At 50.3% G+C, this 111,124-nt stretch overlaps 1 protein-coding gene across 3 annotated transcripts; it reads left to right on the forward strand.

Moving 5' to 3' along the window:
- Positions 1-20,560: 20,560 nt before the first annotated feature.
- LOC149854027 (septin-4) lies at positions 20,561-101,459 on the forward strand. Of its 3 annotated transcripts, XM_090025028.1 has the most exons (12): positions 20,561-20,688; positions 40,419-40,736; positions 41,620-41,713; positions 42,891-42,977; positions 60,348-60,471; positions 62,649-62,783; positions 63,242-63,359; positions 63,862-63,963; positions 78,211-78,307; positions 79,027-79,189; positions 90,549-90,648; positions 94,424-101,459. In XM_090025028.1, the coding sequence occupies exons 1-12, from the start codon at positions 20,686-20,688 to the stop codon at positions 94,481-94,483; spliced, it is 1,401 nt and encodes a 466-aa protein (XP_089881154.1). In that variant the 5' UTR covers positions 20,561-20,685; the 3' UTR covers positions 94,484-101,459. The 3 variants fall into 3 exon arrangements, with proteins under 3 accessions (XP_089881154.1, XP_089881155.1, XP_089881156.1); XM_090025029.1 differs by lacking the exon at positions 40,419-40,736 and having other exon boundaries at positions 20,568-20,688; XM_090025030.1 differs by lacking the exons at positions 20,561-20,688; positions 40,419-40,736 and adding an exon at positions 20,793-20,953.
- Positions 101,460-111,124: the final 9,665 nt, after the last annotated feature.

The raw sequence follows: 111,124 nt of genomic DNA on the forward strand, positions 1-111,124 counted from the left end.
AGAGCTTGAGGGAACACATCCCTGGTCTAATTACCATATATTGATCAGTCAGATTTGGATTTTGTTTGGACATGTCATATTTCCAATGCTTTTCCAAGATGGCTACCTCTCATTCATTTTGGATTTTAGCATGTACAGAACAGAGTATACCATGTTTCACTGGCCATATCTACAGAAGACACCGACTGTGCAGTAGCATCACATGATATGAAGTGTGATGCAACGCTACTGTGCAGTAGTAATGAGCTACTGAGCAGCCAGCGTCACCAAGAAGCTATTTGGGGGTGCTACTGTGCAATAGCTCTGGTTACTACACAGTCATTTAGTACCTGTGTATGCAAGTACTAAATGACTGAGCAGTAACAATTGCACAGTAAGCATCTTGTGTAGACATGGTCACCAAGTCACTGACTAGTGCGGCACAGAACTGGTATATGTCCCAGACTATCTCCAATTATCACAATCAGTCCTTCTGAAACTACTGGAGTGGAGTGGAGTGTGTGGGTGTGGGTCCTTTCCTTCCAATGAAAGGATAAGAGCTCCTTCCATATGGTCACAGGCACCATATGCTCACATGGAATGAGGATTCTCCTTTAATTTAAGATACAAGCAAATATCACTGCATCACATTTTCCAGGTTTCCTTCATAATCTGTGGACTTGCACAATGGCAAGCCATGCATGGTTACCCTGTAGGCATTTTCAAGCTGTAGGAAAGCTATGACGAGCAACAGAATGGAGAAAAACAGGATTTTGTTCCTGGATTTACCTCTCCATGCCTCAGTTTCCTTTTCTCATCAATTGGTCTAAGGTGTAGATGTGTTTAAAACACTTTCCTTGTCATCGGGAAAGGAGTAAGTTATTGACCGGGCTCCTCATGGACAGCTCAGTAGTATTAATATGGATGAAAGCTGTATTTTGCAGCAGCCCACTCTGTCAGTTGGGTAAAACATGTCTAGAAAGGTAGACATTTTCTTTTACCTTTTCCATGCTTCCCTAACATGATAGGCAGGCTGCTCTCCATCCCCTGAGGCCAGGGTCTGTCTGTCTGGCAAATGGCAATACAGGATAGCTCAGGAGGCATTTTTGTGACCAGGTTAAGGCTCCCTCACAGCTTGTTGAGCATTCATGTAGGGAGAGCTGATGAGTTACTTTCTACTGAGATGGGTCTCCAAACAGAAGCTGATGTGGAATAGATATGGCAGCACTTTTCTGAGCTAGAAATAAATCACCTATAGAAGACAGTAAAATTCAGAAACAGGAAACTGAGACATTGACCTCAGTAGGAAGCCCATTCGGGCTACTCTCATTGCAATGCAGTGAATCCTCATTTGGGCTACTCTCATTGCAACGCAGGAGACTGAGAGTGAGGTGCTATTTGGAGCAGAGACAGTGTGTGTTTACATCTTGCCCAGTAATCAGCATGTTGACCATAGCAAGAGTAGGTATAGAGCTATAATTTTCTTTTAGAGTTAGCTTTTTTGTACCTCTAACAGCATGGGATTCACATCTCTCCATGTCCATTGCAGGTATTGCTGATGAGATGTACGCTGACTTCCTGTGGTGGCTGAAAGGTTTGTATTTTTTCTGTATTTGTAGGATGTCTCAGGCTTGAAAATACTTTGCTTTACTGCTATAATCTAGAGGTCTCTCCCTTCCTAGTTGTAGATTTTCTTTACTTGAAGCCTCCCTTGTATCACAATTTATCATTTAATTCACCATTACTTTATTTCTACTCCCTGAATCCCAAGGTTCTTTATTTTTGTAGGTTCCAAACACAATGGGCTAAATACTATCTCATCTTCATATATCACTATGGTACTTATGTAGCTATATAATTGCAATATTTGACACGTATGCATATCCTGGCTTCTATTTGCTCCTGTGTAGCTACACTCACTGTACACTTTCCTTCTGCAGATAGCCATTGTCCTGCCTTCTGGGTATGTAGGCTCCAGGACAGAACAGAATTGTCTAGGTATGCGCATAGTTCTGTAAGTCCTGGAACTGTGGTCACACAAAAGGCAGCAAAAAGCCTTGTCATTTCTTAGCTCCAAAGACTTGTGGTTGGCCACTTGCCTGTGAAATGGAAGGACCAGATTCTAGGCCTCTTTTACCCAAAATGGATTTGAACCCGTTTCTTCTCACCTCTTAGAAAAAAAAGTGTTCATGGCCCAGTGGTGAGAGCAGTTACTTTCAGTATCCTCTAGCTCAGTGGTCACCAACCTTTTCAAATCAGAGATCACTTTTGTAAGTTAAAAGGAACCCAAGATCTATCCCCGCACCCCCCCCCCCCAGTCCCTCACCTAGCAGGTAAACCTGTGGGGAGGAGGGCAGATTGAGGCAGAGGGCAAAAAAATTATTTGTGGGCATGCCCCCCCAGCAAGTAAATCTGTGGCGGAAGGGGAAAGGACTGTGGGGGTTGGGTAGATCAAGGCTCCAGACCTTACTGCTGGGGCCTCAATCTGCCCTCCCTTCCCAACAGTGGTGAGGGAGGGAGAGGAGTTGGAGCAGGAGCAGGCCCTGCAGCTGGAGCTGGGTGGGATGGGGGAGGTGTGTGCCCCCATAATTGCACAGGGCAGGACAGGCTGCAGCTGCCAGCTGGGGTCGGGCTGTTCCTGGTGGAGGCTAGGGCCATGCTGCTGTCAGGCTGGGTGGCAATGGCACCAGGAGAGGGTTAGGGGAGCTATAGAGAATTTTTGGGTGGCAGTAGCCCCCCGTAGCCCCGCTCCCAGCACCACCGCCTGACCCAATAACAGTGTGGCCCCAGCCAGCAGCTGCAGCCTGCCTCCGCTGGGCACAGATAGGGGGTACACACAGGGGCAGGAGCCCCCCCACCCTGGCCCTGGATGAGTCACCTGGGTTCAATCCTCCCACCACCCATTCAGCCAGGGCTCCTCTCCTCAGACTGCTCCTGCACTCTGTCCCCCACTGTGGGGGCCTCGATCTGGTCCCTGCCCCTTTCCTTCCCCCACCAGCTGACCTGCTGGGCTGGGGTGGGGGAAGGAGGGAACACATACACACACATGCATGCGCCTTCAGCTCCCTCCAGCAAGAGGCTCCGGGATCCACCAGTCGATCTCAATCCACTGGTTGGTGGCCACTGCTCTAGCTCTACTCAAGCCTGGCCAACTGGGCAGTGAGGAGGAAAAGGTATGTGAAGCCAGAAGGAAAGAAGCAAGCTAGAGGGAGGATGGTTGAATGAGGTGAGTGCCACTTCTGTCCCCCAGTGGGGGACAGGAGCAAAATACTGAATTTACTATTCATTGGATAAAATGGATAAACAGCAATGGGATAGATTCTGCCCCATCGTAGGCAGGGGCCAAGCCTAGAACCCAGGGCATCAACATGTCACTTCACCACCCTGCCTCTGGCTTCCTTATGGCCACACCCATTTTACTCTCCTGGTTGCCCAGTGGGCCACCTTCACCGTGATTGGGCTAGAGTGCTCTGGGTAAAGTTTAGCCCATGATTGGGTGATTAGATCACTTTCCTGTAAAACAGTTCCAGACTCCTTTGAATGAATAGGGTCTATGAATCTGCATATCCCACCCTTTGGGCAAGAGCCCAAATCACTAAGCTAAAAGGTGAGGGGGTTCTTTTTCCTGACCCTTTTCCAGCCAGCAGATACATGTGTTCCTGGACAAACCTACTTCCTCACAAGTGAAAACAGAATGCACACCAAATCCATATACACAAGACGTTTTACTTATTTGAGCAAGTTACTGTGCAGTAAGCCCCACCATCTACACATACAGACTCTTACTGTACAGTAATTTGCTCTAATCATCAGTAAAATTGCTACCTGTAAATACAAATAGCAAATTTACTTGGGAGTAATTACTGCACAGTGCAGCTCGTTCCCTGCCCAGCTCTGTGAGTGTGGAGCTGGGGTGGGGAACTTGTTCCCCACCCCAGCTCCCACACTTGTTCTCCACCTCCCCCAGGTCTGCAGTCATGGAGCTGAGTGGGGAACAAGCTCTCCAGCCTCCACCTGGAGTGCAGGGCGGGGGCTGGGACCTGTCCTGGTCAGGGACAGGTCTCAGCTCCATGCCCCAATTGGGCGCTCAAGGCACAGGGACTGGAAAGAACAGCAGGGATTGGGTAGATCCCAACTCCCTGCCCTGATCTGTTGGTGGGACAGCTAGCAGCAAACTAGTTGCTAGTTACCCCACCAGCACAACAGAGCAGGGGACTGAGACCTGGCCCCTCCCTTGCAGGCATGGGCAACTGGTGCCTCTTGAGTCTGGTAGGGGCACCTGCAGACACCACCGGTGGCGGAGGTTGAAGTTGACAATCTCCCACAGATACCGCAGACAGGTCCTGTCAGGGTGGGGGCATGTACCCCCACATCCCCCCCACCTACACATTGCCTATGCCTGCAGCTCTTGCCTAGTCCCCTGCCCCTGATCAGGGAGCCAGGGCCAGAAGCACCCTGTTGCTGAGGCAGGGGTACACTGTCCCTTCGCCAACAGCAGAGAGCCTCTGGGGCAAGGTGCAGGGTGCCAGCCCTAGGCCTCATATTCTCTGCCAACTCCTGGGCTAGCACCCAGGACAAGCCTGGAGCTCCCCCAGTGGTGACAGGAAGCTGGAGCACCTTGCTGCTAATGGCAGTAAATCTGTTCTGGCTTCCCTGCACATGTAGACGCTTGACTGTGACTGTTTACTTGCAAGTAGTTTACTTGCGTGTTAAACTGATCCTATATCAAATGCATGTGTAGACATGCCTTCAGATGTGTCCCTGTCCATATGTGCCACTTAAATATGTAAAGGTGATATAGAATTTAGCCCAATAGTTAGCTCAGATTGTGAGAGTGATTAATTTAGCTTCCTTGGCCACTCATAATTTTGGGATTTCTCTCTGTGATTCCTTGCCACAGCCCCAAGGCTTCTGCAGCTGTAGGATAGAAGGGATGCTCAGGTGTTTTACTCCCATGTGGGGATTCAGCTTATAAACCAGAGCCAGCATTTTAGCTTGAGGTTACACACAGTTATAAATCTGAGAGCTGAGCATTCAGACAGTGAAGAATGTCTGCCCTGTTGGGTGTGAGGCAGATGGGGGTCTTCTCTACAGCAGATTGCTTCTTTCCCATAGGTGTGCTGTGTCTTCCTGTTTGTCCCCCTAGAGCAGGAGTGAGCAAAATGTGGCCCGCATGCTGGATGTGTCCCACCAGGCCATTCTATCTGGCCTGCAGGGCCCCTAAAAAATTTAGAAAATTAATATTTATCTTCCCCTGGCTGCCTGTTATGCAACCCTTGATGGCTTGCCAAAACTCAGTAAGTGCCTTCCACCCAAAATAATTGCCCACCCCTGCCCTAGAGGCTTCAGGGTTTTGAGGGCTGTGTTTCATTAAGCACTGCCATAACCTAGGTTGTTTTCTCTCTCCACTCCCTAATCTCCATCTGCTTTCAAATTTCATCATGCCTTCCTGGCGATGGGCCTCTTCCAAACTCACTGTGTTACCAGACAAAGAGGTAAGACTTCTCTTGGACTATCACCCCTCTCCAGGAGGCAAGCTCCTGCCTAGCCTGGCTTCACTTCTACAGGCTTTGACCACACTGTGGGAGGAAAGCGGGATACTCTGGCTCCTCTGCTCTCTCAGGTCTCCTGGACAGTACTTTTCCCATTTGGGACTAGCAAACAAGGAGCACCTGTTGGCTCCACCTCCCAGCATTCCATTGGGTGACATCATCACCTCACAGCTCCTCCCCTCCTTATCACTTAGAACTGGCCCCCTTGCTCCCACCACACTGCCCACAGCTGCTCACCAACCCGGGCACCCAGGCATTGGCTCCTGGGTATTTGTATTCTTTCAAGGTGTGGTGAATTTACCTTCCAGTCAAGGCAGAAGATTCTGTTATCTGTCATTGTAAGTTATTGCCAACTCCACACTGAATATGCCCCTGCAATGTGGCAGGAGAGAAACAGCCCTGCAAGATATTCTCCATCCCCTACCTATACACTGAGGATTAGAGTGAGGCGAACCTTTTCTCTACAAGCTCAAAGATGTGCACCATGTACCTACAAGCAAGACACACTTATGAATGATGGGGAACCTGCATTCGCAGCCTGTTTCCTAACCTGGGTGATAACACCTTTTAGATCCTGTACCTACCCCTAAGTCACTTTTGAAATGGCTGGGAGTGCCTTGTAAAGGTATGATAACTCTTGGTAATCTCTGGGTCCTGCGGCATCAGTAATGCATACAGTACAACAATACATTTGCTCAGCAGATGGTGATGTTGAGTAATGGTAGCTCTGACTGTGGCTGGTACAGCTGGTAGCATAGGTGACGTGATGCCTCTGGGGAGAGAGGCTGCACAGGTGCTTGCACAGTATGTGCCTGGCAAATATGAGTGGGGTTTGCTCAAACCTGAGGCCAGGCCTGGCAGAGGGAGCAGAGATCCCCTGGCAAGGAGGTGCGGCTGCTGCATGTGTCAGAAATCAGAGTCTGAAAAGGCCTATTACCAGAAAGCTTCAGCAAAAAGTGTGCAACAGGAGGGGAATGGGAAACAAACTGATACTTCTTTCATGTGCCTGGGCAGCATGAGCAGATCCAGCACCTGAGCATCTCAGTCGGCTAGCATTGAAAAGTGGGCAGGAAAACTGAGGACCAATTCCAGTCCAGCTGGAAGAACTGGTCACATCAGCCCTGAGGTAGAGGGCTAACAGAGTCATGGCTGTGTAGTTAGTGAATCCTTTGAGAGACTATGCTAGCTTGTGGGATAGATTTGCTATTTATCAGGCTTTGCTGCATAGCTTGGATACATCATCTCCAAGCTGCAGGGAGTTTGCTCTGTGTGTTACAGGTTTGGTCATTTCTGCCACATGGTCTCATTTCTGATACGTGACTGAATTAAACGTTTAAAGGCGACAACAAATGGTGAATACAGAAGATATATATTTCACATGTAATTTTCATATATCATATGTAGAGACATCTGTGGCCATTCCCAGATTTGTGTTTTCCATAATACCTGAGGCTTTCCAAATGCTTATCGATAAATGTGTCACTTGAAAAATAGCGTGACAGATTGAGCACTATTACTTACAAAGCTGTCCAGTGGGGACAATGAAGCTTTTTCAAAGTGATCCGCTTTTGAAGTAAGTACTTATTCCAAGATCTGGGAGACAATGGCGAGAGAGATTTTTGGTATACAGTGGATTTTACAGAGAGGCAGAGAAATGGCAGTGGAAATTCATAGGATTATGGGAAAGTAGGACTGGAAGGTAGCTCATGAGGTCATCTAGGTCAGCCCCCTGCTCAAGGCAGGATTATCCCGGACTAGACAGCCAGTTGCCTGGAGTGGTTTAATCTGCTCTTAAAAATTTCCAGGGATGGAGTTTCCACAACATTTCTAGGTAGACCATTCCAGTGCTTGAGCACCCTCAGGGTCAGAAAGTTCTTCCTCAACTCTAACCTAAATTTTTTCTGCAGTATCTTGAGGCCATTGCTCTTAGTCCTACCCTCTACAGCCACAGAGTAAAGTCTTTATAATCACTTTTTAGGTATTTGAAGACTGTTATCAAATCCCCCCTTGGCTTTCTCTTCTCCAGACTAAATAACCCTGAATGCAAGTTCAGGATCAAGGTAGACTCATGGGGCAGCATGAAGAAGGCGTCATTCTCTTTCCCCCTACACCTCCCCACCAAATCCTCCTTCCACCTTTACCTTTGGCAGCCTCTCACTCTCTGGCTAACATTGTTTCTCTTGACACCCCAGCACCCCTTTAAATGCACTTAGGATGGCCCATATATTTGTGGGTTTGGGTCTGCTTCTATACCCCCTTATGTCACCCGGAGAATCAACTGGATAGGGCTTAATTAAGATCTATTTAAATTTCATTGATCCTTCTCTGAATCTTGCAAGGTGACTGTAACAGGTGGGTTTCTCAAGGCCAGTCATCACAATGGCCCACTCACCTGTCTGGGCAGTCTGCCCACCTTTGATGTAATGGATAAGTTATTTCTAGGCAAGAGGCTGCCCATTTAATATCCTGCTGCCTAGGGTTTACACATGACTCCAACCTTCCCTTTATCATGTCTGAAGCCTTGCAGGTGTTATTACCATCCATCACTTCTGAGTCACTCTATGCCCCTATATCCGCTAGGGCTGTGGTATATGGAAGGTACCTTTAAGGGGCCAGCAGTAGGATGACCCAGTCTCCCCCCGATGCCCTGTAGGTGTGGTCGGTGGTGGTGGGTAGTTGCAGTTCTCCCTGCAAGCTGCGAGTACGTGAGTTGCTGAATCCTGTTAGATAAAGCTGTTTACCACCCCCCCAGTCTCTGCTGAATGGTGACTCAGGTGTGTGCGTGTCCCAAAGGCATGGAGGTCTGAGTGAGTGCCCCATCCCTGGAACCCAATGGCATAGAGTAAACATTATAAGGGCATCTTATTCTTTGTGCACCTGTCACTAACTCAATCCAATTCCTTTTCCCAGGCACTAATGAGGCCTCCAAACCTCTCTTTATAGCTTCATCCCAGTCCTCTGGTGTAAACAAAAACACAGGCAGAAGCCCCTAGGCTATAACTTAAGCATTATCAATAACAACAGTGTGTTCCTTTAATGGAACAAACTTCTAACCTTTAGGCAGCATACCCCTAGCCCTAGGTAACTAAGAGGCTTCTAGATTCTTGCAGCACGGGTTCTCAGGCAGCTTTCACACGCAAGAGCTCCTTCTCTAGCAACTGCCAGAGACAGAGTGCCTTGTTAACTTCATCCCTGAGCTTATATATCCCCAAACCCTGCCTCCTTCCAGTCATGTGACTCCTGAAGGTGCTACCCAATTACCTCCTTATGCTGTCACTGCAGCAGCCTGCAGCTGGGGAGCTGTGCTGGCTAGGCTGCTTCAGCCTTAAAGGAGCAGGGACATCTTAGTGCCCTGCTACAGTGACCTATTTGTGCGCTAGCGGTACCAAAGCATGGCCTGCATCTGTCATTGCCTGGGTTCCACCCAGAATAAAAATCTGCCTCAGGCCTTGTTTTTCTTTGTTGAAAATCCTTCATAGCTTTGCCTGAGCCTTTCTTAAAATCTTGCCACCTCCTCCCCTTCCCACTCTTTTAGTCCCTCAAGAACTGGCCTCTTTTCTGCCTCCTTGCCTGGAGGACAGGCCTGCCACATACTGCAACCTGCTATCTCTCTTCATGACTATGTGACAATATCTCTTTTCAGAATCTATTTATGCTTTCTGGTATAAAGCATGCTTGACTTGCACAGCCTCTGGGGAACTTCTGTCCAAGGACAGTAAATAAATATCTTCATGGGAGCTGGAAGAAAAAGCTATGTACAGCTGCCCCATAACACCCAACTGGACTCAATCATAAACAAAACAAAGCTCCTTTTGAGCCAGCTCACTTCAGGCAAAGTCAGAGAGCAGTGGCTCTGGCAACCAGGAGGGCCCTAGACTGTACCCCAGACCATGCATAGCTGCCCTGGTTGTATCCAATGGTCAGAGTCCCTGCCCAGTGAGATGAGAACTCAGCTTCAGTCAGCTAGCATGGAAGGAGTCTGCAGCAGCTTTATTATCAATAGTGTCAGTCCGGGTGGCACTGACCCCCTCCAGCCATTAGTTGATCTAGAGTCTTCCCAAACCTCAAGGCTTCTTGGGCACTAAAGGCCTAAGAAGTTCAGCTCTATATGCAGCCCCCTGAAAGACACATCTCAGAAAGAGAGATGAGATTCAGGATATGTAGCCAGGCTGGAATAGGAAGATTGCCCTGTGATACATAGAGAACCAGCAGCTATCCCCAGGGGCCTCCCAGGAAACTGAGTGGAGAGAGCCACAGGGTGTGTCCATACATACACTTTAATGTGCAGTAGCCTATTTTACTGTGCATTAAAGTGTCACAGAAAAAATGTACCACAATGGGAGGTACTAAATTTAATGCACATTAGGAAAACTGCCTTAATGTATGTGTAGGGGTGTCCAAGCAGTAGCTTTCTTACTGGCTGCATGTGCTGTTCAGTTTCCTCTGGGGCTGACAGTCTCCCTCTACAGCTGGCACTCCAGCTCCCCTCTCCAGGGCCATAGTGCCACAAAGGCTATGGTAGAGCAGTCACTGGGAGTGACAGTCCTTCTGAGGCATTTTGCTGTGTCCTGGTGTGATTTGGGTATGCTGTGGTTCCCAGACTGGAATTTATACCCCAGGAAACGTTCCTGGCCCTGGTCCCATACTAATGAAGGACAGAATTTGCCAGGACCTCTTTCTAAAGGGTCATTTTTAATTTTAGAGATTTGTTGGAGAGTAGTGCATTGTTGGTATTGGTCTTGCCCAGCACAGGTAGAGAAAGGCTCATGAGTACTAGGGAAAGAAGATAAGGCAGGCTGGACTGGCATGAGAATTATGAAATTCACTCCTTCTCCATTTGTATCCCTGTGAGCTTCAGATGCTAGGAAGATCTTTGCCTAACCAGGAAGAATATGTAATATATTATTCTGAGGGTTGTGACTGTCTCTTGTGGTAGTGATATGTGCCTGGTGCTTTATACAAACAATGGTGGAACTTCTTCAGTTCAACTGGAGCACTTCAAAAGCCACCCCACCAATGATTGTGTTACCTATATGCGCAGCCACCGTACCTCCCAGTATATTGCCTGATGCCTACCCTGCCGGTGACTATTTTGCCACTGGCTTAGAGGCTGAAGCCTTTTACCATGAAATGTGCTGGGAACTTTTATTTTTAACCCTAAATCTTAAATTACAAGAAACAGCTCTGGTAACATTCCTCAGATCACTCTCAGGAATTACAGAACAGACATGCCAAAGCAGTAGCCTTTATGAACTGAAATGACTAAAAATAGTACCCCACATTGGTTTTCAGTGGGTGTGTCTACACCAGATGCTTTACTGTGCAGTAGACTAACCTACTGCACAGTAAAGTGTCACCGAGTAACCATGCTAATAAACAACTGCACAATAAATTAGTATACTGCACAGTTAGCTAGTATATCTAAATACAGGAACTAAATGAGTAGAGTTTGTGTAGACTCTGACTGGGAACAAAGTTGCTCCTGGTCAGCCACGTGAGCAGGGGCCTGGAGCTGCTCTTGGAGCTGCTCGGCTCCCAACTCCCCCCAGCAGCAGAGAGCCAATCAGCGCTGGGGCCAGGTCTCTCTCTGCCCTGCCCCTGTCCCAGCACTTTCAGGCTCCTGGCTTCCCACAGGAGTGGGGAGCTGAGCAGCACTGGGACTGAGGAGCTACTGATGGGAAGCTCAGTGGAGATTCAACACCTAACCAGGGGCTCATTGCTAGCACCCCCACCAGTAGATCAGAGCAGGGAACTGGGACCTGCTTCTCCCCCACAGCTCTTTCCCAGCCCTGTGCCCCATGGCAGTTTTAGGCTTTTAGCTTTTTTAGGCTTTTAAGCTTTTAGCCTTTTAGAAAATGGCCAGAACGACATCGAGCACCGGACGCTGACGAGATACCCTTATCCAGACTGTTTTTAGTTGATGTCTTCCGGTGTTGGTCGTCCTTCACCGCAGCAACACGCCGACTGACGATGATGACCAGCGGGACCCACCCCTTCAGGGGTGGTTTTAACATCAGTTTTCTCCCCGCACCCCATCAGGGGTGCGGGGTGCACGTTCACTGCCAGCCACCATCCACAGGCGACCCATAGAGACTGGCGGTCTACACCGCGACATTGTGAGGACATCAAATAGTCCCAGCCCTGTGCCCTTACAGGTGAATTGGGGCAGGGGGCTGGGAAGAATCCCCTCCCCTGTGCACTTTCCCAGCCCTGTGTCCAATCAGGGCATGAGGCTAAGAAAGAGCTGCAGGGGAGGGGCAGGTCCCAGTCATCCCCAGGCTGCACAGAGTAATCTCTGTGCAGCCCATAGCTGGTTGGAACCTGCCCCAGGCCTGAACAGGTCCCAGCCAACCCCGGGCTGCAAGGGGAAGCCCCAGTGGGCACAGGGCTTATTCTCATGTGCAGGGGGAGGGAAAGCTCTGCAGGAGCAGCTGTCTCCCTCTCCTGTGCACATCAGGACCCCTCCCAATACATACAGGGCTAGGAGACAGCTGTCTCTTGGCCCTGTGTGCATGAGGACTGGCCCCGTGCTTACTGCCAACCCCCAGGCTAGCACCTTGGAGATCCCCTGGGATGCTGCAGGGGAGCAGAGCAGGGTGCACATGTAGAGAGCACATGTAGATGTGCTTCCCAGTAGGCTTACTGTGCAGTATTTTTACTCCATGCTCCCCAGTATGCCTATTGTTCAGTAAGCCTGCTTCGACGTAATAGCACATGTGGATGCACCTACAAAGGATAAAATATGTGTATGTCCCAAATTTTAAGCTTGCCATTCAGATAGATAAGCTATCAAAATCCATGGCAGAGCATCTGCATTTTTTTGCATATCATACCTTCATGAATGGATCTTAATGGCTTTATCAAATCTGTTTTAAGGACCTTTGCTCTTTGTGTGAATTAAAAGAACCAATTCAAAATACTTAATTATTTATATAGCCACAACAAACTTATTTTGGGGCACAGGTCATTATCAGGATTGGAACCCTGACCCCTTAGAGCCCACACACAAGCACTGATGCAGGAATGAGTACTTTTCATTTTGTGGACCATCCACTGTATGGATTAAGCAGTAAACAGGAAATTGAGATGCATTTTACCAGTAGGTTGCTCAAAATAGTGGACTGTAAGAAATTCAGGGTCAGGTCCTGCCCTAGTCCTGGGGAAGCACTATTGTATAGTGGCTGGAGGTAGTATGCCCCAGTCACACAAACTGGTGCCAGATAAGCTAAAAGGTAGTGCACCTGAGTAGCTAAGAGTAGAGTTTACCTTATTAGAGACCTCAGTTCTCTTCCCAGCTCTGCCTGATAGGATTTGGGGCAACTTCTCTGTTCACTTATTTGTAAAAGGAACTATGACATGCCTAACATCTAAGGTTGAGACAGAAGAGATGTGGGCTATCGACCAGCAGCAATGGTGTAAAGGGCACAGAAGCATAACCAACAGTTAGTAGCGGTGAGACTGCAATTCATTCTCCCTTAGCTTTTAAGTTAGTGCCCTTTGTCCAGACCAAAATTTATCTGGGTGGGCTCTTTCTTACATTTGTAGAGAAGGCAGCCTGATTCCGTTCCAAAACAGTATGCCAGAGTCCTGTGCACCCGAGAGCTCTCAGTACAAGCCTGGGGCTTTCACATCAAGCCCCTGCTAGCAGAGCAGAAATAAGAGGTCAAAAATATTAAACCCCCTGCTGTCTCCACATGTGGAAACAGTCTCTCTGAGGAACCTGATTGCTTCCACACAAGAAGCTGCTGGGGAAGAGCCTCTTAGGGAGACCGCATGTGTATGAGGAGGAGGAAAGGGGCTGGGACCATGGCAGGGGCAACTTGGCTGTGTTAGGAGGCAGTCTAGGGAAAACACCAACCTGGGCCCCATTCCCAGTCATGCTACCCTTAGAGAACATGTTCCTGCACCTTGCAGTCTCTCCTCAGCCACACACTTGCTCCCAACATCTGAAATGCTTGTAGCCCCATAGGCACAAGTAGCTATGAATTTTGAGTGCTCCTGTTTGGGAAAGCTTGGACTAGGTTGAAATTTTTCTTTGAAATTTTTGGTTTTGGGGTATTTTCCAGGAATTAAAGAACAGGAGCTAATTTATTTTGAGTTTTCAGCACTTCTGTGGCCATACTGAAATAGTGGCACCTGATTCAAAATCCTATTGAAAGCACTGGAGGCAGCCTGCTGAGCTTAGGAGGTGCTTAGCTTCAGACTTGCTGCCTTAGAGACCAGCATAACCGTAGGAAGTTTGGTTGTAGCAGTGGCCGAGTTGTTAATGTGATCAGCTCTCTGGGAACAGGGTCACAGCAATACAAGACATGGAGGACAGAGCCCTGTATAAGACCTTGCTGGGGTCTTGCAGGCAAGGGGTTAATATTTCCTTGCTCTCCAGATACAGCAGTTTGGGATATGTTCTGTCCATCTTGTTTTGGTTTGGAGAATAAAAGCCTTGGCAGCTGCACAGCCTCTTCCCAAAATAACTCAGCCTCTAAAGATAATTATAGATCTCCAGTCTCTGTTAGATGCTGGCTGAAGCTTCTCTTCCCAGGATGCTTTATGAGAAACTTCCCTACCTTATCCTCACTGACCCCTCTACACAGGAAGTTGCTATTTGCCAATCTTGCATGCACAGAGGAGACTCGATCACTTCATAATGGGTGTGCCTACACATACAGTAATGTGCTTTTCCTAATGTGCATTAAATTGAATATGAGGTAGTAAATAAATGGGCATGAGGCTGCCCTAACGTGTACTGCCAAAAGTGCACATTTTTATGCGTGGTAGCCTATTTTACTGCACATTAGCATATAGTGCATTTTTTGCATGAGGCCTCAATGCACAGTAAAACAGGCTTCTGCACATTAAAGCGCACACGTAAACATGCCCAGTAGAAAGAAAAGAGAAGGTCTCATTATCAGCAAACCTGATGAAACATTTTCAGTCTCTACCCATCTCTTTCTGTCTCTATCCACTAGCACCATCATGTTCTTCAGGGAAGCCTGCAGAGCATACACAGTAGCTGCCCTTGGTTCAGAGCTGCCTCTGAGAAGTAGGCAATGTTTTCCAGGGACTCTGCAGAGGAAATACCAGTTGACTATAGCAGTATATGTCAAAAGGTTTAGGATTTCTCCCAGCTATTGAAGCAGTCCGCTTAGCTCCACTTCTATGTTGGGAGCTGAATGGCTCAATCAGGTCCCATCCACTAATAGAAATACATATAAGTGGGCAAAGCCACCACCCAGGAAAGTCATGCAAACATCTCTGCTCATGCTTGCTGCATGCAGAGGACAGAGATCAAAAGTGGCATTTCCCAGATTCCCAGCTTTCAGGGACTAAGAGAAGCCAAGAATCTTTAGCCTCTGGTATGTCACTGGCCAAATGGAAGCACATTGTTGCAGCCCCATCAGGAGTGAGGGGTGAAACCTTGGGCTATCTCTGTGGGGTCAGCCATCCTGGCTTCTCACAAAGCCTGAAAGCAGTTGGGAACTGATGTGTACTCTGTCTGACTTGGATGGGCTCCTTACTTTTCCTCTGGCAAACAGGCACGCAAACTGAATTCCCTGATAGCTGGGATGGCCACTGCTGAAGGAAAATGCATAACAAACTTTTTGGGCTCTGGTGGGGCAGAAAGACCTTCTCCCAGAAAGTTGGAAGAGTTGAAGGGAGCAGGAGAATAGTTGATTTGAATCTTTCTCAACCTCAGAGAAGCTGGCTGGTTTCCCTGCCTGTCTCCTTGGGGGATCTCTGAATTCCTGAATGCTGTAAAGCTGCTACAGTGTGAAATTTTCACTGTAGCAGGGGAGAGCAGTGTCCCATCAGCTTTTGCCTGATGATCATATCTGTAGTAACATCATGTCTTACCTTTCATTCTGAAGGATCTTTAGACATGTGAATGACATCACCTACTCCTGAAGTACAGCCATCTTGGGGTAAGACACAGCTACTTTTTAATGACAAGATCCAAGGCAGAATGTAATTGGAAGGACATCCAGCTCCAGGTTGGACTCTGACAGGATGCTAGAGCTAACACCTGACTTCCGTGGGTCCTTAGTAATTACAAATGGTCAGGACCTGCCATTTGTATCTCCAAGAAAAGTTGGCACATGCAAAAGTCAGGAGCCCCCAGCATCATCCTTAGGTTTCACCTGCAATGTAGTCAGAATTCTCTCTCATAAGTCACCAGCAGCATCTTGTATTCTCTAGGGTGGTCTCCTATTGAACTAAAGATGGAGCCTATCCCTGCTTAGTTTTGAAAATCACAGATTAAGGCAGGATTGTTGTGGGCACAGGCAGAAGTTACATTTTTTGCGCAATTGGCTCCATGAAAGTGCTCTACAGCTATGTCATGATGTGTACAGGGCTGCAGTGCTTTTAAAGTGGCCGATCACGAGGGATCAGATGAAGGCTCTACTTTAGAGCACCTTAAGGAACTCATATTCCCTAGGGTTAATTTGTGGTGCAATCAGGGCTGGGCTGATACAGCCCCACCCCAGGGGCTATCTGCAGGAAGGGGAGTCGGGAGTGAGCTGCTGGCTGGGGTTTGCCCATCCTGAGCTAGAGTGGGGACAGCTGGATCAGAGGCCCCTGCTTCATAACCCCATTAGCTCCCCTCCCCAGCTCCGGCTGGATAAACCCCAACAAGTAACTCTCTCCTCCTCCCCGCCCTCCTCCCTTTCTGCAGACAGCCTCGGAGCTGGTGGGGGCTGGGATGGGCCTGGGGAGAGGTTGTGGCTCCTTGGATGCAGGGAGGCTTGATCCCTGCCCCCTCCCTAACAGGTAAACATCTGTTGGGTGGGGGGCACTCTAACTGATTTAGAGCTGGGGGAGCTTGGGGGTTGCAAGTCTGTTGATGCCCTGTAGGAACATGCTCTTGATTTAAAGCTGCTCTGTCCCTTGTGTCTCCCCCTCCCAGGCTGCTCTGATCCCCTTGGGCTTTAAATGCTTTACTTGAAGGCTAGGCAGCTGCTCCTTAGCAAAGTCTCACCTCTGCGTGGATGCAAGCCATCCTGTCCAGCATCAGTCTTTTGCACATTACCAGAGCACTCATCCTGCTGTCTTCCCGGAGCTCCAGCATCTGTCTGTCTCCCACTCTGCTGGGGTTGCTAAATTCATTTCCAGCAGTGGATTTCCTTCTGCTCTTAGGTGAGTGTGAATGTTAATTCAGCACTGCAGCATGGCTGGCCCTTGAAGGACAGGGAATGATGCAAATGATCTACTGAAAGTATTTAAGAAGGTAATGCTCTGTAATGCTGAGCCTTAGAGAAAAGCACTCATGGAGGAGATTAGAGATTTAGACCTCTGTAGGCTCCTCCTTTTCTGCAGCCTTATTGTACCCCCAGTTTGTATGTGCTAGACCACCCTGGCTTCTGTCCCCCCAGCCCTTAGATGACATCCTCCCTGGCTCCCGTCCCCCTGGGTTCTGTGGTGAGATCTTTCCTGCTCCTGTTCCTTTGAGCAGAGGTGTCAGATTCATCTGGCCCTGTGAACCATATCTTTGACACCCCTGTCCTAGAGAGTGTGTGAGATCTCTTTAGTCCTCCTTTCTCTCCCTCTCCCCATTCTATGTGTGCTTCAGTAGAGGAGATTTATCTTTTTCCTCTAGTCTTGGTGGTCACTGAGGATCAGTAAGGTGGCTCCTCTGAGGCCTGTTCTACGGTGGTCTTCATTTGATAGACCTTACTGACATCTGTCTTTCTAGGCAGGTTGGGTCACTGCACTAAGAGATGGGCTGAGCAGTGACTGTCCCCTGACCTCTCTGTCTCCATTGTTGAGTTTAAACCACCTGTCCCCTTTGGGGGGATTTATACATGTGTTCTGGGAGTGAAGGGAAGGGGCTTTTTAATTAGAGTAGCTCCGAGAGCCTCCCTAAGTAAAGCACCCAGAGCATCTCATGTATCAGTGTTTCTGCACTGCAATTACAATGTGTTGAAGAGTCTTCCCTTGCTCGTGTATAGGCACCCAGAATCAGACTCATCTTGTCACACTCTGTCAGTGAGATTCTTTCTTCTTCTCCAGCAGGGGCAGAGAGACACACTAGTGTCTTTCCAAGTAAAACCCACTGAAAAATATATAGGTAGAACCATGAGCTCAAGTGTCCAAATGTCCCATTGGTAAGGGGATGGTATTCTGGAAGAAGAGAAGTCCTAGCATGAAGAGGCAGAATGGAGATAGTACCTTGACCCAGAAGGAGACCCTTTGCTCAGGCAGGAATACACAGGTCTCAAACTTGAATATTGCAGTGGTAGAACCAGCCCGTGCTATAGCCACAGTGGCTGCTGTACAAATGTAAGCGCAAACTTCGCTTCAATTAAATCTGCTTGTTTCCAGGAAGCAATGTCTGCCTTTATTGCAGTTACAGTGTCTTTATTAAATGTTTACATGTTCTGACAATGTGTGATACAAATATTTTAGAAGAAAGTATGTAAAGCCACAAATATTAATTGTGGCTTTTAAGTAGTCACAGGGACTGAGGTATATATCTGGAGGTTTGAACTCACTGGCTAGCTCTGCCACTGGCCCTGATTGTACTCTACATATAAACAGCACTTGCAGACAGTGCTAGTAAGAATGCTCGAAGAGGTTACGTGTTTTCCTCAAGGGCGCACCGTAAGCCATTGCCAGATTTAGGACCAGGGAAACCTGTGCATTAAGGTTGTTCTTCATCTACTCCTCAACCTACCTATGGCTGTGGAACCCTTAACTCATGGTTAGCTTCAGATTTCACCTCCAGTAACTGCCATTGTTCTCACGTTGTAGACAGGGAAACTGAGGGAAAGAGGGGCTATGCTGCTCGCCTGGAGTGGAGACTCCAGTGTTCTAGCGGATACATCCATGGACTTGCTCTTCTCCAGAAATAGGAGGTTTACCAGGGTGATCATTAGAGAAGTGTCTGCTCTCTGAAGGGAGCTATTAACTGTCCCTGCTCATGTGGAACCCAGAACAACTGTGCAGGACTCTCCCAGCACACCCAGATCCTCCATTTCTGAAACTGTACTGAATTAAACCACAGAGCACTCTTGCTACTTCGGTTCTGCTTCCTTGGTTAAATCAGTGGAGAACCTATTGATTGTTATAACAGTACAATAAACCTTCCTGACACCAAGAAACACTTGACTTCAAGTGCACTGAAAGGCCTTTGGCTTTCCTAAGGCTGCCTACCTCTGGGAATGGTTCCGCAGGCCAAGTCTTTGCACATGGGCTGACTGTGCCTCTACCTTTCCGTAACTGAAAAATGCCAAAGGACGCTGTGCCACAGTCAAACAGATTTTGAGCAAAAGGGCAGCCACCATCTCTACAGTCTCCTCTGTCATTTCATATTGCTTTGATGATCTGCAGGGGCAACACACAGGAAGGGACTGCCTGAGCACTACATCACCAGTGACATCCTAATGTCCAGGATTAAGTGGGCAAGGATCCTGACCTTGGAACAGATCATCTGATTAAGAGAGGCTGCAACTTTCACACCTATCACTAGCCCTGCTCCCCTGATCTAGAATGAAACAGCCTGGCAGCTGTTGTGGGTATGATGAAATCTTGCATTACCATGACAAACCTTAGATGTGTGCATATAAGCACTCTAGATGCGTTAACCTGGCACCTCCAAAGCCAAATATGACTACAGAACCAGTGTCTGGGGTTTGGAGTCAGGCAGGAGAAGGCTGGGCTACGCACTCCCACAATTCCTGAACTTTCTGTCTGAAGACTAATTAACAAGGTCAGCACCGTCAACTAAATTATCTTTTTGGGACCTGGCTGCACAGTGAATGGTTTCTTGGCTGGATGTAGTCATGTAATAGCAACTTGGTTGAATCATCCAGCCAGCTCTCCTCAGTACATGAGGCTGGGTCTCAGAGAGAACATATAAGCCTGCTACCCTAGATTTGCTAAATCAAGAACTCAAGTGAGGCCAAGAGACAGATACCTGTCCTCACCTTTTCTTCCTATGCCAGAGTGGCTGAATCTCTGAAACAGTGCTGTTGGATCCCTTTGTAACAGGCACTGCTGCTTCTAGACTACAGTGATGCCCATGGCATGAAAAGGGCACAGTAGCCAAATCCAGAATAAAAGATGCAGGGGACATATTACCTATAGCTAACAGAGGATTGGCACAGGATTGGCATTAAGGAGTTAGAGAAGTCTCGTTGCCAAGGTCTTTGAAGTAAGGGCTCTCTGCAGGAGGCACCCATTATTACAGAGGTCTCCTGCTTCTTTCCAGTGTGCGTCTGGCACCATTACCACAGTGCCTGCACATCTCTCAGTCTTTTCTGCCTGTATCTTCAGAGCAGCCCTGATGGAGGACTGAGGCAGAGAGGCCAAATGCCCTGCTTTGGGCACACAGGATGCTTGTGGCAGACTAGATCTTGAACCCAGCTCAGCTGAATGCTTCAGCCGCTTGTCCAGCTTTGAATTCAGGGGAGGTCACCTGGTTTGTTCTGCGCTACCAAGAATGACGCCACCCTCCTCCACATCTCCTGGAGGGAGGGCTCTGAATTTGGCTTCTGCCTAGGAAGGAGCTGCCAGGATTTCTCCAGGAGTTAGTTGCCCTAAGGGATCTTTGGGGAAGCCACTGTCTTCCAGCGCAGGTCAGGAGTTACAGCCAGAAGTTGCTGGGCCCTGCTGTCCCTGTTGTGGTGGAACAGGAGCACTTGGCGGACCAGCAGGTGAGAGGCTTTAGCTTCTCTCTTCCTACAAGCTCCCCCTGCCTGATGGATGCCTCGGGCGCCGCTCTCTTCTCGGCTCCCGCAGGTGGCTCTGCCGGGGGGGCTCGGCCGGAGCAATCCCGTGGTCTCCTGTTCGGCGGGGGGGAACCAGGCCTGGGCGCAGCAGCGCTGACAAAATACCCTGGGGAAAACATCCCAAACAGAAGGGACTCGGGGGCTTAGGAGCTTCTAGCAGCGGCTGCCGCAGCCGCGCTGGAAACGGCCCTCGGCCCCAGGGCCGCCGCGGCCGGCGCCGTGCCCGCTCCCGCGGGAGGAAGGGCTCTGCCGGGCCCTGGCGCTGCCCCTCGGCGCCCGCCCCACATGACGCGCCCGCCCCGCCCCGCCGGCTGCTCCCCGGCGCGGCGCTGCCCCTCGGCCGCCCCGTGCATCTGCGCCGCTGCCCGCCAGCGGCCGCCCGGCGCGGGCTCGGCAGGGAGGGAGCCCGCCCGCCCGCCGCTGCGGCAATGGTAAGGCGGCCGGGCCGGGCCGGGCCGGGCCGGGCCGGGCCGGGCCGGGGCGGGGGGGCTGGCGCTGCCCGGCCCGGGACCCCGGTGTCCGTGCACGCGCGGGCGCTCGCTGCCCGCCGCCGCCGGCTGCCTCCTGCCCCAGCAGCTGGGCCCGGCCCGGTGTTGCGGGCTTAAGGCCGAGGGACGCCGGCGCGGGGTGCCCGGGCTGCTGGCGGGGCCGGCCGCAGCGTCCAGCGACTGAGCATCGCTTTGCCCCGCCGGGAAGGTGAAACCGCGCGCCCGCGCCCCCGCCCCCGCCCCGGGCATCTCTAAGCCCGTTAGACACCGTCTCACTCGTCCTGGACCTCATCGGAGTCGGGGCAGGGCTTGCGCCCCCCGCTTATGCTCCCCTCCACCCCTTGTGATGGCACCTGGGGGGGAAATGCGCAGCGCCCCCAGCCCCTGCCCCTCGCGGGGGCCGGAGGGAGGGGAGGGGCGGGGGGAGGGAATGGTGGATGGTGCCGAGATGTGAACTGAGCTGCTTTCCACCCTGCAACCTGCCTTCAGGCCAGGGATGCAGCCCCAGCTGACACAGATTAGTGTTGTCAGTCTGACAACAAATGTCCCTTGAGGTCCAGTCCCCACCTGAGATAAACCCTGACAGGGACTGTTTCCACTTGGGCAGCACACAAATCCTTCCCCCCTAATAGGGAGCTACGGGAGGGGGCTACCCACATGTTATTCCTTTCTCATCCTTAAAGGGAACATCGTGAGAGAAACACAGGCACAGCAATTAGTGCCATCATTCACGTTGGATCCCCTGGCAGCCTAGGGATGGGAAACAAAAGCAAAAAGGCAGTGAGAGATCAGTGCCACCTTATGATCTATCTGGCTCTCGGATTGTGCCCTTTACTAGAGCATCTGATCATCTTCCACTTGCACCCAGCAAAGCTGTGGTTCATAGCCAGGTATCATACTTCTCATGCAGATCAACACCACCCACAAGTGCCCAAAAAAAGACGTGTGTGTGATTGAGGACAGTGGCAGAGCCTCCCATAACTGCCCCCCCCCTCCCATCACACCCTTTGCATTCTCATTGCACGCGGGTAAAGGGCCTGGGGCTGCTACATGGCTGCAACCAATGATCAGCTTGGAGCAGAGGGTGAAAACTTCAGTTTTGGTCATTCTGGGTCGCGTGCCCCATGTGCATTGAAGTTCTGGTTCTAATTTATCCAGACCAGGAACCTGACGCTGAAGGGTGTCTACTTCCACCAGCCATGTTTCTGAGCAGCAGCTGGCAGTGTGGGTATAAGGGTGGGTGAACGGTGCCCCAGGGTTGGTCTTCCCGCATTTTGCTGTGGAAGGACTGTTTATTCCATTTTCTTCAAGTGGAAGAGAGAGGAATGTCCATTCTGGGAGACCATAAGCTAAGTGTTTTTAGTATTCAGCACTGCTGCAGGAGAAAGAAGTAGGACCATGTGTGCTATTAGGCCAGGGGAAAAGTGCTTTGGAGTGCAGCTAGTCTTGGAAGAGTCACTGTCACAATGGCCTTATAGAACCACCCTCAGCAAACGGATGCAGCTGTAGTTTGAAATCTGGATTTCCTAAATGTCAGTATGCATCTGCAACATGAGAGCTCAGCACAAGGCTGGCTGTTTTCTGACTGTCCCTCTTGCCCATGCTGACCAGGGTGGTTCTGGCATGGAGATTTGCCTTGGTGATGAAGCAAGTGAAGTAGCAACCTCCTCATTCTAATATTATAAAAGCCTGTCTGTCCGTCTGTAACGCTTTATTCATGCTCTGACTGGCTAATGGAAACAGCCAATCAGAGCGTTCCAAGCTTGGGGGGTGCTGCTATGATTCTGAAGTGGCCCCGAAGACGGGACAGAGGGGGGAGCTGGCCTCGGCGCCCCACCCTGGTCCCGGCAAGAGGCAGAGCTGCAGCAGCATGGGTTGTTAGGTGGTGGCACTCCATCCCAGCCCCTTACCCTCCGTCAGTCTTGATGGGCACTGAGCTAGTGCTGTTATAGTTCTGAAGTAAAGGTGAACTAAACAGAGGACTCTGCCACACATGCAAATGCGTACAGGTGCAGGGGGTGGGGCGGGGGGGGCGGTGATCTGTCAGTTATGGAGAAATCCAGCTTATGTGAAGCAAGTCCATGTTTGCTTGATACATTGTAAGGTAGTGATGAAGTTTGCAATGTACATAAGGCAAAGTTATAAAGCTGTACTAAGCTCTTGATATATACTAGTACTGGGGAGACCCTCGGAGAGTTGTGCAGGTAGCTAGCCTATTAGGGGAGTTAGAGGCGGGTGCTGCAGCCAGAGGAAGTGACAGGCTATCAGCCATGGCACTTGCCACAGTTTGGAGGGCATCAGTATTACTAATCATGTATGTGGTAGCATTTTCTGTGCAGGACAGAACAAGATTAGTTTTTGCCCCAAAGATATTATTGCCCGGGGGCACTGAAGGATCTAACCACTGGACTACCTGAGCTGCCCTTAGAAATGTGAAATTTAGCATTTAATAGCTGTGCTGCTACCAGGGAGGCAGGACATTAGCTATCTTCAAAATGGCTTGAAGGTAGATTGTGGGAATTATGGACCAGCAGGCTCTGCTTTGAGTACCAGAGCAAATAGCAAAATCATTAAGGAGAGAATAAGGAAGCAACTAAAGGGGCATTTTGAAACGGGGTCCTCTGAGGCTAAAATGCATCTTTCCCCTAAGAGGTAATGGTTTAGAGAGATTTAAAATTGAACCAATGGATAACATTTACCTAGATTTGGAAACAGTTATTGCTAAAGAGCTTCACCGTGAGCTATTCAGGGCAGTTCTCTAAGTGGCTGTGTGAGAGCAATGATTTCTGAGTGGATGTATCTTTAGCCCCATATGTGCAGATTTGAGTGTCCTGGTCCATATATTAGCCCTGCCAACCAGCTGTGTGAAAGCAGAGGGAACTGGAGACTATCCTTATAAGCCCCGCAGAGCCCGTACAACTGAGGCAGGGAAACTTGCTTCAATGGTTCAACTTGCTAACACTCCCTGTTAGAAATTAGCACCTCATGTTTAGTCTGAACTTGCCAAGCTTCAGCTCCCTGCTTATAGTTTTTGTACATTTGTCTTTGGGTTTAAGACCTCTTTTGCAAAGTTTTGTTCCCTTTCTGTGTGCTTGTTAGCTGTGATCAAGCCATCCCTTAACTTCTCTAGGATAAGGTAAAGGCACTGAATTCCCTGAGTCTCTTATTACAAGGTGTGTTTTTCAGTCTTTTAACCATTGTTATGACTTCTCCAAACGCTTTCCAGTTTGTAAATGTTCCCGAATTGTGGGTGCTGGAACAGGAAACAAGATTTTTATACCATTTACATCATCTCCCTGCTCCTACTTGAGTTCCTTGTTTATACATGCAAGGCTCACATTAGCCCTTATGTTCACAGTGTGGAGATCCTGTTCCCTTGACTATCCTGCATAATTCCCAAATCCTTTTCCAAGTCACTGCTTCCCAGAGTCCCTATCCTGTAAGCGTTGCCAGCGTCCTTTTTTTTTTTGTGGATTTGGCTGTATTGAAAAGTAAATCGTTAGCTTGTGCCCATTTTATCAAGAGATCCAGATTTGTGTGTGTCAGTTATCTGACTGAATTATTTCATACTTCCCTACTCTTTGGGTCACCTGCAAACCTTATCAGCTTAAAGAATAGGAGGCTGCCGCTGAGAAGCATTTGCATTCAGAATGTTTATTGAGTATGACCAATGGAAATAGTGACACTTGCTAAAGATGAAAATGTTGATTAGCATTTTTGAGACTAGACTGGGGAATAACTGAGGAATGTTGAGCAAATACAATTGTGCAACTGGGCAGTGCAATGGCAGATCATTTAGCACAATGCCCTGCAGGGATCATGAGAAGGAACAATTTCAAATATGTCATATGCAGAGAGGGCCATGAATTAGCATTAAAAGGTTGTAAGTTTCCTTGTGTGTGATTCACTGAATATGTCTGCTCAGAACATAGCTGCAGTCAAAAGGGAGCCAGGGTGTATTAAAACAGAATAGAGATTAATATAGAAATGATTGCAACACCATATAAATAGAAGGTACATCACTGTGTGGATACAACATTGATGTATAGTCATCTTATCTGTTTTATGAAATAAGAATTGGAAAGATCAGTGAACACAGCTGGAGACTCCTGAATGCATGTTGGGAAGGGGCTTACAGTCAAGAAAGCCCAACAAGCTGAGGGCTGTTCCCTTGGTGAAAGGGAAAGGACAAGAGAGATAGATAAGTGATGAATGATGCAGTGGAAGCAAGGCAACTGCTCTTGCATAACCCATCTCATAATATGAAAAAGGGGCACTTTACTGGAAGGGTTTTTTTTTTATATGTAGCTAACCTGTGGAAGTAGCCGCTCCAGGTTGTTGTGAAAAATAGTGAGTCTGAAGCAGCATCTGGAGGGAGAGTATTTATAGGAAGGCTAAGATAGAAGCGTGGGGAGGCCATCAGGACTTGTTCCTGGAGCCATAACTGGTCACCATCAGGGGCAGGTAGTAACTTTTCATTTTAGCCTAGTGCTGCACATGGCAGGGAGTTGTGGCTTCCTGTGAAGTAGTGTTTTGGTAGTGTCCCTATCAGACATAATGGACACAAGTTTGTTCTGATACTGCCACTCCTTTGTTCTTTTGTTCCTTTAATCCTTTCAGGTATTTCTCTGATCAAGATTAGGGAGAAAAGACCTGAGACAATATGTGAAGCAGTTTAGTCTGTCGCTACAAAAGGGTCAAAACCTGCCAAAGAACATGAACTATAGAGTCACAGTGGAGGGAGCTCCTATAGTTCTAGGAGGCTACCAAAGATAAACTTTCTCCCTGCCCACATGCTTCTTGCACAGTCAGCATTCTGGAGCCAGGAAGCACAAGACCGAGCCAGTTGTTCTAGTTCCAGTGGGCAGTGACTGTCATGCTACTGGACTTCACATCTGGACAGCCCATAGGGTTAGGAGGGCACTAGTCATTCAAACCTCAATTTGAGGCCTTGGGTAGGAGATAGCATGATAAATCCAGGCTGCTGGGACAGTAAAAGCAATAATTAGTGGCTATGTGCTTGTGATCCTAAGGCACTCCCATTGCACTCTCCACGCTAACAAGAGAAGACTGAAATCTAGTGAAATCTTGATAGAGTCCATCCTATAGGACAACAACAATCAGGCAGATTCTCTGCCTATGGAGGTAACTGTCTGTAACTCAGGTCAGGGGCTGAGAGGGATTCCTGCTTGCTCATCAGCTGCCAGTCTAATCAAGTGAGATGTACAACAAAGGGCCTGCCTAACAAGAAGCCCCTGGCATATTTTCCAATAGCAGGAGACTTTACCCAACACATCGGCCAATTCCAACCTGAAGGATTACCTTTTTCCCAACCTAAAATACATCTTGCAGGTCCCTTTGAATAGCTTCCTCGGCTTTTGGCCCTAATTTGTGTAGGCTGGTGTTGTAGTGTCAAAAAGCTGTTGCCTCCCATGCTGGAGGTGACTCCGTTTCGGTGGTGCGAATGTTCTGTGAGTGATTGGAACGTCCATGCACTGGGTTCGTGCCTATGCATGTTGTACATGCATTGTTTCTGTAGGATGAGTGCTTTGTACCCTTGTGATGTGCTGCTGTTAGTAACTATCTGGAGACATTCCAGGCTCTTGCCGTCTGGAAAGTTTCCTGTGTGAAAAATACCCACTGGACTCTTGGCCAGGCCTAGCTTTCCACAAACCACTACCTGAGCTGTGTGCAGCGTGAGTGCAGGAGCCTTCACAGATCTATTTTCCATGTGTCTTGCCATGTGGAAGGGTCTCTTTGTGGTGGCAGGGTGGAACAGATAGAAACATCTCTTGTTTCACAAGGGAGCTGTCCTGCTTTGCACTATAATTCCCTTAAGTGTCTGTGATGCAGCCCTGGTAGAAAAGTCCGCTGAGCTGGCTGGTCAGTAGAGGCAGATGGGTTCTGGAGTCAGCTGATTTCTCTGTGCATGGGGGCACTGTCAGATAAACTGCTTAAAGGGTGCTGTGTCCCAGGGGCAGGGGGCTTTCCCGCTGGCGTGTATGTTCAGGATGGTTGTGACTGGCTTGCATACGAGCGTATGTCAGGAGTTCTAGGGAAGAGCAGCATGGGTTCGCTGCACTGCTCTCTTCTGAAATGTTTGGTGCTTGTGAGAACAGGGAGTATTTTGGGGTGGCTTTCATTCCACAATCCCTGCTGACAGGGCCTGCTGGGCAGAGACGTTCCAGCTCTGCTGGTTATGTTGCAGGCCTGGGACCTCACAGGCTAAAGCTCCTGAGGCCCTGGGAGTTTGTTTACTCTCTGGGAAAGGAGCAAGCCTAGGGGCTGGTACTGAAAACTCACCTTGGTTTACAGACTGGTGCAGCCTAGATAGACCCAAGGTTCAGTGTTGCCCCTGTATTGTGCTGGGAGGTGAGTGAAAGAAATAGAGCATGGCCTTGAGGTCAGACCACAAGATGGGGATCAAGACAATAGCTTCCTTCTCACTCTGGCTCTGCTGCTATCTCATGGTTGGGACCTACAGTCAGTCACTTTCCCTCTCTGTGCCTCTGCTTTCCTATTTTTTAAGTCGTGACAATGATCCTGACCTGCCCCAAGTCGGGGACAAAATGTAGTGCTAAAAAAATTAGCATGAATTTGGGAGCCACCGTCAGTACAGAAGAAGGTTGGAGTATCTTAAAGGGAGCACAGGATACTTTTGAGGACTAGAGTGAAAGAAACAAGATGAAATGTAATAGTGTAAAGAGCAAGGTTGTAGCTCTTAGCAGCTTACCCTTGTCATTAGTTCCTCTGACCTGGAGGGTCATCAACTGAAGACAAGAGAAGGAAAATCACATGGGTCCACTACGTGATCATAGGATGATTATGAGCTGCTAATGTGATGGAGCTGTGAAAAAGGTTATTAGGATCCTAGCAGAGGTAAGAACATCCAAGACATCGAACCCTCAGCTGGAACGCTGTGTATGGGTCTGGTGGTTTAGAGAATAGAGCAGGGTTGCTTGGATGATGAGGGAATGGAGAGCCTGTCTTACTAAAAGTGGCTGGAAGACCTTGGCTTGTTTAGTCTGACTAAACAAAGGCTGTTAGGGGATCTGATTGTTACCTCTCTCTCTCTCTCTCTCTCTCTCTCTCGCTCTCTATATATATATATATATATAGAGAGAGAGAGATACATCTGCAAGTAAACAGCAGGGAGGGAGAAGAGCTATATAACTTAAAGGATAGTGTTGTACCAGAACAGATTGTATAAACTAGTCATGTATAAATGCAAGCCGGAAGCTGAAAAAAGGTCTTTAACTAGCAAAATAGTGACGTTCCAGAATGTTTTCTCATTTGAAGGAATGGAGGGTAACAACCTGCCTGATTTTATGATAAAGCTTGTTAGGGTCATGGGCAGTATTATGTAAGGTAGTTGCCTGCAGTAGTACTAGACTACATTGGACTGTGGGGGAGGGGCCCTTCCTGTCCTGCGTTCCTGGGAATTTCTCTGAGGTAATTCTCATTCCTTTGCCTAGAGGAATTTGTGTTATGGGTTGTTATTTGTGACTTCTCCTCCTTCACTGAGAGTGAGTATGATCTGCTCAGGAGCTCAATTCTGTTCAGACTGATAGTCAGCTCAGCTTTTGCTCATTCCTAGCACCCTTAATGGAGAGGACTTCTCTTCTCTGAATTGCCCTATTCATAAAAAAACAGGGTGAAACCAGCATGTTCCCACTGCTGGGCAGCACACTGCCTGCCTCCACCCCAGAGATTGCTGCATGTCAGGTATATAGCCTGTAAGGACCTTAGAGAAGCCTGGATTTGCCCAGCACAGCCCCTCTCATTCTTGCACACAAGGGGCCTTCCAGATGCTTTCACCTGTAATCAGCAGTGTACCTAAAGAAGCTCAGGAGCAAGAGGGTCGCCTGGCATGGCATTCCATGCTGTTTCCCTGGCTGTGCCCATCCCTCCTCCTTTTGAGAGATGGAGAAAGGTGACTGATTAATCGATTTAAGACTCTACTTCAGTTGCTGCCCTGAGTAATTTGCTCCCTTTACAAGGTCAAACCCAACCCTGCTGGGACAGCAGTAAAGTGGGAGCAAGTGCAGCCTTGGACTAAGAGGCCTTTTTTCAAGTGGTTCAGATGCATCCTGGCTCCGAGGTTGGATGATTTATTAGAAACCCACTACTGTCAGCTGCCCCTGCCCCCATTCCTTTGAGATGGGAAACCTCATTACTGGCTCTTGGGCCTTGCTGCTGCACAGATAAAAAGTGTGGTAACTAGCTTGGAATAAAGTCCAAGTGAGGCCAAGGCAGCTGTAGTTCTCCCATGCCTGTGTGGCATGCCTGTGTGGAGCAGCAAGTATTCACTTCAGATTCAGCCAATTCAGGGGGACAGTGATTCAATTTGGAGATTCGAATCACTGTCCCGGTTCGATTCAGCCAAATCAGATCCAAAAGATCCGGCACTGCTTCAGAGAGTCAGCCATGGATTAAATAGGTAGCTGATGCAGCTGCCTCCAGCTGGTAAGTCTGTTGGAGTTGGGGGAGGGAAGGGGCATGGGGGAGGGAGGGATTAGGGCTGGAGCTGGGGCAAGCTGCCCAGCCTAGAAGGGGGATGTGGTTGCAGCAGTGCTCTGAGCGGTGGTTATGCCCTGCTGCTGCTTACCCAGCTGGGGTGGGAGGTGGCATGTAGGTGCGGCTCACTCCGGGCACAAGGGGGCAAGCGGCAGCAGGGCATAGCCCCCACTCCCAGCGCTCTCGCACACACATCTCATGCCCCCCTGAGCTGGCTGGGCAAGCGGCAACAGGGTAGAGCCCCCTCTTCCACTGCTGATGTGGGCATGGCAGCACTGGGAGCAGGGGTTCTTCCCTGCTGCCGCTTGCCCAGCTGGGGCGGTGGGTGGATGCCGCCGCTGGCGTGTGGGGAGGGTGCTGATGCTGCTTGCCACCCAGCGCAAAGGAGGTTGTGGGATGCGGGTGTGGCATCACTGAGAATGGGGCCTATGCCCTGCTGCCACTTGCCCCCTTCTGCCCGGAGTGAGCCAGGCCTGCATCCTGTTTCCCCCTCCCCAGCTCGGCAACCGACCACAGGGCATAGCCCCTGCTCTGAGCACTGCTGCGCCTGCATCCTGCGCCTCCCTGCTCCCCTCCCTGAGTCCTGGGCCCCCTGCCCTGGCTGGGCACATTGTCCCAGCCCCAATTCCTCCTTCCCCCATGCCTCTTTCCTCCCCCTCTCCCAACCCCAACAGACTTACCAGCTGGAAGCAGCTGTGTCCAGCATAATGAGGACTGCTACCTGTTTAGTCTATGGCTGAATCTCTGAATCGGCCGAATCTTTTCTGAATCGATTTGGACACTTCCAATTTGATTTGGAGCTTTTAATTGGTCTCTTGATTTGATTTGGATTCAGAGAGTCGGTCCCTGAATCGGGCTGAATCACCTCTGAATTGAATTGGCTAGTAAAGCTTCACACAGCCCTTCTGTGTGATGAACCACACGCTTATCACCCCGCTGCTATGTGTGCCAGCTGTCTCATCTTTCCTAGGATGTTACTGTGTGTTAGCCAACAGAAGCTCACAGAACTAGTGTTATATATGTCCTCTTACAGGCCCATCCTGAATCTGCAAAGTGCTTCCTTGTGGCACAGTCTGAAGAGGGCTGATTTAGTTACACTCTTACTCTGCTGGTGATTGCCAGTGTAAGTGAGCAGACTTGTCTCCCAAGCTTCTTCTGCCGCATCATGTCCAGCTCTCTGGCCATCACTGCCGAGTCTCTAACTGGCAGCAAGAACAGGATTTCCAACGCCTTCCTTTTAATTCCTTTGCTGATGGAGTTAGCCTCTAGGGCCCTTTAGCTCATGCAACTCAGCAAGGTCTTCTCCCAAGCTGATAATCTAAAGTTGGTCAAAAATTTTCTGCCACTTTTTGGTTAGAAAATGCTGGTTTGTCAAAAGCAGACATTTGTATGAAAGGGCACCAGCTTCACAAAACTTTTATTAGGAAATGTTTATCACCACCTGGAATTTTTCTGCTCAAAACATGAGACAGCCAATCCCCACTACACCCACTTTCCTGAGTAGCCAGCATCCTGGTGGTCAACATACTTATAGGAAATCTGTGTCCAGTTGCCTGGTCTGAATTGCGCAGTGGGTTGAATTTGGACCGTGGGGTATTGCCTGTTCTGGCATAGCTGTTTCTCTGGGGTTTGGTGGAAAACTTCCAGTTTGTTATGAGGTGGCATGGGGAAATGGATGAAATGTTGAATGGCTTCATGGGATGGGCAATCTGTTTCCTCCTCAGTTCCATCACTTTACTGTGGTCTCACTTCACTGCCTGCCAGACAGATCCTTTCTTGTCTTGCTGTATTTTCCTCTTCATTTTCTGCTCCTAGGCTTGGTCATTTAAACACCTGGAGTCTGATTCTTTTCTCATTCATGCTGGTGTTAATAGGAAGGACATTTGTTCAAATTACTTTTTCAGGAAACAGTCAGAAATCTACTTAACTGGATCCCTGGGATGGGAAGTGGCATAGAGTTGCCATGTTCCTGTTGTACCCTCTCTAATTTACTTGTGAGAAGCACATAGCCACCAATTGTGTGTGGTTAACTTGAGGCACCTAAGGTCAGATGAGCAGCTGTGCTGTGTGCTTTAGACTACAGCAGAGGCCAGTGTGAGATGTGGATTTTAGTGCCCTTTGCAAAGTTGTCTTGAGGGGTGATCTTAGCATCAGGACTCAGGAGCTCTTGGTCTCAGCTTTTGGCTCAGTGGTGTGGCCTCAGTCCATTTGTTGTCTTTCCCCATCTGTAAAATCGGACAATCATGCTGTTACCTCACTTGAAGCTCTTGGGAGGAGAGCTGAGCTGTGGTCAGTGCAGGAGATGAGGCAGGGGCCACTCACTGACTGATTAGAATGAAGTAAATTGAGCGCTATACTTCCTGCACATGGAGTGAGGCAGTGTCCTGTAGGTGCAAAACTAGCCATGTGCTCCTGCACTTAAGGCTGCATCATCATGCATACGGGAAAGATAGGGCTTGCATGAGGATTCTGGGCACCACAATTCAGACACTTCCTCACCTCAGAGCATTTGGCATTGCATCCCAAACAATTTTGTCCAGCTGCTTTTGAATGTTTGTGGCATCCCTTTGTGCAGCTAGACACAGCTCAGCCTTGAGAGCCATGCCCTAGGATCCTACTCAGCCAGCCATTCCAGCTGGAAACACTTCCAGGCCTGTCTCTTTTTGTCTCCTGATCCTGAGCCAATTTTGTCTTTTTGCCTCTTGGTTCCAAACCCTTCAGCTGTGCTGTGCTGTGCTGTGGAGCCAGAGTAGCCATGTGCTGAAGTTCCATGCATGTCCAAGCCCCGAAGTTACTCTGTCATATCCTCCTGCATCACCTGTATCCTCCAAGCATCCCATAAAAAGTCACTGGGGTTAATACTGGAGTGCATAGGAATAGTCCCAAGGACAACTGCTCTTCTGCAGGGTGGGACCAGAGGCAATGGAACCAGGGTGTGCAATGAGGGGGTTCCTTCTGTTGCTTCTGTTTTCTTGGCCTGTGAAGGTTTTTGCCTTCCTCTGTGGTGTGAGGCTTTTTCCTTTTCCTAAGATCTTCTGAGCAGGTGTTAACTAACTCCCTCCCTGTCATTGTAGTGGCAGGCCATTGGCATTGCCCTCATCTGCCATGATTTTACCTGTGGCATGTTTTAGGCTGTTCTTAGTATTTCAGATTGTGTGCCTTTGTAGCTGTGCGTGAGGGGATGAACGGGTGATTTCAGGGATTTCTTTGATTAACCTCTGTGAGGTTAATCACAGAAGTTAATCTGTGAATGCAGGGAGTCTGTGAATGCAGGGAGTGAATTGATAGCCCAAGAGGCCATTTTCAGTCCTATGCTTCTGTACAGAGACAGGGATGTCTGTTCTCCTTGTCCTTGGCTCTGATCACAGCCCTCTTACCTTTTTCAGGACTGTCTCTCTGTGCAGCCCTTTGGGATATATCAGTTCCTTGAACAGCAGTCTCTGGAGCGGCCCCCAATTGGCTGCCTGAACTACCAGTGAAACAGGCAGCATTTGGCCAAGTTATGAGGGAAGCAATGGATCCTGAAAGGCTCTGGGAGTTCCAGGGATTCTGTCTGCCCCTTCCCCAAGTGCCTAGCATTGTCAGGGCACTCGGGCAAGCATCTCCAACCCATGCCTACTGGAAGCAGCAGCTTGCTGAGATCTGGGTGGGCAGGAGCCTTGTGGCTCAGCGTCCCTATTGGTAGATTGTATGCTTCTGCAGGGTAAGTCTATGCAAATTACATTCACAGTCCCCTCTTAATGAACCCTGGCAGCATCAAGTCCCCATCTTCATCTTCTTTTCTGTCTTGGACGTCACCATGATAGGACATGGCCTCCCACCTTGAGCCAGAGAACAAGCAAGAAGTAGAGTATGGGACCCAGGGCTCTGCCTGTACAGGAAGGAGGAGGGGCAGGGATGGTTGCATGCAAGGGTCGGACTCTCCTAAGCCTTGTTGCAGTGGTCAGCTAGGGAGAGCTCCCTCCCCATTCCCTGTCTGAAGGCTGGCTGGGGTCTTCTCTTAGGGTTTTCATGACTATGTTGTAAATAGCAGAAGTGTTCCACTCGCAGCTCATGCCCTGGAGCCTTGTTTCTTTTATTGCAGGCTTATTCTCTTGCTGTCCTTTCTCTTCTCCTAGACTACTAGTACTTCCCTGTTGGGAAGGACTTGGGCTGGGAAACCCTGATGGGAGGGAGGATCTGCTCCCTCAGCAGAGGCTGCAGGGGTTTGCTTTGAGAAATCTCTCCTTGTGTCTTCAGCATCTCCAGTGCACTAGGCCTTTCTGTGGTTAGATAGGAATCCAATGGGGGAAGCTCTCATGCTATCCAATTTAAACCTACCTTGCTGCAACTTCAAGCCAATGGTCCATGTCCTACTCTGCAGCAAGAGAGAGAAAATGCCCAATCTGGCTAGTAGCCATTGCACTCAGAGGCTTGGGGGGAGCTGAACACCTAGGGAGGCTCAAGGAACCTGAGACGAGCCTGGCATCCAGGGCTGCTCAGGGATGCTCCGGGACAGCTTTGTTTACAGGCAAGCTTCCCTAGCTGGCCTTGGCTTGTCTGTACAGCAGAGAGATCCCCCAGATCTGGCTCCAGCAGGTGCTTGTGCTGAGCAGGTCTTTCAGGGGCACCTCTGGCCTGACTGCTTGACAGAGCTGGGCTGCAGTAGGGACACAGCAGAGAGCTTGGTGCTGTGATGATCTGGCAGGCTCAGTTCAGCATTGCACATTGATGGTTTCAAGGTCAGAGAGGAAGGGAGGGAGGCAGGGAAGACACGTGGGAATGGGATGCTGCAGTCACACACAGTGAATGTATTGATTTAGAACAGAAAAAGCTGCTCCATAGGTGCTGAAGAAAGGGGACCCAGCATGGCCTCTATCTCAGCCCAGCTCCCTGCTTTGCCTGCCTAGGCTCCTATTCAGCAGAGAGGTAGGAGCACTGTTGTTTCAGCCAAGTGTTCCTGCGTGGAACACCACTGCTCCATCTCCTGGGGGAGGCATTGGGATTTAATAATCAGGCTCTCCATGAAGAAAAAAGAAACCCACAGAGGGGAACCAGGGTAGAAGGTGCAGGAGCTTGCAGAGCCCTGGGAACTGTGACCTCGTTTTTGGTGCAGCCTCCCCAGTTAATTCTTTCAGTCAGATTTTGCCTCCAGCACTGGTGCCACTAATGTCTGTGTCATTGTCTCTAACTGGGCAGGATTCCAAAGGGCAGCTCAGAACAGGCCAGGGCCCTTCGCACAAGTCAATTTATTAAAGGGCATGTGCTGTTCCAGCACTTACCCGTGAGTCAGGAAAAGCTGCAGCTGATACGAGTCCAAGCATCTAATGTGAGGATCCCGCATGAGACCCAGTGAAGGTGGCAGGAAGGTGGTGTTGCACACCTGCTCTCCTTCCCCCACTGGCTCGCTCTCCTGTGGAATAGCTGGAGTTTGGGGCTCTTGTCTGGGGCAATTTCCTGGTTGTAGTTGGGGCAGTTTGTGAGAAATGCTGGTGTCTAATTTTGGGGTTCAGTGAGAGTTGCTTTTACCCCCTGGTGCCCATAGAGGCTTGGTGCAGCTGTCCTGAGGCAAAGCCAGGGAAACAAGATGTCTGGGGAAGAAGCAGCCTGTACTAGCACTGGCTTCACTTTAGCAAAGTCTACTGGGTCAGACTTAGGGTTAGCCCTGGGGAATCTGGTATTATTGGCATCAGGTATGACTCCCCACACACACACAGTTCAGCCGTGGTATTTTGGATGAATGATTCAGGTTGAGGCCTTTTTGTCTAGACAGAGTTGGGATCAAAACAGCAAGAATGAGACAAAAAGCAGAACTGCTGTACAGATCATATCATAGAAACATAAAATCATAGAGAAGTCAGGCTGGAAGGGGCCTCCAGAAGCCATCTAGTCCAACTCCCTGCTTGAGTCATCTAGTCATCCCTATCCAGACAATCTTACAAAATCCATAATCCAACCTCTCATAAAAACTACTGTCAACCCTGACGCAAGACATAACACAAGTCATAACACCCTAATCTTCCACAGGTAAAGCAGGGAGAACATGGCAGCCAATGTCCTGCTTGGGGACAATGCACAGGGGATGCATGGGGGTGCACGTGCACCCCTTGAGAGTGCCGGTGCACCCCTGTCAGCCAGTGGGCGGGGGGCAGGTGGAAGCACCAGTGCCCGCCCTGCGAGCACTAGGCGGGGAGCGGGGCTGCCAGCAAAAGCGGCCATGCTGCTTCTGGAAGCAGCCAGGGAGCTGCGGAAGCAGCGCAGCCACTTTTACTGCGAGTGAACTGGTGAGTGAATCAGCGGCCAGCAGAATTGGCTGCTGGGGGACTCCCCTCCCGGCCAGTGGGATCAGCTGCTGTGGGACCTCCCCCCAGTTGCAGACTGGCATCGGGGGGGCATGTCGCCCCTGAATCAGGAGGCACCAGACACCCATGGTCCTGCTTGTGTAAAAAGTTGTTAATATACAGTCAAGAGATGTTAGGTAGTGGGCTGCACCTCTTGCTACAGAAGAAGGCAAAAACCTCCACAGTCCATACCAATCTGGCCGTTTGGTAAGATTCATTTCTGACCACAAATAATAGGGACTGGTCTAATCTAGAGGAGAGGAGCAAGACCCTCTAGCCAGGAACCCCCAGGTTTAAGTCCCACAGGAGCATTGGCACACTCCAGTCAAAATCCCTAGCCTTGGCTTAGGCCAAACTCCAGTGTCTCTGGAGATGGTTAAAAAAACCCCAAACAGCACTGTTCCCCCCTCCCCCCGCCAACAACAACAACAACACTGACGCACGTAGCAGAAAGTGTGCGGGGTGGAATTTCCTCCCAACTCTGAAGCAACCAGCACAGCCCAGAAGCATGGCTGATGTCCACAGAACATAATCATAGCTATGCCTACCCAGCCAGTGGCTGTCCAACCTCTTAAACACCTCCGCTGCTCTCTAGTCCGCTGCCGCACTGTTCTAATAGTGATTTTTTATGATATACAATTTAAAGCTAATTTGCTGCAACTTCAAGCCATTGATCTACCCTGCAGCAATGTTTTGCTGCTGCTTTATGGCAGCCCTTCAGGTATTTGAAGACTGCTGTCATGTCTCCTCTTAAGCACCTTTTCCTTAAGCTGAACATGCCTAGCTCCTTCAGCCCCTCCCTGTATGACTAGCTTTCTAAGCCCTTTATCATATTAGTTGCCCACCTCTGCACTAGGGAAGTAAATATTAAAAAAAATCCATTTAACCTCCTCTAATTATGTTAGTTAAACAGTTAACCAATAACACGGCAGCTCAGACAGGGCTACTGCTGGGAGCTGTTCCCCTTTGACAGGGTGAGGAGGAGGTGGTGACAAACTAGCAGACAACACAGCTCAGGTGTATTCAAAGCTTTCCCTTCATCCATCCAAGAAGGTACTGTGTCAAAGAAGAAAATCAAGTTTGTTTGACATGATTTTTTCTTACTAAATACATGCTGGCTGCTTATGATGATCAGCCTTTCTACCTCCAGGTACTTGTAAATGTACTTCCTTAGGATATGCTGCAGTAACTTCCCATGTATCGAGATGATACTTACCAGTCGGTAGTTCCCCAGGTCCGCTTTTTGGCCTTTTTTTTAAAGGGCACTACCTTGGCCCTCTCCAAGTCTTCTGGTACCTCACCTGTCTTCTGTAACTTCAGGAATATCATTGCCAGGGTCTCTGAGATCTTCTTTGCAAGTTCCAGTACCCTGGGATGAAGTTCATAAGGCCCTGCTGACTTGGATTTGTTCAGACCCATCAAAAGCTCTCTGACTATCTCTTTTGTTATGTCATCCATCAGCTTGTCCCCTTCCTTAGCCAAATGATTTTGTATTAGGTGTCTGGCTGCAGCTTAACTTTTAGTGAAGAGTGGGGCAAAGTAGCTGCCTAGTAGCTCCACCTTCTTTGCATCTTCTGTTAAGATTTCCCCCTGGCTAGTTAACATTGGACCCACAGCTTCCTTGTTCTTTCTCTTGTGGCCAACTGACTTGTAGCACCTCTTCTTGTTGTCTTTAACCTCCCTCACCATGTATAGCTCATTCTTTATCTTTGTCTTCCTGATTTTGTCCCTGAAGGTTCTTGCTGTTTCCTGGTATGCTTCCTTGGTGGCCTGCTGATTTTTCCATTGCCTGTATGCATGTGATGCATCCTAGAAAGTCCTTGTGCAGCCACATTGGTCTCTTGCTATTCTTGTGCTTCCAGTGCGTCAGAACAGTCTTTTGTTAGGCTTCCAATACTGTGCTCTTTAGAAGCTCCCAGCTCCCCTGGATGCTTTTATTCTTCAGTTTGTCGTCCCATGGCATCATACACATTAACTCCTTGAATCAGTGGAAATGTGCCTTTTTTTAAATCTAGTGTTCTTGTTCTGCTGACCTCATGCTTTCCCTGTTTCAAGATCTGGAATTCTATCATATTGTGATTGCTTCCTCCCAAGCTGGCCATCGTCTTCTTCACATCCGCCACTAATTCTTCCCTGTTAGTTGGGACAAGATCCAAGATAGATGATCTCCTAGTTGTATCCTCCATGTTCTGGAACAGAAAGTTGGCTTCTACACAGTTTAGCAACTGGCTTGACATTGTGTATATACATAAGCAGGATGTCTCCCCAGATGGGAGTTGTGGGGTGACCCACCTGCTACCAGCTGTCCCACTTCATCTGCACTGTGCATATTGGGAGGGTTTCTGTCTCCAGGTTTCATGCAGGGGAGCAGGAAGGAGCTGTGGGAGTCCTGTTCCTATGTACTTCAGCTCTGCTGCAGGGCTCTGCCTTCTCCCCAAGGAGCAGGTCAGTGTTAACTTTTGAGCAGCTTCCAATAACTGCCCTTTAGGGAACAGCCCTTCAGAGGACTGCCTGGTACACCGGCTGTAGAGCTAGTTCCCAGTTCCATGAATGTGCCCTGGAGATCTCTTAGGGATCCATTCCTGGCCTAGAAGCAGTTCCAGGAGCCGCACAGTGCATACATGACATGCTCTTCTCCACCTTCTGTTTGGCCATCCCTGTGCCAGGATGCCTGCCTCCAACAATCTCCTCACCTGCCCTGTTATCAACCATTGTACCTGTGCTGTACTCTACATGTGTATATCAGGGACTTGTGCAAGATACACTGGCTGGATGCAGAGCAGGGTGCTTGGGTCTGAATGGGCTCCCCTGAGGTCTTCTCTGCCTATGTAGAGACCTAATGTTGAAGCACCATGCAAACCCCTGAGGGCTTTGTGTGGCCAGGGTGGCTCTGAGCTGTGAGGGGAATGACTGGGTGGTTCCTAACTGTCTTTAGGATGCACCAAACTCCTCAACACAGTTTCCTTTTATGCCTCTGCAGTCTCCCGGCTTCCTGGGGATGTTGTCATCAAAAGAAGTCACTCTCAGCCGGGAACGGAAATGAGAGTGAATGCAGGCCTGTCCTATCAGGCTAGCATTGCTGTTTGTTTGCCTGCAGTAGTCTTCTGTGCCAAATATGTGCTCTGTGTGCTACTAGCACGTATATCTAAACAGCACTGACATCCTTTTATGGTCCCCAGCCATTTGCAGGGTGTCACCCATTCCTCCAGCAGCAGAGGTGGGAGGGAGCTGCACTGGTCTAGGAGCAATCTGGACAGGGAGATGTGGGAGGTTTTTGCCTAGAATACAGAAAGTTTGCTAGGGGCTGCCAGAGTAAGCAGCAATTACAACTACTTCTGCCTCCTGCCATCCCATCCTCCATTACACAACAGTACACGTATAAACCCACTCACAAACAGGAATGGGCATGGATAGGCCCATATTAGTAGCATCGGCCTGGCCTTGCTGCCTAAGATGGCCTCACACTGGGGAACAGCTCTGGGGGGAAGCCTGCTCAGTGCCTGGGGAGGGTAAGATCAACCTGGAGCTTGCTTCTGTTCTTAACCGCTCTGTAGCATCGTGCACATACCCCTGGGCACATAGACAGGCTGCACCAGACAGACTGATGTATACACCCTGATGGACTCGCAAGCTATAGGCATGCTTCTGCTGCATGGGTGCGTGGTAGGCAGTCAAGGGCCTGCTCAGGTATACTGCAAGGGGCAAGGATGCCATTATCTCCCAGTCCTTGCACTGACAGGCTCATGACTCTTTGTCAAGACAACTACGATTTGGCAGCAAGAGAGTGGAGCTGCCTAATGCTACTTAGAGTGCTCGTGACCTTATAATTGAGGAGGAGGGTGCCTTGGATATACCCTTGTACAACAAGTGCCATTCTTCCCCCCTGTCCAACATACTGAAGGCTTTATGGCTCTTGGCACTGCTGCTCACAGCAGTGCATCTCCTCCCACCCCAGCTTGGCAGTTCCAGAGGAGATGGAAGCTGTGACACATTCAGCAGTACATGTATAGGTGCGCCTGTGATGGGGGAGCCAGTTCTGACGTGTCCTGGTGGAGGTTCCCCAGCCAGCTTTGTTCTCAACTGCTTTTCATCTTCTTCTCTTTCTCTTTGCTTTGGTTTCCTTCTCTGTCCTTTCCCTGCATTCTCTCATTCTCACCCTCCTCTTGGCCCCTGGCACACACCCCATACCCTAAACACAGGCAGCGGAGTTGGAAGGGGCCATGGTTCCTGAAGACCCAGAGGAGGCCCAACTTTATACAGCAGGGCAAGCCTTGTCTGCTACCTTGGGAGAACATGAGAGTCCCTGCTCTCCAGAGTGCAAGGGTTCAGCTGAGATGCACAGGGAGCAGCCAGTAAGAGTCCAACCTATAACTCAAGGTGCATGGGATTGTCTCTGCCCTGACTTTCCCCACACTGGCCCACTAGTAAGACTCCCAGCACCACCCCCACAACCCTGAGCTTCCTGCCCATGGGTGAGACAGAGACCTTACTGCTTGCTGACCCTCCCCTGAGCCTTCTCAAGGCTTTCCTAGTGCTCCTTATGGTGCATGTGGTTGACAACTGATTCTGGGTGCCTGTAATACTGAAGAATTAAATGGAGTGGGGATGGGAACATTAGGTATCAAGAGAAGCTGAGCCTACAATTCAATGTGACCTAAAAATCCAACAGTACAGGTGGGAGTGGGGACAGGAGCTGTATGTTGGGGCAGATGAGCCCTGGTCAGATTCACTCAGACTAGACTCATTTAAAAAGCTTTCTCCCTCTCTGTCCTGTGCTCTGCTCCCTGCTCTCACCTCCTGCCTCTCTCCTTCCTGCGCCCCTGTTCTCTTGCTCAGATAAAGCACTTCCTGAAAGAAGACTCGGAGGAGGCTGAGCTGGCCCAGTTTCTGAAGGAGTTCCCTTCAGGCAAGAGCCTTAGGAAAATGGAGCCACAGGAGGGCAAGAGGGACCAGGGCCAAGGCCACATAGATACCAGCCCCTTCTCCAGTGTAGTCAGGGCCACTGCGGACGACCTGCTGGATGAGAAGGAACTGAAGCCCTTCTCCCAGCCACAGCCCCTGGATTTGCAGCAGCGCATCATGGCTCCGACACCAGCAAGCCCCTCACGGCCTAGAAGCCCTTGGGGCAAACTCGACCCATATGATTCCTCTGAGGTACAGTACATCACAGGGCAGGCCTGAGCCAGGCCTATTGCTGGAAGAGGAGTCTCTCCCTCTTGGTTGATGGGAAATAGGCATCTAATGTGGCCTGTTAGTGGAAGGAGCTGTCCAGTCATCACTGTTGGAGGCGCCAGGGAGGAAGCACACCTACCCCAGCAGCAGTGGCCCTTTGATGGGTCCCTAGATCCCACTGCAGCAGACACAAGACTTGGGTTTGTGTGATGAGGGCAGTCTTGGATCGCTCTGTGTGAACTTCACCGGAGTTTGAAAGCATTTGGCCTGTCCTAGAGCTGGGTCTGGAATGCCCAGGGCAGGGGGCTGGGCGACAGTGGCCGTGCACTCCCCTGCATCCAGGTACCCTCTCTCTTGGCATAGGATGGGCTTGTCTGCCCCTCCTCTGAAGTGCTCTCTGGCAGGGAGGACACTGGGGGCTGAAGTTGGGGGGACCTGTGCAGGCATATTGTGACCTGCATTGTTTCAAGAAACTCCAGCATAAAAAGGGGCATCCTGGCATATGCTGCAGTGGGGAGATTTGGGCTCAGTCTGCCCTGAAGCAGTAGTTACAGGTTTCAATGTAGGCTCCATCCTGGCATCACAAGCTTAGGATGCCCTTATCCATACTTCTCTGCTGCATGCAGAGGTCTGGGGGGCCTTGGTTTGCTTTGGGCTTTGGTGACAAGGGCTTAGATGTATCAGGGGCCTACTTGAGGCGTGACAGAGCAGTCACTTAACCCAGTGCCAGCCAGCAGGCAAGACTGCATTTGGCTATCCTTGTGCACCTATGGTATGAGGTGGGACTGAGACATGGGCAGGGGGTTATGAGGGCATGGGACAGTTCTCTGGATTAATGTATTCCCTCTGCATCTCCCCATGACAGGATGATAAAGAGTATGTGGGGTTTGCGACACTCCCCAATCAAGTCCATCGAAAGTCGGTGAAGAAGGGGTTTGACTTCACGCTTATGGTGACAGGTAGGCACAGCCCAAGGCCCCTCACACAATGAGGGACAGGGCTTACTGCATGCTGATCTGGGACAGGAGGCTGTGAGGGTCTGGGAAGACAGTGTTTGCTGCTGCTTGCTGAACAAGCAAGCTCCAGCATGGTTACTGGATAGGTGTTGATCCCACAGGATTCAGAGCCTTGTTACATGGTAATTTTGGGCAGCTCCTGGAGTTCATAACCCCTGGATTTTCTGCACATTAACACCTGAAACTGGTTTTAAGCACTTGTCATGCAGCAATAAGGTACACCACTCCAGGGCAGGATGATCTCTGATCCATGATATCCATCTTGTGTTATACTAAGTTGCAGCCACACTAGGCTACACCTTAGTGTAAACACCCTACTCACCCACTTCGCCACCGGCCCGGATCAGGCCTACTACCCACATCACCAGTGCTGCCTCTGGTGCTGCTGCCCTCTCAGCCAAAAGAGCAGCAGCAGCCTAGCAACAGCAGAGGCTGGGAAGGAAACATAACCCTTCCCTGCCTATGCTTCTGGGATGGACAGTGCAGGCAGCCACAAGTAAGTAATGTGCTTGGCAGGGAGGAATCCTGGAGGAGCCCTGGGTTAGGGGGCACAAGGGGAAAGCCAGGAATGGGAGAAGGGTAATCTTATCTTTCGGTCCTCCAGGCACCTGCTGGCCTGCAGTGTAACTGCTCCAAGCTCAAGCTAGTACTAACATCCATCAACATTTGTGCCGCTTACGGTGTAAGGTGTAACAAGGCCCTCCGAGATGGCAGAGTGGACTTCTTATGGTGACAACACTGTATGCATTCACTCGGTGGAACTCAGGTTCTCCCAGGGGTGTCAGTGGTCAAAAGACCTGGAAAGGGCCTCAGAAACTGTTGCCATTCCTCCTTTCTATAAGCCTTGGATTGCATGGGACTGGCTGTGCTAATGTACTGACTATCCATGGTTCTGCCGCTGCTTTGGTCCTGAGGGCTGATGTTGTCTGAGTGGGAGGCCCAGTGGTTCCCAGACACGTCTGAGCCATGTTTCTGGTATGGTGCTACCGCTCTGAAACACTCCACTCCTGCTCCTGATCAAAGGTGTGCAAACCCAACCCCTGCCCCCACAGCTTTCCACCAAGCACCACTTAACTTGCTACTGACCTCCATTAACTGTTGCTTTTCTACTTTGTCCTAGGGGAATCTGGGCTGGGAAAATCCACCCTCGTGAACAGCCTCTTCCTCACAGACATGTATAAGGATCGCAAACACCTTAATGCAGAAGGTAAGAGGAGAGATCAAAGCCTTCCCAGAGGTGGCTCCCTCCCTTGTCCCTGCCAGCTGGGGCCCTATCACAAATGGTCAAAGGGGGATGCATAAGGACAAGGAGGCTGCTCTGCCAGCAGGGGGCACTCCAGGGTTAATCCAGATGGAGTATCTCATCATCATTTAGTGGCCACGTCCACACGAGTGGCCAACTGCTTAAGCAAGTACTAAATGGCTGTGCGGTAACTGGAGTTACTGTGCAGTCCCAACACCGCATGGCTATTTTTAGTGGCTATTGTTCACTAGCAACGAGATGCTGCATAGTACCTCACTGGTACTTCACAGTAGTGTCGGCATCACAGTTCATGCCTGGCGATTCTATGTTGCTGTAGCAGTGAGTTATGGTGCAGTAGCTTATCGTTATAGTGATGTAATATCTCATGTAGATATGTCCAGTAATTATGAGCAGAGATCCTGGTTTTCTCTGGTTTAAAATTGCAAATTTGCTAATAAAAATCCTAAATATTCTGATTTACAAAACCAAAACCCATGTTTTTCCACAATTAAAATGATTATAGGTATCAGTTGAACACGTTTTATTGATATATTTACAATTTTAAAGCAATTTGGAAGCCTACTGGTACCTCAACCATTATCATAAAAATATTTGAAATACCTATGTATCTTGGCGATTGATTTTGGTTTTTTATCATAGAAAATCAGAGCTTCCTCTGCCCCTTCATTCACCAAGATACAAGTCCAGCTGCAGTTGTCCCTCTGCTGTTTTATGGAGCTGAGCATCCCTGACATGCTGGTGCCCTGCCCCTGTCCATTCCATTGCCCCTTACTCCCAACCCACATACCCCTGGTCCTGCCAGTTCCTCTCGCTTCCAACCCACAGCCTCCATACTCTGGCCCTACTGGTGCCTCTCACCCCTGACCCGCAGCCCCCTGTCCCTGCTGGTGCCCCTCACTTGCCCCTGCCACCCCCAAGTAGTGCCCAAGCCCCAGCTGCCACCTGTGGGAAGCAGCAGCTGCTGTGGCTGGAACAGACCAGAGATACCAGCTCCCCCTTTCCCCTCTCCCCTGCCAGAGGCAGCACAGCCAGAGTGGAGGCTGTGGAGCATTGGTGATATGTAGGGGGTGCACGCAGGTGCATGTGCACCCCCTGAGATTGGCAGTGCATCCCCTGCAAAAAGCACTGCCGATGCCTGTGGGTGGTTGCCACTTGCCACCCAACACCCCTTGCCACCAACACCACCGGTGGCATCTGTGGGTGGTCCCTGATCACTGCTGGCCACTGCCAACACTGTCAGTGGCGTCTGCGGGTGGTCGCCGACCACTGGTTGGTGCTCGCCCAGTGGCAAGCTCCCACCGCTGCTGCCAGCACCATCACTAGCTGTGGGAGCTTGCCGTGCCCCACCAGCCTCCAGGGGCACATGGCATTCATGCTGTGGAGAGGGGGAAGATGTGGGTTGCCCACTGCAAGCTTGGGGCTCCCCACCCTGCTGCCCTACCCTTGGGTGCCCCCCCAGCTCAGTGGGTGGGACCCAGCACAGGAAGGCAGGGGGGCTTGGTGCTACTGCTGGAAGCCCCATGCCGGCCGTGCTGAAGCACTTCCTGCCTGCCCAGCAGCAGCTGCGGTGGTGGTGGCAGCACAGGGTTGTGCCCCCCACTACTGCCAGGCAGGCAGGAGGCACCTCACCATAGCAGTACAGCTGGCATGGGGCTCCTGGCAGTGGCACCAAGCCTTCATGCCCTGCTCTGCCTTCCTGCACCAGATCTCACCCACTGGGCTGTGGAGACCCTGAGGTGGAGGGCAGCAGGGTGGAGAGCCCTGAGCCTGCATTGGCAGCCTGCATCTACTCCCACCCTCATACTGCACACGAGTCTGGGGGGCATGTGCCTCTCCGTAGCCCTCTCCTCAGAAGTGCGTGCAACATTGGGGAAGCAGTTGCCCCCTGCTGCCTCCTGGATGAGGCACGCATGGCTTTGTCCCTGGCCAAGCCCCACAGCCGCACATTCCCATCCTGGCCCCAGACCCCATGCACCACCCCAGATGGGCAGCACTTCCAGCCCCAGCCCTGCCCCACTCCCTCCCTCCCTCTCTGTGGGGGCCTCAATCTGCTCTGCACTGCTCCCCCCATAGACTTACTTGGACAGAGATGCTCTCCACATTGTCTGGCTGCCATGTGCATGTGTGTGCGTGTACATGCCCATGGCACCCCCTGCCTAGTCACCCTTCTCCTGCTCCCTCCAGGCCCAAGTAGCCCCTTGCAGGCTGGAACTCTGCTAGCATGCAAGGGGAAACCTGCTGTTTCCTGCTTTTTTCTCCTTTAAAGGAGAAAATCTGCATTTTTCTGTAGTAAACAGAAAACCCAAATCCCCAGTTATGAGGTTACAGTCTATTGATCTGAATGTTAGAAAAGGGCTGATTGACTTATCTGTTTTCTCTGGGATGATGGAGCAAAGAGAGGCTGCTCATGTTGGAGCCAGATAGTGTGTATGTATGTATCTGGTCTAGTGTATATTGATCAGTGTAGTTCCACTGAAGTTGCTGAAGCTGCCAGTGTAAAGCTTCTTCAAGTTGAACATTAAAAAGCACAGGGATGTGTATTAACAACCAGATGGTATGCTGTTGTAGAGATCTTCATGAAAGAGAATTCCCTTGCAAAAGGTGAGAGCAAGAAAATATTTTATAAGTTAATACCTACTGAACTTGATTCTGGTCCTGTTGGAGCCAAAGCAAAACTCTTCTTAAGGTCAGTGTAAATATGAAATCTACACACGATCCTCAGTAGACAAGCCTGAGAATGAAGATTCATAATTTTACTGGACACTAAAAGCTGTGGACTTAACACAGCAATTGGTTTAATTGGCTCGTTACAATTATGCACTTCCTCTGCTAGCCTCTCTGTGTTCCACAGGTAGCAATGACTCTTTCCTGTTGTTTTATTCTTTTACATAATTAGATACATCTCTTTCAGTTGCTCTTCACTGGGTCTGTAACCACTCCTGATAACCTTTCTTTGTTCTTCAGGCTTACTACGTGCTTCCTTTGTTCACACTGGCCAGTTTCATGTACATAATAGGGTTAAACAAAAGTCACTGTTCTGACTGGTGTTTAGCTGAGCCCAGGCACCAGGTTCTGCTGCTTTCCCTGACTTGAGGAAGGGCATATTGTGTCCAAAAGGTTATGTCTCATCTCTCCTAGCTACAGAGTTGGTTCAATAAAACATATCCTCAAACAAACCATGGCTTTAGTGTAAGTAAGATCAGATGCCCAGGAAAGTAAAGGATTTGGCCAGCGGTGTTCTTCATATTCTGCTGGCACACACAAAGTGGCAGTAGTCTAAAAAGAAAAAAAAAAGAAAAGAAAAAAAGAAAAAAGAAAAAAAAAAGTCTTCATCTGTGCATTGCTGCCAGTATGCATAGGCCCCAGTTTGCCCAACTCTTCCTCTCCTTTCCTCCATGTTGCTAGGTTAGAAGGACATGAGCTTGGAAAGTGGTATGGTGTCTGTTTGCTTCCTGACAGTATTGTCTGGAATACTGTTTTGTCCAGCTCTCCTGGGGTTGCTTCAGTGTCTCCAGACGCAGTTAGAATGCACTGCTATTATTCCAGTAGTCGCTCCTTCCGGGCTCTCAGCAGGCAGTTTATATCTCCTGCTTTAGTATTCAGCAGGGCCATGGGCAGGGTGCCTGTTTTGTGCCCTGATTATCATGGTTCCTGGCTTTTTAAATTGCTTGTCTCCTTACACACTATCACTTGACTAATCAGGCTGTTCATGATCTCTCTCCACTCCCAGCAAGAAGTCCACAGTTCTCCATTTTTCTCTTTTTACTTCTGGTCTTAAATAAAAGTTCCACCCCCCATCTGCATTCAGTGACTTTCCACATTATCAGTCCTAAACATTGTCCTCTCCTTTCCTAGTAGCTTTGCTCCCATGGACCAAGAGTGACTGACACAATAAAGGCTTTGCCTTGGGACTGCAAAGCCCTAGGAGGACAAGCTGGAACTTATTCAACTTTAGATGAACACAAACCAAAGCTTTTGATCCAAATGCCTATCAGTTTTGTGAAATGCAGCCCTAGGTCTAGAGTCAGGTCTATACCTGACCTCCTAGATCTTAACAAGCAATCCAACCTCCACACATGCTCAGATCCCACTTAGAGGCTTTGTCCACATGAAGTTGCAGTGGTTTATCTCAAATGGGTTTTAAACTCATATAGTGAAATATGTGCAACCCCTCTATGTTTAAGAACAGGTTATTTCAGTTTGCACAGGTCAGAAACAAAGCAAAGCCAAATTGCAATAAGCACTCTTCAGGTGAAATAAGTGTAGCCACATGGGGTTTGAACTGATGTAAAGCCACATTTTTCCTAAAAACAGCATTGTTTTTTCATGTCAACATAGCTGGAGACTTTGGGGCTCACATCCATCCCACATATTAGGACACACAGAGAAAGCTTTTTTCACAAAAAGATGGGTGATTAAAAGCCCCTGTTTAGCTTGCTGTGAACATCTGCAATTTCAGCAGAGAAGTGTCCTCAAAACTGGAAACATGGTAGTGGGCTCTATACTTGATCAAAAAAGGGGGAAGAATTAAGCAAAAATCTCCAAAATTTTCCTTTAAAAATGATGTAAATGTTAACTTGAAAACAATCCTCCAAGCTCTAAAGACCATGTCTATGAATGCTGAATGCTTCATAGGTTTCAGTTGGAATGATTAGCCTCTCAAATACTAATTCCTGGGAGTGTGTCAGTCAGGTTTCAGACTGGATGGTCAAAGAGTGAGATTACATATTAGAGTAAGCATGCACTAATTCTAAGGAATGTTAGTCTTTCTTAAGGTGAACTAGTGCTAGAGATGATCAGTCACACATTCAGGATTGATACCCTCTCTAATGTACACTGCTGAAATCTGTTGCTACAGGCTGGTGAGCAGGGGTATGGCTAGGGACTGAAAATCTGCTCCATGCCTGCCTTGCTTATCAGTTCCCTAGCCACAATGAAGGCCGGGGAGGAGTGGGGGGAAGGGCCCCCCTGTGCCACTTGGATCACTTCTGCCATCTCCCAAATCACTCTGCTGCCCTCCCTCAACAACCAGATCCCTCTTCCACCCTATGTTTGGGTCCCTCCATGCCCAGATCTCCCCCAACACCCACCTATTTGGCCCCTGAGCTCCTGGATTACTGTCCTTTCATCCTAATCAGCCCAAGAGGAGCTGTGGCAGCAACCGGTGGCAGGGGAGAGGGGTCCTCCTCCCTGCCAGATCCTGGGCTCATTGCAGCTCATGTTGTTCCTGCACACCTGGATCCAGCCTCCACTGGATTCTGCAGCAGCCTGGCAGTTCCTTGCCCACCTGTCCCCAAGCCCCATATCCCCCTGCCTCTCCTTCAGTTGCAGGACCTGGCAGGGACTGGATCTGGGCATGCTGGGATGACATGGTCTGTGAGGACCCCAGGATCAGGTAGGGAAGAGATACATCTCCACTGCTCTCAGGCTAATCGGGGTAGCAGGGTGGAGGCAGAGGGGGGATCCAAAATTGGAGACAGAGAGGGGAATTGGGGTGGCAGTGTAATGATCTGGGGGGGTTGGGAGCAAAGTGAGCAGGAGCCCAGCAGCTCCCCCCTCACCCCTACATCCTCCCTCTTGCCCCCTCCAATCCTCACCCTTTTCCCACACCCCCATACCCCCCTTCACCTCTTTTCCCCTTCTTTCCACTCCCCCCCCACCTGTAGCCTATCTTTTCCCAGCTGTCAATCCAGGGCCATAAAATCTTGGATCATAGCTAATCTACCTGGGAGAAGTGATTCAGGGGAGGCCTGCAATCTGGTGGTTTTATCTCAAGTGAACACCCAGAAGTTAATTTAACTCAAACTAGGTAGTCCAGCTCAAAAATAATCCTGGCCTGAAGTGGCATAATTTTAAAATGCATAAAGGGCACTTACCACTACTTAATGAACCTTTATGTGTGATCATTCAAGTTTTAAGTGTTCTTAACATGTTCTGATTGTAACATGTAATCTCACCCTGATGGTCTTTTCTGACCTCTGAGGAATCCAGAGCCACACCCAGACTTTTTTTTATCAAGTTTGGAGCTAGGTCTGAGTCAAACCCAGGTACTTAGGTCAGTATTTAATTTGTCCAAACTTGTTTGTTCCTTACTAATTAAGAGCTTGCTAATTCTCCTCTCTGCAAATCCAGTGCAAACCTAGAATAACCTCCAGATAACATCAGTAGAGACTTGCCAGCGTGGGAGAGAGGGGAATCAGAACAATGGGCCAAATTCAGCAGACTCCAGTGTTGTGGTGCATATGAAGACCCCAGCTTTGCCCATATCATGTAGCAGCATTAGGAGCATTTTAAGCACTCTTGACGCAGGTGAAAACAACTCAGGATGCAAAGGAGAATGCAGCCTGTTCATACTGCTCAGAGCCAGTGAGTTATTGTTTCTCTTCAGAGGAGTGGTGGCTGAGGGGTGGAAGAAACTGGCACATGAGACTATGGTTATTTTCCTGGTGCTGTCAGTGGTCTTCGGGCAAGTCACTTTTGTCTTTTTTTCCTCTGTAAAATGGGTGCTATGATACTGACCTCCCTGTAAAGCATCAGAAGTCTACTGAGGGAGAGTGGTCAGCGAGCTAGGGTTAGCATGGAAGTTCAGGCTTATGAACTAGGTGGTACTATAGGATGCATGTGGAGTCCCTGAAGGAGTCATCAGATGTCTTGGGCTTTGCTGACACTGGCTTGATGCCTCTGTCTCTATACATTGTACAGGGCATCCAGTGCTTCTGGGTCAAATGCAGCAGGCTTAACTCATGGCAGAGGGAGAATGTTGGCAGGAAAAGAGAAGAGATTTGAGTTCATGCTAAGAGCTGGGTGTCAAACAGCTGATTGCCAGTCTCACACTTATCCTGACTCCAGTACAAAGCTCCCTTCTTTGGGAAGAGTGGAGACATGTCACTCACAAGTATCTCACATAGAAGATCAAGTGTAGAACAAAAGAGACTATTTCCCTAGCACGTGAAGGCAGAACTTCTCTTGCTTTAAGCCTTTCTCCCCTTTATCTCACGGTGTACAATGCCTGGATACTATGGTGGGTGGGGACAGGAAAGTTAGCCACATTCCTGGGTGGAGGTGATTTCTGTGTATCCCAACCCCCTGAACTGGGGACTTAGCTGTCCCATGGCACTGCATTGCCCTTCTTCCTTCTAGGACCTGGAGAGCTTGCTTCAGTGTCCTGAAGTGACAGGCAGAAGCACATTCTTTTTGTGGTGAGTTGGCATTTCCCTAAGGAGATGATAGAAGGCTGCATTATCTCTTGTGTTTTCATGGGGGAACCCCCTCAAGGCACAGCCTGAACTAGCCCCTACAATTGTGCCCAGAAAATGACAAGGCTGGAGTGAAGAGCTCTGTGTGATGACTCTGGTGTGCGCCAGGACTAGGATGGGCACAGATATGTCTCTCTGGAGCCAGCCATAGGATACATCACAGCAGGAGAGGTTCCGGATGACTGTAAAAAGGCAAACATAGTGCCCATATTTAAGAAGGCGAAAAAGGAAGATCCAGGGAACTATAGAGCAGTCAGCCTCACCTTATTCCCTGGAAAAATTGTAGATCAGGTGCTCAAAGAATCCATCTCAAAGCAGTTGGAGGAGGTGATTAACAGCAATCCAATACTTGGTTTGGGGTTTCTGGTGGAGCAGATGGGAGAGGGGTTAGCTAGGTCTCATGGAGTTCCCAGAGAAGCTCCTGCTGTGCTGGGAAATGAGGCTGTGACCGTTTCACTTCTCAGGACTCAAAGGTCATCTTCACTGGCAGCCAAAGGTCATTTGAAGAATTAACGTGTGAAGACACCAGAGTTCATTCTTATTTCTTGCAGGGGTGTACTGACAGAGACTTTTGGGCCAATACAGATAGCTGATATTTAAGGAGGCATATTGGCCGATACCAGTCCGATTTCCAATACAGCTGCCTCCAGCTGGTAAGTCCAGTGTGGTGGAAGGGGAGAGGGGAGGGAAGGAGTGTGTGTGGGGGGGGGTGGGGCAGATCAATGCCACCTGCAGTGTGGGAGGAGGAAGGGGCAGACACTGCCCAGATGGGGCAGGGGGCTCATGGGGGCGGGGTGGGAAGGTGGCTCCCACCACTGCTTGCACCCCAGGAGGGCACAGGGGTGCCCCCTGGATCTGCACAGGGCAGGGTGGGCTGCACTGCAGCCAGGGCTCCACAGGGCTCTTCTTGGCAGGGTCTGGGGTCAGAGCAGGCACTGGTGGTACTGGGAGGATGCTGCATCCACCCCAAATTTTGCTGCCACTCTGATCCCAACACTGCCGCCGCCAGCCACCCGATGCAGCCCCAACTCAATGTCCCACCTGCACCCATGTGCTGGGAAGAGCTGGGGCTGTGCAGGGCTGCTGGTGGTGGTGGTGCTGGGAGAAGAGTGGTGACAAAATTTGGAGTGGATGCAGCCTTCTCCCAGTGCCACCGGCGCCCGGTCTGAGCCCAGCCGCTACCCCGCCCTGTCCCATGTAGACCTGTGCCCTCCTGGGGCGCAAGCAGTGGAGGGATCTGGCTCCCCACCCCAACAAGCCACGGCTCTGTCATCCCCCCCTCACTCTGCCTGGGGAGCACCTGCCCCTGCCCCCTCCCTCACTGCGGGGGGCATTGATTTGTCCCTCCATGCCCCTTCCTTCCCCCCTCCCCTTCCACCACAACAGACTTACCAGCTAGCAGCAGCTCTCCATGCTACCCGGCTGTGCTCCTTACTTCCTGAGTGCTGTGCTGGAACTGCATGCAGCACAGGCATTTATCGGCCAAATTATTGGCCTGATATTCAATGAACCCAGTTTTCTTTATATCGGTATCGACCCAATATCAGACCAATGTATTGGCGCAGCTCTAATTTCTTGGACACTCCATTGCCCTGGACCTTAGACTGATATACCTGGTGGTTTGCAGGACCTGTTCAGAAATATAATTGCCTTCCACTATCCCCAGAAGTGATTGTTGAGGGCCCAGGACATTCACAGGATAAGTAGGACTGAGTTGCAGTGTCCTCTTTCCATAGGCCGAGACAGTACCAGATTTCAGAGGTCCATTCCGGCTGGTTGGTGAAAATTAAAATGAGCATCATGGGCACAGAGTGGGGAGGCAGAGTGGCACAAGCTGCAAAATAAGAAACCCTAACAGACAACACAATTGCCCTAAGACAGGTAAACTTGATTAGTGGGATAACCATTAAAGAGGGGAGATGATTGTTGACACCTGTGAAGTAAAGAACAATGGGTCATTAACAGGCCATTGAATCTCTTAGCTGCCTGAATAGTAATACCAGAGCTTCACCATGCTCCCCCACCCCCACCTCTACCTGTGGCAGCTCCATTAACTTGGTGGCCAGGGCAGGGTAGCATCCACCAGAGGTCTGGGGGACAGTGTCCCAGATTTCACATTGTCCCATATGGTCACCCTTTCTCTCCAGGTCCAAGGAAGGACTACAGTTGTGAGTTAACGCTTTGTTGATTTATGGTTGTTTGTTAAGCACTGGCTTTGTTATGGATGTTGTTTTCCTTGTGGGGACGAGTTTGGCCCAGGAAAAATAAAGAACTGAGTGACAACCTGCTACATGTGGTAGAAAATGTAGGCATTCTAAACCCCAATGCCAGTCATTAAGACTGGAGCCCTGCTAAAATGGCTGGGGGGGCTGCAACAGCAACAACAGTAGCTGTTTCTGCAGCGCCAAACTGAGCAACAGCAGTTCTAGAGAGACCAGCAGCAAGCAACAATTGCAGTAGTTTAGAGAGAGCAGCAGCAACAGCAGGACTTTCTGAAAGAGCAGTTGAATTCTAGATAGACCTTGCGCCAGGCTAGTAGGGGGTGCTCCTGCGCTAAGCCACCACCTTACCATGTCCAACCACCTTCCAGGCTCTGAGTGTCTCCCTGGGGGTGCCTCACGTTTGGCTGACTCTCTTCCTGGTGCAAACCCACTAGCCTGGGGGTAGAGCTGCCACCACCCAGGGTCTGGTCTGATCCTGGCTCTGTGCCCCCTTGGAAACACAGGCCTAGTTGTCCTTGAGAGTACTCGGCCCACTTCAGGAACATGGGGTGCCTCCCTCAATCTGAGGCACAAATAGTGGTCTGCCTTAGTCAGCTAAGGCAAGGGAACCCCAAGGCATAATCTAGACCCACTCTCAATAAGTCTCCCACACTAGATACAAAGGAGAACTTTATTGGTTACAAGGGGTAGATTTGGAATAGGGTACAGGGTTGAGCAGTATCAGAGAAATCCCATAGAGCAAACAGGGTGGCTGGGGTAGTATTTGATCACGCATCTGAGTTACTGCAAGCTATATTTCTAGTTAGATCTCAGGTAGCTTACTCATGAGTATCATCCAGAGGCAGGTGGAGATTTCCTCTGGAGGCAGGCAGTTCATTGATCATGATTTTCAGGACAGATCCAGCTCTTCTCTCTCTGAGTTCTCATCATGGCTACTGCTGCCCTTCTCCTGGGAAATCCTTAACTTATATAGCCCTTATGACCTCATTTACCTGGTCCAATGGAGGCCAGCACCTGTTGGCTGCCAGCCAACCAATTTGAAATGCATCACTGGTTGCTAGGCAGACTGGCAGAGTCTCTAGCCCCCTCCCAATCAGGTTGGCATTGCTTAACAATAGGGAGCGTAAGCCCCTCACCCAGGTATGAGATGCCAGTCATGTAGGCAGAAGGAGCAAGTTTCCCACCTCCCTCAGGAATGTATCCAACTCAGGTTACAACTCAGGGTTACCTAAAGAGCCCATGTTAACCAAATTGTCACAGAGCAGAGTTTTTGGGGAGAGACAGAGGTGGCATTCTGCCACAGACCCCTACCCATGTTAGTGAGTCACCAGGTTCCCCAAGGTTAGAGGGAGGAATCCTCACAAGGATGCGGTCGGCAGATGATCCAGAAGCTTTTCTTGCTGTGTTTAAACAGGTGGCAGAGGCATATCACATGGCCACAGGACACCCGTGCTGTGTGGTTGGTCCCTTTGTTAACTGAGGAGGCACAGACCACTTACTTGGACATGGGAGCAGGCTCAGCCCAAGAATTTAGGGCCTTCAAAGTAGCCATACTGGGTCGATTTGGTCTCATGAAGGAACCTTATCACTGCCGGCTAAACCTAGACTGCAAGCTGGCTGCAGGGGTCATGGAATTGGTGGCATTAGAACAATTCTGTGCCACGTTCTCAGTAAAAGCCCAGACATGGGTGTATTGCCACCAAGTGGCCAACCTGGAGGAAGCTACACAGAGGCTAGAAGACTTCATGGGAATCCCAGGAAGCTGGCAGCCTACAGGCCTGAGGAAATCAGGGCTCTGCATCAAACCAGCTGGGGGGTCTAGGAAGGCCCTTGGTTGGAGCTTTACCTCCATCTCCTCTGAGACCCCAGACAGGAGGAGAGCCTTTCAACCAGGTACCTGCAGAAGAAGGCCACCTGGTGCATCCCTGCAGCTCAGGTGAAGGAAGCAAGGCATAGATGATGTGTTTCCAATGCAGGGTAAAAGGGCATGATATTGGGACTGCCCCCAGATGGTCTGTGGATACTCCCATGATTTAGTCTCAGAGGCAAGATGGGAGAACCCTGACCTGAGGAGATGTGTTATCCTTGTAAAGACTGAGGATATCCATGTGGTTGGAATTAATAGACTCAGGCTCTGGGTAAATGTTTGTACAGTACATGAACAGTTTGTGAGTCCAATAGATGTCCCAAATGGCAAATGTGTGTATATGTCACATGTATTCATGGGGATACCCAACCATACCCTGAAGCCCACCTGAGCCTGACCATTGTGGGGGGCAGGAGGGGCATATAAGCATAGTAGTGGCCCACCATGTAGCCTACCCTGTGGTGGTGGGGCAAGACTGGGGCTTGATGGCCAAGCTGATCTGGTTAGCCTGGAGAATGGATAAAGTCTAGATGAATCCCAGTCTTACAGAACCAGAACTAGGGAAGATACCTCCCTTCTCAGACTAGGAACTTTTTGGACTGCAACCCAGGTCATGCCTATAGTGACACTGGGTCAGGTGGGAGGGCCTCACCAGTCAGAAGGCATGCTCTGGGAATGGGGTCACGGTGCAGTGAGATTTGAATCCCTTTCTCCCCTCCCCTACTCCAGGAAGCAGAGGATCAGGAGACCTCCAGTGCTCTTCAGGAGGGTGGATTAGATCAAGATGGGGAAGGCCAAGATTCCATCGGGGTGAAAGGGAGGATTTAGTATATGTCCCTCTGTGGCTGGTCGGGATGGGCCAATGGGGCCGAAGTAGAAGTATGTTTAGCAGCCTAGGACCTCCATTTTGAGCTGCAGGGGGGACCTGCCAATGAGAGTGACAATAGACACTAGGGCCTAGCAGTCCCAACTGTTGATCTTGAAACCATACTGTTGCCAGGTGTTGAAACCTGGCATGTGACATACCCTGTGGGGTGGGGCATTTTGGGGTGGAAAAGACGCAGGATAGAAAGCTGGCAAGGTTTTTTTGGCTTGGAACATACCAGGAAATCAAAGACTATTGTATATCCTGCCCTGAGTACCAACTGGTTGCTCCTCCAGCTTGCCCGTAAGGCCCCACTAATGACCGTCCTGCTGGTTGGCATACCATTTGAGTGGGTCAGGGTGGACTTGGTGGAACCACTGGAGCTGAGTTCCAGGGGATCCAGGTTCATTTTCATCCTGGTAGACTATGCCAACTGGTACCCGGGGCAGTGACGATTGGCACTTGGCATCAGCTCAAATGGTGGTCACGGAGCTACTACAGATTTGTAGTTGGTTTTAAAGGTTTTAATGGACCAGGGTACTGCCTTCATGTCCCAGTTACTATGGGTGGTCTGGGACTTACTGAACATCCATTCACTAAGAACTTCATGTACCATCCCCAAATGGATGGCCTATTTGAAAGATTTAACTGAACACTGAAGGCAACGTTGAGGACGTTTCTATCTGAGGAGCCATGAATTTTGGCTCAGTTTTTGCCCTCCCTGTTGTTCAAAAGTCGTGCATGAGCTCTTTGCACTTGAAGTTACTATATGGGAGACAGCCAAGAGATAGAGTCCTACTATTACTTCCCTCCTCTGAGAGTAAATTACTGGAGAAGTGGCAAGGACCTTTGGAGGTCCTGAGGAGGGTAGGGCAGGTAAATATGAGGTTCATCTGGTGGGGAAATGGTGAGGGTCACAGATATACCAAGTTAAGCTGCTAAAACCCTTAAAGGCTTGAGAGACATGTTTTGTCTCTACAAGTCTACTGGAAGCTGACCTGGAGATTCAGGATCCCCTACCATATCTGACAGTGTACCACAAGCTAGAGGAGACATTGACTCTTGACTCAATGGGCAGAAATAAAGAGCCTCCTGGAGGAATTTAGAGAAGTTTACTGGGACTCCAGGCCAGACTAGCTAACAGAACACTGGATTAGCCAAGTCAGGCTGTGCCATTCAAAAGGGACACTTGAGAATCCCACCCAACTGAGGGAAGTTAAAAAGATGTTGGACTTGGGGGTAATCGAGGAATTGGGCAGTGAGTGGAGTAGCCTGACAGTGGTGCCAAAGCCTGACCATGCCATCTGGTTTTGCATTGACTTCCACAAAGTCAACACAGTTTCAAAATGTGACAGGTACCCTATGCTCTGAATAGATGCGATGGTGGAGGGAATAGGTGATGCCAAATATATAACCACCTTGGATTTGACAAAGGGGTACTGGTAAATCCCTTTGAATCCAGCATCTTGGGAAATTACAGCCTTTGCAATACCCTGGGAGCTCTACCACTTCAAGTCCTTACCTTTCAGGCTATGTGGAACCCTGGCAACATTTCAAAGGTTAATGGACAAAGTCCTCTACCCACACTGGACATAAACAGCCACCTGTTTAGATGATGTGCTAATATTTACCAATACATAGGCAGACCACCTTCAGCAGGCAAAAGAACCGTTGTAGTCAGTATGGGTGGCTGGTCTAACGTCAAACCTGGCTGAGTGTCTCCTAGGGTATACTCAACATCAAGAATGCGAACAGAATCCTCAGCCTGCGGAAAAGGGGGGCTTTGGAAAACAGGTTGGCAGGGTAACCTGCTGACTGAGAGACTACTTTTGACAGAAACTTAGAGCAAGTTCACATCACCACAGGGATCCTAGCTGACAAGGTGAAGGCCTTGGTGGAAGCATTGGTGCCTACAAGTAAAAAACAGGTGAAGTTGTTTCTGGACTTGGCCAGCTATTACCGACTCTTCATCCCACAATTTGCAGCCATCACACCCCCACTGGCTGACCTGCTGAGGAAGAGAGCACCACAAAGGGTTCTGTGGGGACCCAAATGCAAGATTACATTTGGGGCAGGAAAATGGCTGCTATGTGGTCTGCCAGTCCTGAGCAGCCCGGACTTTACAAAATAATTAATATTACAGACAGGTGCCTCAGAATGAGACCTGGGGGCAGTGCTCTCCCAAAAGTTTCAGGATGAAGAACACCCCAGTACCTCAGTAGGAAACTCCTCCCCCAGGAGCAGAAGTAGGCCATCATAGAAAAGGAGTGCTTAGCAATTAAGTGGGTGGTTGAGATCCTCTGCTATTACCTCCTAGGGGCCTAGTTCTATTTGGTCACTGACCGTGCATCTTTAACATGACTTAATGCTGTGCAGGAGGTCAACCCCTGGATGACAAGATGGCATCTGTCTCTACAACTTCTTGATTTTATGGTACAACATTGCCCTAGGTCAGCACATGCAAACGTGGACTTTTTCTCCGGGATGGGGGCTGTTGAAGAAAAAGAAGAGTGTGTGCCGGACTCCACTCATGGGAAAGTGGATGTCCAGGTGCATGACTTAGTGGTGGGAGCACAGCTGTGAGTGGTTAAAAGTTATGGTGTACCATTCTTAGAGTGGGTGGGAGGTGGGGAGAGGGGTGGGGATGCAAGCTGACAGTAATCAGTGTGTGGCCCAGAGGAAGTTAAAAGGTCTCAATGAGCCAAACTGGGAGAGAGAGAGAAGAGGGATGATGCTGAGGGGTAGAGAAAGGACCATAGCTGTGAGTTAACCAATTCCTTCTTGTATGGTTGTTTGTTAAGTGCTGGCTTTGGGTTTTTTTCTTGGGGGGACAAGTTTGCCCCAGGAAGAAGAACTGAGTGACAGCCTGCTACACTGGGATTGTCAGGTCCAGGTGATGATGAGAAAAACAATTGTTTTACATCAAAAAGGAGACACTACACCTTTCATTCTCAACAGAGAAGTTCTTTGTCTGTGGTGTTGGTACATCAACTATCAGTTCTGCAGTTCTCAGTTCACAGCAGATCAACTCAGTATGGTCCTTTCTACCCATCTTGAGTGGGAGAACAAGAAATCAATTCTCTTCCAGGTGTTTGTGGTGTAGACCCATAGATCCCTGAACATAGACTTGTTAGAAACCAAGAGCAACAGGAAGTGTCAAATATGTTTCAGGGCCAACTGCAGCCCCATTCACTTTCAGATGCTTTTTTGGTTGCATGGTTGGGGAACTCCTTTCCTTTCATCTCTCTTAATTCCCTAAAGCAGCAGTTCCCAAACTCTGACAGATTGCACACCACCAGTTTGAGATGATACACCAGAAAATATTTCAGTTCAACCTTAAGCACCATCAGCACATTTTTGTCATATAAAGTACTTATAATAAATCTGTTAATGCATACTATTGACAGGTTGTCTGCATACCACTGGTGGTATGTGTACCACAGATTGGGAGCTGCTGCCTTAAAGGATGAGCAATATGAGACAGGTTTTGGCTCAAGTCACTTCAGTAGTGCTCGTGTAGCTCAGGCAACCTGAATACCAGGACCTGCTGCTTCTGTTGGGGTCAGACCCTTTCACTTTGCCCAGCATGTGGACTTGCACTCCTTTACTTCAGTGCTTGGATGCTGGATGACTGGCAGTTGGAGCAAGATCTTGTTATTCCCAGCAGAAGGGATTCACCTTGTGAAGTGGTTCATTTTGTGTTTGGTGCTAATCTAAAGGTATTTCCCCATCTCTTTCCTCTATTTTGGCTATTTTAGGTTATCTTTTAGGATTGAGAGATGCTAAACTGTCTTTTAGTTCTACTAGGGTTCCCTAGGAGGTTATTTCAGCCCATCTACCTGTTGAAGATGACCTATATTTTTCTCATCCTGTTATACTCAGGGTTTTGTAGGGTTTAGCCAAGGTTTTACTCTTTACTGAAGACCCAGTTCTACAATTAGACCTAAATGTGGTCCTTACATCTTGAATTCATCAACCCTTTGAGCCACTGGCAATCTCTCTCTCTCTCTCTCTCTCTCTCTGATTTTGGTGACAATTTCCTTGCCAAGGAGAATGGATGGGATTGAAGATCTCATGGATCCCTGTGGTGATGTGAACTTGCTCTAAGTTTCTGTCAAAAGTAGTCTCTGTCAGCAGGTTACCCTGCCAACCTGTTTTCCAAAGCCCCCCTTTTCTGCAGTCTGAGGATTCAGTTCACATTCTTGATGTTGAGAAGGTTCAAGATTTATGAGGACAAAACCTTTCCAAAAGTCTCTGCATTTGTTTATAGCCATAACTGAAAGATGTGAAGGCAGAGCTGTTTGCTCCCAGAGACTGCCAGGCTGGATCTCAGGTTCTGCTAAACTTGTTATAAGACTGCGGAAGGAGAGCCGCCACCTGTGCTTTGAGTCCGCTCCAGCGGAGCCCAAGCTACAACCACTGCCTCCTTGTGTGGTGTTTCTAACAAGTGACAATTATAGACCAGTGATATGGAGCCCAGTCCATACTGTCATAACTTGGATAGAGCAGTGACACAGTCACTGTTTGCCCACAGGGATCTGAGACCCACCCCCAGACCCTTGTGGACCCTGCTGTGAAGTCGCGTGTGTGTGAGGACAACTAGTCAAAGTAGAAAATGAAGTCACCTTCCAGTATTGGGAGCTCTGAGATGTCCTGACCTACATTTGAACCCTGCTCTCCTTCCCTCTCCCTTGGCATTATTGGCTTCTAGAAGTCTGTGCTTGAGAGGGACACATACATCACCCCTTATCCCCTTGGTGTCTGGGGGGTAATGGACAGGTGGATGGTGAGGTGTACAACTAGAGCACTTCTTTGCTGAGGCATAGAAGTAAGTATACAGTCAAAGGCTCAGAGGCTGAGCAACCCATGTGGAGGGTATATGTAGACAATGTATCTTGAAGATTTCTGATTACTGGTAAGTAACTTTAGAATAGGGCTGAGGTGGAGGTGGTCACCAAGACTTTGCTTCCTTCATGCTTCAGCCAATGGAGGTCCCATCTCTAAGCCAGTGAAGGTCCCACCCACTTACTCCCTTGGTTTCCAGCCCTCAAGGACTGCCACTGAGGAGTGTCAGATCACTGACAACTGCTGTTTCTGTTCTAGAGCGTATCACTCAAACGGTGGAGATCACCAAACACGTGGTGGACATTGAGGAGAAAGGGGTCAAACTCCGCCTGACCATTGTGGATACCCCGGGCTTTGGGGATGCAGTCAACAACACTGAATGGTATGTTTGGGAGGAGAGGCAGGGCTTTGGCCAGTACTGCTGCTGGAAGAATGACCATGTCCAGTTGACCTGAAGTACCTAGGCTCACTGGGCAGCTTGGAGAGAACAGATGAGTGCTGTTCACTCAGGGCAAGCCAGGCATTTCTGAATTACCTACATTGATGTGGCTTCAGGAGTTGAGTAGAGAACTGCAGGAGGAGGTGGCGAGAGAGGCAGGTTGCTTCAGGGCTGACCCTGACCTGCATAGGAGAATGTAAAAGCAGGAGTAAGAGTAGCAACATACAAAGGGGTGTCCCTGGGGATCAGCAGTAGAGTGTGTTTCTAATGTGAATATTAACCTAGGAGAGGGAAAAGACCTGAAGTGAGGAAAGCACTGGATGACACAGTGATTTGCTTCTCAGGGTGCCATATAAAGTAGGCTGTAGAGAGAGTAAATATTAATCTCTATTTGGGTTTTGTGTGACTTATTCACGAAGTACACTTTCTCTAAATGAGAAAACAGAAACCTGGCAAAACAGACCAAGAATCACTGAGACCAAGCTAAATTGTTTTGGGATGTAAAGAACCTGCTCACTTAATAACTCCAGTGTCTTACCCCTAGCTAATACAACCCCACTTTTGAGAAGAATTGCTTCTATTAAAACCCACCACTTTAGATTCATTTCTGTCTATAAGCCCAGCTTTGGTGAATAACTTGAACCAAAGAAAATAATATCTAGCTGTTATAGCAGTTTACACCAGCAGAGCTCATGGGCTTTAGCAAGAAGGTCAGTAGTATTATGCCCCTTTTATGGATGGGGAAACTAAGGCAGGGAGAGGTGAAATGAGTCTCAAGGTCACTCAGCAGGGCAGCAGCAGAAGTGGAACTAGAAGCCATCTCCCCCAGGTCCATTTCCAGTGCATGATCCACAATGCTAGCTAGCCTGGATGAAGGCAATAACAAAATTCATGGAAATAATGATATTGGAGGGCTTTGGTCTGTCATCAAAGTTGTGTTGCCACGTCTGCCTTGTCTGTGACTATTTTTTTTTCCAGTTCTCACAAATTTATAGTGAGGCTGTTCTAGTCCCTGTTGTAGAAGCTTTCATTAGAGATCCTACTAACAGTGGAGGTCCAGAACACAGAGTGAAGTCCAACCCCACCCTGAGTAGCTTGCAGAGCTGTGCAGAGCATGGTGGTGCGTTATGCCTAGGCAGCAAAAAGTGGGTCTCAGTGTTCCATCAAACCTCAGGAAGATGTTCCTTACTGGCAGAACAGAAGGCTAATGGATGAGCTGCCCAGGGAAGGTGTGGAGTTTGCTTCTTTGGAGGTTTTCAAGAAAATACTGGAGAGGTACCTGTCTGGGATGGTTTAGAAGTAGAGCATCCTGCACTGGTGATCCCTTCCAGTGACCTCCTACAGGGGCCTCTGGGCATCTCTAGCTGAACTGAATACAACTTAAAACAGTGAGGTATGAGTGAAAGACATGGAACCTGGAGTCCTAAGAAGGGGTATTAAGTACAGAATTGTTTATAGTGCTCATTTGAAGAGCAGGAAACAGAACTCATGGGCCCTGGGTTTGCATCTTGATTCCCCTTCCCCCTGGGCTTCTGGATGCCATGATTCCCTCTGCCCCACTGGGTGTGTTTTCTAACCATTGGTCAGAGGCTGGAGCTTTTTTGCATCCCAGCCCCCTGCTGCACACAGTTTTGCACAATCATGGTCTGGTACTAGCATTGAATTTACACATTGGCAACTCTGGGGAAAAGGCAGAAGAGGATGAAAATTTCTCAGTGATGGCTCATCTCTTGTTACCATCTGAGGTCAGATATTGGCCTAGATTCTTATAATGCGGCAGCCCTTTGGTTTCTATGTTCAAGATAGGCTTAGCTTCTCTTACCTGGAGCACATTTGGAGAGTGGTGAGCTATTTGTTTCCTGCAGGGCAGTGGTCACTGGGGAATTATAAACTGAGATACTTGCATTTTGCATCTGCACATTCTTTCACAGCATCTGCTGAAACGAGTTTCAGCTCACAGTTGCTATAAACATGCACACGCACTTCGGTTAGTCTATAAGGTGGAATTCTGCCCTGCCTTCTACTTGCATCTGCCAGCACAGAATGTTTTTTGAAAGGTAGGAGTATGCCTGAGGCTGGTCTGACTTGGTTCCAAGCAGCCTGTCCCATCTCTTTCCCAGCTGGAAGCCAGTGGCTGATTACATCGATCAGCAATTTGAGCAGTACTTCCGGGATGAAAGTGGCCTGAACCGGAAGAACATCCAGGACAACCGCGTGCACTGCTGCCTCTACTTCATCTCACCCTTTGGACATGGGTATGGGCAATCCAGGCACTTGCCATTCCTCCCTCCTTCCCCAAGTATCCTATCAAGCCATATTGCTTGAAAGTCATAGAAACATGAAAAATGTATTAACTGTCAAGACACACAGGTCCATAGGAAGACGCTGGCCCCAAGAAGATCACAGTGAGGGGGTCGTAGAGTTGGAGACCACCATTGTAGGGAGGATCACAGTGCTGGAGTCCTAACAGGATGTTGTTGTGTGAAGGCTCACCGTACTGGAGTCCCAGATAGCACTGAGGAGGGAGTACTATACAGTGGCCACAATACTAGTCTCAAGGGGGTACTGCTATGGAAAAACTCATTGAACTGAAGTCTCAGCTGGGTAATGGCGGGGCACTGATAGGCCATGCTTGTAGGGTGCCAACACTTCCAGAGCTAGGAGGATTCACAGCCTAGATTCACACCCAGCTAACTCTGCTTTCCTTTGGCAGCCTTCGTCCCCTGGATGTTGAGTTCATGCGAGCTCTCCATCAGAGAGTAAACATAGTGCCTGTCCTGGCCAAGGCTGACACCCTGACTCCCTCTGAAGTGGAGCGCAAGAAAAGCAAGGTAAGAGGGAGTTGGCTGGCCACTGCATTCACCTCATTCACACTTCCGTATTTCAAGCGTGAGTAACAGTCCTGTTGAGGTTTTACCCAGAAAAGGAAAATTAGGATTTTTTACATGGATGTCATTTGTGACTCATTTCAAAATTCAGCCTGGGTCTGGGACAGTTGTCCCCTAGCTTTACTCCTTTGGGGCAGTTCTAGACCATGGGAATGAGAAGGCTGTGAGGGAATATCCCCCAAGGTGAACAAGCCCACCTGTGATCCTGCCTGTTGGCCATGTATTAGGATGTGTGCTGTGACTGTCTTTGTTTTTCCATTCTGTGTCAAAAAGACACAAGACAAGGTAAACAGACCTTGGAAAACAGCATAGTAGCTGGTATAAACATGAAACCTACAGTATGAAGCTAGTGGGAACACAGCTGAAGGAGCTTCCCCAAAGCAGGGCTCCCATTAAAGAGGGCTGAGCCTGAGGCCTGTCAGTCATGGTCTTTGTCCCTGTCCAGATCCGGGAGGAAATTGGGCACTATGGGATCCGGATCTATCAGTTCCCTGACTGTGACTCTGATGAAGATGAAGATTTCAAGCTGCAGGACCAGGCTCTGAAGGTGAGTGGGTGAGAAGCCTCTCTCTGTTGCCCTTGGTGACTGGGTGTTGGAGGGGGACCAGCATCAGATTTCCCTGCTAGACTGCAGCTACATCTCTGAGGACAGATTCTGCTGAATGTGCTATATTGTGGGGAGTCCTGTGTTTGGGGCAGGACAGCTGCGTGGTTCAGAAGTGCAGGATCCAACTGGGAGTGAAAAGTCCCCATGAATCATCTGCTTAACTGGGAAAAAGGAACTGGCATAGTTCAGGGGAAGGAGCAGAGTTTTGAACTCAGCCCCAGGGTCCCTTGAATCCCACATAGTGAAAGCGGGACCACAGGGAACAGGATTAATTCAGTGAGTAAGGATAGAAATCTACCAACTGGGGGGTGGGGGCTGTCAAAACCCCAGCAGGCTTTGGTAGGGCCTTTGAGGACAAGCACAGCCAGCATTGGCCAAGAGGCTACAAGAGAAGCTGCTTAGAGGCCTGCTGCCTGGAAACAGCAGGTGTGGGAGGTGGCCAGATGCAGGCAGACCCCTGGGAGGCTTGGAAGAAGAGCAGCCAACATTGAACAGTGGTGTCAGAACCTCATTACTGACTGAACTGTAATCCTTGTTCTCTGGCCGGCAGAAACAAGCCCTGGGCTAAACATTCAGCTCCTCTGTACCCTTGGGATAGGGGAGGGATCCAGAGCGTGCCATGTGTTAATTCCAGTAAAGCATCAAGCCCTGAACCTGCCCCTACAGCAGGGGCGGGCAATTATTTCAAGCAGAGGGTCACTTACTGAGTTTTGGCAAGCTGTCAAGGGCCCCATGGGTAGCCCAAACCCTTGACAGGTGCTCCGCCCCCTGGTCACCATCTTGGGACTGTCTCTAACCTCTGACCTTTGCCACCAGAAGTTCGTCCCCCTGCCCCTGGAAGTACTCCTTTGAGGGAAGAGGGTTTGATATCTTAGAATGGGGGGAAAAAACAAATTATATACAGAAATCAAACATCCATAATAATATATTTTAATTTAATTTTTAAAAATATTTTTGTCTTGATTTGTGTGAGTTTGTGCTGTATATGTTGAAGTGATTGCATAATAGCTGAAAATGCAGTCTTACTCTTGTATAGTGTGTGGGGTGTGCAGGGGTGGTGGGTGGGTGTGGGGCTTGTGGGGAGCTATGAGTGGGTGGGTATGGGGGGATGTGTGTGAGAGTATGGTGTTTGTGGGGTGTGTGATTGTGTGTGGGGTATGGTGTGACTGGGGTTTGTGGGAAGGGCTTGAGGGTATGTAGGGAGTGCATGGGAGCCCCTGTGTGTGTTCTTCTGAGCCGGTCAGCACCCGCCCCCACTCCACAACAACCCAGATCCTAAGTTCCCTGCAGCACCTCCCTGCCACCGTCAACAGAGCGCAGCCCCAGTGCACCCCATGCCCGCTCGGCACTGCTCGACCATGGCACGTCCTGTCACCCCTGGGCACGCAGTGGTAGTGGCGGGAACCAGTGCGTGCAGCCGCAACCCTGCACATCTTGCGCCAGTTCCAGGCTCGCCCATTGGGGTGATCGGTAGCAGCAGTAGCAGGAGCAGCTGGGTAAAAACTTCTGTTCAGCACAGAGAAAAGCAGCCCCTCTCCCTTGTCACAGCTGGGCAGCTTTTTCTGCAGCCGCCTGGACCCTGCACCACACCAGCCTACCCTGAAGCTCCTTCACCCTGTAGCACTGTCACCCAGCGTGGCAGCGGTGACAGTGTGGAGCAGCTGCAGGGCAGCTCACAGGTGGCAACAAAGGAGCAGCACTGCAACCTAGCACAGCCCAGGCTCTGGACAGCTGCAGCAAAAACTGCCTGGTGGTGGTGAGGGGGAGGGGACCCTTTCTCCCACGCCGAACAGCAGTTTCTGCTCAGCTGCTGCTGCCGCTGCTCAGCCCCGACAGATGAGCCTGGAGTCGGTGCTGGGGCCCAGACTGAGCAGTGGTGGCGTGAAACAAACTGCTGCTCAGCATGGGGGGAAAAGCGGCCCCTCCCATTCCCGCTGCCGGTGCTTCCTGTGGTAGCTGCTCAGAGCCTGCATGGGGCTGCCTTGTGTCTTCTCTACATTGCCATCACTGCCCCGTGGGGCAGCCCTGAGGTGGTGGTGAGGTGGTGGAGCTTCAGGACAGCCCTGCACGGGCTCCAAGCAGACGCACCAGGAAGCACCAGCTGCAGGAGGTGGAGAGGTTGCTTTCCCCCTATGCTGAGCAGCAGTTTGTCCCATGCTGCCACTGCTTAGCCCAGACCAGGGATGGATGGGGCTAGGATGGGGGGGACTGGGATTGAGTATACGCAGGAGTGAGTGGCAGATGGACAGGAGCACGGGGCCCATGCTGCTGTCCTGGGGCCAGTGCCAGTGGGGCCCAGAGAGGGACAGCAGGAGCGCAGGGTCCTGGCCAGCAGGGGCTCTATGGAGCTGAGGCAGTTCCCCTCTCTCCCTGCTGGCACAGCCCAGCCCAGCCCAGCCCAGCTCCATAGACCCCTGCCAGCTCATACTCCACACTCCTGCTGCCCCACTCTGGACCCTGCACTCCTGTGTGCCCACTTACTTCCACTCTCCCCCACCCCCACTGCTGCTTTCCCCAGTTTTGTGCCCACCCGGTGGCCACTGTGTATCATGTGGCTCCTGGGTGCCTGGCCATACCACTGGACTCAGCAGGAGCTGGCCTGGCCCCAAGGACCGGGACTATTGCCCACGGTCCTCCCCTGCTTTCCCATCCCTCTGCCTCCTCCTTGCCTTAATTTCAAGCTTTGGCACAGGGAGAAATGAACAGCCCCACAGTCCCCAGCCAGAAGCCTCTGCTAGGCAGGGACTTCCAGCTAGGGGGGATGGGTTGGGTGGGCCTTGCTTGCAGGGTCCTGCCATGGATTCCCCTGAGTCCTACTGACCCTGGCTCCTGTCATCTTTGACAGGCAGTTGGAGTTGGTAAATAATAATTTTCTAAAATTTTTAGGGGCCCTGCAGGCCATATTTTTCTCACCTCTGCCCTACAAGATAAACAGCAGCAGGGAAGTTCCTGACTTCCTGGGGCCCTTTTGCCAGGGCCAAATCCCAGGGCCTCTTTCTTCTAGGTTAGTAGCCATTTAATTTAGCCATGCACACCCTGTAGTCCATAGTAAACCTCCTCCTCTGACCTCAGTGACAGCCAGATTTTTCCTGACATCCTTTCTCACTGCATGTTGCCTTCCATTTGATTCTTTACAAGCATTTAACGTGGACTAAGCCAAGCACAACGGCTGTAAATAATAGGCAACACCTGGAGTGGGGAGGGGAGGAGGCTTGGAATCTTGTGGGAACACGACAGCATCCTGCTCCTACATCTACAGGGGTCAGCTTCACCATCTGAGAAAATAGTGGCAACTGCAATCACATCAGTGCTTACACTGTACTGGAGATTTACCAAACCAAAATCTGGTTGAGCCAGCTCTGGTACCATTCTGGTCATAGCAGCATGGGAATGCTTATCCCACCCTGCATATTTACCCAGTTTCCTTCATGGGTTTTGCAGTCCCCACTCAGCCCTGTGCTACCACGGCTAGAAGGCTACCAGGGCCTGAACTAGATGGTTAAGAATTAGCTCATTTATATCATACTGTAAGAAAGATGTTGTAGCTGTGATGGTCCAGACATTATGCAAGAGGCAAGAATTTATTAGGGTGATACCTTTTATTGGACCAACTCTTCAGTTGTGATTAAGTTAGGGCCCTGTTACACAGTAATTTTGGGCAGTTCCTGGAGCTCTTAACCTGTGGATTGTCTGCACATTAACAACTTAAATTAGTTTTAAGCATTCCTTAGCCAGCTCAAAGTTATACTATTCCAAGGTAGGAATTGCGGAGCTGGCAGTGGCAGTGCTGGGACTGAACTATGGGGGGCTGCAGCCACCCTAAAATTCTCCATAGCCCCCCCAACCCTCCTCCCAGGGCTGCCGCCACCACCCTGTGCAGCCCTGCCCTGCCGGGAAGAGCCCACCTCACCCTGCCCCATGCAAATCTGGGGACACATGCCCCCCCCCCCCATGCCCTCCCAGACTAGCAGCAGGAGCAGCAGTGGGAGCTGCCCCACATCGTCCATCCGCGGCTCCATCCTGTGCTCTCCCCACATCATCTGGGCAGTGCTTGCACCAGCCCCTCACCTGGCCCCCACCCCACTCCTCCCTCACCACTGGAGGCCAATTTCCGATACAAACAATTTTCTCTATATCAGTGCCAACCTGATATCAGACCGATGTATCAGGGCACGTCTGCTGCTTGAATTGGGCTCACTGTCCCCCTCCCTGCCAGCCCCACCCCCCCTTGTTGCTGTCTGTGCTGTCTGTCCTGGAAGAGGAGGCAGGGAAGGGTTAATCTGCTTTCCTGGGCACCCCTGTCACTCTGTGCCAGACTCAGCTCAGCCCAGAGAGTAGCAGTGTAGGCAGCAGAGGCCAGGCATGCAGATTCACCCTTCCCTGCCTGCTCCCCTGGGACAGACAGTGCAGGCAGTCACAAGTAAGTGGGGCAGGGGAGAGGGGAGTCCCATGGGTGGGAAGCAGAGGGGAAGCCTGGAAGGGGGGAGAGGAGGGGGGGGGATTCTTATCTTTCAGTCTTTCAGGTTTTGGAATGCAAGCATCCTTTGTTTGATCTGACCTGGCCTAACGCTTTGTCAGACCTGATGAAGAATGTCTTGCACTGGAAACCTTGAGAAACTTTATCTTAACTACAGAGCTGATCCAATAAAAACTTTCACACTAAGAAATTCTTGCTACTCACATATATCTACACTACCCTACAGTTAGAGCAACAATTGTGCAGGGGATACAGCATCATTAGGCACATCTACATGCGCTATTAATTTACAGTAGGCTTATAAGCCTACTGTGGGAGCAGATGTGCTCCTACTGGCTGTGGACAGACATTACACATAAACGGGTTTAAGTGATCAGAAACTGGTTTAAACCTGTAATGGAACAGACATTCAGTGCACATAAACCAGTTTCAAAATGGCTGAAACCAGTTTGAGATAAACCTGGTCCAAGAGCCTGGGTGGTTTCATCGGTAGAGCATCAGCCTTAACTGATTTGATTCAAACTGGTTTATGCAATGTCTGTCCCAGACCCCTTGCTGGTTTAAGTTAAACTAGAGACTCCCAGCATCTCAGAATGCTCTCTCCCTGGGCCTGCCCCTCTGCTCCCCAGCCCAAGCAGGGAAAGGCAGGAATGGGGGTCTGTCTAGGGAGGGGTTTAATTCCCCCTCTCTATCCCATCAGCAGGGACCCAAGCTGGGTCTGCCAGGCTCTCCCTACTCACTGCTGCAGTAGCAGGGCACCATGGCCCCTGAGGCAGAATAAGGCATGGAGCAGAGTTAGTCTTCCCCTCTACCCCTACAGGCAGTCGGGTCTGCCCACTGTCGCCACTGCCATGCTCGCTTCCTGCAGGGGAATAGGCCTCTTGCTGTCCCCTCTGCTGGATGCTGGAGGGAGGAGGAATAACCTCATCCCTTCCCCCCATGGAGCCCTGTCTGATCATGCGCTCACCCCACTGCTGCAGGGCTGGAGTCCCCTGCCACATCCCTTTCTCAGCCTCTGGGCTGGCTGAGACCAGCAGAGGGGGGAGAGGGGGTTGAAAAGAAGCCTACAGTAGGGCTTGGCTCTGCCCCCAGAGCTGGGATCCATGCTTCCCTCTCAGCTGGCCCAGAGGATAAGAAGGGGATGTGGCAGGGACTTCAGTTTCTCCTCTTCCTCCTTCCCCGCTCCCCTCAGCCTCAGTACCAGCAGCTGCCACTTGGTCTGGTCTGCACTGGGGCCAAGCCCCTCCCAGCAGGAAGGGGCTTACCAGGGGTGGGCAGTTATTTTGGGCACAGGGCCACTTACCGAGTTTTGGCAAGCTATCAAGGGCCTTGACAGTTGCCCCACCCCCATGTCATCATCTTCGGACTGGAAGTCTCACTCCTGACCTTTGCCACTATAAGTCCCTCTCCTTGGCCCCAGAAGTACCCCTTTCAGCAAGAGGTTTTGCCATCTCGGAACCAGAAAAATACCAACTTATATTCTAAAAAGTGAACATCTAAAACATTAATTAATTTGATTTAAAAAAAATATTTTTGCCCTGGTTTACATGCATTTGCGTCCAGTTTTGGGCTCCACAATTCAAAAAGGATGTGGAGAAGCTTGAGAGATTCCAGAGGGGACATGATCAGAGGTCAGGAAAACAGATCTTACGATGACAGGCTGAGAGCCATGGGACTCTTTAGCCTGGAAAAGCGCAGGCTCAGGGGTGATCTGATGGCCACCTACAAGTTTATCAGGGGTGACCACCAGGATCTGGGGGATCATCTGTTCACCAGATCGCCCCATGGGATGACGAGGTCGAACGGTCACAAACTCCTGCAAGACCGTTTCAGGCTGGACATAAGGAAGAATTTCTTTACTGTCCGAGCCCCCAAGGTCTGGAACAGTCTGCCAGCGGAGGTGGTTCAAGCGCCTACATTGAACACCTTCAAGAGTAAATTGGATGCTTATCTTGCTGGGATCCTATGACCCCAGCTGACTTCCTGCCCTTTGGGCAGGGGGCTGGACTCGATGATCTCCCGAGGTCCCTTCCAGCCCTAATGTCTATGAAATCTATGAAAGTCTATGAAATTTGTGTAGTGTACATAGAGGTGATTGTCCAATAGCTTAAAATGAAGTCTTACTCCTGTATGTTGTGGGGGGTGGGTATAGGTTTGTGGGGGGCTTTGGGTTTGCAGGTATGTGGGGTGAGGGAGCATGTGGGTATGTGTATGGATATGTGAGGTGTGGAGGGAGGGTGGCTGGGTTGTGTGAGGGGGTGTGGGTGTGGGGGTCTGCATGTATAGCAGTTCAAGGAGGGGTATGGGTACATGTGTATGGTGGGGTGTATGTGTGGGACTCGCCCAACAAACACACACACATGCTCTGCCCCTGCATAGGCTCGGCATACACCCCTACACACACACACACACACACGCACATACATTCTTGGCCCATGCCTGCATGTGCGCACACACCCCTGTACCAGCATGGCACTGTGTTCCCCAATCCAGCCATGAAGCTAGGAGCCAGTGGTAGTGGAGCAGGGTGGGAGCAGGAAGCAAGGAAATAGCTAAGGGTGGGCAGGGCTGGCCTCCTGCCTCCTGTGGCTGGCTCTCCCTGGGTCCTACTGGCCCTGTCTCCTGTCATCTTTGATAGGCAGCCAGGAACAGATAAATATTTTCTCAATTTTTTAGGGGTCCCACGAGCTGGATAGAATGGACTGGTGAACTCAATCCAGCCCATAGGTCATATTTTGCCCCCCCCCCCCGTTCCAGATGCTGCCCCAAGCACAGACAGAGCGGCAGCTGCCCAGCAGCCTGACTTCTCAGCACAAGAGGAGAAAGAGTTCCTCTTCTCAGCCTTGGGGCTGAGGGGAGTGGGGGAGGAGAGAGAGAAGCTGAAGTCCCCATGTCCCTCTCTCGGCTGGCCCAGAGGATGAGAAAGGGATGCGGCAGGAGACTTGAGCTTCTCCTCTCCCTCCTCCCCCCCTCCCCTTAGCTGGCCCATAGACAGAAGGGGACATGGCAATGGACTCCAGCTGTGCTTCCAGCTCTAGGGGAGTGGAGCGAAGCCCCAGTACAGGCTCCTGGATCCTCCCAGCCAGCCGCAAGGCTAAGAAGAGGAGCCCTCTCCCCTTCTGTGCTAAGAAGTCAGGGCGGGGATGGCAGGCAGACCCAGTTGCCAGTGGGGGTAGAGGGGAGACTAACTCTGCCCCACTCTGTCTCAGGGGCCATGGTCCCCCACTGCTGCAGCAGTGAGGGGGGAGTGCCTGGTAGATCTGGTTTGGATCCCTGCCGGTGGGATAGAGAGGGGGAATTAAATCCCTCCCTCACCAGTTCAGCCCTGACTGGCCACTGCCTCCCCCCCAACCCCCCCAGACAGCTTCCCTAAAGCCAAGGGTATGCTCTAGCACCCCCCCCCAGCACCTGGCCTGAGCAACTGCAGGCATGTGCTCTCAGTTTCTGTGTCCAGAGAGAATGTTTGTTCTGTTACAAATTGATTTAACCTAGGCAGGTTAAACTAACCTGCAAAAGTTGAATCAGTTTAGGCTTTAGCTTTTTAAATGTCTGTCCCTGGCAAGTGAGCAGCCTGGAGAGAGCTGCTTCCACTCTGCTCTGCAGCAGGTTCCCCCTGGGTGGTAGCCCAGAGGCAGGCAAGGAGCAAAGGGCCAGGAGACAGCTGCCTCCTGCCCTCACCCTCACTCCCAATACACACACATTGGGAGGAGTCCTAATGTGCACAGGGCAGGAGCGCTGCTGCTGCAGAGCTCTCCTGCACCATGAATGTGGGGATAAGCCCTGTGCCCAGACTATTCGGAGGCAGGTCCCATCCATCTCAGAACTAGGTAGGGAACTCTATTTGTGCAGGGAGCTCCTGGCCCCACCCCCCTGATTAGAGTAGGAGCTGGAACATTGTTTCCTGTACCCATCAGCTGCGGGGGGGAGCTCCAGGCTGGGACAATGTCCCCTCGCCCCAGCAAGAGGCAACTGCTGGCCCTGGCTCTGGATCAGAGGAGGGTCTGGGACATTGCTCCCTGCCCTTCCCCCCACCCCCACGTGAGGACAGGCTCTGATTATGGAGCTAAGGGCTAGGAGCTGCCTGATGCTGGGCAGGGGAACATTGTACTGTCAGGCTTTTTGCCTGGAGGTCACCCTGGCAGCAGGTAGCTCCCAGGGGCAGGGGACAATGTCCCATCCCCTGCTCTTATCATGGAGCCAGGGCAGGGGGACAGTGTCCCAGGCCAGACTCTGTGATTGGAGCCCACCTGAGCAGCAGGCAGCTCCTGGGGAGGGTATTGTTCTCCTGCCCCCCTGCTGCCAGAGCTAACTGGGAGCAAATTTGCACATGGACTATTGTTCAGTAACTACAGTGCAGTTAATTCGCTACCTGCATATGCAGGTAGTAAATTTACTGCATAGTTGACTAATTGACTGCACAGTAAGCAACTGCACGTGTAGATTGTGATAGTTTACTGCACAATCAATTAGTCAACGGCATGGTAAGGCATCTTTTGTAGACTTGCCCATTGTGTACCACTTACAGCCTCACCCATAACGCTTTTGTTACACTACCACCTAGTGGCAAGGTGCAGTAGTGTAATAAGAACCAGCCGGAAGGAGACTGTTCTCTTTTTTCTAACTGGATGCAGCAGGACAAAGGAACACGGGGGCTGCAAGTCAGTAGAGTCCTGTCCTGTGGTTCTGCGTGTGATGAGGAGTACAGAGTTTTGCAGAAGTTTACTCCTTAGAGCAACAGGATGCTGTGGTCTGGACCAACTGAGTATGGCCTTCTTTTGAGGGGCAGAGAATCCTGATTGTACCAGCTGCACCAGGCCTGTGGTACAGAACTGCCATAAGGAATGAGCTTGTGGTGCCCCTTTTTTGAGTTCCAAGGAGGAAGTGCACCAGGAATACAGCCAGGCATGAATGCTAGCCCAAGGCAGAGGCTCTGAAATCCACTTTGTCTGTAGCTGGGCATTTCAGAACTTGTGGAAGAGTGTGGTCCCTGACATCACAATTTATGAAGGGCCATCGTGTTTCTGGATGGGAGATGCAAACTGTAGTTATAGGGGGCTCTGGTAGTTTCATAGTTTCATAGTTTCTAGGGTCGGAAGGGACCTGAGCAGATCATCCAGTCCCACCCCCTGCCATGACAGGAAAGACTACTGGGGTAAAATGACCCCAGCAAGATGTGCATCTAACCTCCTCTTAAACACCCCTAGGGTAGGAGCCTGCACCACTTCTCTTGGAAGCTGGTTCCAGACCCTAGCCGCCCTGACCGTGAAGTAGCGCCTCCTGATATCTAACCTAAACCTACCCTCTGCCAGCTTGTGACCGTTATTCCTGGTCACTCTTGGTGGTGCTCGGGGGAACAGTGACTTCCCCAATGCCTGCTGATCCCCCCTGACTAGTTTATAACAGGCCACAAGATCCCCCCTCAGCCTTCTCTTTTGGAGGCTGAACAGGTTCAGGTCCCGTAGCCTCTCCTCATAGGGCCTGCCCTGCTGCCCCCTGATCATGCGAGTGGCCTCCTCTGGACCCTCTCCATGCTGTCCACATCCCTCTTGAAGTGTGGCACCCAGAACTGGACGCAGTACTCCAGCTGCGGCCTGACCAGTGCCGCATAGAGGGGGAGGATCACCTCCTTGGACCTGCTCGAGATGCATCTGTGGATCCATGACAAGGTGCGGTTGGCCTTCCTAACTGCCTCCCCGCACTGCTGGCCCATGTTCATCTTGGAGTCAGTGATGACCCCCAGATCCTTTTCCGCCTCCGTGCTGACAAGAGGGGAGTTCCCTAACCTATAGGTATGGTGCCGGTTGTTCCTCCCGAGGTGCATCACCTTGCACTTGTCTGTGTTGAAACCTATCCTATTCTCATCCGCCTTTGTAACCTGTCTAGGTCTGATTGTAGCCTGTTGCATCCTTCCAGTGTGCCCATGTCCCCCCCACATCTTAGTGTCATCAGCAAATGTGAACAGGGTGCTTTTTACCCCCTCGTCCAAGTCACCGATGAAGATGTTGAACAGCGCGGGCCCGAGGACTGAGCCCTGCGGAGCCCCACTGCCCACATCCTTCCAGGTTGAGAAGGACCCATCCACTACCACCCTCTGGGTGCGGCCCTCCAGCCAGTTGGCGACCCATTTGACTGTGTGGGTGTCGACACTGCAGTCCCCCAGTTTCTTAATGAGAACGGGGTGAGAGACAGTGTTGAAAGCCTTCCGGAAGTCCAGGAAGACTGTCCACTGCTACCCCTGCAGCTAATGATTTGGTGATCTGATCGTAAAAGGCCACCAGGTTGGTCTGACAGGACCTGCCACTGATGAACCCGTGTTGGTTGCCCCTAAGCATGCAGTCCCCTGCTGGCCCCTCCTGGATGTGTGCCAGCAAAATTTTCTCAAACAGCTTGCCTAGGATCAAGGTAAGACTAACCAGCCTATAGTTTCCCGGGTCCTCCTTCCTCCCTTTTTTGAAGATGGGGACCACGTTGGCCCTCTTCCAGTCCTCCGGTACCTCACCAGAGCACCACGAGGGCTCGTAAAGCCGTGCCAGGGGACTTGCAATGACCTCGGCCAGTTCCTTTAGAACTCTAGGGTGGAGATCATCCGGGCCGGCTGACTTGAATACGTCCAACCCCTCCAGAAGCTCCCTAACTAAATCCTTGCTAACCCGTGGCCCAGGTGTGCCTCCCCCGGGGCCCGAGGGGGGCCCAGCAGGGAGGTGGCTGTTCTGGTCCCTACTTAGGAAGATGGAGGCAAAGAAATCATTAAACATGTTAGCTTTGCCGTCTGGTGTGACGACCAAATTTCCCAACGCATCCTGTAAGGGCCCCACATTACCCGGGACCTTCTTTTTACCCCGTGTATTTAAAAAAGGACTTCTTGTTGTCCTTAATCCGGGAAGCTAGTCCCAGTTCCATCTCTGCCTTGGCCTTCCTAACTACCCCCCTACATCCCCGAGCAACTGCAGAATAGCCCTCCCTGGTGATGACCCCTTCTTTCCATTGGGTGTAAGCCTTTTTAGCAAGGAGACATTCCCAGATGCTTTTGGTGAGTCACGGGGGCTTGTGTGCTGTCATGCTCCCTTTGATCCTCATTGGGATTACCTTCCTTTGGGCTTGGAGGATCGTCTCCTTAAGGAGCGACCACTCTCCTTGGACACCTGGCTCCCCTCCCCTCCGGCACCTCAGCGCTTCTCCAACTATCCTCCTTAGCTCATTGAAGTCTGCCCTCCTAAAATCTAGGGCCGCTGCCTTACTGCAGGCCTTTGCCACCTTGAGCTGGATGGTGAATTCCAGCAGGCGATGATCGTTGTCGCCCAGGTGGTCGAGCACCCGCAGCCCCCTCACCAGGTCCAGTGCCAGGTCCAACAAGGCGTCCCCCCTGGTGGGGCTGTGCACCTCCTGGGTTAGATGGAGGTCCTGCACTCTGGCCAAGAACCTACGTGAGCGGTCAGACCTGGCTGACTGCTCTTCCCAGCAGATGTCCGGGAAGTTGGCCTTTTACGATCAGATCACCAGATCATTAGACGCAGGGGTAGTGGTGGATATAATCTTCCTGCACTTCCAGAAGGCTTTTGACACTGTCTCTCACCCCGTTCTCATTAAGAAACTGGGGGGCTGTGGTGTAGACACCCACACAGTCAAATGGGTCGCCAACTGGCTGGAGGGCCGCACCCAGAGGGTGGTAGTGGATGGGTCCTTCCCAACCTGGAAGGACGTGGGCAGTGGGGTTCCCCCAAGGCTCGGTCCTCGGGCCCGCACTGTTCAACATCTTCATCAGCGATTTGGATGAGGGGGTAAAGAGCACCCTGTTCAAATTTGCTGATGACACTAAGATGTGGGGGGACGTGGGAACATTGGAAGGATGCAACAGGATATAATCAGACCTAGACAGGTTACAAGGGTGGGCGGACGAGAATAGGATGGGTTTCAACACAGGCAAGTGCAAGGTGATGCACCTCGGGAGGAACAACCGGCACCATACCTACAGGTTGGGGAACTCCCCTCTTGTCAGCACGGAGGCGGAAAGGGATCTGGGGGTCATCATTGACTCCAAGATGAACGTGGGCCGGCAGTGTGGAGAGGCAGTTAGGAAGGCCAACCGCACCTTGGCATGCATCCACAGATGCATCTCGAGCAGGTCCAAGGAGGTGATCCTCCCCCTCTATGCGGCACTGGTCAGGCCGCAGCTGGAGTACTGCGTCCAGTTCTAGGCGACGCACTTCAAGAGGGATGTGGACAGCATGGAGAGGGTCCAGAGGAGGCCACTTGCATGATCAGGGGACAACAGGGCAGGCCCTATGAGGACAGGCTGCGAGACCTGAACCTGTTCAGCCTCCAAAAGAGAAGGCTGAGGGGGGATCTTGTGGCCTGTTATAAACTAGTCAGGGGGGATCAGCAGGCATTGGGGAAGTCACTGTTTCCCTGAGCACCTCCAGGAGTGACCAGGAATAACGGTCACAAGCTGGCAGAGGGTAGGTTTAGGTTAGATATCAGGAGGCGCTACTTCACGGTCAGGGCGGCTAGGGTCTGGAACCAACTTCCAAGAGAAGTGGTGCAGGCTCCTACCCTGGGGGTGTTTAAGAGGAGGCTAGATGAACATCTTGCTGGTGTCGTTTGACCCCAGTACTCTTTCCTGCCATGGCAGGGGGTCAGACTAGATGATCTGCTCAGGTCCCTTCCGACCCTACAAACTATGAAACTATGAAACTATAAGTTCAGGTCCCCCATGACTACCACATCCTTAGCCTTCACTACGTCTGTGAGCTGACCCACGAATTCGTGGTCAAGCTCTTCCCCCTGGTTGGGAGGTCTGTAGTAGACTCCCACCATGAAGTCTCTTTCCCCTCGACTGCCTTGTACTCTAACCCAAAGCACTTCAGAGTGTCCCTCCCCTGACTCCTTGCTAATGGATGAGGATGTGTATTCCTCCTTAATATAGAGTGCCATGCCCCCACCTCTCTTTCCTATCCTGTCCCTCCTGTACAGCCTATAGCCCTTGACATTCACCGCCCAGTCATGCGTTGCGTCCCACCACGTTTCCGTAATCCCCACTATGTTCGGGCTGGTGTCAGCCAGCAGGAGGGTGAGTTCCTCCTGCTTGTTACCCATACTACGAGCATTTGTGTAGAGTTGTGAGCTGCAGAGGCAAAGGGAAATGGGCATGGGAGTGAGAAGCATACAGCAAGGACCTGTACCTTAGCCCTGTGTGTCCACCTTTCTTCACTAGCCACTGCTGATAGATCAGCTGTTGCACCCAAATGCTGGACTGCTTTCCAGCTCCTGTTCTGTGGCCAGTTTACGTGTTATGTCAGTTCTTCTCCCACAGTTGCTCTTTGGTCCCTCCCAACCGCTGTTTTGCCTGCACTCTGGCTTCTATTCAGTGGCTGGTACACCTGGAAGTACCAATGTAGTGAGCATTTTATAGGTTGCTTACTCTCTTCTCATCCCTCCATTTCCTCTCCCCTGCTCCTTCACAGGTTTTATCTAAAAAATAAATGAGCACAGGATGTGGAAAGCTATTCATACACTTAGCCCTCAGGCTCAGTTTTGTAAGGGTTCTGGTAGGACATTGTCTTTCTTTTGTAGTTTGCACAATTTATGCTAGATGGTGATTAGTGTGAAAGCACCAGCTGGGCTTGTAAGCAGGGGCACAAAACAGAGACCCCAAAATGCCAGGAGTTGTGGGGTGTGGAACTGTTCATTGATAAATGCTAGTTCTATTCCAGGAGAGCATCCCTTTTGCTGTGATTGGTAGCAACACAGTCGTGGAGGCCAAAGGAAGGAGAGTCCGGGGGCGACTGTATCCCTGGGGCATTGTGGAAGGTAATACTCTGTCTCAGGCTGTCCTGGATTCTGTCCAAATTAGTAACCTCTGGCTCAGGAAACATGTCTCACCAGTCAGCACTGTGGTGCTCGCACCAGGCAGGTCTGTCCTTGGTGGGAGTGACCTGGGATTGGGATCATTAAGGCTGCTTGCAGGCGTCGAAAGAAACCAACAACAAAATGGCACTTTAAACTCAGCACGCTCTGACACCAAGCCCAGAAGAGGCAGTGCGTTAGTTGCACCCAGCTTTCCCAATGTCTATATAGACTGAGTGCTTTAGTAGGGCTTTTTGGGGGGCTTTTTTGCCACTTTGATCTAATAGTTGATTGAATCGGTTTTAGATAAAAGCACCCAAAAAGCCCCACTGAAGCGTCTGATCTCTGCAGACACTGCAGAGTCAGGGTTCCTCCCCCACATCTGTCAGCACCCCAAGGCTCTGCCTGCTTTCATATGATTTAGCAGGTCAGATTTGGTGGAAGTCCGGGGCTTCCTGGACAGGATCTTTTTGTAGCTCATGTCACCCTTTTTTGGTCCCATGTGCAAGCAGGGAAGAAAGAGCTGCTTTGCAAGAGGATGCCCTGTGTTTCTTTAGTGACTGGATGTTTTGGCCAAGTTTGTTCATTTGTGAAGAGGCCCAGATTTCCTGGCTGGGTTGAGAGAGTGTGGGGGCACCAGATCTGCACTTGTTTTCCTCTCTAACCCTGCTCCTCCCTTGCAGTGGAGAACCCGTCACACTGTGACTTTGTGAAGCTCCGTACCATGCTGGTAAGGACGCATATGCAAGACCTCAAGGATGTGACACGAGAGACTCACTACGAGAACTACCGGGCCCAGTGCATCCAGAGCATGACACGCATGGTGGTGAAGGAGAGGAACCGCAAGTATGGGGAAGTGTCTTGGGTTATACAGGGGTAGGGGCTGAAGCGCTGAGAGGCAGTGTTTGGGCCAGAGCCACCACCAGTGTGGGATGAGACAGCATGCCCATGCCAGCTCAGAGTAGGGAAGTCAAGCTTGGGAGCCACAGGAAGGGTGTGTGGATGCCATTCTGCCACCAGTCTGCATGGGTGAAAGGGAGAATGCCTGGCATGTTTGTGTTTTCTCTTTGTAAGATCAGTGCTGGCCTGTAGGATTAGCAAGACAAGCAAATGTTTGTACTGTTCCTATGAGCAAGGAACAGTACTGCTTGCTTTGTCCAACAACAGGCTGGAGACCAGGAGAAACACCCCAGTCTGTAGAGATCCTTGGGAGCCATGGGTAGGTTCATCAGCCAGTCCAGGAACCTGGAAGGGACCTCATATTGACTTTCACCATTGGCTCTTGCCTTTGTCTTCACAAGGCCCTTGTTGCTGAGTTCTGTGGGAGAAACACCAGCCAACATAGTAATGGAGCCTCCCTGTGCTGTACAGCTGGGGACTTCCATGGTCAAGGAAGGAATGCACCAGTCCAAAGCTTGCCCCGGTCAGCAGGGTTGTCTCTGCCATCTGTCCCTGATAGCTTCCCAATGTGGGCAGTTCAGACCAGGAGGCTGTGAAAGGAATGTGACATGGCACCAGAATATATTTAACGGGATGTACAGGGAAGGACATCCTCACCCCCACCCTCCCACAGACAACGGCAGAACCTGGACGTTCGTAAGTATGAGACAGACAAAAGCAGGGGCCACATCTGTCCCTGTGCTCTACACAGCCCAGCTCAGGGGCAGTCCAGTTCTGCTGCTGCAGGAAGTTGGCTTGGTCCCCAGTGGAGGTTGGGGCATCTCTGGTAGCTTCTGTGCCCGTGTGGGCCTTCCAGTGCTGGAACCAGGAACTGAGCTCTGGACCTACTCGGCAGCTCCCTGAGTGGGACTCATAGCCCCTCTTCTTTGCTGGCACAGAGAAACTGCATAACAAGGTGAAGGAGAAGGTCAAAGGGCAGCATCCCTGTGCAGTCACTTGGTGAACAGGCAGTGCTGTTGGTGCAGGATTTTGTGGCAGAACACAGTGTGTAAGGGAGAGCACATAGGTGTAGAGAGGGCAGATAAATGCCCAACTCCTCAGGGTGCCAAGAGCTCCCACTTGCATGGGAGAGACTCGTTACCTGCTCATGTGACATCCACTGAGCACTGGTAGATGTGGTGACCTGAGGTCCTGAGCAGAGAAGAATCAGGCCCTCTGCCTATTTATCCGATGTATGCTCTGCTCACTGCCTTCACTGAACCAAGAGGACCAGATGCTCAGCTGCTTGAAAACTTGTCTTTGCTAAACCTAAGGGAGCAGCAGTCCTACAAGTGGCTTTGGCCAGCAGTCCTGACTCCCCCTGTTACCCCCTGGGGTAATTCCATGAGCTTCTGTAAAATCACTCCGGAGGAACACCAGTGCAGTCCATTAGGCATGAGGCCTTTAAGCAACTGAGTGTCTCCATGGGTGGAGGGATGGTAAAACATTGAGGGTGTGGCTACGATAGTGGCTCTATGGGCCATCCAAGGTGATAAATTTAAGCTAGTTTCTTCATGTAGCTAGTTGGTATTCTGAGCAGGACTGAGTTAATGTCTCTGTGGATGATGCATAAGAAGAATGCTTTATCTTTCTCAATAAAGTCAGCTGTGTAAGAGTACCCAGGAGGGGAAAGCTAACCTTTACTGCCTTATATTGGCACTTTTCAGAGTATGCCTTATACTGGCACTTTGAAGTATGCGAAATCCAGTTCCCTTTAATCAGCTATTTCCCAGACCCTGTAAGTTATTCAGATATGGGTTCTAAGGTCTCATTATCCAGTGCCTGTCAATTTTCACCTTCCCCACCCCTTGCTGAGTCCTGCACTGAGCTCAGCTCAGACAGAGCTGAGCCTCTGGCCAAATGCATGCATCAAGGGTTGGGAAAGCCACAGTCCCAGACAGACACAAGGCAACTAAAAATATCACCTGTACAATGACTCTGGTAAGTCCATCATTGTGGTATTATGTCTTAGGGCATACAGTGTGGTTTCTCCCTCTCCTTTATGGAGTCATAGGAAGAAATCCTAGACTGTAGACAATTGGTAAAGCAAGAAATTCTGGTCACTTACAGTTCTGTGCTTAAAAATGAGAAAATGAAAACCTGATGTTTAGAGACCAAAGCCAGCATTCAATGTGTTCACAACTTTTCTGGGCCTTTCCTCCCAGGATTAGAGTGGGGACATAGAAACCTTGGGCAGAGAAAGGGTAAGTAGGTTAGTGTTGAATATGCAGGTACTAAGGGAAGTCGTAGGAGGATTCCCCACACTGTTTGCTAGGAGTGCAGGAAGATAGGAAGGTTCACCTGAGTTTGTCTCAGGAGTGCGGGAGGTGGTTCTCAGGTAGGAAGGGATTGCTGCTTTGAAGCATACTAGCAATTCTGGCTCCCAGGGTAGGAACGAGATGAGGGTACTTTACATAGCTTGGAGTGCATCTGCTATAAGCCTGTAAACATCATTCACACTGAAAAATGGTAAGTGCTTTCCTGACCATTCCCTGTAGCAAATACCATCAATTTGGTAGGATGCCTCAGGTTGTATGGGTCATGGTCCTGACTGGACATACAGTAATCTCTCCCAGGATCATTTGTGAACATCCAACAAAGCAGTGAAGTATTTAATGTTGACACCTTAGCAAGGACAATGCATTTGTTTCAAGTTGTAGTAGCACCAGCTATTCTGCTTGGCAGAGTTTTTGAGAGAATGAATATCCAGGGTCATCTTGGGACTTACTTATGCTTGTGTTACGTATCAGTGACTACTGGACTAAAGTTTCATTGCTACACCTGGCCTTAAGATTATCACAAGGAAGGGAGAAGAACATGAATGAGGCATGCCCCTGGTGGCTGGGGCTGGGGGCACAGCTGTGCTGGCGGTGGCGGGGGGGCACAGTGGCAGTAAGTACAAAGCTCCCACAGTCACTGCTGGTACTGTGCGGCAGGGGGGCGAGCACTGACCAAGGCTTGGCAACCACCCGCAGGCACTGCCGGCAGTGTTGGCAGCAGCCAACGGCAATCACAGACTGCCTGTAGACACCACTTGCGGTGTTGGCAGCGGGCTGACGAGCGGTGGTGGGGTGGCAAGAGGCAACGTTTTGTACGGGGTGCACCACCACGCTCAGAGGGTGCGTGTGTACCCACATGCACCCCTACACATTGTCCCTGGAGAAGAAAAGAAGACTGCATGACCTAGGGAGATGTAATGTAGCTCATACTCAGATGTTGTGGTGGATAAAACCTAAAACCTTGTTGCACATTAATTTTAGGGAGCTCCTGAAGCTCTTAACCCTTGGATTATCCTCACATTAACACCTGAAACTAGTTTTAAGCACGCTTTAGATGGCTTAAAGTTATGGCACTCCAGGGCAGGTTTATCTCTGATCCGTTTTATCCAGCTCACGTTTCATTAATATGTGGCCACTCCTCACAGATGAGCTGCTGAAGTTGCAGTCCTCTAGCATACCAGGAGGCAGTGTCCCCTCGCCCACCCTTCATTTTGTGTGGAAAAACTTTCCACTCCCTGAACTCTATTGCTGGGGGGGAAGGTCAGGGTTCTGATACCCAGCAAACTCCCCTCCTGCCCCTGGGGATGTGACCTTCCCACCCCCAGGGTTGCAACCCTACTCAAACAGCCTGTGGAGCAAATGCATGGACAGGCCCAGGAGTGGGGTCTAGGAGGAGTGTAGGCAAAACAAGGTAGGGGGCCAGGCCAGATTGGGTCCCCACGAGCTGGGGCTTCTTTCTGGAGCACGGACAATAACTTCCCCAAAAGTACCTTCCCTCACCATTCCCACCTCCCAGTCACCCTGGAAAGTATGACCAGCACCCACTAAACCTCAGTCCCAATACCATTTTATTAAAACATGAGACCTTTAATATACTTACTCTTTATTTCTTTTTAAATTCTTTTTTTTAAATTTTATTCTTTAGTGCTGACTTTTTCACCATTCTTCCCAAACCCCCATCCCATTAAGTCTCTGCCTCCCAGTTTCATGTTCATGCCCTCCGCCCCTCCCCAAAACCCATCTCTCTCTCTCTCCTCCACTTAGAGTAAGATTAAAAGCCTGCCCTGTATTAGCCCTGCAGTGGAAACACACAGCTGTAGCTCCTAATCAGGCCTCTGCTCACCAACCCTTTTGTGGCAAGTCACAGCTGTGCAGGTAGGGAACAGTCAGAAAAAGTTTTTAGCTTTAGGGTGTAACTGCTCCAACCTTGAGGTAGTACTAACATTAATCAACACTTAAGCAACTCAAAGTACAATGTGTAACAAGGCCCTTAGGTCTATATGGCTACCGCTCCATCCAAATGGATTTGGAGGATGTGTGACTTGTTTAAACAAGTGAAGGCTGCTCATGAGTATTTAGCCCGCAACTACTGTCCAAACACTTTGGCTTCATCTAGTGGCCTGTTATAAATTAGTCAGGGGGGATCAGCAGGGATTGGGGGAATCACTATTCCCCCGTGCACTGCCGGAAGTGACCAGGAATAACGGTCACAAGCTGGCAAAGGGTAGGTTTAGGCTAGATATCAGGAGGCGCTACTTCACGGTCAGGGTGGCTAGGGTCTGGAACCAGCTTCCAAGAGAAGTGGTGCAGGCTCCTACCCTGGGGGTGTTTAAGAGGAGGTGAGATGAACATCTTGCTGGGGTCGTTTGACCCCAGTATTATTTCCTGCCATGGCGGGGGGTCAGACTAGACGATCTACTCAGGTCCCTTCCGACCCTAGAAACTATGAAACTATGAATTTGCTATATTACCAAATTCCGGAAGTGGTGATGGATAGAGGTTCAGGATAGTTCAAATGCAGTGTCTGGAGCATCATAAGGGTGGAATCTCCTTTTCTGATGTATCCTGATATATTCTGATCATCCTGTAGAACAGTGGTCTCCAACCTTTTTGGGTAGGAGATCACTTTTTGAATTAAAAAGCACCCCAAGATCTTCTGTGCCCTGCCATCCCCCCTGCACCCAGGTTAGTCTGTGGGGAGGGAAGGAAGGGCAGATCCAGACAGAAGAAGAAAAAAGTGCAAGGTGCTGCACCTGGGGAGGAAGAACCAGCACCATATCTACAGGCTGGGGAACTCCCCTCTCATCAGCACTGAGGCAGAAAAGGATCTTGGAGTCATTATTGATGCCAAAATGAACATGGGCCGCCAATGTGGGGACACGGTCAGGAAGGCCAACCATACCTTGTCATGCATCCACAGATGCATCACGAGCAGGTCCATGGAGGTGATCCTCCCCCTCTGTGTGGCACTGGTCAGGCCGCAGCTGGAGTACTGCATCCAGTTCTGGGCACAGCACTTCAGGAGGGATGTGGACAACATGGAGAGGGTCCAGAGAAGGGCTACTCACATGATCGGGGCAGCAGGGCAGGCCCTACGAGGAGAAGCTAAGGGACTTGAACCTGTTCAGCCTCCACAAGAGAAGGCTGAGGGGGGATTTAGTGGCCATCTATAATCTTACCAGTGAGGAATGGGAGAGTCCCTGTTCCCCTGAGCACTACCTGGAGTGACTAGGAATAACAGCCACGAGTTGACTGAGACTAGCTTCAGACTAGACACCAGGAAGCAATGCTTCACAGTCAGGGCAGCTAGGATCTGGAACCAACTTCCGAGGGAAGTGGTGCTCGCCCCTACCCTGGGGGTCATCAGAAGAAGGCTAGATAGTCACCTAGTCAGGGTCATCTGATCCCAGCATTCATTCCTGCCATAACAGGGGGTCAGACTTGATGATCTGCTCAGGTCCCTTCTGACCCTACCAACTATGAAACTATTTGCCTGTGAGGTGAATACAGCCTTGTCAAGCATTGGGGAAGGCTGAGTAATAGTACAGCACTGATGGCTTTACTGAACCACACTTAGCACTGTAGGTGGCACCTGTGTGCACTGTGTGTGAAAAGGAGAAATCCCCTCATGTCCAGGCAGACTTGTGTGGCCTCAATAACAAGACAATGGCTGATGCATCTAAGCAGGCCAACACACACACGTTCTGAGCCAGGCGGATCCTGCTCTTATCATTCCAGGTGCACTGTCCTGACTCGGAGGCTTGCTCTTTGGTCCTGAAAGTACAGGGGTAGGGTGTGTGCTTGGTGATTTATGGGTACAGTGGGTCAGAGGTCAGCTGGTGTCAATTTGTATAATTTCATTGCAGTCAGTTGAAGCAATGCTGATTCAGTCCTACTGCGGCACTATAGTAACTGTCCTATTCAGGAGAGCACCTGTCATCCTTGGAACTGAAGGGTTTTATAAACCCCATGCTCAGGATTATCACTCCCTTCTAAGCCATGAATCAAGCCTGGATACCTGACTGCCATCATCCTGCACATCTCCCACAAACCCTGTCATCAGGTCGGAAAGAGAGAATTGTTTCATCTCTGTAGGTGCTTTGGTACTCAGAATTGCAACTCCTGGGGGATGCAGGGGAAGCTCAGGGCAGCCAATCTTACCTCAGGCTTAAAGGGATTCTTCTTCCAGAAGGAACCACCTTTGGGATACAGCTTCAGGAGCAGATGTTGAAGACCAGCACTGTGCAGTCACTTCTGACCCTCTTTTCAAAGCCTGAAGAAGACCAAGTACTTCTTGTCTATAGATAGTTGAGTGACACTACAGATCTATAAAGACGTTTGCTCCTTTACTGGTATCTCTGAAGGAGCTCAAGTTATTTGCAAGTTAATGGCTGTTGTAGCCACTTCTTCTTGATCACGCTTATGCCCCTGCTGTACAGAGTGCTGACAGGTCTGGTGAAACTGCCTTACGCCTGCCTAAAGCTGAGACCTAGGATATGTACTGAATGTATTTTTGTCCTGCTTCATCATTGGGAGAATCGGCTTCATGCAATTCTGTAGGCTCTTCAGCCTGCTGCTAACCCAGATAGCTCCATAACCATCCCATGGCATCCTGAGCACCCCAAGAACACTAGTACTATGGAGGAAAGATCAAAGGCCCAGGACCCTTGGAGAAGATGCAGTGTTCTCTATTAAAGTTCAAACTGTGACTTGACATTGCAGCCCTTTAATTCTGGCCAGACTGTCTTGCTGAAAGTGATGGGAAAGCTTCTGTTTACTGCAGGGAGAGCAGTTAGGCTGCTGTCTGTCATTGAGAGATACAGGATTTTAACATGTTAAGGAGAGTTATGGCCTGCCAAGGAAACTATAAGCCCCCTTTAGTACTGGGGGGAACTAATGATGTGTTACTGGGTACTTGCCACAAATAATGAAAATGGGGACAGGAGTGGAGGTCACAGGTTAATAACTAGTCTGCCAAATGGGGACACTGAACAGAGCACACCAGACAGTACCCATTGGCTCCTCAAATAAGTCCAAGGAGCCAGTGGAGGCTGCCCAGTGATACTCTATCCAGAGGCAGGATCTCACAAGTGAAAGGAAAGCAGCCCCACAGTCCAAAGAGACCCTCCCAGCCAGAGCCTCCTTCCTGGTAAGATACATAGCCAGCTTAGCCAGGCCCAGGAGGAGGTTGACCAGGAGGTCCTGGGACTTGGTGGAGCCACAGATGGGGAGTGCAAAAATAAACACGAGGGGAATAGTGCAGCCAGAACCTCAGCAAGAGGTTCTGGAGTAGGTGGTGCAGGGACTGCAGCCTAGCACACCTCGTGTATGCATACGCCAGGGTCTCTCTGCTGACAGAAGAGGCAGGTGTTGGAGGTGTCCGTGAACCATGTCAGACACACTCCTGTGGCAACAGGTCTGTGGAGGAGCCACCAGATGAGGTCTCTGGTGGCTCACAGGACCAAGGTGAAATATAGACTAGTCCACTAAGGACCCTCACCCCCCTTGCTTAGGGTGTCCCACCACTTGTTGTCAGGGCAGGATGCAAGTATGGGATGATGACAATGTGAAGCATGAGCATGTAAAGCTGGTGGCAGTGGGCAGATCAAAAGCAGACCAGTTTAGTATCTTCCAGCCTTCTCAGATGGTTAGGTGGGAAGCATCATGGGGCCTGCTGAGGCAGGGGCTCCACAATGAGCTCTGGAGGGCTGGGGGATACCGGGCTGAGAGTCACTGTGGTTCCCAGCCCAGCTGGTGTCCTGGGTAGAGCAGCACTGGTATGGTTGGCTGATGCTGCATGACCCAGGGACTCAGTCCAGCCTCAAAGTGGAGAAATCACTCCTTCCCCAGTTGAGCACTGTTTTACTGTTCATAAGAAGAGCTGAAATTAGGGTTATCATTGAATGAGCAGGTAAAGTTACCATTTTAGCCACTTACTAGAGATTTCACTGCTCACTCAAGTAGTGGGTAGCTTGCAGGGTAACCTATATTTTCTTTGGTACAAGATGAAAATGTACAAAGGCACCTGAGCTAGCTCCCCAGCTGAAAGCAGCAGAGTGATGGCACTACAACATTGCACCAAAGCTCATTAACTGTGCTAAGAACAGGACTTTTCAGCCTGAGTGGAAACTGCTGATATAGCAGTGTTGTTCTGGTGCTGGAGCTAGTATGAGCAGAGCTGTCTTAAATATCCTTGCACAGGTCTGCCTTCCATCATGAACATGTATTCTTGTGTCTAAATTCTGTTTGGTTTTATGCTTCTCAAGGGCATGTTTGCAGTCCCAAAACTGTCACTTTTGGCATTTGCACACTAAGCATGGTCAGTGTACAGCTGTCTATCCAGAGGGGGTTTGAAGCTCTGCAACTTCCCTCTCCTTCATGAACAGGAATGTGATGGCCTGTAGAACCACCAACCCCAGACCTGGGATGCAGCAGGTGCCATTCAGTTACTTGCTGCTCTTGGCTCTGGATTTAGGAACCAGAGGTCTTGTTCTGGGGGGGGACCCACCCAGGGGGACCAACCGTCAGACCAACCACAACCTCTCCATTTGATAATAGGCAAATTTATTGATACACAGTGATAACAAAAAAAGATGCAATGCAAACAGTCAAGCAATTCTGTACATCTACAAAATCCTAGGGCTGTCATCAGAGTCAAAGTACATTTGGCCAGAATGCAGTCTTCACTTTGAGGCTATCTCTTAGATGTCAGCATGTCAGCAGTCTGGAGGTGGGATGCCAAGGCCCACACCCCCACTCCAGTGGTATGGATGAGATGGGCTGGTGGTACGTCCTCTGTCCATTGTGGCCTTGAGGACCCTTCCCAGGGGATGAGGACCATCTCTCTGGGAGGAAAAGGAGGCAGGATGGACAGGAATGGGGAGGGACCCTTTGTTACCCTCAAGTCTCTGCTTTTATATTCTCCTTCCCCTCTGATGACTCTTGATCTGTGGCTATCACTGGTTGGTTGTCTCCCTGTGGTCACACTATCCACATAGCTTTCTGGGCCTTCTCCTAATTTGGTCTGTTTCCCCAAAACTGGGACTCAGGTTCCACTGCTCTGGGGCCTTGCTAGCTAGTGCTGCTTTGTCTCATGCCATGGGCAGTAGAGTATATACTCCCTGTTTCCAGACTGTTTTCCAGACTATGTGTTCTTGTTGGCCTTGTTGCATTAGACAGCCTGTTTGCTTCCAAGGCTGTAATCTTGTGCAACTGAGACTCAAGCTTCTTAGAAATCAGTTTTCTCCTGCTACCCATCCTGAACCATTCTAATACATATATCTATACCTATAAGCCAATTCCTAAAAAACAAAGCTTTAAATACAATTTAAATCTAACCATGTGTGTCCCTTTCCCCAAGGCCAGGTTCTGTGGGAGGCAAGAGTTATAGCTCAAGTATTGCAGATAAGCCTTATACAAAGGTAGAGGAGGTGGCTTGGCCTGTTTCTCTGCTCCACTCTCTAGTCTCCTACAAATGAAGGCCTATGTGGGGTTCCACCTAAAAAGCTACACTGGTTTTCTCCCGGCATGATCCTGTCCTAGGTCTCTGTCATGGAAGGCACCAATGCAGTGGAGCCAGGATTATGGGGTTGGTGAAGAACCCTACTTGCATCTTGCATTCAAGCAGGATGGTCTGCAAGAATGAAACATGGGGTTTAGCAGCTCACAGCATCTCTGAGCATCCTGCCATCCTCCTTAGAAGGCGACTGGCCCAGGAGGGAGAGGGAGAGGGAGAGAGAGAGGGGGAGAGCGAGAGAGAGTGTGTCAGCTAGCAGGAAAAGATACACAAAGCAACTCTGAGGATCACCTGAAGACCTATAGGACAAGTGAACCTTAATCATCATTGTCCTACTACTTCTGGTGACATTTAGGCCTAGCAATGCCAGACTGTTAGAAACATCAGGTTTGGCCTCAATTTTGCCTACCAGCTGCTTGGCAGGGGACATGCAAGCCCCCTGTCTGTAATGGCCTGATGCCCTCTCAGGGTTGTACCAGCAGTTTTGATCATGAAAGATCGTCAGTGCAGAGGCAGAAAAGGATCTTGGAGTCAACATTGATGCCAAGAGGAACATGGGCCGGCAGTGTGGGGATGCAGTCAGGAAGGCCAACCACACCTTGTCATGCATCTACAGATGCATCTCGAGCAGGTCCAAGGAGGTGATCCTCCCCCTCTATGCAGCACTGGTCAGGCCGCAGCTGGAGTACTGCATCCAGTTCTGGGCGCCGCACTTCAAGAGGGATGTGGACAGCATGGAGAGGGTCCAGAGGAGGCCACTCGTATTATCAGGGGACAGCAGGGCAGGCCCTACGAGGAGAGGCTACGGGACCTGAACCTGTTCAGCCTCCACAAGAGAAGGCTGAGGGGGGGATCTAGTGGCCTGTTACAAACTAGTCAGAGGGGATCAGCAGGCACTGGGGGAGTCCCTGTTCCCCCCAGCACTCCTAGGAGTGACTAGAAATAATGGTTACAAGCTGGCAGAGGGTAGATTCAGGCTAGACATCAGGAGGCACTACTTCATGGTCAGGGCAGCTAGGAGCTGGAACCAACTTCCAAGAGAAGTGGTGCTCACTCCTACCCTGGGGGTCTTTAAGAGGAGGCTAGATGGTCACCTTGCTGGGGTCATTTGACCCCAGTACTCTTTCCTGCCATGGCAGGGGGGTCGGACTTGATGATCTGCTCAGGTCCCTTCCGACCCTACTAACTATGAAACTATACAGAGAGCTCTCCAGTTCATACAGACAAGAAAGTGCCATCTGTGGGTTACAGGTCTTCCTGAATAGGTTTAACCAGACATGTTCTCCCTCAGGTTTGCTTTGCTCTGAGCAGAAGGTTTATTTGCTGCTCTTTCTAAATTGTCCTTCCCTGACCTTTGGGCTTCATCTAGGGCCCCCAAACCCACCCTTGTTAACTTGTTGTTTGCCTCTCCTGAAGTGCTGGGAATGCAGTGCTAATTTCCTATGTTTTGTTCTCCTCTTACTACCCTCAGCAAGCTGACAAGGGAAAGTGGGACAGACTTCCCTATCCCAGTTATCCCAACGGTACCAGACTCAGAGACTGAGAAACTCATTCGGGAAAAGGATGAAGAGGTGAGTACTGGGGCAGGGACTGCATCTTCTTCCAGAGCATTCCCCACGGCAGCCCCCATAGCACAGAGAGGCCTTGCTGCCAGTAAGACATGCATCTTCTCCCAGACAGCTTGGGTAATTCCTGCTCTGGGCTCTGACACTTGGTTCCCAGCTTCAGCATGCTCAGATGGTACAGCAGAGTCCATCCTCCACCCTGCACCAAGTGCTCCACTCATTCATATTTCGACTGTCTGGGGAACTGGAAGGAGACTAGCAGCCAACTTTGCTCCGTTGGTGTAGCAAACAGGGCTGAATGATTTCTTTGGAGGGAAAGGTCATAAAGCAATAGTCTCCATCCTTTTTATGGTGAAAATCACTTTTGGAAGTAAAGGGCACCCCAGGATCTACTATGCCACCCCCTGCCCTGCTGCCCCCAAGAGGGGAGGCTCAGCTGAAAGAAAATGTAGAAATAGCAGTATATAACAGTATATAGAAGTAGGTGGTGGGCAGAGCAAGGAAACCGGGCCAGGGGCTCTGGATAGCCACAGCAGGGGAGAAGGGGCACACATGCAGCCAGGATCGCAATTCCTTGAGGAAGGCCCAGATCCCATGTGCACCCAAGGGGCCACTCAGCCCTTCTGTGCTCCCAGCTGGCAGAGAGTCCCAGAGTGGGCTGGGCCAGGGCCTGACATCACTTCTCTGCCTCTGGTGGGCTGAGCTGCGCCTGCCCAGCAGACAAAGTAAGATGGGGTCGGGCTCTGGCCCAGCCTGGGGCTCTCCGCTGCCCAGAGGCACATGGGGTGGGGCGGGGCTCCTGCCACTGTGCCCCCCCACCCCCCGCAACCTGTGCTCTGGGACTAAGTGGCTGCTGCTGAGGGCTGCTGATAAGCCCAGAGTACAGGGAGGGAGCGGGCATGGGCCTCCAGAACATGGGGGGCAGCATGGGCCTGCAAGGCCCCTGCTGGGCTATGTTCAGCAGCAGGAGCCCCCCATGCACCCATGGCTGACAGGGAGCCCCAGGCCAGGCCAGGGCCTGACCCCACATTCCTTTGACTTCTGGGTGGATGTGGCTCAGCCCAGCAGCAGCAGAGAAGTGGCGACGGGCCCTGGCCTGACCCAGTCTGGGACTCTCTGCCAGCCACGGGCACATGGGGGGGCCCATGCCCCCTCTTCCCCATGCCCTGGGAGCCCGTGCTTCCTGGGCCACTGAGAAAACGGACACCCCTGCTTTGTGGACAGAGCCTGCATCTGGCACTTCTCCTATACCTTCACTTCTCAAAATCAGCCAACATAGGGCCTTGTTACACAGTAATTTTGGGTGGCTCCTGGAGCGCTTAACCCCTGGATTGTCTGCACATTAACACTGGAAACTAGTTTTAAGCACTCATTAGGTAGCTCCAAGTTATATCACTCTAGGGCAGGATTATCTCTGATCCCTGCTGCCTAGCTTGTGTTGCACTGAGATGCAGCCATTCTAGACTACAACTTAGTGTAAACACCACTCCCATCTCCCTTCCCCTACTGGCCTAGATCAGGCCCACTGTCATTCCCCCCACCCCACTCTCCCAAGCACCCTAAATCCCTGTTTACTGCCCCCCCTCCACCATGACCCTTCTGAACCCCACTTATTTGTGGCTGCCCAACTGTCTGGGGAGCAGGTAGGGAAGAGTTTACCTGTCTTCTCAGCCACTGCCACCTCTGCCGACAGTGGCTGGGCAGACAGGTTAACCTTTCCCTGTCTGTTACTTCAGGACAGACCATGGGAGCAGCCACAATTAAGCAGGTGGGCCAGGGAAAAACCTGAGAGACAAGGAGGGAGCCCCAGGGGTGAGGGGTAATGTGGAAAGCATGGATTGAGAGTGTGGGGAGGGGAGGGAAAAGGGATTTTTCTTTTTTAATCCTCCAGGCCACTCCTGACATGAACTTGTGACTGCTCCAAACTGCTAGCATTAATACCCATTAACATTTATGGAGGTCACAGTGTAAAGTGTAATAAGGTCCACAGAAATAGGCTTTTTTCACATCTCTAGCCTTGATCAGTCTGTTCACAGACTTGTGTGCCAGGCTGCCTGCTGCCTTTGGCTCCCTCCAGCCGCAGGCCCTCTCCCCACCCCCTGCTTCATCACTCGGCATCCAGTTATTCTCCCTCACAGGAATTAGCTCTTCCTGTGCAGTTTGGTTGTTCTCTGTGCAGGACTTTGGCATTCCTTTCCTTGTTACCAGTCTTGCTCCTTTTAGTTGTTCAGTGTAGCAAGGTCGGATCCCAGGGTGCCCCCTGGTGGTTTTGCAACCATGCCCTGGTCTGCCCCTAGGGCACCTTTCCTTCTCACTTGCTACACCTTGATGGAAGTATAATAATAAATAGGGAGGCTGCCCACAGGCTAACCCAGTTCAACTGAGTCCTCGCTGGGCACCTACAGCCCTAGGACCTAATTGCGTGGCTCCAAACCCTTCCCTATACCACGCCCCATGCCTTACAGATGTTACTATAATATTGTTAAAGCCCTCTGCTGGGGCTTCGGCCTCTGCTTCTTTAATCTACCTTGGCCTTCTACCCTGGGCTCACTGTATTGGACCTGGCTCTGTCTTTTCCAGTCACCAGGCCCCTGGCCCCTTTCTGCTGGGCCCCAGGCCCATGTAGCTGAGCCCCTCGCTGGCACCAGGCCCTTGTCTCACTGCACGCCTCAGGCACTAGGCCCCTGTTCCGTGTCTGGCTGCCACCTCGCGGTCTCTGCCCACTCCGGGCTCAACAGCTGCTTGAGCCCTGAACCTGCTCCTGGGGCACTAATGGGGCCCCCTATAAACTTCCCTGTGCAGTCCCAAACTGCCAGTATAGACACAACATAAACATAAGGGGATAACATCCCTCTGTCCCTTTAAGGGTGTAAACCTTGACTCACTAATACAGCATGTCCTCCCAGCCTGGGCTCCTTGCGAACTCCTCAAGCCTCACTGTTCCTGCAAGCAGCAAAGCAGTCAGCCTAGCATCCCTGGGTGGCTCTCCTGGACAGCGGCTCCTTGCCCTGTAGCTGCCAGGGAGAGACCCCCTTGCCAGCCTCAGCCTTGGGCTTATACACTGCCAGGGCCCTGTCTGCCTCCAGCCAGCTGACCACCTGTAGGTGCCTGCTGACTGCTCCATTAGCCTGCGGCACCCTGCCTAGCCTGCAGTGCTCCCTGGCTGAACTGCTTTTATCTTAAAGTAACAAAGCCTCAGGCTCTCTATTATAGCCAACACTTGCAAATTCCTCAAATGAGCTCATTCCTCCTTGTTTTTAATACTGAACACTAATAAGGGCCTTAGATAAGGCCCTGCCTCTGGCAGTCCTTTCCCTGAGGCCTGGCCTAGTCACACTCCTGCTGTCAGAGCAACTCCAGGGAACAGTGCATTTTTTTTATTCACACAGGGCTGCCCAAGGAGCCTGGGCCTGATCCTGCCTGCCTTGCCTCCAGATTAACCATTTACCCCCCTCTTCAGGTATCCTGGAAAGAAGTAATTTCCAGTTCTGTGGCACTGCCCATGTGTAAATGACCTCACTGCAGGGGAGAATATGCCCTGTTGCTACAGAGGAGAGGTCCCTGTGTCAGATCCGATGCTGCAGCTATCCCCCTGTCCTGGCAGAGCTATGAGAGGGGACAGAAAGTCAAATCCAAGTTGGTCCTATGGTGAGGAAGTTTGTGGCCTTGACACTGCCAGTATATTGATCTCTGGAGCTGTGCTGAGTGCAACCTGTAGGTTCTCTTCCCCAGGGAAGAGGTGCTGGGGATTGGGCCCTCAGATGCTTTCCTTTTGTTTCAGCTGAGGCGGATGCAAGAGATGTTGCAGAAGATCCAAAGACAGATGAAGGACTCTCACTAACCTCCCTGCCCCTCCAGCTTCTGCGCCGCACAGAAACTGGAAATGTTTACATCATGCTCCATCCCATCAAAGCCAAGTTACAGTACTCAGTACAACAACACACCTGTCACCTTAAGCTGATGCAATATCGCCTTATTCTCAAACCTCAGCGCTTTCCCTCCAGAAGCTTAGAGGAAAAATGGCTGACACATTGCAGGACTCCTCTCTATTGCCTTCCCTCGGCCTCCTGACTTAGAACTGAGCCTTCTCACTTCTAACAGTGGCTGCAAACCCCACCCCTGAGACTCCAGGCAGTGCTTCCCCATGGTTCAGCTGAGTTACACCTACTTGCTTCACTGTGTCCTTTTATGGTGAATATGTACGGCCTCTCTTAGTTCAAAGCACTCCTGAGGTGCACCTCGTCTCCCCTTCCAACAGACCACAGAACGTCACTCATTCTTGTCAGCAGGACCCTGCCATACTGGGAGATTGTGCAGACCTACTGCTTCAGGGGAAGTAATATGGGTGGCTAGTGGAGCACCATGGCTATGGCTATGTGAGAGACTGAGCCCTGGGCCCTCCAGTCTCCAGATGGGAACTAGCATTGTGCAGCAGGTCTAGGAGTAAAATTCTAGTTCCCATTAATGATGCCTGTGTCCTGGCACCTGGTTCTGCAGGGCCTCCAACCTGCAGTGTATGCAGTCACTTACACCAGGGCAGGGCTATTCCCCAATAGTGCTGACCAGGAACAATGACTTCGTGTTCAGGCAAAGGGGACTCAGGCCCTCAACATCCTCTTCCAAACAAGCCTGGCTTTGTGAATGACAGCAGGACAGCCAACATACATTGTAACACGTTTGTGAACCCAGCTAATCTGGATGTCCTGGCCCCTGCTTCTGCCACCAGTCAACAGCTTCATGAAGGACTTGCCCATGTTTTGAGATCACTGGGTCTTATTCTACTTGCTGACACATGAACTCATCCATTGATGCTTCTGGGTTCCAAATGGGAAGCCGGGCACATTGAATCATAGTAAAGTAGGGCTGGAAGGGACCTCTGGTCCAACCCCCTGCCTGAACCAGCTGCTCCTAGGTCATCCAACCTCTTCTTGTACAGCTCCAACAATGAAGATTTCACAACTTCCCTAGGCCTCACTATTCTACCGCCTCACTGTTCTAACAGTGAAGAGGGGTTTTTCCTGATATCCAGTCTAAGCTTACCTTACTGCAACTTTAAGCCATTGGTCCACAACCTACTCTCTGCAGTGAGAAAGATATGTTCTCCATCTTATTTATGGCACCCTTTCAGGTATTTGAAGACTGCTATCATGTCCCCTCTTAAGCACTTTTCTGCAAGCTGAACATGACTAGCTCCTGCTCCTCCTTCCTTTCAAAGCCCTTCATAATTTTTGTCACCCGTCTCTAGACCCTCTCTAACTTCTCCATGTCTTTTTTAAAATGTGGAGCCCAAAACTGCTCACCATACTGTAGGTGAAGCATTACCTGTGCCAAGTAAAGAGGCACTATCTCTTCCAGTGTCTTGCTCGTATTGATATGGCCTAAAATCACATTCACCTTTTGTGCAGCTATATCATGCTGCAAACTCATATTGAGTTTGTGATTCACCAAGATTCCTAGATCTTTCTCCAAAGTGCTGCTATCCAGCCAGTTGCCATCCATTTTGTATATGTGTTTTTTGACCAAAGGTGCAGCACCTTACATTTGTCAGCATTAAACTTCATTTTGTTCACTCCACCATAGTACAAAACGGCTTCAGCCCCAGAAAGCCAGGTGACATGGCAGGAAATGCATCCACATAAAAGGGAAGTAATTGGGCACATCTTCAAAGCTGAATGTCAGGCAAAGCCTGCTTCAGGCCATCCAACCTGTTCTGATCATCAGTGTATAGGAGGTGTGTTCTGTGCAGCATACCCTACACACATCTCTTCTTCCCAAAGCAGAATGGCTAAGTGAGCGGTGTGGGGTCCCAGCATCACTCCCTCCTGCCCTCCATTCACTAGGATTGGGTCCCTGTGGGCTGGCACCACTCCCTCTCACCAAGATTGGGTCCTGGGAAATAAATGGTCAGACATGGCCCAGGAAACAAGTGTCTGAGATGTCCTTCTAACACTGTGGTATGGCTAGAAAGGAATGCATGCACCAGCCTCAGCTTCCTGGCTGCCATGAGTCCATGCACCTTCCTGGCATAGGTATTAATTCATGCAGACGCTACAGGGCTCCCCTTCTGCTACATACTCATATCCACACTCAGCAGGGCTCCCTTAGCATGGGTGCAGGCATGCATGAGCGCATCTGTGTATAGCAGGTATCTATTCCCTGGTGCAGAGGGGTGCACATACATGTATACACAGCAGACTCCCCTTTTAGTATACACAGCAGACTCCCCTTTTAGCATAGATGCAGACACGCGTGCACATATGCAAGGCCTTCTTTGGATGGGTACATGCATAAGCATACATTCACTGCAGGGTTCCCTTTTCTCCTCCAAGAAGCATGATGTAGGGGGCAGAGAAAATACAACCTGTGTGTTGTGCATGGCACTGCAAAATTCATTAATTCTAAGCTCTTCCAGAAATTCCCTGGTGAAGCTAGTGGCTATTCCATGTTCTGTCCCAGCCAGTCTCCTTGCCTTGTTCTGAGAAGCTAGATGAGGACCTAGCTTTGTCTCCCAACCCTGGCAATTTGCCAGAGCAAGTAGTCCAGTCTTCAGCACACTGCATACCAGTACAGGGCCACAACAGCTTGCAGGTTCTGCAAACCCAATACCAATTCCTTACTGGAGGTGCATGGACTCCATAATTGAATGAACCTTACTAGTGGAAAACAGTAAGCCCACCTGAGTCACAGAGTTAGGCCTTAAACTAAAGAAGAAGAAACTGTTTGGACTGCAGGCAGTGCACAGCAACACTACAGATACAGTCCTGAAAAAACAGAGTAGACTTCCTAGCATCCATGCACATGACAGGAACCAAAACATGGGCATGTCACATGGACTGTAGCTTATCCACCTGGTGGCACTGACAACAGGGACAAGCCTGGAGTCTGAGTAAGCCATTTCAAGAATGGGAGCAATCCTCTACTTCCTATCCTCTGTCTCAGTGTCTCCCACGGCACATCTGGACCCAAAAGAAGCCTGGAAAACCTTTCCTAGCCTCAGTCTGGACTGAAGATCTGCCTTGTGGACCTGTCCTTGCAGACCTCTGCACTGCAGATGAATTGTCCATTCCAGGGGTGTATAGAGAGTACTCTTCATCCAGGTGGTTGGTATCTCCTCTCTTCTGGGCAACTAGAGATGGAAAACCAGTTTAAGTAAAATGCTTAAACCTTCACCCAAAATGCAAATCAAACCTCTCAAAGCATCTTTAAGCTACCTTGGTTTTCTGCATTGTGCGGCAAGCAGACGTCCTGAAGAGTAAAGAGGAGAGCTATCTTCACAACCTTCAGCCTAGAAAAGCAGAAATCTCCCAAGGACGACATCACTCCTCTTTACTCTTCAGCAGCTCTGCTTGCCGCACAACCCAAAAAGCAAGGTGGCATAAAGATGCTTTGAGAGGTTTGATTTACATCTTGGGTGAAGGACCCAGCTTTTGATATGGGGGGCAGAGAATGGCTCTTGTGAGCCATCTGATCCAATTTTTCAGAGTCCAAACTTTTGAGGTAGCTTGGATGAACTTGGAAGATTTCCCAGACTTTTGGAGCTATCTCCAGTCCATATCTTTGTTGTCAACCCCTATTTGCATCCTGCCTCAAGCTAGCAATTATTTTAAGCAATAATTAGGAACCTACTTAATTTGTGGTTTCACAGATTTCATGGAAACTCTGAAATCTGGGATTGTTGGTGAATTCACAAAATCAAAACAAAAACATTTAAAATAAAGTGCTGGCTCCCCAGTGGGAGCCACTGGTCCTTGCTGCTGGGAGGAGTGGATGGGGAGGCATGAAGGGCAGCCAGCAATCAAGATGGTGGCTGCTCCCGTGACCCTTCTCCCTCCTGGGGCCTCTTCATCAATCAGTGCTGAGGGACAGGGCTGCTGAGAAATGCCAGCGAAATTGTCTCACCATTATTTAAGTAGGTTCCTAGCAATAACCCAGGTCCCTTGTAAGCAGGCATTGTTTCTAAACAGCTATTCTGTACAACTGGCAACACCACCAGTGTTATCCTTCTCCTTTCCAGCGAAACTACTCTGCCAGGCTAACCTCACCTAGGACTAAGTAAGCCCAAGAGACTCAAGTTGACGTCAGTGCCCTGTTCTGTTTGTAGCTCTATGACTGGGTTGATTGAAGGTTTCTGGAGATCCCACTATTACCTGATTTCTATCCTGCTGCATCTGACCTTGTTTAACATCTCTATTAGGCAGTGGAGTCATGCTGAACATAGGAAACAAGCATGCAACCATCACGTTTGTCTTGTCCAAGCCCATGCCTGTTTTTTAAAAACTAACTGACCCTGCTCTGAATGACACCCCAGAGAGCTAGCAGTGGGGTGGGCAGCGGTGATCAGACATCAGCGCTGGGCAGCGCCTCAAGTAAAGGAGGGGCAGGGAGGGGAATTAAACTCCCCTGTCTCCCCTCTGTCCCACTCAAATAGAGACCCAAACTGGGGTCTGCCCAGCTTTCCTCCCCACTGTGGGGGCCATCTTCAGAGCCAGGCTGGGCAGCAGCCTCAGGTGAAGTGGGGGAAAGGGAGGATGATTAAACTCCCTTGTCTCCCCTCTTCGGCATGGGCACAGGGACCCCCAGCCAGGGTCTGCCAGGGTTTCTGCCCCACTGGCTGCTTGCGTGGCATGGGGCATGGTCAGAGCTGGTCTGCATGGCCCTGCCATCTGCCTACCTCACATGGGGCTGTGGAGCCGAGCTGAGCCAGCCTATGGGTGCTGCTGAGGGTAAGTGCAGAGGGGCTGGCCCAGGCTGGGCCGTGGGGACAGGGCCTTTCCATCTGGATTCACCTCGGGCTGGGACCACAGGAGCTGTGAACTCAGATTGATCCTGGGTCCCCATCCCCAGGCAGGGCTGGACTGGGCTGGGCTGTCATGGAGCCACAGCCAGCTGGGAAGGGCCTTGCCCCCATGTCCAGGCCCAGCCTGGGCTTGCTCCTCCATGCCTGCCCTCAGCAAGGGCTACAGCCAGCCCCACTCAGCCCCAGGCAAGGTGGGTGGATACTGAGGCCGACCCAGGCTGGGCCATGGGGGCAGGGCCCTTCCCAGCTGGCTGTGGCTCTGTGACAGCCCTGCCTGGTATGTACAGGTGATGACTGGCCAGGCAGCAGCATGGAGACAATGCTGCTGCAGCTGCAGGCAGGCACCTTGGCAGCTAGACTGGCCATGCAGGACAACTCCTTCATGAGTGTGTCTGCCCATGTCACCATGTGATAAGCAAGCACCACGCAGGGGGCACAGCAGTGGTGGCAGCAGGAGCAGCTACTATGGGCACATGAGCCCCAGCAGCAGGTGGCTGCTGGGCTCTGGGCCCGCCAGTGCTTCTGAGCCAACCTGGGCAGCCAAGGGCATGAAGGAATCTCGTGCGGCCAGTCCAGCTGCCAAGACACCCGGCTGCAGCTGCAGCAGCATTGCCTCCGTGCTGCTGCCCAGCCAGCTGCCACCCATGTGCACTCGGCTGGGTTGTGACAAAGCTGCAGCTGGCTGGAAAGGGCCTTCCCCCAGGCCCTGGCCCAGGCCAGTCCTGTTATCCACCCACCTCACCTGGGGCTGAATGGGGCCAGCTGTGGGTGCTGCTGAGGGCAGGCATGGAGGAGCCAGCCCAGGCTGGGCTGAGCCATGGGACCAGGGCTCTTCCCAGCTGGCTATAGCTCCAACAGCCCAGCCTGTCCTGGGCATGGGAAGCTGGGAGCAATTTGGGTGCACAGGTCCCATGGCCCCAGCATGAGCCTCAGCTGGTTGGAAAGGCCCTACCCCTGTGGCCCAGCCCAGGTCAGCCCCTCTGTGCCCAAGCTTAGTAGCTCCTGCAGGCTGCCCTGGCTCAGCCCCACAGCCGCAGCATTAGCCCCAGCCCTGGGCAAGGTTGGTGGATGGTGGGGCCATGCTGGCTGGAATCTGGCCACGCCCCCACCCCTACCACTGCAGCGGGGTGGATCCTAACAGGAGCTGCTCTGTCCCAACCAGGCAGACGCCAGCTGTGGTCTCCTGGTGGGAGAGGGGAGGGAGTGGGAATAAACCCCTTATCTATCCCTTCACCTTAAGGGGTCATGCCACCTGGCATCTGTCCATGCCCCTGCTCTGGCTAGGAAATTTCCATAAACTGATTTGACCCAAATCAGTTAAGTCTGGTGCTACATTCAAACAGATTTATCTTAAACCAGTTCAGCAATTTTGAAACTGGTTTTTGTGCACTGAACTTATGTTCTGTTACAGGTCTAAACTAGTTTCTATTTACTGAAACTGGTTTGTGTGTAACTTCTGTCCATAGCCCCTGTGCATGAGGCGTGCACAGCTGGATAAGTTCCATGCACACTGTGGGGAGGCAGGAGCATACAAGGAGGCAAGTAGGGCCAGCTTCATAGTCCAAAGGTCAGCAAAGCTCCCAGGATCAGACCCACTGCTGCCAGTGGTCAAGCTTTGGGGTTTTCAGGATAGATGCCTGGCAGGTACTGGCCTTTGATCAATCTTAAGACTCAGTTTAGACAGTGTTTGCAAGAAGCAAGGCATTCTGGAAAAATTGTAAGATATCACAAGTTATTTTTGAGTAGGCCAAAAAGACAAGAGAATTCTCATCCCTCTGACTGCATGAAATCCATTGGCTCATGCAGTGGTTATAGATGTGACAACCCCACAAGATGTATTAGTGCTTTCAATTTCCTTTTTTATCTTGCTATTTTCTTACAGAATTAACCTATCTTTGCATGATTGTCATAAATACATTTATTAAAGTACATAAAGAGTATAGGTTTATAAATTCTTATAGATCTAGTGGAAAAATTTTTATCCACCCACAAAGTTCTCAATAAATAGATCTGACTTAAATTACCTGGAGCAGACTTTTTGACTTTGTAACAGGAGCTTAGGTGTGTGTGCATGGTGTGCGTGTTTGTATGAGAGAGAGGAGTATGGCCTAAATTCTTGTTTCCTGGTCTGTTCTGACTCTTGCGCCATACTCTTTAAATGGCCTCATTGCAGCCTAGGGGACCGCTCCCAGAGTGAAATGCCAAAGGGATGGGCCTGTCCCAAAGTACTCACAGATGCACTTGGATAGCGTGTTTACTAATTTGTTTGTCAATGGGCACATTTATGTGAGACATTTACTGCACAAAAAAACCCAATTAGCTGTGCAGTGAATGTCTCGGTGTCTACACCTGCACCCCTATTAGGCTGGAATAAACTAATTTACTCCACGGCAGGATAGCACTTGTATTTACAAGTAAAAAATTGCACAGCAGTGCACGTGTAGATACTGCCCTGGTTGGCTGGAGCATGAGGGTGCTTCAGTGTAAGAGCTGCTTGCCAGCTAGCCCCATGCTGAAGCACCCTTGTGACCCAAACAGCCCCTCTGCAGCACATTGAGCCAGGGGGAGCAGCCCCGGGCTAGCAGGCTCACCTCCCTGGCCCCGCTGCTAACTGGGGCTGTTCTGCCCCAACTCAACATGCTGTGATCCTGGGCGCATATACAGACACATGCCTGGGAGCAATAAATTCTGGAACACTAAGCCCCAGGGTTTATAGCTGTGCATTAATAGGCACATGTAGATACGCCTAGTGTTAATTGTTTGATGGACACAGCAAACATGCCCCAGCTTCTGTGTGAATTTGGGAGCTGTAGATGAGTTTTAGGAATTTGGCATAGGAGTCTCTATGAGAGGATGAAGAGTTGTACTGGCAGGTTGTCAGGGCCTGGTCACTGACACTCTATCCTATTAGTTCAGTCCCATACATAGACCCCAGTAGAAAAGTCAAAACTGACTAAGGTAAACACCTGTACCAAAGAAAACACATGTGAAAGAATTAAAAAAAAAAACCCCCAAAAAAACTTGAGTACACTTCACCATTCGGTGCATGGGAAATGCGAGGGTGCCATCTTTGAACACGGCAACAGTCGCTCTTTGGTTACTGGTGTCTCTTCTTCCCAGTATGGTACAAAGGTAATCTTGGTGTCTAACCCAAAAAGTTTTCCAAGGTCAAAAAAAACAAAAAAAAAACAAAAAAAAAAAAATCAAACAAACATGTTTCCAATGGCATAGTGACAAAAGAAAGTCAGGTTCCCAATTCTCTCAAGGCAAATTATCTCAACATTTTTCATAAATAAAGTAATGTTCTTACATACCAGTTGAAATCTAAATGCTGTATATAAAACTAGAACAACAATATGGAATTAATAATAAATGCTATAACATACAACATGATATCAAATTAATGTGAGTATTGAAAGCATTTTCCTTTTAATGTTTTGGGGTTATCCAACACATCATCCATTTGGGTTTCCTTATACATTTTCCACCATATTTGCAGTATTCAGTACAAGAAAAAAATTTTTTTGGCACTTGCACCTTTCAGTTTTGCGTGTTGCACATTTACATGTCAGCAATAATTCATCAGGAATAGACTGGAGACATCCTCAGGAAGAGCTCCACTCAGGTCTTCGTGTGACCCAAAATCTTTCAGATTTAAAACACACTTCTATAGCTGCTATCATCCAGGCTAAAGCATTCACATGCCACTGTAACAAGTGGGCATCCCAGAGCCAGTCTAATCTTTGGCCCACCGACTTGTCTCAAGGCTAACTGTCTGCCTGCCTCTCCTGTCATGAAACCAATGAAACCAATTGTAGGTTGCTAACCAGGCAGGAGCCCTGATGCCCTGGGCATATACACGGTTCCAAACCTTCCCTTATACCATGTCCCATACCTCACAGCTGGCATCCATTGCCTAATACCCGGCCTAAGCTTACTTGGCCTATCACTCATCCTACAATCCTGTGCCCCAGCACTAGGGTTCTCATTCCCGTGCCCGCACCCAGGGACCCTCACTCCAGTGCCTCACGTCAGGACTCTCAATCACCCCACCCCTGCCGGGGTCTCTATTCACATCCACTCAGGGCTCCCAGCCCCTCCCTTTCCCTTGGGCTTCCTGCCCAGCTCTGGACCCGCTTGGTCTGCTCTGCCCCATGCTGGGCTTTCGTCCCACACCTGACACCGGGCTTCAATCTCCCTGCCCCTGGAACTTCACACCCAGCTCCCTTTGCAAACCTAAGGCTTTGCTGTGGACCTGGGCCCTGTCTCAGGTCCCTTTCCAATGACCTGGACCTCACCTCAGACACCACACAGTAAACCTGGGCCCTTTGCTTTGTCCTCAGGGTGTGCTCCCCAAGCCTTTCCCCTCTATAAGGTAACCCACAAGGCAAGCAGGAGCTGAGGCTTTCTGGTGCCCCATACTCAAGCTTACTTGGCGTATCACTCATCCTACAATCCTGTGCCCCAGCACTAGGGTTCTCATTCCCGTGCCCGCACCCAGGGACCCTCACTCAAGTATTTGAGATTCTTGCAAAACATTTGTCTACATTTTCCCTACTTCTATTTAGAACTGAATTCAAATATACAAAAAACTAGGATTTTAATATGAGTTATTAATATTCTCTCTCAACAATTGTGTAAATCAACAAATTCTGTAAGAAAAACCTTACATTCCTATTAGGTTACAGTTTAATATTTATCGCCAGAACCATTTCCAGAAAACCTTACCAGACATGAACTGTGTAATAAAGGATAATTCCATTTGGCTCCAGTGGTGGTTTCCATGACAACTTCACAATGACACCCAACAACTGTTTTACAGAAAGGGATTCTGGAGGAGAACTAGGAGCCTAAACTGCATATAGGCCTCCTTTCCATGTTCTCTGAAAGAAGGCAGTTTTTCACCTACCCCTCTTGGGACACATTGCTTGCTTATGAAATTGTGAAGCTGCGTATGACTGGATGTGATATATGGGTTCCCTTTACCCTCCATGAACTGGAACACACAGGAAACACATGATGCAATATTTGAGGTCAAACTCCCGGGCAGCTCTTGGTGAGTGGATGTCTCGTGATATCTAGTTCTGTCAGGCCCTGTTAATTCTTGAACTGTATTGCTCATTGCAAGGATGTCATGATAAACAAGTTTCCCTTCGTGAGAGGGATGAAGAGTTGTACTGGCAGGTTGTCAGGGCCTGGTCACTGACACTCTACCCTATTAGTTCAGTCCCTTACATAGACCCCAGTAGAAAAGTCAGAACTGACTAAGGTAAACACCTGTACCAAAGAAAACACATGAAAGAATTAAAAAAAAAAACAACTTGAGTACACTTCACCATTCGGTGCATGGGAAATGGGAGGGTGCCATCAATTCTTGAACTGTACCCCACCAGCAGTCCCATCACACTACCCAGCCCCAGCCTGGTGTAGTTTCAGGTCATGCCCACGAACCAGAAGCCTCCACCATCCCCATAGCTCCTGCCCTGTACCTCCAAATTGTTACGTGAGCAGCAGCTCCTGCTGAGCGATGTTCTCTCTCCAGCTGCTCGCAGCAAACTGCCGGCGCCAGTACTGCTCAGGGCCTGCTCTTAACACAAGCAGCTGGGCCCTGTTCCCAGTCAGGCAGTGTCCTGCTGGTCATCTGCCTGATTGGGAGTGTAGCCACTGGCAGGGTGCTCTGCTGCTTGCCCACGCCCCTTTTAGTGATAAGCATAGCCTGTTCCTTGTCACAACCACAAAGAAGCATCCCCTGAGATGTCCATTTTGAAAAGAGAAAGAAGTGGGGGGAAGCTGTGAAATTGTTTTACTTTTGTACAATGCAAAATGAAGCTCATTAAATGTTTTGCAATAAAGTGATGGCTGTAGGAGCTTAACAAGGTATTCTTCAGCACTGTTAACTATGTCCTCAGAAAGTGTGTTATCTTCAACAAAACCTAAAAGGAATTCCTCTGGTGATATGTTCAGTGCTGACAGTTTTGTTCCCATTTTGCTGGTGACATCACATCCTGTGAAAATGTGAGCCTTAATAACAACATTGCACAAAGTTGGTCCTAGTTTCTGTCCAAGCGTGTGAGGAAGAACAAATCTTACTTTAACAGCAAAGCTACTTTAATCCAAAGTTCCAAAAGTCCTTTTTCAAACAGTTGAAACAGATATTGAAGACAGACAAAAACATCTGTATGTGAAACCAGATGAAACTGCATCAAATAAATGGATGACTTGGTTGGTTTAGTAAGAAGCCCACAATCATCAAATACCTCGTTAGATGGCAATAGATCATACTTCAGTATGTTCTTAACAGACTATCCTCCAGCTTTCGAAATGCGTAGGATTTTCTCAGCTGCAGAGTAGGATTTCTTTTCTGATGATGTAGTTGGTTTATGTTTTTCTACCTGTTTATCTCCATCAGAAACAAATCCAGAACATTTTACTTTCTTCATGGTATCCGAAAGCTTCTTTGTTTTCTTAAAGAAATGTTCATCTCTAAACTGCATATAGGCCTCCTTTCCATGTTCTCTGAAAGAAGGCAGTTTTTCACCTACCTCTCTTGGGACACATTGCTTGCTTATGAAATTGTGAAGTTGCATATGACTGGATGTGATATATGGGTTCCCTTTACCCTCCATGAACTGGAACACACAGGAAACACATGATGCAATATTTGAGGTCAAACTCCCGGGCAGCTCTTGGTGAGTGGATGTCTCGTGATATCTAGTTCTGTCAGGCCCTGTTAATTCTTGAACTGTATTGCTCATTGCAAGGATGTCATGATAAACAAGTTTCCCTTCGTTAACGTATTTTTGTTGCCCAGTCTGTCCAGTTAGTCCTAGAGCATCTGCCACCTAATTTGGAAATACCAGTGTGAACCTTTGGCATCTATGTGGGGGTGGGGGCAGGCAGGACTCTATGGTGAGGGCGGGGGGGAGGAATGAGAGGGGGGCCCCTCAGGGAACAGGAGCAGGGAGGCCATGTGCAATGAGTGGAGCACACATGTTCGTGCTCCAGTTCCACCCAGAGCAGCACTCCCTGATGTTGTCGCTTGGGGGCTCTGAGATGACATGGGTGAGTGTGAGTGTCCCCAAGGGCTCTGGGCTCCCAGGGCTCAACTGCACCCACTGCAATCAACCAAGGGCACTGTAGGAGAGAGAGAGGGTGTGAATTAATCCCACCAGTTTCCTCCTGGGGCCTCCCAGCTGGGCCTTCCCAGCCCTCAGTTGGGGTGGGTGGTCAGTCAGCAAGCAAGGAGGGACAGGGATGGTGGGATTTGGGACCCAGAGCCTGTATTTATGCAGGAGTCCCCAGGCAGGGATTGTCACTGGGGTTCCCCTGTGGAGATAAAAGGAGGCAGGCTGGGCGTGCTCAGGGAGAGGTGATCCCAGCAGCCAAGGTTGGTCAGTTGGGGGCCTGGGCAGCCATGTGTCTCATTGCCCAGAGGAGCTGCTCAATTCATCGTAACTGGTCCCAGTGGGTAGGTCTGGGGTGAGGGAGGCTGCTGCAAGGCAGCACAGTGGGGTGGGGAGCCTGGCACAGAGTAGCCGGAGAGCTCCTGGCCCAGATGGACATAGGTGTGGGGGCTGCAGCAGAAGTGTGGGGTGGGTGGGACTGGGTTATCCTTGCAATGGAGCCAGTGAAGTGGGGGGCAGAGAAGTCTGCTGGGCTGAATGCCTCATGCGAGGTGGGAAGGGGACAGCTCTGTCTGTACTGGTATTTCACCAGCTGCCTCCTCTATATGGGTAGGGGTGGAAACAAATGTTTGTCCCCAGATACCAACCACACACATTAATGATGCAAAAAGCTGTTCGTTTCTCTGGAGGCCACTAAAATCACAGACACACACTTATTAACAGCACAAAAGGTGTATTTGCAAATAGGGTCAGAGCAGAGTTAAAAGACTCAGATTACTCCGAACCCCTGAGGAACTTTTCAGCTGGTTTTTATCCTTTCCCTCCTGGGCACGTGTGCAGAAACAGGAACTCTTACAGCTCATTTCCGTTTCATACAAACATGTATGTGGCTACGTCACTTCATCCATCGCATGTATATTATAATTAACTACTTAAGTATGCAGGGCGGATAAGTAAATATGCATCAGCTAATTGCGCATGCTCAGAAAGTTCTTTAGGTCACCAAGAGTTTAAATCCCCCCCCCTTTCAAGGACACAGTCAGTTGAATTCCAGCTTCTGTAATCTGCATGAGAAAAACCAGGGGGAGGCTGAGGGAGTGTGGGGGAGAGAGTGATTTAGTATATGAAAAACTGTAGCAAGGCTGGCCAAGGAAAAAAGTCCTTGGCAGTGTTTTTTCTTATCAGGTACGAGATGCAAACTGTGCCTTTCTAACAACACTCCATTTCTAACAATATTATAACAATACTCCATTTCTAACATTAAGAAAACAAGTGAGGAGAGTTGGGAAGAACCTGGGGGGTGTCCAGTGGACCCTGCCATGGGACAGCCCAGGAACAGGGCAGCAGAGATCACTGCAGATGGGAGAAGAGTTTGTGAGGCTGCTTGATTCCCAAACCCCCTAGAAGACAGAACAGGTGGGGCCCTGGCCTTGAAATTTTTCCAGCCTGCATTCTCAGCTGCCCAGGCCACAGAGTCGCTGGCATCCAGGCCCCTAGAGCCAAGGGCTAAGGAGCACTCAGGTGTCCAGCCCTCATGTGCTGGGTACGTGCCTAAAAGCGCAGAACCAAACTGGGTGCCTCAATGTAGGTGGAACCAGGCAGGGGCTGTATCAGCTCTGCCTGGGCTCCTCATTGCTGTTGGTTTGGTGGAAGTTTGGTCCTTGGAGGAGCAGAGACTTTGAACAATGCTGAGGTGTAAAGTAACTAAACAGGTTCTGGTGCGAACTCCCTGAATCATTTCTTTAAAGAGAAACTGCAATGAGTCTCTTCAGATGTACTCCCAGAGCTCTCAGCTGTGGAAGCCAGACAGCCTTGGCGATCGTGGCATTAGAGACAGGGCTGGGAGCATGAGGAATCTCTCCTTCCCAAGTCACCTGGAAAAATGGTGCTTCTATTGTAGGTGAGACTTTGGTCTGCTCTTCATGAAGAATGTGTTGTCTCAGGGCCCTGAATGCCTGGATGAAGCATTCAGGGCCCTGTGACACAGAGTGCTGTCTCCTGGCACAGTAATACATGGTGATGTCTGCAGCTGTCAGGGAGCATGGCTGCAGGGAGAACTGGTTCTGGGAGTCATCCTTGGACATAGTTATTTGGCCTTTGAGTGTTGAGGCATATACTGTACCACCGGTGGGTCCCCACCCATTTGAACCCTTTCTGGGGGGGTTGCCAGATCCAGGTCCAGTCATACCCACTGCTGATGGTGTAACTGGAGACAAAGCAAGTCAGAGTGAGGGTCTCTCCAGGTTTCACCACCCCTGGGCTGGATGGGATCAGCTGCACTAGTGAGAAAAAGGAGCTAGAAAACAGGACAGAAACAAGGAGGTCAGTCACATGGGAACAGCACCAGGGGTTCCTTAATGTCCAGGGGTCTCCCAAAGGCTCTTACAGGTAGGGACAGACAAAAGAGGAAAGGGGAAAAGGGAGGAGGGCTGCATTCCCACCACTGGGCTGAGCTCCATGGGGCTGCGGAGCCATTTGGAGCACAACCCCAGCTCTCCGCTGCTTCCCACCACTGGGCCGGATGACAGGAGGCTGCTGCTGCTGCCTGGGGCCAGCGGCAGCGTCAGTCTTCCCCAGAGCTGGGTGCAGGCTACCCCTAGCGCTGGTCCCAGGCGGCAGCAGCGGCCTTCTGTCATCCGGCGCAGATCCGGAGGAACGCACCCCTGGGAGGAGTCCAGTACAGCCCCGCAGCCTTCTGCGGGGTGCGGCCCCCCAGATATGAGCCGGATGACAGGAGGCTGCCACTGCTGGCAAGTGTCACGAGTTTTGCTTTTTGAAGTTTTGAAGTTTGAGGTGCAGTTTCTGAGAAAGTGCTCCATTTGGGGAGCAAAAATCCACATCAAACTTACAGGGCCAAAACTAAAAGGGACCTGAGGGTCATAATTGACCATAAAATGAATATGAGCCACCAGTGTGACGCTACAGTTAGCAGAGCAAACAATATGCTGCCATGCATCAACCGATCTATCTCAAGCAAAACTAAGGAAGTTATTCTCCTGCTCTATTCAGCATTGGCAAGGGCAGAGCTGGAGTACTGCGTCCAGTTCTGGGCACCGCACTTCAAGAAGGATGTGGAGAAGCTTGAGAGAGTCCAGAGAAGAGCCACTCATATGATTAGAGGCCTGAAGAGCAAGCCATATGAGGAAAAGCTTACAGATATGGGACTGGTCAGCATAGAAAAGACTTTGCAGGGATTTGGCGGCAACTTACAAATATATCAGAGATTAGCATCAGCAGGTAGGCGAACAACTATTCACCAAAGCACCCAAGGGGAAAACTAGGAGCAATGGATATAAACTCCTGGAAGGTTTCAGACTGGGTATAAGGAAAAACTTTTTCATGGTTCATGTGACCAGACTCTGGAATAGACTCTTTCCTGCCCAGAGCAGGAATGCTGAACCCAATGATCTCATGAGGTCCCTTCCAACCTTGTGAAACTTCTGCAAATCTGTCAGCCTCCCTAGGGAGCTGGGTCACTATCTCTACAGACTCAAGAGGCTGACAAGCTCAAGAGGCTAGTCAGTCAGGCCCTCAGGGACCATGACCCCAGGGAGATGGGAGTTCAAGAAGAGTGGTTGCTTCTCAAGGAAGCGATCCTCAGTGCACAAGCTAAATCTATTCCAACATGGAGGAAAGGCAGCAAGAAGGCACAGCAGCCCCCCTGGCTCTCCAGAGACCTAGCGGACCTACTGTGGCTAAAAAGGAAAGCCTACGAAGGATGGAGGACGGGATTCACCTCCAAGGAGGATTACTCCGCGCTGGTCCAGTCCTGCAGGGAGCAAACCAGGAAAGCCAAGGCTACAACTGAACTCCAACTAGCTTCAGGCATCAAGGACAACAAAAAGTCCTTTTTCAGATATGTGGGGAGCCGGAGGAAAAGCAAGGACCCCTGCTAAACCAGATGGGGCAACTGACAACTGACGCCCAGGAAAAAGCCAACCTATTAAATAGGTACTTTGCGTCAGTCTTTCATCAGTCACACGGGATGCCCATGCCTGCTATGGGACAGGGAGATCCGGGTGAGGGGAATCCCCTACCCTCCATCAATGCTGACCTCGTGAAGGAACACCTTGAGAAGCTGGATACCTTCAAGTCAGCCGGCCCTGACAACCTGCACCCCAGCGTACTCAAGGAGCTGGCGAGCGTCATAGCCCAGCCCCTGGCTCTCTGGAAGACTGGAAGAAGGCCAATGTGGTGCCGATCTTCAAGAAAGGGAGGAGAGTGGATCCGGCTAACTACAGGCCCATTAGCCTGACTTCTATCCTGGGGAAGATCTTAGAAAAGTTTATTAAGGAGGCCATCCTTGATGGACTGGCCCAGGCTAACATCCTAAGGGACAGCCAGCACGGGTTTGTTGCGGGTAGGTCTTGTTTGACCAATCTCATTTCCTTCTCTGACCAGGTGACCTATCACCTGGACAAGGGAGAAGAGATTGATGTCATATATCTTGACTTCAAAAAAGCTTTTGATCTGGTATCCCATGATCACCTCTTGGCCAAACTGCCCAGTTGTGGCCTTGGCTCCACCATGATCCGCTGGCTGGGAAATTGGCTTCGTGGTC

Source organism: Crocodylus siamensis, chromosome 13 (assembly GCF_052110815.1).
Source record: "Crocodylus siamensis isolate JL-2025a chromosome 13, ASM5211081v1, whole genome shotgun sequence".
Taxonomy (NCBI): Eukaryota; Metazoa; Chordata; order Crocodylia; family Crocodylidae; genus Crocodylus; species Crocodylus siamensis.

Bases quoted from the DNA above. Each gene is read 5' to 3' on its own strand.
- LOC149854027 (XM_090025028.1), top strand. The intron at 40,737-41,619 runs GTACAGTACATC...TCCCCATGACAG, and splicing joins ACCCATATGATTCCTCTGAG to GATGATAAAGAGTATGTGGG. The intron at 78,308-79,026 runs GTAATACTCTGT...CCTCCCTTGCAG, and splicing joins TCCCTGGGGCATTGTGGAAG to TGGAGAACCCGTCACACTGT.